Consider the following 111,556-nt stretch of genomic DNA (forward strand, 5'->3'; position numbering starts at 1 on the left):
GTAAAATACATTTACGTTGACAGTTGTGCACTGACAAAGTAGATTTTTAGGATCCCACAGCAATACAGTTTGCTGTATGGTATTGTAAATGCAACACATAGTTCCTCGACTTCCTATTCTTTCTGTGTACAAGAAAACAAAAAAGTGAACCCATGGTAATTGACTGTAATTTAAAAAGGAAACACTTTTCCTCTTCAAAGACAACAAGGGGAGTTTTTGGTGTGACCACAGAAAGGCCATGATTTCCTCTCTGTGAGCAGCATATGTTATTGTTAAAACTATTTTTGCCACAAATTCATACAGATCTTGATGCTTTCTGCCTCAACAGCATTTTGTTGTTTTGTTCTATCAATGAGCCAAAGTATATTGTCCTGTTGTAAATGAAAAAGCAGACTTTGCCAGCTTGCCATCTTCCTGCTTTTCCATATCGTGTTACTTTGAATTCCACAAAGCCACATTCCATTCATGGCTTTACATAGTATGTTTAACGCAGACCATACATTTAAAGATCATTTTTTTGCAAGAAAAATGTTGCTAGACGTTACCCTGTCATTTTTCTTGATGTTTTGAAACATGGATAACTGGAACATATTAAATGTTCTCTAAGATGTGGCTTTGTCCTCAAACCATCCGCTCCACAGCGTTAAACGGGCTAAATAAAACAACAAAGGACATGTGACTACACCATTGTTCTTTAGAAAGGTTGGGGGTAATTCAAGATTGAGATGGAGACAGCTTAGAAGGTCTGAGCCCTTGCAAAAAAATCTGAAAGGAAACAGTCTAGCTCAGCGAGATGGAAAAACTTTAACAGTAATTGAGTCACCTTTTCTCAAAGTGAAAAGTCCTTGGGAATACATTCTGCTGAATTTGTTTGCCACGTAGTCTTGACTAATAGTTTCAGGGTGTCTAATGAATGATTGTCCTGCTTAGAGGCCTATAGGATCAGCCTTGCTTGAGAGCCATGCCGCTTTGAGTCAATAAACAAATGATGGAACCCATTAAATCCGTACGCACATACTGCCTCGAGGTAACGTGGTCCTAAGGTATGTGTGAGGTAAAAGTGCTAAAAGGCCATATCCAAGCTCATTTTATTTTCTTTTATCCTTTTTCCATGGTCACCTGTTTAAGATTGATATACACCAGTGCTTTTCAAATTGTGGGGCGCGACTTTGGTGGGTCACGCGGGGTGTGAGAATGATGAATTCATGCCATTTCAGAAATGGTAAAAATTCAGTTAACAAGTTCGTTGCTGGAAATAATTTGTATTTACATTTTTTCTGACATGATTAATCAGAAATGTGTTGCAGAATGCGGCAGTGTTTCTTGCTTCTAGAGGCGACTTTGGTCGAGTGCTACAGAATACAAAAATACACAGAGACTTGTGTAATCCGATTCACTAACAAATGACTCTTGCATAACCTCTTTTTGGACCTAAAAATGCAATTGGCCGGGATTTCTCACCCAAAATGTCCAGGATTTGGCTTTTACTTTCTGCAGTCGCCATGCATTGTTTGTGTTTTGTTTTGTGTTTTTTTCTTGTATTACCCACGGAATTGGGCTAACTGTTGTCATGGGTTGATTTCCTCCAGTTTGGATTTACATTTGACTGAAATTCTTGTAACACTGAAAAAAATTAGCATTCTACCCATGATAAACTGTGGTAGATGTTAAGTTTTGTGAAGGATTGCCACTGGTTAGAAGCCTTTTAGCTTTGTTTATGATCAATATGCATAACAGTGACCGTAAAATATGTGTTTTAGGTATGAAAATGACATCTTTTGAGTTTGGATATTATATACTATTATATTATTATATAATAATTAATATTATTAATTTTCATTTTTGGGTTGACTATATCTTTAAATCGTTCTAACGAATGCTTTACTGAGTGAACTCACCGAATCTGTCAGAGTGACTTCTGAATAAAGATGATACTTATTGAACTGCAAGGTCAGTGCATAACTACATTAACATGGCTGCTCTTACTTGCTGTACCACCAAGAAATATTCTTTCTCATTTTTATAGCTTTCCATACGCATTATGGAAATGTGATGAAATGTAGGCAAGTTAGCAGGCTCGTCCAACGAAATAATATGACAAGGAAAATATATATAAAAATATTTTTCTTCTTCAAAAATCATTCTAAAACATTTATGATGGGTCTTGAGATTTATTATACCTCTCTGTGTGGTTCCTAGCATGAAAAGTGTTCCTGCAGCTTAAACAGTAAAGTGTGCAGCTAACAACGTTAAGGTCATAGATTTAATTTGCAGGGAATGCATGAACTAATAATATGGGAATGCAGTGTCACTTTGGATAAAAGCATCTGCCTGATGTAAAGAATTAGGGATACCTAGCTCTAGACTGGTCACAGTAGCATCAGGGGTTTCCAGATTGTTCTCATTAACCCTTACACCTCACCTGATGTCCTTTACTGCTCTCCCTGCATGGTCCAAGTATGTGTAGACATATATATGTTATTGCATAATAGGGGTGAAGGGAAAAAATAACATGGGATTAGTTAAAAAGTGCTACTAAATACTAAGGGACTGTTTGATGGCAGTGAATCAAGAATGTTTCAACCAGGAGAGGATTCCAAAAGGAGTCTGCTTAAACTCTCGCAGTAGCAGGAGTAACATGTGATTTCAACATAGTGATACTTCAGTTAGCAATGCAACCATATACTAAGCCTGCCAAGCGCTCTTATCCTGAGGGGACCTGTGAGATACTTTAAGGACTTTAAGATCATAGACTACCAGCAGACACCAAACACTTGAGTTTTTCTTTATATTGGCCTTTACAAACTATTTTTGGGCTGTCTAGACCATAGTGATATTCAGTGAGACGTCTGCGATTTGATTCTTTTCATGAAGCACCACTGCTGAAGACTCCACGACAAAGACCTCAACCTCAGCAAGGAAGAAAATCTCTGAGGAATGTGAAGGTTTCTCAATCTAAGTAAGCAAATCTACAGAGAGAATGGCCAGATGCTATTTAGATCAGAGCCAGCATATGCTATGCACATCAGTTAGAAGAGGAGCTGAGGTAATAAAGAAACTAGAAGTCACTGCAGACTTTCATACCTGGCTTGAGGACTAGATTGAGATGGTTTTATAGATCAAAGCCTCCTACAGTCACAAACTACAATTGGAAAACCAGAAAGGGATAGAGGATGCCAGGGTAAATTGCTAGTTTTTGCTTAAGCTCTTAAGTCTACAGAATAAAAACTGAAAAAAGAGGATGGGAGAAGAAAACAAATGTTCTGTGAAAGCTAGTTTGCTCTTTAAAAATCTGATGCAATAGGAAAAAATGTGTAGCTCATCATAGATAAAGTAATGAAAAAAGTAGATTTATTGGTTTACTCTCCATAGTAGGTTGCATATGTGTGTTTTTTGACATTTTATCAAAGAAGTAACCATGATTAATTTCGAACCAATAAAGGAAAAGTGTATACGTAGCGGTTCGATGTTGGCTACAAGCTCTGACTTGGAACAAGCAGCTGATGACAGAATGAAATATAGGCTCGGCCTGTGCACTGAATTAGAAAAGAATTACATAAGAACCCAAAAGCTTCCAGTTTTTCCAAACCCCTTTTCCACCAACCGACATGCGTTGTATATTCTTGCAAGCCCTTTAAAACTGTTCAAACGACCCATTTGAATCGACAAAAATACAGAAAGAGCACATCCCAAACCACCCAAGAGTCACTGTAGCAATATTTTCCTGTTTATGTGAGCTGTTGGAAATTAAACATGCAAGAGGTCAGGGGCATGAACGGGTTAAAGGTCAACCAGGGTTATAGAGTTGAGCAGAAAGTCCTGCTAAATCACTAGTGCAGACACCTCTAGTGGCTTTCTGATCTCTCAGGGTAAGGTGTTAAGAACATGGGAGACAGGATGTTAAAAGCAACCCCCCTTCCAGAATGAGTAAACACCGTTTCCCAGCATTCCTCATCAGGATATTCCCCTAGGGTCCATCACTTATGTGCATACATTGGGCAGGGTCCTTCATGCTCAGCTGGGGGAAAACACACAAACAACATCCTTTGTTGGTCATATAGAATTTGAAGCTTGACACAGTGGGTTGTAGAGTTGTGCTTTTAATTAGTATGTTGACTGAGTGAAAACATTTTTAGACAAAACCATTACAAAACAGGGGCTGGTTGCATCAGCTGTGCATAAGCCTAAAACTTAAGGGATGTTAAGGGGTGCAAAGTTACAATTTACACACTTCTAGATACTTTTGCATTGCATCATTAATTGTAAAGATAAAGCTATAAACTAAATATTTATGGAAGGCTGATTGTAGGCTATATGTGTCATATTTAGCCTATTTTCTTAGAATTCTGTTCTTTCTGACATTTTAAAATGACTGATGAAAGTCTCACAAAGCTGTAAGCCTGTATTCAGTGAGTGTAAAATCGGTAAGCACTTGAATCAAAATGCTAACTCATCAGTCTGTTTCGTGACTCTTCCTTTTTCCCTCATTAAAAAGAGCCAATCTGCAAGAGTCATTTGTTCTAGAATCGGACATCCCACTTCGTGCTGTGTTTGTTGTTGCATGGTTAATGAGATGATACCTAACAATTTTGCTTCAAAAAGATTTTTGTGGCATTTACGGCCTCGCAATCTGAAGCTTTAAAAAGGTCAGTGAAAATATACAAACCAGAATGACTAATTTCCTGGTATCTGCAAATGCAGTCGTTTTGAAATGGTGGATGACTGCCAAATCTTGTTTACTTTCAACATTCAAATATAGACGTAAAAATAAATAAGATTTACGTGCAGTTTTCGTTCTCTTATGCGTGTGGCGCTCACATGTAAAAACATTCAGAAGTGACAAGTATGTGACTATGACTTACTTGAGTGTTTGTCTGTTCAGAAGACTTGAAATAATGCACACAAATCATATGGACTACTCTTGGGGTATTTTAATAGCTTTTTGGAGTTTTGCAGCTACAAGCTGTCCTCTCATGCTTGTGTTTCACAGAAAAAAAACGTCAGACATGAGCGTGAGTAGGCTATAATGACAGGATTTTTATTTTAGGTCAACTAACTATTCCTTTCATATTGTTTCTGCTAAGCACTATCAGTTATTATTTATTCATTTACTTTTGCAACACAACACAGAAATTACAGAAAAGAAGAGGCTATTTCAGGGCTAACTACAAAATATTGTTCATTAAGATTGTTTTTTTAATCTTCGCTATTTGTCAGAAAAATATAAAGCTAAAAAAATTACTTTTTTCAGAGCATTTTTTTTTCAAGAGAAATATCGGCTATCACCAAATAAATGAAAGAACCACTTGGTTAATGTTATTTGTGTTATCATAAATATTAAATCGATAAACGGCATATAATGTTAATTAAGATTAAGGGAGAAAACATAAAACTTGCAAAAATAGCTTCTTTTGAGGTGGTGTACTCAGGATAAAATCTCCAGTCTGCAGACGTAGGTCAGGAACTGACCCTTTGTAAAACTCATGACCATTATTTATTTGTCTTGAAATACTAGTCAGGAGAGAGGGCCAATCTGATATAAGTGACCAGCATAGCACGGCTGTCTGAAAGCTGTGCACACAATGAAATGAATAGGCAGTTGAACTACTGTGGCTGTTATATAACTTTAATATGGTTGTACCAAGCTAGTAACGGTGCGTATCGAAGATTACTATCATATTCTACAAACAAACTCATAAGTACAAAAAGGTTCTCAATTGACTGTGTGAACTTCTGTGTGAACTTCAAGCTGTACAGATTTGACTGCTGAAATGAAGTGAAACTGGCATTACAATCAGTCTGTTTTACTGACAGTCATTCCCCAAAGTGGTGGAAAAAATTGTTCAGTTGAAACTTTCTGTGTGCTTGTCACAGAAAAGTTCCATTCTATGAAACACAAGAACAGTTGTGTTGCTTTAAGCATCCAGTCTTTCTGATCTCTATCCAGGAAGCCTTATCTTAAACAAGCAAAGATGCAAATATCAGCTTTCAATGTGGAATAGCAGGCAGATGTGTCCTCAGAATAGAGAGTGTTTCAACATGGAAAACTGAGGAGAAAAATAGGCCCATGTAGATTAGTGTGTCTGGAGGGTTATGTAAACAAAATCAAAATTTACCGTTTTCTGCTGTGGTTTTTTTTTTCATAGAAAGAATTTATCCATGTTTTTGCAGAATTCATCTGTGGTCCTTCTTTTGTCTCTTCCGTGTGACTATTTATGAGATTATTCTGTTATTTTATTCGTATAATAAGAGGTATTTGGGAATTTTACCTTGGTCAGGTATGTTCGAGTTAGAAAGTTCACACCAGGATACACTTGTTTAAATTGGAATAGGTAAGTGCAAGTGCAAGTGGATTTCAGAAAGGTTTATTATTTGGTTTAGAGAAACAAATGTAAGAGAGTTTGTAGAAAAAAGAGTGAGTGGGTTATTCCAAGTTCTGAAGTAATGAACAGCAGGCTTTGCTTAAGTAAGACTGCTGATCTGCTGACTTCTGTGCTGGTGAGGATTAGAGATAACAATACCTGATATTCATGAGCTCAATGTAGATCAATGTCTCCAAAATAAAGAATGTATTGACAACCGGATATCTAAAATTTATGAGGGTCTGAGTTTGAATTGGAGAACATTAGGTTGTGGTCTTGGACAAATACTTCTCTCCTGTCTTAAAGGGGAAAGCCTTGACCGTTTGTGGTTAAGTGGCTCCATGCAATTGAGAAGAAGGCTCTGACCACTTTCGAGGAAACCTCTACATATTCTCACATTTTTATAAACATCACCTTTAAATCTTGAATAAGTCCAACAGCAGTCAGAGCTCAGCTTGCATTTCTACTTTTAGTATTTTACTTTTAGTTTTTGTTCCATCTAGAAGTTTTAAAGTCTTTGTTAAGTGAGTTCTGAGAATTGATTGTAAACACATTATAACTGTTAGAAATGCATTGCTGAAACGTTACAAAGACTGTGAACTATGTAGTACTTAGGGGGGGGGGGGGGGGGGGTACAATGCTGTTTTATGCATTCAGAGTTGTTTACATTGTTAAAGAGTTGGATTCTCATGCTAAGCATGGCCAAAGTTTCAAAAAACGATTTGGAAGTATGACAGAGTATTTCTGTGCCAAAAATATTACTTCCTGGTTCGTACAAGTTTTTTTCAATCATGGCTCTTGCTGACGTAAACGAGAGTGGAACTCCTTATATGGGCATTTCTCCCGGAAGGGCGCGCCCGTGCAAAAATCGACCAGCGCGGGAAGGAGAGCGCGCGCTTCATTCGGCAGCACTGCACGGGATTCGCTCGGGAATGATAACCTTGTTCAGCTTCCCAAAAGAACCCACCGTTACATGAACAGTGGATGCAGTTTGTTTGTCTGGGGCAGCCAGCATTTATATATATATATATATATATATATATATATATATATGTATATGTACGCAAGTGTGTTTGTTGACGAACGTTTCATAAACAAGGCCCAGTTCGACGCTGGATTTGCACATCGTTTGATACTGAAAGATGGAGCAGTATAAAAGATTCTGGTCATGATTCAGAACTGCAGACGGTGATTGAAACGGCATCAAATGTCTGTTTTGTTTTCAATCGGCGCTGTCACTCTTTAGCTCCGCCCACGGCGCGCCTCCAGGAGCTCGGCTTTTTTCCGGAGAGAATAGTAAAGCTGTATCTTCCTTTTATAAATACGATAAAACTAAAAACTATTTGGAGATATGAAGGATGCTGTAGTACTCTATAGGTACTCACGATTAACATGAAATTGGGTGAAACTGTGTGTTATGCCCCCTTTAATTGTGGAGCTATACCGTTAAACAGTTTTTCAGCATTTTCGTGATCAGGATTTTTTGGGCGGGGCTAAATCATTACTCGATGAAGCAATCGAGCCACAGAGCACGGCCCCTACCCCAACACTAAAGCGGTATAAACGGACTTGAAGCAGCACTGACTGCACAGACCGATCGGTGTGTGACATCAAAGTAGCCTACAGCGAGAACAAGGGAGAACTGGGGGCTGTACCATGATGGTGGCGATGGTGAGTCACTCAACTGGAGGGAATCCTGTCAGATCGACCATCCTTTGAGTAAAAGCATGTTGCGGGTTAACCAGTTAACCTTTTCAAACAACAATCGCGGTCCTGAACAGTGCATCTATACCTTACAAATGCAGGTAAAACTGGAATTTTTCCAGTTATTATTAAAAAACAAGCTAAAAAGACTTCATAGCTAGTGTTAGTGAAGCGGTCAGTGGAATCTTTCTGCCTCCAGCTAAGCTCCGCCCACAGAAAAAACGTCACAATGTTTACTAACAGAAAAAGGGTCTATAGAGAGCAAACGCTCCTTAAAGGAACACTCCACTTTTTTGGAAATAGGCTCATTTTACTACTCCCCTAGGGTTAAACCGAGTTTTACCGTTTTCGAATCCATTCAGCCGATCTCCGGGTCTGGCGGTAGTACTTGTAGCTTATCTTTGCATAGATCATTGAATCGGATTAAACCATTAGCATCTCGCTCAAAACTGACCAAAGAGTTTCGATAAATTTCCTATTTAAAGCTGGACACTTCTGTAGTTACATCGTGTACTAAGACCGACGGAAAATGAAAAGTTACTGTCATTACCGTTGGTTACTACAGCCTGCAGTTTGCTAACTTGCTATGCCTTCATCACGTAAACACCTGGTTGCAATAATTTACAAAACAACTGAGCCCCGCGTGGTTTCAGCCCTGCCAGTGGACACACCCCCAGCGTTTGAGAGCAGAGAATACGGCTTATTTTTTCAAGATTTTGATACCTTATTTTATTGGCGTTTTTTTTTAGCCTTCAAATTTGGCTGGGTGGTTAATAACACATTTTTCTGTGGTATGACAAACTCAGAACATACATTTAATATTGACTTTTAAACGGACTTTAAAGGGATAGTTCACCCAAAAATGAAAATTCTGTCATAAATTACTCACCCTCATGTCGCTCCAAACTGATAAGACCTTTGTTCATCTTCAGAACACAAATTAACATATTTTTTGATGAAATCCACTGATGACTTCAATGATGTCTTTACTACCTTTCTTGGCATTGAACATGGTAGTTCTGTTGCTGTTTATGCATGGTCAGAAAGCCCCCAGATTTCATCAAAAAATATCTTAATTTGTGTTCCGAAGATGAACAAAGGTCTTACAGGTTTGGAACGACATGAGGGTGAGTAATTAATGACAGAATCTTCATTTTTGGGTGAACTATCCCTTTAACTATCCCATGCACTATTCTTTTTTCTCTCATGTTTTGTCATGATTATGACTTCCTTTTCTTGTGATTCCAACTTTAAAAGTTGCATTTTCTTGTTCTGTAGGTAACAGAAACCATTTCAAAGCACTATATATATTGCATGGTTATAGAATGTATAACACAAATGGAAAAGATTGCAAGAAAAATATTCTGTTAAGTATTGATCAAGGCAAGACAAAAAATGATGCATAGCTTCTTAGTTTCCATTGGGTTTTGTTCCCTCACATTTTTACACGTCCGCCAAGAAAAGTCATATCTTATTTTGTGTTTTTTTTAAACGTTTGTTATTAAACCATTTCCTCCTCATGATCTCCACATAAATAACTTTCTTAGATGTCATAATAAAACTTTAATATTCTCAAATGTTTAGTTGCTTACCGTTGTTTAAAGGAATTTCAATATATCAATAAAGTGATGAGACAGAGTAGGCTATACAAAATTAAGTTCAATATTTTTTAAGCCATTGCATCACTTCAAATAAAGTTCATAAAAAAAGTTATGTTAAATTAATTTAAAGTCAAGGAACAGTCTGATCAGCGGTGGAAAAATGAACCATATAAGAATGGAAAAATGTGAAATCTGATCAGGATGACCCAAGATGAAGTTTTCAGGTTGGATGTATTTGTGATAGTAATTGTTGTAGTGATTGGACGAGTGAGTAGAGGATGGGGGTGCTGGGGGAGGACTTGGCAGGGTCACAAACTATTTCCTTAAACAGACTTATGAAAACCATACGGCACAAGGGAAAACCACAGGTCGAATCTCCCCCCACCACTCAGCACACTCATTACCCGCCCCCTCTTCCAATAACAAACGTCTGTACCCTCCTTCTCTGTCTCTCTGCTGCAGACAGACTGCAGACAAAACTCATCTCTTTGAGCAGAGAGACCAGAGGTTTGAAAGAGCTCATTGGTAAATTTAAACATCTAATTAGGTCAGAAAAAACTTGCAGGCAAGACATAAGAAATACCTCTGCTGTAGAAAACAAAAAAGCAATTATGGGAAACAGGAGTGTTAGAAAAAGCTGTGCTGCATATCCCTGCCTTTTCTTTGGTCTTCTGTATTTGTATTGGTCTAAGGGAGTCATGGGACAAAGCTTGCAGGAGCAGGACGGCGTGTGCAATGCTGAGGGATGCTATTCTATTCATCTCCAGCGAAAGACCTTCAGAGAGTCCTGGAGGAGCTGCAAGGATAAAGGGGGGAACCTGGCTACCATAAAAGGACCAGAAGAAGCTTCCATGATCCATGACCTCCTATCGTCAGGGGTCAGACGTGGCTCCCGGCCCAGAATCAGGTTGTGGATTGGCCTTCAGCGACAACCTCGGCAGTGCTCGGCCACGCGCCCTTTGAGGGGCTTTACCTGGATCACCGGGGATCAGGAAACACAGTATACAAACTGGCAACGTGAAGACTTAGCCAATGCTTGTGCTGCTCATCGTTGTGTGGTCATTACTTACAGCAAGGCTGACAAAAGTGGCAACAACAAGAACAACTTCAAATGGCTTGATGGATCTTGTGCAGTGGCCGTGGAAGGTTTCCTCTGCCGCTACACCTACCAAGGAATGTGCCCAGCTCTTCAAAAAGAAGGAGGGGGTCCTGCACTCTACACCACCCCATTTGAACTGGCAAGTACTATTCTTACTCACATCCCTTTTGGCTCAGTGGCAACTCTCCCTTGTCCCGATGGTGACAAGGAAGACCAGTCAGTACTGTGTATGCTGAGAGAGGATGGAAGTGTTGGCTGGTCGAAGGATGCACCGCTCTGCACTGACACTCCGATGGACTGGTGCGAAAAGGACAATGGTGGCTGTGAGCACTACTGTGTCAACTCAGATACTCATTACTACTGTGAGTGCTCTGAGAATTATGTTCTGGCAGAAGACGGAAAGACCTGCCAGCTCTCGGATCCCTGCCATAGCGCCAACTGCGAGTTTGAGTGCGAGTCCACTCCTCAGGGACATCGCTGCAAGTGCCCCGAGGGGTACCTCCTGTCTGGTGATGGTCAGAGTTGTCTTGATGTAGATGAGTGCTTGCAGAAACCATGCCCGCAGGAATGCATCAATGCACCTGGTACATTTGAGTGTAGATGCAATGAGGGCTACCTTCCGTCTGAGTTTGGAGAATGTGTGGACGTGGATGAATGCATGGAAGGAAAGTGCGTTCATATCTGTGAGAACTTGCCTGGTTCCTACACATGCCACTGTCACGAGGGATTCTCTCCACTCGAAGACGATCCAGAGCAATGCCAAGATATCGATGAGTGTAAAACTCCAGACATTTGCGAGCAGGTGTGCAAAAATTACGAAGGTGGATTTGAGTGTCAATGTGAGGTGGGTTATTTGTTGCAAGAGGACAACTACTACTGTCGGCCAGTCGAAGAGGACGAACACTTGATGGCTGAATCAGCTGATGCAACACTGAATGATCCCGGCTTGCCTGAACTGATGACAGATGTCAACCTTCTGGAATTGCTAACAGATTCCCCAAGCATAGAGTGGCATCCGACTTACCTGAGCTGGTTTACGGAGAAGACACAGGAGGGAGATGTGACCACACAGGAACCTGATTTAATTGAGCATGCATCTTCGAATTCACCCTCATTAAACTTTTTGATGGATACTACAACTTCAGCCGATTCTCATCAAGAGGATGCACATGAGGAGGAAATATCAATAGCAGCTGGTGATACAGCAGATGTAAGGACTTCAGGAAACAAAGGACCCTCAGAGACTTCGACATCTGTGCCTAAGAGAAAATGGGATTTTGTCATGCTCACTCCTCCAACATTGCAAATACCTGAAGATGCATTGGCATCAGGAGCAGAACAGCGTCCAGGTGACAGGAAGAAGCACGACAAAAGCTGGCTGCTTGTGGCGCTGCTGGTACCACTATGTGTTTTTATTGTGGTCATGTTAGCGTTAGGCATTGTTTATTGCACAAGTTGTGCTGTAGAGCCACGCAGCAAAAGCATCACAGACTGTTACCGCTGGACCACCACCACCAAGCCTGAAAAATCAAGCACAGCTAATTCTCGAGCTTGAGTAAACATGACTTAAAAAAAAAAAAAAAAAAAAAATCAGCAATCACCCTGTACTCCGTCATGCTGTTTTGGTGTGATCACACTGATGTCACTTTGGCATTCTGTTGGATTCTGTGGGATATAAGGGCAAAATTGTCTCTAGGTGCACAATTCAACATTCAGATTTTTTTTTTCAGACAATGGAGAGAACATCAATTATTTTTTCAATGGAAGTTGAGCAGTAACCCCCAAACTGTGTAGAAAAAACATTTTGTGGAAAGTGGGACATAGCAAACAGAATTTAGCATGCATCCCTTTTTCATGTAAAACAATGAATGATATTTTTTATGAAGCCTATGAGCAGAAATAATAATAAAAAACCCCATATAATATCAACATCTTAAACTTATTTGTTCCACTTGCTCAGTTTATGCTACAGCACCCCCAACAGTGAGGTATGTAACTAATACTGTTTGTCTAGAGACTTTAGGCTATTTTGCTTAAAAAGACTTACTTACACATTAAAGATGAAACAGGTCTAAGTACATAATTTTAACTAACAGTCACTTTCACTTCAGGAAAAGTTGTTTGACTAATGGAAACTATAAAGTTTTGGCATTTGGATCAGAGACACAGTAATACTGGAGATGCCCATGTTATTTTTATTTTAGTATGTTCACCATTAAGGCAGTTTATGATAAGAGAAAAAGAAAACACTAAAATACAGATCAGTAATAGTCATGAGCCTACAGAAACAGTTCAGGCACAAAACATTTTCGGCTTCAGTGAAATAGAAAATTTAAGTAAACAAGAGAATAAAAAGTATGTCAACAGGATTTTTTTGTTTTTATTCCATAATAATATATAACACATCAACAACAACCATTTGTTTCAGCAGGCAATTTATGTTTTTCACTGTATCCCACTAAAGTGTTTAACAAATACTATTAATATTCAAATAAATCTCACTTGCTGTCACCAATAAAATTTGATCAACACTTTTTCCCAGTTCAAATTCTCGCCTGCTTTGATAGCTATGAGGAGAAAGATGGCTGGCTCGTGTTGTACTGGCACAGTCCCACCAGTAGTTGTGATTTTTGAGTTTTTGTATATGTCTTCTACAAACTAACGTGATTTTAATAAAACCTGAACTTGCACGAAGTCATAGTAATTCTATTGTTTTTCTCTTTTTGAAATATTGTAAAAGTGAGCCAGTTTTGAGTCTAGTGGAGCAACAAACGCGTGAAACGGTCCGTTAGGATTGTTTACGTCGTATAATGACCGACATATTTGTCTGAATGTATTCAAAACTTCTGTTTTTACATAACGCATTTCTGTCTACATGTGGTCTGGGGGAAGCTGATCCATCAAGGAATTATTTTAGCTTGAGTGGCAGCACAGAATTCCTCGAAATCTGTACAAAATAAACATAGCAAACAATAACTAGCGTCAGCAGTGTAAGCTAACTGAAATGACAAATGAAAAACATGTTTTTCGACGAGGATGGGATTCGAACCCACGCGTGCAGAGCACAATGGATTAGCAGTCCATCGCCTTAACCACTCGGCCACCTCGTCGTATAAATAAAACACATTTGCTCATATCTATAAAAAGGACGTGTTTAATGTATCCCGAGCAGAATCCAAGTAGATAAAACCTTAACTAACCAAATACTTGAAGCACCGTGACATTTTGCTGAATCGGTATCACACACCTGTTAGTGCTAGTTACCTGACAGCGTTAGCAAGTAAACTGTTTCATGTTGTACGTGATAGATAAAGACATAACAATACATAATTATCGCTTATTTTACGTGGTTGAACAGGAAAACATTTTTGCTTGACATTGGTGTTGCTGTAGTCCCCTGCTGCCCTCTGCTGGTCACATTGATTTATATAATAGGCAGCACATTTATATAATAGTATATAAAGGCATTTAATAGTGACAACTGCAAATTGTCTGTCATTATTTGTTTTTTATAAAGTTTTGTACACAAATGTGCCTTTCTGACTGCTCAGTTCCTTAGTTTTTGTTTGTTTGTTTGTTTTTTTTGCAAAGGTTTACAGTTTCGGGACACCCTGTTTGCTCCCGACAACTTTAAAAAGGTTTCATAATTTGTAATGTTTTCATATTTTTTGTCACGTGTAACTAAATAATGTTATAGTAATAATAATTACCTTGTACATTTACTGTGGCAGTCTGTCAACAGTTTGAATATTTCCGTCCGCTTCACGATCACTTTACAAGATAAAGAACAGGAAACGTCAACCAATGAAACGGAGGCTTTCGTAGGCTTGGCCAATCACGCAATGAATTTACTAGAGCCCCGCCCCCGCCGCTGACCATGTGAAGACTTACCGCGAATTTCAACCAGTTCAAACTGTTTAGGCGCGCGCGGCAGCATTAAGCTGGTCTTAGAGACATTTAAAAATTGTATATAATACATTGGCTTGTTTATTTATTTAAGTATTTGATACAAAAATGGGTTCTCCTCCCAAGAGATTTTGTTCAAGCCTTGACGCTGACCTCAGTTTCGAAAAAAGGGCATTGAAGATCTCAATAGAGGGAAACATTGGTAAGTTGGATTCATTTTGGTTTAATAAAACAATTTACATAAAATAAAACACACTTAATATATTACCTAAGTGTTGCTAACACATTTATTGTTATGAATGATAAAGTAATATGCGTGAGAGCTGTTTTTGTATCGTTAAATACAGTAGTGCTGTTGGCGCCAAATACTAACGTTAGGTCTATTTTGTTGAGCGAGCCTTCACAGCCATCAATTATTATTATTAGACTGAATTGTTTTTATATAGTTAGTATTCTTGCCACACGTTTGGTAATAGAACAGCGAAAAATATTTTTAAACGTCCTGAAACATTTATTAAAAACTATGGATTCAAGATTTTTATTTGGAAGGGTTGACCGCTAAATTATGATGTTTTATGACATCCAGACCATGATTTAAAATAATAACAAACATTTAGTGCCAACATTTAGTGCTTTTAATCAAAAGTCAAACTTTAAGCATTCTCATGGCAATTTATGAACATAGAAAGACATAAATATCTAGTAGGTAGAGGGATATGACTGTTATCTTTGATTATGATGCAGAACACAATTATGATTGTATTGATGTTTTGTATTTGAAAACATTTATATCTGTGCAACAGCGGCAGGGAAGTCCACTTTTGTGCGTTTGTTGGAGCGGGCATCAGAGGAGTGGGAGGTGATACCAGAGCCCATTGGGAAGTGGTGCAATGTACAAACCACAGAGAACGAGTATGAGGTACAGTATGTCCCTCCGTATATACAAGATATTTTATTAAGGAAGTGTCTTCAAACTTAGTCTCTGATGTTAATGTGAGTGATTTGTAATAACGCATTCCCTTCTATCCCTATAGGAGCTGAGCACGTCCCAGAAGAGTGGAGGCAACCTGCTGCAGATGTTATATGACAAGCCCAGTCGCTGGTCTTACACTTTCCAGACCTACGCCTGCCTGAGCCGTGTCCGTTCACAGCTTCAGCCTCCTTCTGCCAAACTTCAGCAGGCAGAGCAACCGGTCCAGTTCTTTGAGCGCTCTGTCTACAGCGATCGGTAAAAGAGTGGAAATATGGTGTTATGGGGGGGGGGGGGGGGGGGGGGGCAATATGGGGACAACAACAACTAAAAAGTCTTATATTTTTAATTCTCCAGATATGTGTTTGCCTCTACCCTCTTTGAGTCTGGAGATCTGAATGAGACGGAGTGGGCTATTTATCAAGACTGGCATTCGTGGCTCCTCACTCAGTTTGAGTCCCAGATTGAGATTGATGCCATGATCTATCTTCGTGCTGATCCCGAGGTACCACGCAGCTTCTTACATGGTGCACGGTTCACCTGTAGTAATATAAATGATGTAAATGTGAGAATTTTATGATGTATTGATTAAACGCATGATCTGCAGAGGTGTATGCAGCGTCTTCAGTTCAGAGGACGAGAGGAGGAACAAGGGATTCCCCTGGATTACCTGGAGAAGCTGCATTATAAGCACGAGTGTTGGCTGTACAATCGAACCACAAAGTTAGTGATCAACTTACTATGTGCTGAAACTTGTATTTGAACTGTTTTTCGATGTTTGAATATCTAAATGGGTTTCTTGTGTCATACAGGTTGGATTTTGAGTATCTTAAAGACCTTCCAATACTGCTCCTGGATGTGAATGAGGATTTTAAAAAAGACAGAATTAAGCAAGAAGGTATCATTGATAAGGTATGTATACGTGGGTCTGGGCAGTAAAATGTTTTAGAACTGCCATGTTTAAACTTGATTTTTACATTGCACTTTTTTTTTCTTTCAGGTGAAGGAGTTTTTGAGGACCCTCTAGCCTACAAATATATTGATGGAATGAAAATATAGCATGGAAACTGGATTTATTTGTGGTCACGTAAATGAATTTGTGATTTTATTTTTTATTTTTTGCTGATTTTATGTTTAGCTTGTTGTACATATGTATTTCGTTGTATATTAAAACATCATTTTTACAAAACATTGTTTTAAACTCTTCTGTAATGGTCAAACAATATTTGCAGATATTATTTATGTGCAGTTTGTGATGCGATCTGAAGACTATTCTGTAAGTGAGAAATTGACAGTTAATATTACAGGATTCCCACAGTCGAGGAAATGCTGGGAATGTCAGTGTTTACAAAACAAAACATGGAAATGAATACAATCCTAGAATTATTGTTATTCTCTGCTCTTAAATATTTTGTCTGTTAGAAATTGCTTTGTGAGTGCAGCCTATAAAATGATATTTTAACAAAGAATCTTTTTCCTGTAATTACAAGCAACTGGAAATGTCATGTAAATGAATTGGTCAAATGTGTGGGAGGAATATGTGCTGAAAGATGTACAGCTTGAATAGAGGGAGAAAAATATGGTTTCATAACCATTAATGTAATGGGAAATAAAAGTAATGGGACAGAATAATAATCATAAATCAAACTTTCACTTTTTAATACTTGGTTGCAAATCCTTTGCAGTCAATTACAGCCTGAAGTCTGTAACGCATAGACATCACCAGACGCTGGGTTTCATCCCTGGAGATGCTCTGCCAGGCCTCTACTGCAACCGTCTTCAGTTCCTGCTTGTTCTTGGGGATTTTTCCCTTCAGTTTTGTCTTCAGCAAGTGAAATGCATGCTCAATCGGATTCAGGTCAGGTGATTGACTTGGCCATTACATAACAGTCCACTTCTTTTCCTTCAAAAACTCTTTGGTTGCTTTTGCAGTATGCTTTGGGTCATTGTCCATCTGCACTGTGAAGCGCCGTCCAGTGAGTTCTGAAGCATTTGGCTGAATATGAGCAGATAATATTGCCCGAAACACTTCAGAATTCATCCTGCTGCTTTTGTCAGCAGTCACATCATCAATAAATACAAGAGAACCAGTTCCACTGGCAGCCATACATGCCCACACCATGACACTACCACCACCATGCTTCACTGATGAGGTGGTATGCTTAGGATCATGAGCAGTTCCTTTCCTTCTCCATACTCTTCTCATCACTCTGGTACAAGTTGATCTTGGTCTCATTTGTCCATAGGATGTTGTTCCAGAACTATGAAGGCTTTTTTAGATGTCGTTTGGCAAATTCTAATCGGGCCTTCCTGTTTTTGAGGCTCACCAATGGTTTACATCTTGTGGTGAACCCTCTGTATTCACTCTGGTGAAGTCTTCTCTTGATTGTTGACTTTGACACACATACACCTACCTCCTGGAGAGTGTTCTTGATCTGGCCAACTGTTGTGAAGGGTGTTTTCTTCACCAGGGAAAGAATTATTCGGTCATCCACCACAGTTGTTTTCCGTGGTCTTCCGGGTCTTTTGGTGTTGCTGAGCTCACCGGTGCGTTCTTCTTTTTAAGAATGTTCCAAACAGTTGTTTTGGCCACGCCTAATGTTTTTGCTATCTCTCTGATGGGTTTGTTTTGTTTTTTCAGCCTAATGATGGCTTGCTTCACTGATAGTGACAGCTCTTTGGATCTCATCTTGACAGTTGACAGCAACAGATTCCGAATGCAAATAGCACACTTGAAATGAACTCTGGACCTTTTATCTGCTCATTGTAATTGGGATAATGAGGGAATAACACACACCTGGCCATGGAACAGCTGAGAAGACAATTGTCCCATTACTTTTGGTCCCTTAACAAGTGGGAGGCACATATGCAAACTGTTGTAATTCCTACACCGTTCACCTGATTTGGATGCAAATACCCTCAAATTAAAGCTGACAGTCTGCAGTTAAAGCACATCTTGTTTGTTTCATTTGAAATCCATTGTGGTGGTGTATAGAGCCAAAAATGTTAGAATTGTGCCGATGTCCCAATATTTATGGACCTGACTGTACATGTATGTTGATCTAAAGTCACTTAAGTGAAGAGTCTAAACAAAATGTCAAATTTTGTTAATGACATTATGAATTCACCTATAACACCAATATTTGCAGTGCAAACAGGTGAAACGAGTGGAATAATAAAAAAAAAATTTAACCTCATGTAAAAATAAACTAATTATATTTTTTAGAATATTAAAATGTAGCAACGTTTATTGAATAAAGAGTGCTTGAAATAATAAAGCTGAGTCTGAAAGCTTTTGATTATCATCTTAGTTTATGAACATTGAATTTAGATATTAATGCAGGAGAAAGTTTGAATGAAATAGTTTGAAACAGCTTTCAATGGACTCTCAATCACAATAGCATAAATGTTTTAATTTTAAGCCATAAATCTTTTTTTCTTCTTCTATGAATCAAAGTGACTCACAGTTTCTATACCAAAACAAAAAAGGGTAGGCTAAGTATATCTATGTTGAAGAATAGGAAAAAAAGTATTCCCATGCAAAATAAAATTTTCCCAGAAAGAAAGTACTGTATTGCCACTAGATACAATATATTTTGATCTCTACTTTACATTTTATAATGTTGCACAATATTAGATACTTTTCAAAATAAACTACAAGTCCCATGACTAAATATTTCAGTGAAATCCGGGTATTGCTTCACCCAGGTCGGCCTCGCCCTCCTCTAAACGTACTGTTATTGACACAGTCCTAATATGTTAAATAATAAGTGTTGCAAATATCGGACGCAGAGATGACATACTTTTAACTGTCAACACATTAGATATTATATTCATAAAAGAATCCGACAGTTAGTCACAGACTATTCTGATGCATTTTGCATTGCATTACAGTAAACATCTCCAAAATTCACAAAACTTCCTAAATATGATTCTGTAAACAAATTAACCTCTACTTTCTCGAAAAAGACAAAAATAGGCGTATCGAGAGGGCGGGAATTTGTGACAAGCGTGCCCACGTCCAATCGTCTTTACTAAATAATGTTTCCTGGCGTTAAATCTTAAAGCCCTCTTGTAAACCAACCTTGACGTCGCGTGCTTTCGCTCGAGTAGCGTGTGTCGCGGCCAATCGGGTTCCAGTACTTAACTCTCGCGCCCAATAGCCTTTGCATATTTTGAACAGGGGCGGGACAATACACAAATGGAACGAAGCAGGGTAGGTTGTTAGAAAGTTAATGGCTTGGGGGAAAGAGATTCTCTTCTCGCTTCAGGAGAGTTTGAGGATTTTTCTGAAGTAAAACGTAATTATTTTATAACAGTATAACCCCAAAGAAAGTGAAGAGACAAGATTACCTTCACAAACAGACGTATTATTTAGGAAAGTATGCAGGATGCAGTAGCCGGGACGGCAATGCTGACGGACGGCTTCGAGGACGAGATTGACTCGGTGAGTCCGCGTTCCCCTGCGCTAGGGATGGGGGTTGGAGCTACACCAGGAGCCGGACTCGGGGGCCTCGGGATCGGCGTCGGTGGCAAGAAAGTCCGCTTGTTCAGCGAGGCTGGCGGGCCTAACACAGACAGACTTGATTTCAAGCTCACAGCGGCCGCGGTGCTATCGTCAGGCCCTGGATCCGGCAGCGACGAGGATGAGGTGTCTGAGGTGAGAGTAAGTCAGTCAGCAGGAAAGTGTGTGAGTGTGTGTGTGTGTGTGTTAGCTCACATGCTAACTCCTGCTAGCCTTAATAGGCTTCATTCCCAACCCACCAAAACCCTGGAATTAATCACCTCATCTAAAGAGGCCGACTTATCACGTCCCATTCTTGGCAACATTAACACAACAACACTCTTGCGCGGAGCGCCGTTAGCAGCCATTTCAGCTGCGTTTTCCGCGACCCACGTTGCCAGTTGCGTTTCTAAATAGCTCAAATTCAGGCGAGTTAGCTTAGCTTAGCACGGGCTCAGAGACGAAGGCTGCGATTTGGGCCTAAGGAGAACATCAGGGGGCAACGCCGTCGTCTGCTTGTTAGCCATCCCGAAATCATTTCACCGCCTTCAGCCACTTTCCACCCCAGTCTACGCCCTTTAAAGTCTAACTCGCCACACGTCAGGTCTTACTGACAGTCATTTTGAAGGATCTAGGGATGTCGCTAGCCGGGAAGCTAAGTGGATCTTGGTACGTAACTAAATATTAGCTGTTTGGTAAAGCTTATCTGCGTGACGGTACCTCGCCAGGCCTTTGCACTGTGTTGGTAAACTTATGCTCTGGCTTGGATCTTGACATTTGTTTTATTTGTGAGTGTAGATGCAAGATGTTACGACGTTCACATTAACCTGAGTGTCAGCACTAGTCGGTCTTAAGTAAATATAATCTCCACTGCAGCTTCTGAAATTTCACGGGACGCATATGTTAAAACGGCTAGATTTAAGTGATATATTTTCTTCCTCGGTGTCAGTGGGACTATCATTTGGTATTATGATAATGAAGTGGGGCGCTGGGTTTCAGGGCGACTTGTCATTCGGCTTTGTCGTCATACATCAAGATGCACCTGTTGTGTCCTGTAGATGTTTAATTCTCAATCCCACCAAGGAAGTTTTTCTAAAATTGCAGCTACTTGTAGAATCAAGTGTGTACTTCTATTTTATCCAAGATTTTGTGAATGTCAAACAGGATTCACCTTTGTTGACACATGACAGGCGGTTTCCAGACAAGAATTGCATGATGAAAAATGAATGCACAGTTGTTGGGGTGGGTGATATGACTGAAAGCAATCATGACAGGAGTCATTTTATTTCATGGTTACATTATATCACAATACAGTTGTTTTTGTATATGATAAGGATGTTGCGATTATCTGTATTTTAGGTGGAATTGAAATTATTCGTAATGACAATTTTGATATCACAGCAAAAACAAATATTAGCCTAACATAATGTTCTCAAACTGAAACAAGAAAATTGTTTGTAATTAAAGTAAAACTATTAATGAGCAATAGAACAGACACAAATGAAAAAAGTAAAGTTTAGCTTGCTCTGTGGCATGCAAATACCAAATTGTTCATTTTTTTGTTTTCTAAATGCATTTTATTGTGAACATTTCATCCATGCATATGTCTTTTTCTTTCTATTTCTTTTTTTTGTGTGTAAGATGCATTGACCTTATGTTTAATCAAAATGGATCTTGTAGTGAAAACTACAGGCTGATGATGTATTCAGGAACTTTCCAATTATTTTGTCCGGTTTACTCCGACCCTGCAAGATTTTGTTAATCTGCTTTCACTTTTAAATGCAATACCAACACCTCAAAACCTAATTAATAATTGATGCAAAAAACCAAGTCCCATGCTGCATTTTTTTTTCTTAATTTTTGATAATCATTGCACTCAGATGTATGTCACAAAATTGAAGAAAAGGTCACCGCTCATCGTGACTTTAAACTGACAAGTCTTAAAATGTACAGATGATAGGCTTTCATGGCGATGCGTATCGTGTGAACATAACAGCTATCTCTACCAAATTTCTACAGGTTTATAATGTACACCAGTATATCACTCACCCCTAAATAGTTGCTCCACTACCAAACATACAGTCTTGTTTAAAAATGTATGTTTTGTTGGGTGCAGATAAATCATAGGCTCATATTAAAGTAAATGACTGATGTCAAATTGAGTTCTCGGGGGGGCCAACAGGATTGCAAACATATACGCCGTTGTATTTCAGATCTGCATGTGATTTCTACCCCCCACCCCCCTGTCTGGAGTAGAGGGGTGTGTCTGTTGCCTTTTATAACTTGTAATGGGTGCCCACCCTTGTGTTGTTGGTATTTGTTTGGAATTCAGGGGGAGGGGTATTAAAGTCAGCGGAGGTAGACAGAGATGATAACAGGCTCAGGTAGCACCCGCATTCCCACGAATTTCAGCATTCTGCTTCCAGTTCCTGTTAGGTCACCATGCGTCATGAGTCAGTCTGTCCTATGAACTTAAATTAGACAAAATATCTTTAGAATTATGTGCATAAGAAACAAGTGTAGTCATTCAACCAAGAGTATAGCTGAATCCGAATACTCAGTCTGACCTGGATGCTGGATCATGTGATCAATTGTTACATCCTTGAGATTACAGAGCAATTGAATGCATTTTTAGTTCTATTTAAATTCTTGACATTCTCCTTGCTTGTTGTAGTCCTATATGGAATTCCTCAGTTGTTTGTAGTCATACATTTGCATAGCCAGGTCCAGTCTTGTAGCTTATTTGTTTGTTACTTTAAATTGAGACATTCAGACTTGTTCTCCCTCTATTGCAAGCTATAATGTTAAAATGTAATATACTTTTTGTAGTTGAACTCAGTTTCGAGGACTCCATGTGAGTTTAAAATGATTAGTCTGCTTCTGGGAAGCCTTTTATATATTCTGCATATACAGACACCCAAGTAATATTCTGGTTCATTCAGAGACTCTGTTAAATCAATATCAGAGTCAGACAAATGTCATAAATGTCAGCAAGCTTGTAGTAGACAATTGCCTTTTTCTGCCCTCATTTTAAAATGCTTTTTCTTATGAGAACAGAAAAAAACATAGCATTAGCGTTTTACATTTACTTAGTTTGTCCTTGTTTACTGAATCCCTCATTAGGATCTTTTCATCTTAATGTTTTAAGAACTCTGTTATACTGTAGAATTTTTTTTTTGCCTTATGTTAACTTATAAGATAAAAGGGTATTTCTTGCAAGCGTTTGTTGGTTTGTATGGTATATTCCCATCACATATTTAATGAACAACACACAGTTCACATGACTGTGGCCTATGACACAGCATGTTTCTCCTAATTAATTGCATATTGCTGTCTGGAGAGGGAGTCAACTATACAGTTGCTACATGTTAACTCCCTGTCTTTGGGGAAAACTGTAGATATAATCATAGCAACAAACCTGCCAATAGGGGCTGTCTGATTTTTATTATTATCATGATAGGTTTTCCATATCATACAATAGCGATATTTATCCTATTAATTTACTGTTAATTGGGGAAGAAATACTTTCCACTTGTTTGTTCACAATTAAACTCCACAGAGAAATATACCTTTTAATTTATCCATTTTATTTACCTTAAATTCTGTGTTTTCCGTTGTATTTTTTTCTGTATTCTTTGTATTGATTAATCAAATTTCTTCAAATGTGTCTAATGAAATTAATAAAACTTTAACAATTTAATCAGTCTTTTAAATTTACAACAAAACAGGACACTTTCTTTGTCAAATAAGATGCTGCACAACAGAACCATATTAAAACATGATCGAAAAATATATTAGTTGTATGATATTCCTTAAAAATATTATTACTTTTAGAAGTACATTTTTAGTATACAACCGTAATATATTTCTGTTTTAATTTCTTCAAGTGAAACCAAACGTTTAATTTGGCAGGTTGTTTTGAAGATCTTTGAGTTTCAGTGTGTATTTGACAGTTTTTCTCAAATGAAATGGTGGAAAAGCTTGTGAAGTGCCTCTTGAGATATTGAGACAGCAGACACAGAAAACACTGAGCGTTACATGTGTTTGAGTTTGTGTGAATGAGTGGCACAGATCAATCTACTACACAGAGACACGCAGGCTTATTAGCAGCATGTACTGAATGACTGTTGTCATGTTTATTTCTGCCGCTAGAATAATCTAAATCAAATATATGTCCAGAGCGTGGCATCGCTGTCAACATTTTTTTTATTTATTGTAATCTTGCTATGATATTGTTTATCTGCCAACTCCTCTAGTTTAAGTCCTCTGTAGGGTTCTCTGTGGCCGTTCAAAAACATTTGACTAGCCACAGAGAACCTATCACAAGACTTTGTATATGATCCTCTAAGTAGATTTTTTTTCTTAAGGGGAAGTCGTGGCCTAATGGTTAGAGAGTCGGACTCGTAATCCAAAGGTTGCGGGTTCGAGTCTCGGGCCGGCAGGGATTGTAGGTGGGGAGAGTGAATGTCCAGCGCTCTCTCCACCCTCGATACCACGACTGAGGTGCCCTTGAGCAAGGCACTGAACCCCCAACTGCTCCCCGGGCGCCGCAGCATAAATGGCTGCCCACTGCTCCGGGTGTGTGTTCACGGTGTGTGTTCACTGCTGTGTGTGTGCACGTTGGATGGGTAAAATGCAGAGCACGAATTCCGAGTATGGGTCACCATACTTGGCAGTATGTCACTTCACTTCTTATTTTGTGGCTGCATGAGATTTTAAAAAAAAAAGTTCTGAGTCTTTTTAAGTGCAAGAGTTAGTTTTTCCTGCTGTATAGGCAAATTAAGTGATAAAAGATTTTAAAGTAAAGTATACGTTAAAGTGGTTATTTTTTGGTTATGTAACGCTTAAGTTTTGAGTCTGTAGATGTAGTGACCATGCTGTTGCTTGAAAAGCAACTTGTCTTTATGACATAAGTTCAAGCAGCACATGTGTTCAGAGCAGGTTGTGTGCGTAACATCACAATTAACTGGTATTTTGTGGTTTCATCAGATCTGTTTAATAATGATTCTTTATAAACTTATTGAGTTGTTTCAGCTCCGCATCATTGTACATTACAAAGTACCTGTTGTAAATATTTATGGGGACCATCACAGCCCCAGCACCACACACTATGGCTAGCTTTTTCTCCAATAAATTTAAAGTGATGCATCACCCTCATGTTGTCCTAGACCTTTATGACTTTGTCTTCTGTAGATCTCAAAAGATGTTAGACAGGATATTCATGCCATTCTTTTCCATGCACTAAAAGGTGACAAGGGGCCATCATGCTTCAAAGATTACAAAAACAAAACGCCTTAAAAACATTCAAAACACCATAACAGTAGTCCATGTGACTCATGCACTATATTTACAGTCTTCATATGATAACTTTCTTTGAACAGACTTCAATTTTCGTAATATCGTCTCCATCAGCTCTCAAATATCAAGTGTGCATTTATAGTCAGGCATGTATTCATATATTTGTCTAGATGTCTGTTTATATTTTTGACAGCATGATCGCTTATGAGACTCATCGGCATGATCAATTATGAGAAGAACTTGTATCGTTTGGCATCTTTGATGTTCAACCTTTTGATGTGCTGTATTCATAAAGATCCGTTGCAGCAGAGATTATTAGTGAATAACTGCATGATTTTTTTAATCATAAGGCCCAAAGCCTTTGATTATACAACATAAGACATGGTCCACTTCAGGATTTTTTTTTTTTTTAATCCTTAGTTTGGGCTTGTCAGTGCCTGGTCATCGTTCCTTTTTAGTTGTGTGGAATAGTTCAAAACTTTGCCAAACGTCTGAGTTTGGGACAACATGAAGAGTACATTTTTTTTTGGGTGAACTTATCCACATGTGATAGACCAATACATTGTAGAAAATATTTATGCCATGTTCTGTGTTTATCTGAACAGCATGTCTATTATCCTTTAGCTTTTTACACTTACATGTGACTTGAAAACCCAAGCAAATAAATATGCTGTGTATTTTTGTGTGTGAGAACCTACTGACCCTGGTCATATGTAGTGCAGTACATGAGCTGTGTAATCGCAGAACGTGGCGTTTTGGACTTTACACACTGTATGTTATTGGGAGTCTCACTGCCATGCCGTCTGTGTTAATGGCTAAAGTTTCACCTGTAATGTATAGAACACTATCATTTTTGTGTTTTCCCGTCAGGAAATGTTCCATAAGAGCACTTCGTTTTTTAAGGCCATAGGAATTTGAGCCAGTGTTGTTGATTTCACCAAGTCATCCTATTGTTGTCATGTAAGTTTAGGGTTACCAGCCCTAAACCTGTCTGCAGCCACCAGACATGTCGTTGTATAATAAAGAAATTGTCCCTCCTCTCTCACTTCTTGCCTCTTGCTGAAAGTGTAGCGCTCGCAGTCTGTCTCTCAGAGCAGAGATGAGGTAATGAGAGTCACTTGTTTGGACGTAGCCTCTCGTCTCGCCCTCGCTTCTCTCTCACTCGCTCGCTCGCTCACTCACACCCTGAGACAGATGCTTCCCAGAGTCTGAGACCAGAGCACAACAATTCCAGCCACGCCAGAGCCCTGCACATTCAAATGCTCCTGTATGCTTTTAATTACTCTTACTGCAGATGGGCTCTGCTTGACCACGCCCGGCCTCGCTGCCTTACTCACCCTGCTTTTTGGGTCAGCTCCTTTTGGCAGCCCTTCATATTTATCTCTTCTGAATTTGTTTGACCCCTCCCAGTTTCTCGGGCTTGAAACTTCAGTATGCTGAAAGGGTAATCTCTTGACATAATTATAAGTACAACCAGAATAGTGTGTTTTGCTGTGTTTCTGGTGGTGGCCTCCTAGGTTTTTGCAAGAACCACGGTCTCATAAGTTATGGATATCGTACAAGTCTTGAAATCGAAAACCGGTTCTTTCCCATTTATTTACGTTCTTTTCAAAAAGTGCTTTAAAAATGCGTGCGTCCTTCTGCCGATGTGGGTGGAATGTGGTACTAAAATATGCAGAATAGGCATCAGAGCTTTTTGTCATGATGATCACTGCATGTTTTGAAGATTTTCAGCATTTGCTTCTTGCAATTTAAGTCTGTGAATGCATGTATTGGTGGTATGACATACAGAAAACACACTATCGTTCAAAAGATTTGGGCTGGTAAGGTGTTTTTTGTTTTTGAAAGAAGTCTCTTATTTGATTAGAAATTCAGTAAAAATTGGAAGTACAAAAAAAGTGATTCTGTGACATTGCATATTTTAATGTTATTTATTCCTGTGATGCAAAGCTGAATTTTCAGCGTCATTACTCCAGACTTCAGTGTTACACGATTCTTCAGAAATCATTCTAATATGTTGATTTGGTGCTTAATAAACACATCAATATTGAAAAAAATATTTTTTAGGAAACTATATGCATTTTCTTCACGATTCTTTGAATACAAAGTTTGAAACAACAGCATTTAAAGTACAATTCTTGTATAACACTATAAACATTTTTGATCAATATAATGCATCCTTGCTGAAAAAAAAACTTTTGAACTCTAGTGTACGATAATGGGAATTTCCTTCCAAGATTATATATTTTTTTTATTATTTGTTTAGTTTGAAATAAGCTCATAATTTGACAGCTTCATGAATGTACTGTCTGAGTTGTTTACATTTGCCTGTTGTTTCTTTCTAATAACTAAGAATCGTTAACAGAACCGTTAATGAACAAAAATCATCAAATTCCTTACAAGTCGGTGTGCAAGAGCACAGAGCAGATCCTCCTGCTATGTGGGTGTGTATTGGTAGTCTAGAACTTTATCAACAGTTTGCACTGGCAATACCAAACAGATTTGAACTGAACATAATTTGATTGAAAGCGTCATGTATAGGGCTGCACGATATTGGAAAAATATTGTTGTTGAATATTGCGATGACGATATTTCTTGCGATATAACATTTCCCTAGAGAAATGCTATTTTTATTAGCTTTTTTAAAATCATTTATATATGTAATGATCATACTAAAATAAACAGGTAATAGATATTCTTCAGATCTAATTAAATCTAATTCAGGCTAAAAAAAAGGTGCAAGGAAGGTGCAAACATTTAGACTTTAAAACACTATGAATGACTGAAAACCTGGGCAGATATTCTGATTTCTGGTTTTGTGTTACCATAGACCTGCAAACAAAAATCGCATTACTCTCAAACATTACTTTTTATTCACATGTAACCATGCAATCATCAAGGGCATCTTAAAACAAGAGCATCTTTTAAACAAAATATTTCCTTGCCTTGACTGTTTTTTAAAAATTAAAATAAGGGATTCAGGGAAATACACAACACCCAGACAGCGTGTTTTTAATTCAAAGTCTTGAGTAAGAAAGTGAACGGTATAGCTCATGTAAGGCTCAGTCGTACGACTCGACCACAGGTCAGTGGTGCTAGCATAGAAGTCCACTTGGTGGAGCTCGGAGCTCACTGTCTTCACACAAGTGTCATACATCTGTGGAATAGCGACGTGAGAAAAAAAAATTCTCGATGGTAGCTGATATCTTCGGTCCAATTTGTTAATTAGACCCACAAAGCCTTCTTTGCTCACGGTGTTAACAGGCATCATGTCTTTAGCTAAAAAGCGTGTGATAGCATCTGTTATTTCCTTGTGGCGTTTCGACGTTTTTCCGTAAGGCGTTGCATTTGTAAAACTTTGATCAATGGTTGTCTGTACGACTCCCTTATTGTTACTTGGCTTTTCGTTAGCCGTTTTGGTAGATTTGGCCTTATATTTTCGGAAGTCTTCATATAGCTCCCTGTGGTTGTGTTCCAGATGACTGTGGAGATTCGTTGTATTTCCTCTCGACGTGACCACAGTTTTTCGGCACGACTTACACAGTACCTGCATTTGTGACACGTCGTCTTTCTTGAAGCCAAAATACTGCCATATTTCAGACGTACAGTTCTTTTTAGGCACAAGTTCTTCGCTGCTGTCGCTTTCCTCGCTTGTCTCTACTCCCGCCATATTTTCCACTTTCTGCTCTGAGCCACTAGATTCACCTTTGGGCCCGGTCTAGCCAATAGCATATAGCACCTACTTGGGAGGCGGGTATAAACATGGTAAAGCCCCTTCTGATTGGTCAAATTTGGACAACCTATGCATGCAACAAATGCTTGGCACATAAAATAAATTTTAATTATCGCAACTCTCTGCGATACGGATATCGCATATACTATTATCGCGATAACGATAATTTTGCGATATATCGTGCAGCCCTAGTCATGTACATCATATGCTCTGTTTACATGCAGCAAGTGCTTACAACTGGTTTATTTAAGCATGCTTGTCTTTTTTTTCTTTTTATATTTGCACTTCAAAATCAAAGTAATCCTTTTGGGCACGTCAGGCATTGTTTGAGCACTTTCAGATGTCACGTTGGCTTTGACGGTTTCTGTGGCTTACCACAGGAACAATTAAAAACTCATACAAGGTTACTGTGCTATATATTGGTCTGAAAGGAATGAGTGACATTTTAGTATTTATTTTGATGTATGAAAGTTTCACATCAATGCAAAAGAAAATTGTATAACATGGAGTATTTATTCTGAGTCTCATCAGTATTTAAATGATTAATATTAGCACAGTGAACTTTATCTACCCTAATATGAGCAATGACCAAAGTTGTATATGGTCATGTACCAACATGTAGCATGATCTGAGCTCTGCACAGATCTCACAGATCTGGACAAATTAAGATTATTATAAAGATTAAAAATATACAATAGTTAATCACAAAACAAAGTATTGTAAATTTGCATTGTTTACATTTATGTAAACAATGCAAATTTTTTAAACAAATAATTTTTTAAACAAATAAATACTTTTATTCAGCGAAGATGCATTAAAATTGCTCAAAAGTGACAGACTTTTATAATGGCTTAATCAAAAATATTAAGCAATATTTTCAAAATTTCTTGATCACGAAATTAGCATATCAGAATGATTTCTGAAAGGCCATGTGAAACCGAAGACTGAAAGGCTACTGAAAAATGGACCTTCATCAAAGCAAAATAAACAAAAAATTAAAATAAGCAACTGTTTAAATTGTAGTAATATTTCACTATTACTATTCTTGCTGTTCTTTTTGGGGTTTTTTTTGTCAAATAAATGCAGCTTTTTGGCCATACACTCTTAGAAGAAAAGGTTCTATATACACTCGCGCGCTTTTAAGTGGTCACTCGCAAGGCTGACTGAAATGCGCCGCTGTGCAGACGGGACAAAACTGATCAGTGCATAGATACACGTTCAATGCTGCTTATGTCAAAGATCATTTTATGCATCTGTTTGGAGGGATGAGTTATAAGAATAGCCTTTTAGAATCTAAATGAAACACTGAAACGCGATATGAGCATGTTGCGTGTCAATAAAAGAGCTGCAGGGCATTTTACATGACATATGATAACTAGAACTTGCAATCATGTTAGTGTGCTGATCAAATAGAAGACTAGCATGTACCTATTAATAAATGGATCAAACTGTCCAGATTGCTATACACTGCTAGAACACATGCAGGGATCAACACTAAGGATTTTTTTCTACTGGCCCGGTCAAATTTTTACTTGCCTTGCCAACATTTTCACTGGCCCTGACACAAAAAAAATAAAATAGTTGCTGTTATCATTGTTTTTTATCTCTACTATAATAAATGAGCTTATACGACACATTTAATCATGAATTGATCAAAAAAAAAGTGCAAGGTTTGATTTATATTAGACTGTATAATTATTCAATTGTAAATCTGAAGCAAAAACAGAATGACCTGACTTTAGCTTTATGAAATTATGCTACATGAAACATCTGCATGCATGACACAGAAACAGCAGGCGGGCTGAATGAGACGCAGTTTGAATGAGGGCTGAATGAGACGCTTATACACCAACTCCTTGGTTACCGCTGTAAACCGAGCAGCGCTGCGCGTATTAATACTAATTGAAATGCATTATATGGAGAATTAAAAGAAAACGCCATTTCAAAAAACAGACAGTTCCCCTCAGAAACATTCATATAAAATTCAATATTTGGATTTTCTTCCTATATTTCGTGCATTGTGTGAACAGTGATCTTGATCTGACTGTTTCCTCTTTGCGTTCGTCTTCAGCGTCTCTGGCCTCTGTAAACGGACGTTTGCAGACTAATTATAATAATGACGTAACATTTCCACACAAATGGCATTTGGGAAAATGATTGCAGTGCAATGTGTGTGCAAGCACGGGACAGAGAGAGTCTGAAATAAAACAAAATATGTCCGGTCGATCGGTGCGTCTGTACTCCAGTGTATAAATTAGACTAATCATTGTTAAAGCTACAAAGTTACTTGCCAAGATGGGTATTTTGATATTTTTTTATGTATTTGCCCGTTCAGGCGGCTCGCGCGTGTCAAAGACCCAGCTGTCTGTGCGCGCGCTGTTCACACAGAACAGAACACAGCGAGTGAGTACTAATGAATGGAGTTGTCTTTCACGCAGAAATGCTTTTTAATCGCTTGAATTTAAATTAAATTAAATTAACTAATTAATATTAAGTTAACAAGGCTTTAACACATGCAAATGATCAAATGTTGTGACGACGCTGCAGTGGCCCGATCGGGCAAGTGACAAATCCGTCTACTGTCCCGATCGTCTTTCACACTGGCCCCAGGCCATCGGGCAGTCCTTATTGTCGAGCCCTGCACATGTAACCTATTTCTACCTGATCAGTTTGTTGGTATAGTAATAGGTTGATTCAGTGCAGATGTAAATGAAGTTTATTTTTTTGGAATAAAGGTGTGTCAAAGTAAAATGGAAAAAAGCACAAATATAATGTAGTATAATAATTTTAAATAGCCTAATGTTTAAACACGCATAAAAAACATTGTTTAGCCCAAAGAACCCTTTTGTTCCAAAAAGGGTTCTTTCTCCTTATATAAAACCTTTTTGGCATAAAGCGTTCTTTGGAGTTTAGTAAAGAACCCTAGGGTTCTATATAGAACCTCAAAGAACCTTTTTTTCTAAGAGTGTACTTGCCTAACAGGGCCAAAAATCCAATAATTTCCAATAACACAATCTACAAAGAGCAAATTAGTGTAGTGTTGTAAACAAGCAGAGATGGTGATAAAACTTGCATGATTCATTAAGATATTCTCCTCCCAAAAATGTTGCGTCTGAAGGCCTTTCCACACTGAGCGTGAAAAAGCGAAACGAATATCGGATGGATTCCTAGGTTGCTTCCATATAGGCCGCGACCAAAAAATTACTGTGAGGATTTACTAAAGACATACAGCAAAACATCAGCAATTAAAAGGCAGGGACAGTTATTCTTGTGCCTAACCTTATTGGAATATTAATTTGTAGGAGTTTCCCTTTCAAGGCTGTTTTTTGCGCGATGCGAAAAAGCGAGGCGAATCGCCGACGAAAGGTGCTTTCATACCGAGCGCGAAATGATTGTTTGCCTTCTAATTCACGCCTGCACGCTAGGTGGCACCGACCAACAATGCATTTTTCCTCAGATATGCATCTCGTGTATGGATTTAACATTGTCCACTGCTCGATATACAGCATTAAATGCAAAAATGCAAATGTTTCTTTCGAACCAGTCCGACGAATCTTTTCAGTTTTGCAAAGTGAAAACACGGGCCGTCCAATAAGATTTGAGCATTACATCACGTGGCCAGAGCAACTGCTGTTACCCAATAGGTCATTTTTCTACCATGACACATGAAAGCAAATAGACACATGATTATAACGATATGCAGCTAATGGTGTTTTTATAATAAAGGATGTTGATGACATACAAAGGGTCTGCCTATTATAATCAAAATCAACTATAGATCACAATCGGAAGTTATTACAAGCACTCCATGATGGTTTAAAGTGACTTTTAAACAAATAGGATATTCTTGTATGCATTTAAAGATGTTTGTGTTTCTGGTGTATAACCAAACTTCATCTTAATTTAATGCTGTATATCGAGCAGTGGACAATGTTAAATCCATACACGAGATGCATATCTGAGGAAAAATGCATTGTTGGTCGGTGCCACCTAGCGTGCAGGCGTGAATTAGAAGGCAAACAATCATTTCGCGCTCGGTATGAAAGCACCTTTCGTCTGCGATTCGCCTCGCTTTTTCGCATCGCGCAAAAAACAGCCTTGAAAGGGAAACTCCTACAAATTAATATTCCAATAAGGTTAGGCACAAGAATAACTGTCCCTGCCTTTTAATTGCTGATGTTTTGCTGTATGTCTTTAGTAAATCCTCACAGTAATTTTTTTTAATGCCAAAAGAGGGTTTGTGCCGGTGCAGTCTGTTAGTAAATCTGGCCCTTAGTGAGCTTTGAAATGGACTTTGTTCAAACAATCCTTCCGACCACAAACTTTTGAGCGTCTGTGTATTTCTGTCCATCTTGGTCTGTGACCGTCATGGGATCGGAGTTCAATTTAGCTGAGTTGGACCTGGCTGAACTTTTGATGTCCCTCATATTACCAGTGTATAAGATTTAAAGGTACATTGTTAGGAGATGCTTTGACACTAGTCTGTATTTATATTATTCTTACTGGTGGGAAAATCTTGCAGCATATTAATCTATTTCACAAATAAGGGGAATGGTCATGGATTTTAAGCTTTCCTTTTGTCTTTAAAAATTTTAGTATACTTGTACTTTCAGAAAATGCTTCTCATGGCTTTGGAGATCACCGTGCTGGTCTGGTCTTCTCAGGCTTAAACGTCACCGAGCTCCTGCCTATGCTGACAAGCAGCCCAGTTCCTCCCAGTAACCCACAGTGTGGGTCGCCCTGCCTAGTGGGTGTTAAAGAAGGTGTGTGAAGGTCAAGGGCAAAAGGGAGAGAAGGAGGGGGAAACGCGCTGATCAGCTCATCTTAATGCTTACAGTAATTCCATACAGGCTCAGGGCCTAAATAGCACGCAGCTCTTTCTCCCAGCTACGTTTTAGAGGGAGGGTGGTGTTCCTAATGGCTGATGTGAACTTTGCAACTAGTGCCCTCATTTGTGTTAATTACCTTTTCATGTTCAAGGGGACACACCAGGGCTGCTGTTGTTATTGTTATAATAGCTTGTGTTATAGACATTTTAACACTTAACTCGTTTTGTGAATCTTATTGCGAGTGATATGTTCATCTGTGTGTGTGTGTTCGTGTGTGTTCAGGGCTCCAGACTGCCACCAAATGGTTGCATTTTGTGACTTTAAAAAAAAAAAAATTTCTGCCTGTGTGACTAAATTTTGTGTAAAAACTGAAAGCATAACAAACCCGTGCTACTCGTTTGAACTGCGCAGCGCTTGGAGCGTAGAGCCTGGTTTATACTTGCCGCGTCAGCAGGAGCGCCAAGGTGCACACAGCAAACGACGGATGGTTTTGAAGCGAAAGCAAAGTAAAAGACATCATCTTAAACCAGAGAAGGTTTCTTGTGGGAAAAAACATGCAAGCACTGTCACCGACAGCAAGTTTAGTTTTACTTTTATTTTTGTTTTCATTTTGAAAAGCTTATCTTTGCTGTTTACCTCACATTAAGGCTTTTTTTTTCTGTGTTTGGTAAACGTTCTGTAATCTATTAGTCGGTATATAATACAGCATGTAGTGTATGCCATGCATCATCTTATTTGTTTTTGTTAAAGGTCCCATGGCATGAAAATTTCACTTTGAGGTTTTTTAACATTAATATGAGTTCCCCTAGTCTGGCTATGGTCCCCCAGTGGCTAGAAATAGCGATAGGTGTAAACCGAGCCCTGGGTATCCTGCCTCGCCTTTGAGAAAATGAAAGCTCAGATGGCCTGATCTGGAATCTTCCCCTTATGTTGTCATACGGGGAAAGGTTACCTCCCCTTTCTCTGCTTTGCCCGCCCATGAGAAAATGAGCTACGACCGTGCAAGGCGAGCGCAATATTTTTTTCCTCGAGAGACATCATGGCTTGCAAACGAGCGAAGCACTTTTTTGCGTCTGAGTAATATTGCGCATATTAACAGACAAATTGTTCATATTTAAAAGTCCAAACAGTCAGTAAGCAACAAGTGCTTGTAAACGCTGTTTTGTAAATGATTTATTGATGAGTCTGCTGCTTTAAGGAAAACTGAAAGCGTTGCTTCTCTGCCGCTCGCTGCTCAGAACAGACGCCGAGAGAGGCGACACTGCGCTGGGAGAGAGACCTCACGCTCACGAGGCAGTACTGGAGACATCTTCCAACTGAATGATGAGGTGTTTTCATTAAGTCGCTAGGTTTGTTAGTATGTACTAGGGGTGGCACGGTACACAGATGTCACGGTTCGGTACGTACCTCGGTTCGGGGGTCACGGTTCGATACAATTTCGGTACAACAGGGAAAAAAAAGACATTTACTTTGCTCAGTTTTTTTTATTTTGATGTGAAAATGCTAAATATTATTACATGTTATATATATAAAATCTGTTTTGTTTTCATTGTGAGTGTACACAAATAAAAGCAGACCTTTAACTACAAGCAACAGCACAAATAAAAATACAATAGAGTAAAGATACAAATAAAATAATCAGTGATTTTCAGGGGGTTTTTTAGGTACAGAAATTGAAGTACGATTAAAGTAATCAAAGGTAAAACAGCATTGCATATTTGACTGTATAAATTAAAGATTACTCTTTATTAAAGTTACAAAAGCGATTCAATCAAGAGCAGTGAGTGATTTCTTTGTTGTTGCTGTTTATTTAATATTAACTGTCACTTTAAGAGAAAGCACTGATACTGTACGCCCAGCCGGCTATGTCTGCTATAGGATACTTACCAAGACGGGCATTTTGACAGAATTTTGTGTGAATTTATCCATTAAAACACAATACTTCAGAGAGAGCTTCATATTTGTGCGCGTTCTGAGGCGCAGGTTTGTGCGCTTCTGATGAGCGCACGCACAAATCTTCTCACTGCGCGCGCGAGCTCGCGTCCTCTGGCTCTTAAATATTTGAGCTGGCAAAGCTTACATGACTTTAGTCTAAACACCGACATCAACGTGTGCTGTTCAGGTCTCACCTGTGCGCGCGCTATCAGCACCCGGGTGATGACGGAATAAATGCTCATATTCCAGCATACGGCACTCGCAAGAATGATTTGTCCACTTTTTTTTTTTTTTTCTCATCGCTGTTGTTATAATGTACTGGGAAGCCAGAATGCGCATCCATTAACAGAAACATACATTAGCCGAACCCTATTTGTTTTACGTGTTATTTATAACAAACCACATGCGTTGTCAGAATTCAGTTGAACCGCGGTACTAGCGCGTGCCGAACCGTGTGTGGAGAACCGTGCGGTTCGGTTTTTTTCCGCGAACCGTGCCACCCCTAGTATGTACCCGTTATGGGAAAAAAGCCGCCTAAAGGGTCTGGAAGTTACTAAATATTGTTCTAAAGTCGCGCTCGTGTGTGTGTGAGACGCGGGAGCTGATGGCAGCGGGAGGTGGATATTGTTGCGGTCCGCCCAGGTAAAGTCTATGTGTTGGAAACAGACCGTACCCAGACACAATATTTTAAACTAACCATTCGGAGACGTCCTGCTGTAGCCGCTGAGTTGCAAATTCTTCATCTGGTGCTTCTCCATCCGGATCAGATTCTGGGTCAAACTGAAAAGCTTGAGCGACTGCGTGTCTACGAGCCATTGCGATACATCCACTGTCAACATTAGCGCATGGTACCGTGGCCGCAAGCTGCAGGCCACACACCCACCCTCCACCTTGCCCCGCCTCTCTCCTCATCATTAGCATTTAAAGCTACAGACACAGAAATGGCTCGTCCTAAGGAAAGCTCATTTTGGGACTGGCTCATAGTGGCTGAAATTCTGCACCAAGGCTGAATTTCGGGAACGAGACTTATGATACAGTACTAGGGACTTAGTACCTTAGGCCTATATAAAAGCATCCAAAAAACAGCATGTCATGGGACCTTTAAAGCTACAGTCCGTAAGTTTTGCCTCTTTGTTGCCATCTGTTTGAAAACGTTGAATTGCAGCTTGTGTGGAATTATTTTGCTTGCGTGGGCTGTGCTCCGGCACGGCTTCAGCACAGATTAATCTAATGTTTTAAGGTGAATTTGTAGCTGTCAGTGACCGCATCGGTGTGGATTTTTACTGCACTTTGCAATCACAGATTCTAGCCTATGTCTTGGATAGGGCTGTAATCAACCAAAGAAAATCTTGGTCGACTGAAGTCCTGAAACTTTCGACTAAAAATCGACTAAAAATGACGTTGTGGAGAAAAAAAAACGTACGTTACATTAATTAGATACGCACTGTGCTCAGTACTTGGTAGCCTTGTTGTCTGCCTAAATTAATTATAAATAAACATAAAAAACTAATAGGCTATTTGCAGTATATTAAATCGTTTTTGGCCTAATTATTTTGCACTGAAATGAGTCTGACACACGAGTCTGTCGTCTCTGACAGCGGTGCATCACGTGTACCTGCACAATATCATAGCCTGTGATTTCTGAAAACAGTACTATGTTGTCAACTAGTGATATCACAAGAACTTTTGAGGAATGTGCAACATAATTTAGAAAATTATTTTTGTCATATGTTATAAGTATAACTGTCAGACACTATCATTTCAGCCGCTCTGCGCAGCTCGCACAGAGCGAGGCTGAACATAAGAGCTCAGCTTCGCGGCTGAGACACGAATAGACTTAAAGCTTTTACTCTTAATAAACACAAAAGGCGCGTCCACTTTAATAAAAAAAGAATATTTATTAAACAAAAGAGCAGAAACCAAATAAAGTGCATAACTGAAAAATAAAGCATCTTAGGCTCAAAACTAACACAAACAGTGGGCACAGCGCAATTGCGCAATATTGTGAGAACTGAGAACTGATCGCGCACTGTGTGAGAACTGAGAAAGTGGAGCACTTCTATCAGAGTGATTCCGCCTATCGCGCCTTCACTAACTTTAAGTTAATCAACAACGAATTGTGACTCCTGGGAAAAACGGGATGTCTGGTCACCCTATCCCTATAACCATTCAGTTGCTGAGGCCATTGTTTCAGATCGCTAGTTTGCGTTTTGGTAGCGTATCCGCCCACTGCGGCTGCCATACTGTGAGATATACAAACGCCCCTCATCTGATTGCGATCCAGAGACAGGGACGCACATTTTAAAAGACAAGACAGTCAACTTAGCCTATAGGATGTATTTTGAATGTCCGGTAGTCCTCAAATAACATTTTAGTCCCGTCTCGTCTCGTTAACGAAGACGCGCATACATTTCGTCATAGTTTTTATCATCAGATATTAATTTTATCTCGTCACCTTCTCATCTTAGTCACAGAAAAAAAGTTCGTTAACGAATATTTTTCGTCGTCCTCTTCGTTAACGAAATTAACACTGGTTCTTTGGAAGGAGACAGCTTCTTGTTTTTACACTAGCTTGTTATTAAATAAATAATATTCAGCATCAAACCTTCTAAAGCCTACTTATCTGTCTCTCTTCTCCAGTGGGTTGGGCTAATCCAAAAAAAGTGAAAACAATGGGGGTGTTCTGAAAACAGACTGTTACCTGTGAAACAGGGGTGCTCTGAAAACACCCCCATTAGCAATTAGTGCTTTCCACCTGATGAAATGAGCGCGGCCAAACTGATGAAATGAGCGCGGCAAAAAATCGACCAATCAGATTTTTGGTCGAACCAGACCATATCGACCAATTAATCGACTAATCGACTGGGACGTTACAGCCCTAGTCTTGGAATATATGACCCAAATAAGAATTTTCACTGTATGTTGCCATCTGAACAAGTAAACCACCTTTTGTTCTGCCCAACTGAGGAAAAAAGTAGTGCGATTCATTACCATAAATCGCACTACCAATGGTGATTTAATCTAAAGATGGGTTAGCTCATATCACATCAAACCGTGCGAAGTATTATTGTTATACTTTCTCAAATTATTAATGTTAACAACATCAGCATTGCGTGACTGTGTATAGTGTGTATTAGCATGTAGATTTAAATTTCTGTACAGACTAATCTAATTTCATATTAAGAAATTCTTTAATCCAAAAAGCAAACTATGCTCCCTTTGAACTGGTTCTCTTTAAAATACAAATCTTGTGTAATTCCAGGCTATCTGTAATCAGAAGCACATTTAAAGTTGGAATATAATTTAATTTCATTCACATGTGTTTCATAAACAAATAATCCTTTCTGGATTACAATCCGCCATCAAAATGATCACTGACAAGTAGGGGTGGGCGATATGGGAAAATATCATATCACAATTTTTTTTAGAAATATCACGATTCACGATTTTATCACGATTCTTTGTCATGTTAGTTTTACTATTTCGGTTTTACAAGTTGTCTGAGCATTACAGCCAAACTAGAAAGACAAAGATGCATGGCAGATATTTAGGCCAAAGTGGGTGAAGATAAAAAATCTTTGTCATTATTTTATCTTTCTTATTAAAAAATAAGAACAAAGATACACATTACAAATACACATAATATACAAATAAAACAAACCGTGCTTTATTTTCAGGTACAATAGGTGTATTTAGCAGGAGCATTCAATGAAATTGAATGAACAAATATAAAAATAAAACACTACATAGACTGATTCCTAAAGCAACTGTATTAATGTTTTTCAGTCAAGAATGAGTGATTTTTCTCCTTGCGTTTTGTTTTGTTAACGTTAAATGAATAGTTCCCCCCAAAACTAAAGTCATCTGTCGGTCAATTCTGTCATAATGTTTTATTTTTATACCATCATTTACTCAAAAGTAGTTTTAAACCTGAATGAGTTTCTTTCTTCTGCTGAACATAAATGCTATTTTGAAGAAAGTGGAAAACCAAACAGTTGCTGATCCTCAGTGACTTCCATAGGATTTTTCTTTCCTATCAAAGTCAATGTGGACCAGCAACTGTTTGGTTACCCTCATTCTTCAAAATATCTTCTTTTGGGTTCAGCACAAGAAATTAATAGAGGTTTGGGACAACATGTGAGTGAGTAAATAATGACAGAAATTAAGTTTTAGGGGTGAACTATCCCTTTAATGACAGTCGACAGCATGTTTAGTGTCCTGTCCCTTTAAGAGCTGCATGCACGCATCTAATATACGGGCACGCATCCGTTTCTCTCAACTATTTACTTTCATTTTAGAGATAACCAACTGAGTCTGTATGTAAACCTTGTGTGTTTTGACAGTATTAGCGCAAAAGATAAGTTAGTTGAGTAATCAGGCGCTGTTGGAAAGGCTTTTTAGTGCGCGCGCTTCAGGTGTATGCGCTCAGAAAAAGCGCACGTCAGACCAGCGCACGAATGAAACATTTAACCAGCAAGGCTTGTCTGCAAATAATGCACTTTTGCGATCGCGAATAATCCTGTCAGGGTAACTCTACTGCTGTATGTCGTGTTGTACAGTAGAGAGACTGAGGCGCCAGAACTGTATTTGACATAATGTGTGCTGTAGCACGATACTACGATATTTCTTCAAAAGCAGATCGTGGAGACATTTTTATCGTACACGATCAAAAATCGTCATATCGCACACCCCTACTGACAAGCTACACAATATCGCGTTCATTATCGAGGCGATTCATCTGCGATAATCACGGAACTGGCTGTACAGACGAGATGCACATGATCATCGCGTTTGATATATCGCCCAGCCCTAACTCAGTCTTTTCTCAGCAAATGTTGATTAGGGATGGGTCACGATTTTCGAATATTCGGTTAGTTGATTTAATAGAATATTGAATAGGTTGTGCGGTTTTTATTTTTTTGGACAACAATTCTTCATGTTTTCGGTGCTGATGTGGTGGTGACACATTCAGAGGATGGCACTGCCAATAACACACCTAAAAGCTGTCACAGACAACAGAAGAACACCACATTGTCTCACGCTTTAATCATCAACTTTTTTTCAGACAGCTGATTTCCTTAATCTAGCGCTAGCAGTGGCCCGTCTGAGACAAAATTAACTCGGGCCGAAGGTAGATACATACAACTACACCGAATGTGGAGCTTTCAACTGAGATTGGCCCACAGAGAAAAAGCCGTCTGTCAGTCAGAAGTGTTTTAAAGAGTCGGCACGGCTCTGGCCCATTATCTTCTCACCGATGCAGAGACTGAGCCGACAGTGCCGCATTTCAGCCAGAATCGGCCCAAATGTGCTTGCTATCTGGGATGTTCATGCTCATTTTTGATGTCCTAGCCTTATGAGCAGTTGATTTTTGCTAATCGATGGACTATTATGTTAATAAGTGTCATACATTCGGTGATATTATATTAATGTTTGAGCATTTTACAATCATTATATAACCAAGAGTCAAGATAGCCTATTCCCTAATGAATTAAACAGTTTTTTTTAACATGCTTGAAAGAGTGAATGGTCTCTCTCCCTCTCTATTTCTCTGTTTATGGGTGTGTAACGTTAGTGTACTGTAGCCTGTGCGTGCATGCAGGGGAGGTGTGCGATTTTCGAATAATACTACGCGAATAATACTAAATGCCAAGTTGATTATGCCAATTAATCAGATTTAAATGCATGTGATGTTGTTCATTCAACTGGAAGTCTTGAAAAGTGTCTTTAGTTTGTGTTTCTTTGCTAGAAACAATTGCTTTGTGTCAGTGAGGTTATGACTGTACTTTGTATCCACTGGTCATTGCAGGATCATTATGAGGCTCTTGTTTCGTTTCAGCACTTCCTGATGTATGGCATTGTCACACTGTGGCGTCGCTGTGTTCACTGGAGCAAACCATATTAATTTTTCACAAGTCAGGCCATAGTCTGCAGATTCTAACAGACACGAGTATTGCCCAGTATATTCAAGAAACTTGTTCTGTCTTCAGATTAATTGAAATTGCATTTAAGTTAATTTTAATGTATAGAAAAGTGTGCAAGACCAGTTCCTTTGCTCTTTTTCATGTGTGGTAAATAATATGAGCACAGTTGCTGACATTGTATCTTTCCATGCAGGTGGAATCGTTCATACTAGACCAGGAGGATCTGGATAACCCTGTACTAAAGACCGCTTCAGAGCTGCTCCTATCCAGCGCAGCAGACGGAGCTGACCTCAGAACAGTAGACCCAGAAACACAGGCCCGGCTCGAGGCATTACTAGAAGCAGCAGGTACATCCTCCGGCCGACCCTGATGTGATCGCATTAAGCCTAATGATTTATCCTGTGTCTCTGCATGCATGTGCTCACAACTTCTGTTTGTGTTTATTCAACGTCTCCACAGTGCTGAGCATGAGGCGCGCTTTCAGTTTCTGTGTTTTAGACTTTAGTGCAAAGATTTGCTTTTTTTGAATATTTGCTACAAATTGCTTTTTGTTGGAATTTGTTTCCACAAAATCCCCACAGAATCGTAAATATTCTGTGTAACTAACTAAACAACTAACATATAAATCCATATAAATGGCCCACCCTGTACTTTGCGTGAACATTTGGGTGGCATTACGCAAATATTTCTATTGACGTAGGCGTGTTTAAATGTGCCGTTTGAGGGGGGTGTGGACGAGTCTTAACTTTTAGAAAGAATATCTCTTTGCTTTGAGACTTTAGTCTTTGCAACTTTAGGGATCTCATCTATGCACAAACTGCTTGTAACACTTCAAAGAGAAAGGAAAACTTGAAATCGCATCATATGACCCCTTTTAAAAGGATACATTTTCTGCCTGGTGTTTTAGTTAATTGTTGTAATCTGGCAACCATGCACACATTCACTCTACATGTTTATCAGTCACATTTTCATCATGTTGTATAATCGTTACACTAAGTTTTCGTTGACTAAAATGCTATAATGCTCAGACATTTAATTGACTAAAACTTGACTAAACAAAAACGGGTCAAGGTTGACTAAATATGATAAAGTAAATTTGACAGGACTAGGACAAAATAAAAAAAAAGCCATTATTCCAGTCTTAAGTGTCACATGATCCTTCAGAAACTATGCTGATTTGCTGCTCAAGAATTAAATAATTTTCCTGACCTCAAACTTTTGAATGGTGTATATTAATTTTTTTTGTATGTATAAAGTATTATAATGATTTCCTTTTGCACATTGTTTTAAAAGAGGGCATTGGTTTAAGATGAATATCCAATTAATTAAGGAAATAATTTTTCATTTATTTGCGAGTTGTAGCCATAATACTAAAAAAGCAGTTCTTTTTAAAAGCTACATAGCCAAGTATTAATTTGTTTCTCTTACATGTGACATTTATTATGAACAGAAACAAAGTGCTGTATCTGGGTCTCTCGACTAAAGAGTTCACGATTACAGTATATATAGATCTACTACTGATTGAGCAGCGCGGGCAGTTTGAGTTCACACGCAGAAATATCTGTATTCGGAGAGTTAGCGCTTAATATAGCTGGGCAAATCCTTAAAACCTGTTTATTTTTACATGCTTTACATCCTGTAGCGTTTCTAGTCCTTATGGCCCAGAGCGAGCTTGCGTTGCATGTGATTGCTGACAATGTAATTTTGGGGCCCTTGAGATGTTGACATGCCCTGATATTTGTTCAGCTACTTATACTATTGACTAACATGTATTTTTTTTGTATTCAGCACAAACTATGCTACAATAATATGGGACCAAGGTGGATGTACATGTTTGCATTTGTTAGAAAAAAATATTATGCGTGGTTAGTAAGTTTTGGGGGAAAAAAAGTAGCTGAAATAAGGCATAAAAGCCACACTAAATCGTCCTGAATAAGACTTTTGTGTAATCAGTCTTCTAGGCTAGAATATTTACTTCACAATTATGTGAAAATCATTCAGCTTACTCATTCACAGAAAACAGTATATTGATTTAAATTTTTAAAGACATGTTTTGTGATAGAAAGCGTATATGCGAGGGAGTGGTAATGTCCTTGAATATTAAGTGATTCTCACCTGAGAGACAAAGGGCCCTCCCCTAAAGCTGCTAATGGCCCATCAGTGTGACTGTGACTGAGGCAGGTAAGACAGAGAGTGTGAGGAGACTGAAAAAATGGGGTTTTTAAATTATTTGTATTTTATTTACAACACAGTATAATCAAAACATACATAATGAAGGTCAAAGACACATTATTGTGCACTGATCTAACCACAGAGATGTGAACAGACTTTGAGTCGTTCCTGCAACAGATTCTGTTCAACAACATTTACTTATTTCCATGGATTCAAGAAGAAAAAAACATAATCAGTAGTCAAGGATCTTGTTTTACCATAGAATATCAGTGTAGTTGACCATCTGATGTTGGTACAGCGCTCTCAGAGGAAAACATCTTGAAGAAAGTAATCAGGATTCATCTGTGGTTCAGGTACCTGATTCAATAAATACAAACAACCAAAAACATTTGTGAGCATAGACTCATGCATGCTTTGTACTATCGTACACAAAAAAAATACATTTTATATCTGAGAAACTAATTATTATTGTTTAGTATGTTATTAAAATCTATTTTTGAACAGAGTAGGCTAAATAATAAACATGTTGTAAACATACTTAGACTCGTAGCATTCATCATGTTACAATGTACTCTCATATTACTTTTATTGTTTTATATAGAGCATGAAAACAACAGTTTGGGGAAAAAAAACCCAAAAAAACAACTGATTGTGTAGTCATATAGCCTAGTATGCATGATTTTATAGCAGCTGTTATGATTCTGCAGCATAGACTCACGTATGCTGTGAACCACAAAAGGATGTACTTTGTACTATAAAAAACATTTTATATCTGAGAAACTATTTATTATTGTTTAGCACTTTATTTAAATCTATTTTTTGAACAGAGAAGACTATTAATAATAAACATGTTGTAAACATACTTAGACTCGTAGCATTCATCATGTTACAATATACTCTCATATTATTGTTTTATATAGGGCAAGAAAACATCATCGTGCCGTAAGAAATTGAAATACAATGAATTGTCCATCATATTCAAACACTGTAGTCTGGAATTACAGTTTGGGAAAACAACTATGATTTTGCAGTCATATAGTCTAGTATGTATGATTTTATAGAAGCTGTTATGATTCTGCAGCCATAGACTCACGTATGCTGTGAACTACAAAAGGATAAAAAAAGTAAAGTCGTGACGTATTGTCAAGTATGGTGACCCATACTCGAAATTGGTGCTCTGCGTTTAACCCATCCAAGTGCACACACACAGCAGTGAGTAGTGAACAAATGCACACACACACACACACACACACACACACACACCCACACCGTGAACACACACCCGGAGCAGTGGGCAGCCATGCTGCGGCGCCCGGGGAGCAATTGGGGGTTCGGTGCCTTGCTCAAGGGCACCTCAGTCGTGGTATTGAGAGCGCTGGACATTCACTCCCCCCACCTACAATCCCTGCCGGCCGGGGACTCGTTGATGTACAAAGTACATCAGTAGCTGATGTACTTTGTACCATTAAAAAATTATATTTTATATCTGAGAAACTAATTATTGTTTAGCACGATATTAAATCTATTTGTGAACCTTAAACTAGAGATCGACCGATATATCGATTTACCGATATTTTTCCCGATATTTAAGCATTTTTCCATAATCGAATATCGGTTTTGTAATATCGGATTCCCCGATAAACACCGCCATCTTGTGGACGTTTTCAGAATTGCGCGCAGGATCGCAATTGCAGCGCATCTGAGGGGAGACGAGACAGCAACGGCGTGCAGGTACTTGATTTGCTGTAGTTAGTAAACTATTTAATATTACAGGCATTAATTCACAAATTAGATGTATTACATAAATGCCTGATATATAGTTTAAATGCAACTTGGCTCTAAGAAATATGATAAATAAGATACTCTGTCAAGCCCTGTCCCTATAAAGATAGGCTATAACTTTGCCTGAAATAACACAGCCATGAATTAGCACATGGTGGAAATAAAAGCGCTGAATTTAATTCTCTCTGTGGTCTATTAGTCTCGTGAAGTCGGAGTCACATAGATAATCCGTCGAGTCCTCTCCCAATAAAGACGTAACTTTGCATGAATTAAATAATACAGCCATGAATGATTGCATGTTGGAAAGAAAAGCATTGAATGTAATTCTCTCTCTGTTGTCTATATGCTCATCATTAGTCTCGTGAAGCCGCTTTCATATTGCAGTTCACTCAGCGGGTTGATGCTCAAGAAATGCTCAGCACGGCCACCGCATGTAACTTTTAACAAGATTCACTTTTTTGAAGCACCCTAAATTGTATTAACACTTACTATATAACCATTATTTCGTTTATAAACATCTAAATTAATACAACTCTATGGAAATTAATTATTTATTATCTCCGCGATCGATCGCAGTTTGAGTACCCTATAGTTCTGTGTAAATGCATAGATAAACCGCGCTGTCAGCAGCATAATTTAGAGCATGCCAGTTGAGAAATGCAATAAAATACAATGCTTGTTATATTCCAATATTCCAGAGAATATTATTCCGTGAATTAACATTATCCAGTGAATTATTCTTCACTCTTTATCCTATTATACAGCTTATAAACCTACTAAAACTGTAGTTAAAAATGAAGTTGATATGACTCCTTTCCTTTTATTTTCTCCATTTGAAAACATTAGACTTTCTATGTTAATTTTGCTTACTGCTAATATTAGTGTTGCTGCTAAAGCTTTTTATAAATAAAATGTTTTTTATTGTTGTAATACGAAGATTAAATTGAACATGACAGGGCTCTAGACTGCGACCAAAATGGTAATTGTTTGCGAGTTAAAATTTGACGTGGTCGCATTTGTACGAGTGCCAGGTCTGCGCTGCTCCAAAGCGTCTGCTTCATACAGCGCGCGCTGCAGAGCTGCTGCACATTATAGCAGGAGTCAGATTTCACTGATCACGTGAAGAGAGGTGCTTTCAGCCGAGCGCTTAGTGGGTAGAGCCTGGTTTATACTCGCCGCGTCAGCACGAGCGTGAAGGTGCGCGTCGCGGATGGAGCGCAACGGATGGATTTGTTTTCAAACTAAAGTAAAAGACCGCTTCTTAAACCAGAGAAGGTGAACGTGGTGGTATTCTTGTAGAAAAAACTCCTGTCAGCTACAGCCAGTTTAGTTTTACTTTTCTTTTTGTTTTCGTTTTGAGAAGCTTGTTATCTTTGCTGTTTACCTCAGGTTATGCTATGGAGGCTTTCCTTAATTAAAAAAATATATATATTAATATTTATCTGCTTCCTCAGAGTTTGCTAAACATTCTGTAATATACTAGGTATATAGTATACAGCATGTGATGTGTCCTGCCATGCCTCGTCTTATTCGTTTTTGTTGATAAATGTTATGTAAGAGTTTGTCATTGTCAACGTACTGTTTTATTGTTGCGCTTTTTAATTAAGAATAACAATGAATCCATCTTTTGTTTTAGTCTTAAAAAGTTAAAGGTGTATAGATATAAGCAAAACAGACAATGATCTTTTCTTGTAAAATGTGACACCAAGATCGCAAATTTGAAAGTAAAAAGCGCACGAAAAAAGAAATTCCTGTTCACAAAATTTAAATCACAAATAATACAGATGAAAAAGAACGAGTTGAATGTTGAAAACTTTCGTTACCATATAACTAGGGCTGCAGCTATCGATTCTTTTTGTAATCGATTAATCCAGCACTTAATCGATCGATTAATCGAGTAATCGGATAAAAACGTTTTTTGTGTTTTTAAACAACCAAAACAAATAATGCATAACGAAAATGATGTGGCTGTAAAATGATCAAGCATTTGGCTTTTATTTCTCAAAAAAATAAATATTTATTCAAACTTCAACATTTGAACAGTGCATGACTGAGCTGGGCGAACAAAGCTGTCCATACTCCGTTGTGAAGTGCTCCGTTGTGAAGTGCTGAGAGGGAGAAAAAGAGGAAAAGCAATTTAGCTTATTAAAATGCACAACAGGTTTCCCCATACACAAAAGAAATATGTTTTCACAATATATCTGAAATATATTTGCATTGTTGTTCACTTATATTTATCATTTTGAAATATATTCTGAAATATAACTAAAATATATTTATTGGGCCAATTTCGAATATTTGCATATATTCCAAAAAATATATTTCAGATATATTGTGAAAACATATTTCAAATATATTTATTTTGTGTATGGGTCATGCTGTAATCTAGTCCTGAAAGTATATAGTATGTTTCATCGTAAAAGCCATTCACAACTTTTTTGACAGTAAATTATTTCCATTGGTTAGTTACCCCACAGCTGTTAAATAATGTACGTTTATCATGTAAGGGATAAACCATGACGGCCAGTGCAATTCTATGAAAATATACCACACCTCCACGGCACGTCGTGACCGCATCACACATCACAACGTCGTGCGGTATATTTTCATTAAATTGCACTGGCCGTTGTGGTTTATCCCTTACATAATTAACGTACATTATTTAACAGCCTTCCTCTCGACTAGCAATCACATTGATTTAACGCTACATTGAATTTATTACCTTGTCTCGGGTGACGGTCCTCCGGTCTTTGAGTAGAGTGGATGCTTTGTTTAGATGCTGTAGCATGGACGACGTGCTGTTGTGGTATGCTAGCTCGATCTTGCAATATACACACACCACGGCGTTCTCTTTACTTTCCAATTTGAAATGATCCCAAACCTTGGACATTCTGTCGTTTTCTCTTGTTTGAGTCTTCTCTTTGCTCATTGTTACCGCTCCCATCTTCCATTTTGCTGCCCGCGCTCTCAAATCAAAACACCGCTAACGACTTGCGTCTCCTTCCGCTTTTTGGGTGACGTAAGCGCGTTGTGTCATACAAAAAAATAATAATTGCGAAAGAACGTGATGTGAGCTTTAAAATTATTTAAAAGAGGCTTCGAGGCAGAGGAATTTGCCTCGATAATTTTTTGTAATCGAGTTACTCGAGTTACTCGAGGAATCGTTGCAGCCCTACATATAACTATAAACTATGATAAAAGTTCATCAGCATGCATTGATTAATCAAATGTTGTAGCAAAAACAAAAAACAAATTGCAACCAAATTATGTGCTCGTGCGCAAAAGTGAGATCAGTGGGAAGAATGAGTCTAGAGCCCTGCGTGAAAGACTGCTAATTCTCAAAACATTTTTTGTTTAGATGACTGAAAGGAGGAAAAACCAAAGTGAAGTATGGACTTACTTCACGCAGTCATTTATTTACTTTATAACAGTAAATAAATATCGGTTCTGCATATCGGTTATCGGGCACATAGACATGCAAATAATTGGTATCGGTATCGGTTATAAAAAATCAATATCGGTCGATCACTACCTTAAACATTCTTAAGGCATCTTTACACAGCCGATTTAAGGCTGCTCTAAAGCGGATCTGTGTCTGCTCAGAATTCAGTGTAAAGACGCAATGCCGCATAAAAGCAGACCTAAAATACGCCGGGTCTGACCCACCTCAGTCCCTAGTATCAAAGGCGACGCAATGCTGTTTTGATTCAGTGTAAATGAAACGCGAAACAGTGCCGCTCTAAAGCAGCGTCGTTGTCATGACAACCCAAAGGACGCCTGTCAGTTCGAGCCAAAAACGCGTAAGCTAGCTCCATATCTTTTAGCTAACGTTAATAATAATAATAATAATAATGTCTACCAATAGGGGAAACAACTGGCCCGACAAAGAAGTAAAAGAGCTTATTTTAATAAGAGCAGAGGAAGAAATTAACCGGCAAATTGACGGAACCGTAAGAGACAGCAATGTGTACTGTACTATTGCTGAGAGACTTCGACTTTGCGGTGTGCAGAGAGATAAGAAGCAGGTTATGGCTAAGCTCAAAAGTCTGAAAAGTTTTTACCTAAAAACAAAAGACCACAACAACACGAGTGGAATGACTGCCAGCTCATTCGCTTATTATGATCTGTGTGATATATCTAGCTAACGCTAGTATCAATAATTTTATTTTGTTGTGTCTACGCCTGAGTGACTTTCTGGCTCTTCGAAACTAATTTCAGCCTCTTTTAATCGTGCGGCGATGTTCCCGATGCAGTAATTCATAATTTATTTTAAGTGTTTTTTCCAGTTGGAACAATTTTGTTAAGAAAAAGAAAATAACTGTCAATACCACAGAAGCTAACATTGTGACAAACGTCCAGCGCAAGATACACTGTAGCACGCGCAGGAAATTTAAATTTAATGTCGTTACATTTTAAAATGTTGTGTTTTTATTTATTTTGTGTTTATTTCGTTTTATATTATTTCTTCTTTTTTATATTTATTTAATTTTATAGCATTTGTTTTTAAAATTGTAGTTATTATAAAAGGTATATGTTTCCCACAATTTTAATTCCTGTGTAAATGCATTTATGCCGCTTCAGAACAGCATTAAACGGTCTGTGTAAATGCACATTTTCGTGGTTTTATGCCGCTTCAGGTTTGGTTTCAGTGCCGCCTTTGCTGTGTAAAGATGCCTTTAGATGCGTAGCATTCATCATGTTGTCGTTTGGGGAAAACCCAACTAAACGCGTTCAGGTTTGTCACAACACGCTAACTAATGCAAAAAAAAGAAGCATTTACTTATCAGATCGATCGATGTATCCTCTCATTCTGAGGTAAATCCAGCCTTTACTCAGCGCGTCTTCTTCCAGAAACGAGCAGCAGCAGAGATGAACGGAGTCTTGTGACTGTGTGTTTGTTGTTGGGCGTCTCCAAGCGCGTGCGCGTCACGTGGTTATTTATATGTGAACACGAGGGGGCGGGATCACATTAGAAATAATGAGTTAGACTGGACAGACTGAACATCGTGTCGGTTTCATACGGATTACTTTATCACAGAACATTTGTTTTCGGCAACACTTACTTCAGTTGAAAGCAGACACTTTAGGCTTTCTATAGATATAACTCTCATGTTTCTGTGTTGAGTATTTGCTGAGTTACACTTCATTTTAGTGACGCGTTACTATAAATATATCGCGGAGGAGAAGACCGAGAGCGCATCCTGTTTTTCTTTTTTCCCCAAAACCACAAAGTTTTGTTGTAATTGTGAGTGTACTGAAAAAAAAGTAGACCCTTAACAGTTTCGATTGATGTATAACACTTATTTGTGTGACCAAAATCAACAGAGCATTTTTAGTGTCTTTTGCACTTATCGTAAAAAAACCAAGTTCGTATCGCCGGCGATACAGCCGACCCCAAAGGGTTAATGATCTACGGCACTGTGTAAAGGGTCTTGAGAGGGCTAAGGGTCAGTGTCACATGGTTTGTGTGCAGAGCATTTCATAATGTTTTATAAACTGGGAAACTGGTGGCTGATGGTACTTGGCACCAAGTTTTGCCATGTTCTGTTGACCTAGTCTGTGCGTTATGCCATTGTGTGTGCTTGTTTGGGATGAGTTAGTTTGGGTGAGGCCCAGTATGTTAGTCCTGATTCTCTACACCGGCCTGCCCTGCCCCATGAGCGGATAGTTATCTCGCAGAGGAACCAAAGGGGAGATTAGTGACAACAATGAATTTCCATACAGCAGCAGCAGCCTCACTCATGACTCAGCATTGTCCTTTAGTACATTTGTGTACTGTCTGTATGTGTGTCTTCATTTGTGTCTATGAGCATCTCTGTTGTTTTCTCCATCTGTGCAGAGCTTGTGGACGACACATGTCTTTGGTCGTTTGTGTCTGTACACTGTCGTATTGTCTTTCACTTGATTGTGCACTCATGCTGTTCATAAGTTACCTACTGTTTACACACACTTTGTGTTTTCATTCCACCTGCACCGCACTATTGTGACTAAACACCTCCATGCCACGTGGTTTACCTGCTACCACGAGCATTATCTGATTTGCGTCATCCTACGGTTTCATAGTAAAGCAAATACTGCTCTTCCTGGTTGAGGTTAGGAGCAGGTATTTAATTATCACTTGGAATCTGAATACTGACACTGCCTAGAGGTCATTTGCTTTAAGATTGAGGCACTGTCTATGCTCAAATTCTGCAGATTTTGTGAACATCCAAGGTGGAATTGAAAACACAGCCTGCATTTCAATTTTGGGGTTTGGGAATGGTGCATAGTACACAAACATTAAGACATAAACAGCCCTTGTTTGAGGGACATCAGAGGTTGACCGGTTTATGCTGAAAACTTTTGAAACTGTAAGTAACAAAAAGACTTACTACTTTTTACAATTTGTTTTATACAATACACTATATAGTAGTGAAAAAAACTTGGCTGTTTCTAGATCTATCTATATTTCTGTCCTTTTCTTAAGTGACAGCATGCTAAAACAAATACTGATATATGGAAATGTGCGCGCATATGGACACATTCTCTCTTGTTCAAACACACTTGGTGCATCGAAGTAGTCTGTCGCCAAACAATTAAATTATGTATACACAGTTTCAAAGCTTTGGGGTCTGTTTAAAAAAAATTGTAATGTACAATTTAAAAAATATTGTATGAAACATTAATATTGTTATTTATAATTTAAATTAAACTGTTTTCATGTCATTTATATTTTAAATAATGCAATTTATTCCTGTTCCGTTTCTCCAGTCTTAAGTGCCACATGTTCCTTCAGAAATCATTCTTATATGCTTAAGAAACATTACTCAATGTTATAAAGCAGTTTTGCTGCTTAGCATTTTTTTGAGGAAACTGTGAAGCATTTTTTGCTGAATCAAGTTAATTTGACAGAAATCTGTTGTAAAATTATGTGTAAATGTCTTCTGATATCAGCTCAAACAGTTACAAATTGAAAAATATTACTGACCCCAAACGGTTTTGAACGGTAGTGTATTGTATCGTGAGGTAGCTGCCATTACCCTGACCTAGTTTATATAAACTTGCTGGTCGTCTCCTGTTTTCTCACAGCTCTCTGACACAGACTATTGATATAAGACCTCACACTTACTCAGACACACTTTTATGCAATCTTTCCTGCTCTTACAGGCACATGTGAGCCTACTTAACCCACATAAGTCTAAGTTTGTTGGGAATTTAAAAATTCCAGGTATTTTCCCAACTAATTATAGTTAGAAATAATGTTTTATGCACATTTCTATCATGTTGCATTTTGGACTGCTGTAGCCTCTATGCCATCACAGGCATACAGGGATATAGAAAGACTAAGGAATAACCCATTCTGTATGTATGTTTGACAAACTTAAGTTATTGGAATAATGACAGAAAATGCAATATCGGTCAACCTCTAGTAGCAATTTGATTAGCAGTTATTTGATAACCATCCTTTTTTCTTTCACTGGTCACCATCAGCATCATTTCTTTGAGCATTTACAGTGTTACGCCATTCTTAAACTCTGTAGGAGCTTTAAAATTTGAAGTTAAAATATGACTAAAACTGCATGGTGTGAAATGGCTAACTAGCTGTTGTATTTCCTGTGTGAGCGTGTTGGGCCTGTACTAACCATGGATGCGTTTGTTCTTGCTGGATGGCGTGTGGTGCTGGTGTGGGGTTGGCTCTACAGGCATTGGTAAACTCTCCACTGCCGATGGCAAAGCCTTTGCAGATCCAGAGGTGTTACGCCGCTTGACGTCGTCGGTGAGTTGTGCGCTGGACGAGGCTGCTGCCGCCCTCACCCGCATGAGGGCCGAAAACACGCTCAACGCCAGCCAGGCCGACAAGTAGGCATCTTTTCTCACGCACACATGATTTCTCCTCCTGTGTCCACACATCATGATGCAACATTCATGTTCAACCAGCAAGAATTACTTCATTAAGGCTAAAAGCTAAGCACTGTTAAATATGTGTTTTAATGATCACTGAATGTTTAAAGCAGGCTTGATATTTTGAAACCTCTGTAATTAGACACAAGCAGCTGTGTAAGTCTTCTTGCTCTTGCACGAGCCTACAGTTAGAGTAGTTAGCTTAGCTTCGCCTGCACAGTCGCAGTAATTGTAGTAGTCTGGTTATTTTTAGCCGTAGCCTGGCTGAGGCCTGCTCGGACGGCGACGTGAATGCAGTGCGGAAGCTGCTAGATGAGGGACGCAGCGTCAACGAACACACAGAGGAGGGCGAGAGCCTGCTGTGTCTGGCCTGCTCAGCTGGATACTATGAGCTCGCACAGGTACTGTGTACAGAGTCAAACACACTTCCAATCCTGAAGCTGATGACCAATACAACAACTCCTCACATGTATAAATAATAAATAAAAGTAAATTAAATAATTCAAATTAAATAAATAATTGAGATGTGAACGTTGTGTGTAATTTCTACACCTGAAGCGGCACTGAGCTGAATTAGGAAAAAGACCATTTTTAAAAACATTTTGGAAATTATTCCTATCTGCCGTTTCTCATTCAAACAGGTAGTAATATAGCAGTTTTCAGCTGTGTGATTTATTTATGTCATTGGAAAATATAAATTATATTACCACACAGCTCTCTATATGTGACCCTGGGCCACATAACCAGTCATATGTAGCTTGGGTATATTTGTAGCAATAGCAGCAATACATTGTATGGGTCAAAATATTTTTTTCTTTTATACCAAAAATCATTAGGATGTTAAGTATAGATCATGTTCCATGAAGATATTTTGAAAATTTCCTTGTGTAAATATTTCAAAACTTAATTTTTGATTAGTAATATGCATTGCTTTAAAGGGGATTTTCTCAGTATTCTGATTTTCTTTTTTTTTTTTTTTTTTTTGCACCCTCAGATTCCAGATTTTCATATAGTTGTATCTCGATGGAATGGAAAGCTTATTTATTCAGAAATATTTATTTAAAAAAACTGTGCATTATGACTGGTCAGGGTCACACATAGATATCAAACTTTATCTGTATACAGTATAGTATATAGCAAATCTCAACTGCTTGATTGCTTGTACCATTGCGAAATATGACTAAGGCAAAATATTAAAATGTTACAAACATTAACATTATGAAAAAAAAAAGTTATAACTATCATTATTCTGTAAAACTACTTTGAAACCGTATATTGTTAAAAGTGCTATACAAAAATGTACTTAACTAGTATATTATCAGGGCCAGCATCCTTAATATTGATACCTCAAATGTAAGGTTTTGTTTATAAATATTTTTAATTATTTCTAATATGTATGCATGTGCTTATATATGTATTTGCAGTTTTATGTTTAAGGTCATACGTATTAAAAAGCACATGCTTGTTAATTTGTGTAAGGATCTAGCTTCTTGATGCAACATCAGTATCTGGAGTATCCTTATTTCCAATCCAATTCGCCCATTTTTGATTGCAGTTGTTTATGGTGCTGCTAGTGGTGAAGAAATTACATGCTTTACCTTTAATTTTCAGTTTTAGTGTAAGCATGCTCTGTGGTTGTTTGGGAAAAAACATCTGTAGATATGAGTTTGACTGGTTGTAGGTCTTGCTGGCCATGCATGCTAACGTGGAAGACCGAGGGATCAAAGGAGACATCACGCCACTAATGGCTGCTGCAAGTGGTGGTTACGTCGACATAGTCAAACTGCTCCTAGTGCATGGAGCAGACGTTAACGCACAGTCCTCGACAGGTACAAGGTTTTTTTTTTTTTTTTTTTTAATTAAATAAAATGAAAACAACAGTATGAAATGAAAGTGCACTTAAATGGACCAAAAAGGGTAAAGTACATTTTTCACCCTTGTGCAAGCCAACAAACAAACCTTGTGCTTGCAAACACTCCTTGTTCATCCATTGTCTTCCCCTTTCTTGCAGGTAACACAGCCTTGACATATGCGTGTGCTGGAGGCTTCCTGGATGTAGTAAAGGTGTTGTTGAAGGAGGGTGCTAACATTGAAGATCACAACGAGAACGGTCACACTCCGCTAATGGAGGCTGCCAGTGCAGGCCATGTAGAGGTCGCTCGTGTGCTCCTGGAGTACGGCGCTGGAATCAACACACACTCCAATGAGTTTAAGGAGAGCGCGCTCACACTCGCTTGCTATAAAGGTGCGTCCCATTGTATCATAGAGTGTGTTGACATACACAAGATGATAATCAGAATATGGTATTATTCCGATTGAATATCTAAGTACAATGTTGCCAAAGCCAGATTAAAAGAACTTTTTTTTTTGTTTTTTTTTGGATATTGAATATGATAGTAGCTATATGGCTGTGTTAATCTGAATTTTGGGTCTTGTATAAAGCTTTTTACAGAATTTCAACTGTAATTGAACATTCCTGTACACTTGCACAGTGAAAGTGTGAATATGGCTATATTAAATACCGACAGAAGAGAATTTTACCAAATTGCATTGTAATAAATAGCTAGTATTTTCAATAGAGAATAACTTTAATAGATGAAAAACTTGCATATTGTAGTTTATTTAAAATATGCTTTTTACATGAACATAACTGTTCAAAGGTTTGAGGGCAGTATGATTTTTTTTCTGTAAAGAAATTTTTATTCAGCAATAGGGCTGGGTATCGAGTTCGATACTTTTTAGGCACCGACCGAATTGCCTCGATACCACCGAGTATCGAAAAACGTCTTGTCGTTCGGTACCAAATTTCGATACCTAAGGGGTTAATCTCATCACCGTCAGTGAGCCAATAATCCTGCAGCACTAGATGTGTTTGACTAGAAGCGGCGTGGCGCTGATTGATCAGTGTTTGACCTCCGCGAGAGCGTTTCTAAAGCACACGGAGCAGTCCGCTCTCTATATGGCGCGTTTTGTTTACTAAACACAGACTGAAGCTCGCGTCACGTGACGCTCGCGGTGATTTCAGCGTCTGCCGCCTAACTAAATGAGGACATAAACACATGAACAACATCTCCAGAACTGCTGTGAGAGTCAATTAATGAGCATTTTACCGTTTGATTTGAGTAAAACTAGCGTCATATCATACACACAGAACTGTAAATAGGGGTGTGCTCAAAATATCGATTCTTAGATACATACCGATATAATAAAAAAAGATACAGTAGTATCGATATTGTAGCCCTTAGTATCGATACTCCGCCCAGCCATTAGGGGGCGCAGCGGCGCCCGCGAGTTTAAAAAACTCATGGAAAATGTTAAAGCAAGATGTAGCATTTAAGTGATTTCATAGTGAAATATGTTATGGCAGTACATGGTGTCACAAAAAAGAATTATAAGAAGATTTAATAAGAAGTTAAGAATAATAAGAAGATGATTTTGTGCTTGTGTGAGCTCAGACTGTACCCTTGGAAAGTTAAATGTTGACTTGTGATAATTTCCAGATTAATACAATTTGTGTACAATTAATCAGAGCACTTAAAGTTGCAAATATTTAAGCAAAATGCACTTTGTTATAATGCACTTCAGGGCTCGACAGTGCGAGCATTTCACTCGCATTTGCGACTAAAAATAGATGTGCGCGAACTGGAAAATGTATTTAGGAGCGCAAGTACGAATACAAAACAAAATACAAAACAGCCTAACTTATACAGTAGCCTATAAAAAACGTATTAATTTATTCTGTTTATTTATGGAAAAATTGCGATGCAGCCTCATATGATTACTTAAGAACTTTAAAAAAGGCAACGGTTTAATTTAAATGAGCACAGATGAGAAGAAAAGCGGAGCGAGTTAAAGTGAAGACGCGCTGAATGACGCACATTCGCCACTAGAGGGCGCTGCCGCTGCCGTTACCCCGGTAACCCAGTAAACAAACCAGCTGCGCTATTTTCCTAAAACTGTGTAAATAATGTTTCACACTCAGTCATTTAGATATTTATATTCGCTTTTATCTTCACAATAGCCTCAAATAATTCTTACTTAAAGACTTAATGAGCTATTTATTTTCAAACATTTTTTCTAAGCTAAAACATGGCCCATCCACTGATCTATAATAGAGAACAGTGGGCCTATCTATATATCAACGACTGATTCGTTATTATTGTTCAGTAACACAAGTTCCATTAGTTAACATGAAAAAAACAATGACTGCATTTATTAATAATGCTATCTTAATTTCAACTTTTAATAATACATTATAAAATCAAAAGTTGTCTTAATATAATTCAATGGAGCTAACATTAACTAGCATAGTTGTATTTTTTATTAAATCAACATTAACAAAGAATATTAACTACTGCAACAATTAGCTATTGCACATTTTTAGTTAATGTTAACCTGCTTTAACTAATGTTAACAAATGGACCTTACTTACCTATTGTTCTTTCGTTCACTTGAACAATCTTTTGCACTCTAATCTTGAAACACTTGTTTACTTTATATTTTTATGTATTTTTTATAAAAGTCTTTTAGTAAATTATCTTTAATAAAGTTATTTAACCTGTTAGGACGACAACACTTTTTTTCACTTAGAAATTATATATTGTGATTTTAAAAACAAAAACATATACCGTGACAAAAGCTTCAATGATTATTGTGAAAATTTTATACCGACACAGTTTAATAGGATTATAACTAATTACATAATTAGCCTATTAAATAGTGTCTGAAGTAAAATTATTTAAAAACCTTGTGTACTTTCTGTATTCTGATAAATTAAATAATGGTGCTTGTAAATGTCTCTTTGTATCCCCTTATTAAGCTAAAACACCTAATTAGAAAAATTTGCATTGCGCCCCTAAATGTTTTAATGCGCTCATAAATTTTTTGACTTAGGAGCACATGTGCTCCTTGGGGAATAGGTAAGCGTCAAGCCCTGCACTTTTGTCTTCAATAAATTGAAGAAAAATGCAGAGTTCTGTTTGTTGAGTAAATGTGTTCAGCATTAACTAATTGGCTCTGGCCCATGTATTTTTATTGAATCGTATCGAATCGTGTCACATTGTATCAAATCGTATCGAGACAGCTCCGTATCGAGGTACGTATCGAATCGTGACCTGTGTATCGAGGTATGTATCGTATCGCCAGGTTCTCCAAGGTATACAGCCCTAACTGTAAAGGTATTCCAGGCAACCCGTCAAAATAAAAGTTCGGTTTCACTTGGAAGACACTGCGGCAGAAATATATTAATATTGTTCAGCGGACACTACATACTGCTACTACTAGGCTACTATTAAAATTATTAAAACTTTATTATTATTTTTTTTTAGAAATGATCACACAACAGTTATTCCATTTTTTTTATTTTAATAGTAAACCCCCTTTGTTTGCCAAAATAAATAAACTTTGATTTTCAATAATTTAAAGAAATTAAATGAATGTTTTATGTCTTCATTTGAAAACCAGATACAGAACACAGAATTTCTGAGGAAAATAAAACCTTTCATTAGGCTATTTTAAGAATAAATTTAAATTAACTAAGTTGTTTTTATGCATTCAAATAATTAGACATACTACACCAGAATTTAATAATAAAACATATGGTGAAAGAAAATAAAACACCCACTTATGAAAGTGGATGAAGATTTTAAATTTCTTGAAGTCTTTAACAACCTAGAAGTGATGTGTTTTAAAATGAACACACACTAATGTAAACGTAGCCTAACAGATGTGTAAACTGAAAACAATTTGAACTTTTATTAAAATTATTTATTTATTGTGTTGGATATATTTTGTTCCTTTCTGCAGTGGTTCAGGAGATGAGGCTTTGAGTCTGTATAAATATCAACATTAAAAAATAGTTTTTTGAGATAATGTAATCTTATTAAAACTGATTTCATAAAACTGGTATCGAAAAAAGTATCGTTCAGGAACCGGTATCGAACTCAAGGTATCGGTACCGGTATCGAAAATTTTTGAACGATACCCAGCCCTATTCAGCAAGGATTATTTAAATTCATGGAAATTGAAGTATAAAAAAAGATATACTGTATATGCTGTTCTTTTGAACTTTCTAATCACAGTATAGTGAAAAAATAATTGTTTTAGCTGTTTTCAGAAGTGAGAAAAGAGAATGAGCTGCAAACCAGCATATTCTAATTATTTCTGAAGGATCTTTCAGAAATAAATTTCAGAGTTTTTTTTAAAGAAAATAAATCCTTTTATTTAGCAAGGATGCATTATATTGAAAGAGACTAAAGAAATGTTTCATGTTATAAAATAATTGTAATTGAAAAGACTCTTTTGGAAAGAGTCATGAACAAATTGCATATAATATAGTTTCCTAAAAAAAAAAAGTATTAAGCAGCACAACTATTTTCAACATTGAAGAAGCAATAAATCAGCATATTAGAATGATTTCTGAAGAATTATGTGACTCTGAAGACTGGAGTAATGGCTGCTTAAAATTCATCTTTGCCATCACAGGAATAAATTACATTTGAAAAACATATATGTAAAAGTTATTTTAAATTGTGAAAGTATTTCACAATATTATTTTCTTTACTGTTTTTCATCAGATAAATGTAGCCTTGGTGAGCATAAGTGACTTTATTCAAAAATATTTAAAAAATCTCACCAACTTCAAACTAGTATACTGGAATATTCCAATAGCTGTGGAGCATGTTATTACTGTCCTTTCATAACAAAGACCTATCCAAAATATAGACCTTAGTTAGACGATGTGCATGTAAACATGGTCATTGAAACCAAGTTTCAATGTATAATATACCATATATACCCAACTATATATTATAAAATCAATGTTTAGAACCTTTTGGGGTGAAATTAACGGTATCCTGTGTGGTGTTTAGGGCACTTGGACATGGTCAGGTTTCTCTTAGAAGCAGGAGCTGACCAGGAGCACAAGACAGATGAGATGCACACTGCACTCATGGAGGCCTGCATGGTAACACCATCTCCTATCTACACAGTCTGTAGTTACTTCCTCTGTTTGCGCAGGTCTTTTGAGACATTATTCTCGTGCTTGTTTTGTGTAGGATGGGCATGTGGAGGTGGCACGGCTGCTATTGGATAGCGGGGCGCAGGTAAACATGCCTGCTGACTCATTTGAGTCGCCTCTGACGCTGGCTGCCTGCGGGGGCCATGTGGAGCTGGCAGCGCTTCTGATCGAGAGGGGGGCCAACCTGGAGGAGGTGAACGATGAGGGCTACACTCCACTGATGGAGGCAGCTCGTGAGGGCCATGAAGAAATGGTAGCGCTACTCTTGGCACAAGGTACTGGGGTCACCTCAGTTTTTTAGACTTCACCCATAGGACCTGGCAATGTTTAATACATGTGTAAATAGGGTATAAATTGTTTTCAACCTTCTTAAAACGTGCCAAAAACGTGTTGTGTGGCCGAATGTGCACAATCAGCCACAGAAAACCTGAGGGGTTATGAGATGTGTTTTGAGAAAGCAAACCTAAAAATCAATACCAATTGCTCTATTGTGAGCCAAAACACACAAATTATGTGTTCACATGAGTTGCGTTATAAAAATGCATGTCAAGTTAAAGTGTAAACTCTAATGTCTTGACTGACTACTTGTGAAGTTAGTAATGTGAAGACCGAATCCATTTAAGTGATACTACCACAAATGATGAATTGGATGTTTTGACCACAGCAAGCTTTGTATTTCAAACTGTCTTAAATATAGATGCCCTTTGTAAGTTGACAAACTAAAGGATTGTTGTTGTTTTTTAATCTGTTGGTTTTAGGTGCAAATATTAACGCTCAGACAGAGGAGACGCAGGAGACTGCGTTGACTCTGGCATGTTGTGGAGGCTTCCTAGAGGTGGCTGATTTCCTCATCAAAGCTGGGGCGGACATTGAGTTGGGCTGCTCCACCCCGCTCATGGAGGCTGCACAGGAGGGGCATCTGGAGCTGGTCAAGTACTTGTTGGCTGCAGGCGAGGCATTGCGTCAGATGTAATTCTTGAAATTTCTCCTTTCTATGGCACTGTAACATGTTCACACTCTACTCTCTATCTGTTCAGGGGCTAACGTCCATGCCACTACAGCCACGGGTGACACAGCTCTGACATACGCCTGTGAGAACGGACACACAGATGTGGCTGACGTGCTGCTGCAAACAGGGGCTGACCTGGTTTGTGAATATCATTTTTTTACCATTATTGCATTTGGTCCCACTTTATATTGAGTGGCCTTAAAGGGTCATGAAACCCAAGACTACTTTTTCTGAGATTTTAGCAGAGTTGTTTGTGTTGCACATCATAGAAGACAATGTTAGCTTCCGTATTTTAACTGTTGGAGAAAACTGGTTAATTTTAAGCTTTTTTTGCGCTATTTTCGTCTTACGGGTTTAAAATCTACATCGTGTTGACGTCACAATTTGTGACGTGGCAAATGACGATAGTACATCGATGTGTCGGTGTCAATTAAATTATTCATGAGACTGCGTCTTATCCTATGAGAATAATACTTCGCTTAATTATATATAATTATTTAACAGCATGTGTTGATTTGCTAAGACAGATGCTTCAGACTGCTAGATTTCCCTCTTTTCCTTGCTTTCCTTTCATTTTAAATTAGCGGCAATTCGGCATCAAGCAGTTGTTCGCTTGAGTTTTCCCTCTTTTCCTTACTTTCCTTCACTTTTAAATAGCTTAAATGCGCTGTGTGCATTTTACTTTCACTTTCAAATTAGCATCAATTCGGCGTCAATTGCTTATTCAATTCAACAACAAAATACAACATAGAACATAGAACTCTTATTAACAAAACGAATAAAAATACACCATGCTATATGCCTAATAAAAAATAACAAATAACTTGCACAAACTGTAGCTATACAAAACTGAAGATCAGTAAACACCTTGGACCCAAATAAATAAGAAACGTACGTTTATTAGCAAAAGATAAATGACATGCTTTTCAAAATCCAAAATATTTTTAAAACAGGCATTTTAAAATAAAATAGAAGTTTTAAAATAAAAGTTTTTATCGTCTCGTCTCTCACCTCACTCTCCTTGTGTGATAAATGAAATGCGACTGTCGTTCAGCATGCTACAAAGAGCAGCTGCGTTCAGTTTTAATTGTAGTGTCTGTTCTCTGTTTTATTCATTTTTACTTTATTTTACTATAAAAATCAAAAGGACGGTGGGGGCAAGTGACATAACCGGTGTTGCAGCTTCACACCGGTAAAACCGACAACAGTCTATCGCAGCAACCCAAATCCCACTTCAACAGCAGCAAGTGTTTTGCAATACAATAAGAACACAATAAGTACTTATTTTTTGATGCAACTACATAGTAGTTAAGGCCACTTAATATAAAGTGGGACCTTGTATTTTTATTTCTTTTTTTTAGTTTATACAGTTAAAGCCTTTTTGGAGCTTACTGGTGTCTTTGTTTCTCAGGAACATGAATCAGAAGGGGGCAGGACTCCACTGATGAAAGCGGCCAGAGCGGGACACCTGTGCACTGTGCAGTTTCTCATCAGCAAAGGCAAAGAAAAGAGCAAAGTCTCTAATTAGGGCTGCAGCAAACAATAAAATCGACAATAAAAAATTGTCACCAGTTCTTCACTAGGGTCTTTGCTATCAGCATAGGGAACCTTTATCAGTGATGACATTTTGCAGTAGAAAAAAAGCATATAAAGCAATATAATGTGTGTTTTATAAATGGTACCTATATTTGCATCAAATGATGAGGAACAGCTTTGAATTACATTTTATGTCTGCTCGTGTCCATTTGTTATCTGAATTTTATTTTGAAATTCATTTTCACATTTATGTCTGCAGGTGCTAATGTGAATAGAGCCACAGCCAACAATGATCACACAGTGGTTTCTCTGGCTTGTGCGGGGGGCCACCTGGCTGTGGTGGAGCTGCTATTGGCCCATGGTGCTGACCCCACCCACAGACTAAAGGTGAGGGGTCCAGCCTCCCTGAGAATTACTCTCTCCAGATGTTAACAGGTGTTATGTGGTCACACAAACTCTGGTCGGTCCTCTGTGTTAATTAGAGTTTCTCTTCTGCTCACAGGATGGCTCCACGATGCTGATTGAAGCTGCTAAAGGTGGTCACACTAATGTGGTGTCCTACTTGCTAGACTACCCAAACAACATTCTGTCAGTCCCTGCCCCAGACCTGTCCCAGCTCACGCCCCCCTCTCATGACACTTCTCAGGTGAGCGGAAACATGCACAGTCTAACAGTCACTACAGATTACCCTCTTTTACATTTAATGCTTTGAAATATGAAAATCCCAATTTGTGGAGTTTATGTAAGATGAATGTTTTTTATAATAGTTTGCACTTTTATTTAGAGTGTTAATTTTTGTTTGACATACAGGCCCCTCGAGTCCCATTCCAAGCCCTGGCTATGGTGGTGCCCCCCCAGGAGCCAGACAGAGTGCCCTCGACCATCCCCACACCCCCTCCCGTTACAAGCAAAGGTTAGTTTGTATAGTAAAATTACTCTATTCAACTAGATGTGTTGCTTAAGATGACTATAGCCTTGTTCAGATTATAAATCCAAATCTAATTTTTGTGCGAATCCAATCATATATAGCATATATTTTTTTACAAATCTGTTTCAAGCTACATTCATATTTGGCTTGATATCTTATTCAAATAACATTTCTGGAAATCTATTTCAGTCAAATCGAATACATAAATCAGATTTTGACTCAGTGTAAACATAGCAGAGAACTGATGATCCAATATCAGTTCATAAATGGAGAGTTCACTTAAGCTTCTTCATCTGACATTTACATACAGTTTCTGTGATCATATCACAATAAAATGATGCTTGGCCACATTAAAAGCCAATGCACTCTAAATGCATTGTGATAAGATAAAAGCATTTAAAATGGTCTTAGACAGATTTTGAATATTTAATGTAGGTATAAATGCAAATGCGTTTTCGATATTTACATTTAGATAGGCAAGTAGTGTGCAGGCTTATTTAGGTTGCAAATAATCATATACATCACTTTGTCATTACAGCGATTGTCTTGCTGTTTTTTCTGTTTATTCTTTTCTCACAATATGAAAAAGACAACAGACTCTGCACTTACACTTGAAATGCTTTGGAATGAAGGTGTAAATGCAATCCAACTAAAAACATCTAGAAACTGTCAGATGTGAAATGCCTGGTGTAAAGGAGGGCTTTGAGTATCGAAACGCCTTGGGCTGCAGAGAAACACATTCAGTTGACTAGACTCTGATGAGTTGCACAGCATGCATGAATTGTGGGGTTCTTTGGTTTGACCATTTGTTTGTTTTTTTCTCTCAGGTGCGTCCAAGCAGAGGCTGAGCTCTCTTCAGAGCAACTCTGTGGCCTCGGGTGGCCTAGACGCTGACCTGCTGCCACCCTTCCACCCGTACCAGCCTCTGGAATGCATCGTCGAGGAGACGGAGGGCAAGCTGAATGAGCTGGGCCAGCGCATTAGTGCCATTGAGAAGGCCCAGTTGCAGTCGCTCGAGCTCATCCAGGGTGAGCCGCTCACCAAAGACAAGATCGAGGAGCTAAAGAAGAGTCGCGAGGAGCAGGTGCAGAAGAAGAAGAAGATCTTGAAGGAGCTGCAGAAGGTGGAGCGGCAGTTGCAGCTGAAGACGCAGCAGCAGTTCACCAAAGAATACATGGAGACCAAGGGGCTCAAGGAGGAGCTGGGCCAGGCGGCAGGGGTGGAGATGCCCGGCACCCCCCTGCCCCTGCAGGCCACACAGCTGGGCTCTGACAACGAGTGTGAGGTTAATCGCAAAGGGGAGGACCACAGGCCTACCCCAACCAATGAGGAGGACGAGGAGGATGAAGAGGAAGAGGAGGATGATGAAGACAACTTCGACTATGCCAAGCTGCCACAGGTGGACACCATTCTGTCCAGAGAGGCAACGCAGCCGCCACAACCTCAGCTGCCTCAGAACCAGGTCCTCCAGAGTCCTCCTCTGCAGACCAGCTTCGTTCCCATCCAGCCCCTCACTCTGCAGCAGTCCACAGACTTCAGTAACGCAGAGTACCCAGGAAGCAGCAGCCCAGACCTGCAGAGGGTGTTGCTGGGCCAGCAGCTGACGGGGTTGGGGCCTGGGCTTCTCGCGCAGGCACCCGATGGACTCATGGTCGCCACGCCCGCACAGACGCTCACAGATACGCTTGATGACATCATGGCAGGTGAGCTTACTGCAACTGCGGCTGTCTTTGTTTCCTTTCAGGATGTCAACCAATGATAAGAAATGGAATAACTGGCAATTAGATCAGTCTTTTGGCTTTTTGCTAAAAAGTATGCCTGATTAACAATATTTATGCTAGTCTGCTCTCGAAAGTTTATATCTACACATTTAAAATTGACTGTCTTTCTCTTCAGATGAAAAACAGTGATGACTCCTCTTGCACAAATGGGTGTATACACACGTGTGCAAATATAAGGCCAATCAAATGCTCTGTAGAATAGGACCCCCCCCCCCCCCGTTATCACCAGCTATTGAGCAGCAATAGCTAATGTTTCATGATTTATGTAAATTAATCTTTGGGGATGAGCACTTTAAGAAGAACTGCTCTGAATAGGGGTGGGTGATATGACCAAAATCTTATATCACGATATGAGTAATTTTATTTCACGGTAGCGATATATCACAATATAGTTATTTTTGCTTTAAATAAGGTTTTCAGGATATCAAAATTTTTGATAGCATAGAAATTTCATAATGTCATGTAAAACTATATAGCATAAATCAGCACTTAAATAAGAATTAGAAACTAATTACAAGCAATAGGACAAAAAAACTACAGTAGAACAAATAAATAAGAAATGGTACATACATTGTTTAAAGTAACCAATTGTTGCTTTTCAACAGCTTCAAATCACTTGTTTTCACGACCCCCTAGCTAGGGCTGGGTATCGAGTTCGATACTTTTTAGGCACCGACCGAATTGCCTCGATACCACCGAGTATCGAAAAACGTCTTGTCGTTCGGTACCAAATTTCGATACCTAATGGGTTAATCTCATCACATCAGTGAGCCAATAAGCCTGCAGCACTAGGTGTGTTTGACTAGAAACGGCGACGCGCAGATTGATCAGTGTTTGACCTCCGCGAGAGCGTTTCGAAAGCACACGGAGCAGTCCGCTCTTTAAATCGCGCGGTTTGTTTATTATACACAGACTGAAGCTCACGTGACGCTCGCAGTCATTTCAGCGTCTGCCACCTAACTAAATGAGAACATAAACACATGAACAACATCTCCAGACCTGCTCTGAAAGTCACTTCATGAGCATTTTACCGTTTGATTCGAGTAAAACTAGCGTCATATCATATACACAGAACTGTAAAGGTATTCCAGGCAACCTGTCAAAATATAAGTTCGGTTTAAGCTGGAAGACACTGCGGCAGAAATATATTAATATTGTTCAGCAGACAGTACATACTGCTACTACTAGGCTACTATTAAATTTATTAAAACCATTTTTTTTAGTAATGATCACACAACAGTTATTCCATGTTTTAATTTTAATAGTAACCCCCCTTTGTTTGCCAAAATAAATAAACTTTGATTTTCAATAATTTAAAGATAAATTAAATGAATGTTTTGTCTTCATTTGAAAACCAGATACAGAACACAGAATTTCTGAGGAAAAATAAAATATTTCATAAGGCTATTTTAAGAATAAATTTAAATAAAGTTGTTTTTATGCATTCAAATAATTAGACATACTACACCAGAATTTAATAATAAAACATATGGTGAAAGAAAATAAAACGCCCACTTATGAAAGTGGATGAAGATTTTAAATTTCTTGAAGTCTTTAACAACCTAGAAATGATGATTCTGTCTGAGCTATGTGTTTTAAAATGAACACCCACTAATTTAAACGTAGCCTAACAGGTGTAAACTGAAAACTATTTGAACTTTATTAAAATTATTTATTTATTTATTGTGTTGGATATATTTTGTTCCTTTGTGCATTGGCTCAGGAGATGAGGCTTTGAGTCTGTATAAATATCAACAAGCTACAAAAAAAATAGTTTTTTGAGATAATGTAATCTTATTAAAACTGATTTCATAAAACTGGTATCGAAAAAAGTATCGTTCAGGAACCGGTATCGAACTCAAGGTATCGGTATCGATATCGAACATTTTTGAACGATACCCAGCCCTACCCGTAGCACAGCAACGTCTTGAGCGTGTAACCCAATAGAGACGATAGTCCAAAATCTCTACCGGTTGACAAATTTCTACTGGTATATCGCCCACCCCTAGCTCTGACCTTGTTTTTTAAAGGGGAAATACTTCAGTACAAGGACACCTCTGATTGAGCCATTTAATGCAGTCTTCAAATTAGTTTTAATCTCTTCTATGTTTATATGCTTTTTATTTTCATTTACAAATGTATTAATTTCAGTATGAGGATATATTATTGCTGAAGTCACTGTGGTTTAATGTGTTTGACTCTGTGTTGCTAACTGAAACTAAAACTGTTAAAAATTATTTGGGGTAACTGAAACGAAGCTGTAATAAAATGTAAATTAGATGAAGTTTAAATTGAGAAATATTGCATATACGGAAATAAGTTAGTCTAAGTACTAAAATTTCTAAAACTAAAATTGAAATGAGAATAAGGCTAAATAAAAATATTAAAAAAATAATAATAATAAAAATGACAGTCACATAAAATTACTAAAGTTAAAATAGTCCAATTCAAAATATTAATAATTACTATAATAGTAAATATTACTAAAATGACATTGCTCTCTGTCTTTGCAGCTGTGAACAGCAGAGTGCCTGTGGGAAACACTACAACTTCGCCCTCCCCTCAGCCCTCCGCACAGACGCCCATCAACACAGTCTCCCCACCCTCCATGCTCCCTCTGTACCCCTCAGTGGACATTGACGCACATGTAAGACCATCTTCTTTGCATACAGCAAAATGACTGCTGTGGAACATTTGCAGACATCATAAATGAATGCATCAGATTGTCCATATTTGTATTTAAGCAAATTATTTCTCTTCTCCTCAGACTGAGAGCAATCATGACACGGCGCTGACCCTGGCCTGCGCGGGTGGCCATGAAGAACTTGTCTCAGTGCTTATTGCACGTGGGGCCAACATCGAGCACCGGGACAAGAAGGGTAAGAGGCTCCTTCATTTGATCCATGAAGTTGAGTCGGTATAGTAAATTTACAGAGATGTTGAGTGTAGCTTTGTCTGCGCACAGGGTTCACTCCCCTAATCCTAGCTGCCACTGCGGGCCATGTGGGTGTGGTGGAGATCCTACTGGACAAGGGAGGGGACATTGAAGCTCAGTCTGAGAGGACCAAAGACACCCCTCTGTCCCTCGCCTGCTCGGGTGGCAGACAAGAGGTACCCTAACAGTGTTAACACTGCCTCTTCACCAGATAACCTTTTAAACCCTCCAAAATGCACAATTTACATTGCTTTATCTCCATCTTTGCAGGTGGTGGAGCTGTTGTTGCTCCGTGGGGCTAATAAAGAACACCGTAACGTTTCTGACTACACCCCACTCAGCCTGGCGGCCTCAGGGGGCTACGTCAACATCATCAAGATCCTTTTGAATGCTGGTGCTGAAATCAACTCTAGGTCAGAAAATCTGCTCCCATTGATTTGATCAAGACTCATGTCAAGATGCTGTTTGTTCTAACAGTGTAAATTCTTATTTCTCTTTCAGGACTGGTAGTAAGCTGGGCATTTCTCCGCTCATGTTGGCAGCCATGAATGGCCACGTGCCTGCGGTGAAGCTGCTGTTAGACATGGGCTCTGATATCAATGCACAGATCGAGACCAATCGTAACACGGCACTGACCTTGGCCTGCTTCCAAGGCCGAGCAGAGGTTGTCAGCTTGCTTCTGGACCGCAAGGCCAACGTGGAACACCGCGCTAAGGTCTGTGATCACCTTTCCATGTGTTATTACAGGGGCAGCATGATATGAAATAAAATTATGCAAAAAATAGTTAAACATTTAATATACTTCACATGTTCTTTTGGCACTTAATTGTAAATAAATGTTACCAGTAATTAATGTTAATGGGATATTTCTTTCCACTAGACTGGCCTCACCCCTCTCATGGAGGCTGCGTCTGGCGGTTATGCTGAAGTGGGCCGTGTGCTGTTGGATAAAGGGGCGGATGTCAATGCCCCTCCGGTCCCCTCCTCTCGTGACACCGCCCTCACCATTGCTGCAGACAAGGGTCACTACAAGTTCTGTGAGCTTCTCATCAGCAGGTGTGTCTTTGTAACACTGGTGGTGTATAGTACCAGTCGGTCCTCTCTCCAGAATCAATCTCACATTGTTGTGTCTGCTCTGTTAATGCAGAGGGGCTCACATTGACGTGCGAAATAAGAAGGGGAACACCCCTTTGTGGCTTGCTGCTAACGGTGGCCACTTTGATGTGGTTCAGCTGTTGGTGCAGGCTGGAGCTGATGTGGATGCAGCAGACAACCGCAAAATAACCCCCCTCATGGCAGCGTTCCGCAAGGTGAGCAGTTTTTGTCATGCTGTCCATAGGATTGATGAGCATCTCGGCTTATGTCTAAATGTTACTGGTTCTGTGCTGCTCTTTTGTAGAAAAATAATGGATGATAACCTGTTGTAAAGCACTGAAATATCCTTTTTTAGGGTCATGTAAAAGTGGTGCAGTACCTGGTGAAGGAAGTCAACCAGTTCCCATCTGACATTGAGTGCATGAGATACATTGCAACTATTGCAGATAAGGTATAAAAGACCAAAACACAGCCTTATATACCTATAAAGGACTTTTTACATTATTTGAGTGAAGTCTTTGATTCACGTTCACATTGTCACTCTGCAGGAACTGCTGAAGAAGTGTCATCAGTGCATGGAGACCATTGTCAAAGCCAAAGATCAGCAGGCGGCTGAGGCAAACAAGAACGCCAGCATTCTACTTAAGGAACTTGATCTGGAGAAGGTTTGTATGTTCAGATGGCCAGTTGGTCGAACTAACTTTTGAGCGAACTAACTTTTTGAGGATTTTTATATTAGTCACCACAATCTGCAGCATGATGTATCAAGTTCTTCTCAAATTTGATCATAGTCTCGTGAAGAAAGCAAAAAGCAGGCTCTGGCTGCAAAGCGAGAGAAGAGAAAGGAGAAGCGCAAGAAAAAGAAGGAAGAGCAGAAGAGGAAGCTGGAGGAAGAGGAGGCTAAAGTGAAAGAGGTGTTCTGTGAGATGCAGGATCTGAAGGAAGACTCTGCAGAAGGTGAGAAGCACCTTGTCTATTTATATCCAGATATCATAGAAAATGCCTAGCTTCAGTTCTTTCTTTTTTTTCTTTTTTAATAAAAGAAATTGTGACCTTCTGTAGTGATGCCCTGAAATTTCAAAAACCAAAAATACGCTAATATGCAGCCAAAATGTTTGGAGAGTTGAAATCATTGACCAAGTTGTTGACGTTTAATTAGCGCTTCTCCAATGAAGCAATTTGACTGTGACATCTATTTCATGTCTACAAAAAGTGGATAAGCTACAACAGGCAAACATGTCAGCTGTGTGAACACAAGGGCTGATTTCTTGATTTTAACCAATCTTTATTTTGATGAAACAATATAGAGTTTTTAATCTAAATTCTGAACAAAACTTCACTGAACATTATTTTAACAAAGATTTGTGATACTTTTTATATGAAACAAAATTGACAAAATATGAATTATTTTGAAATTCAAACAATAAATGTCTTTCTGGCCCTCTTTAATGTGGTGTGACCAATTGCTTTAACATCCTCAGTTCAAGCGAACCACAGAAAAAAAGGTCTATAAAACTGCTTGTAAATGCGCAACGTTAAGTTTACCTCAGGAAAGCCATTCAGTGTTCATAGCTTGTTAGTTCGTCAGAAAATTATTTTAGAGAGGAACATCTAATATATTCTGTATATTACATTTATCATATTTTACATGAAAGCAAGTTTATATTACAGGCACAGTTTAAAATGTTTCAACACATTTGAGTAGAAAGATAATTATTAAAAAGTTGAGAGAACCTGCCTTATGTTCAATTTTAATATTTATGAACTTGAGTGATTTGATTAATTTAATTTGTTTTTGGCTAAATGAAACTTAGAGTAATCTAAGTCTGTTTGTGTAAACTTTTTCTGTTCTGGTTTCTGATGCTTTATTGTTATTTTCTCTTGCAGAAGTGGAGGTTCCCATTGAGCCCCCAAGTGCTACCACCACCACAACCATCGGTATCTCCGCCACCTCCACAACCTTCACTAACACGTTCGGCAAAAAGCGAGCCAATGTGGCCACAACACCAAGCATCAATCGCAAAAACAAAAAGAACAAGACCAAGGATTCACCTAGCGAACCGATAATCCTTCAAGACCCACAAGTGGCGCTGGCGCAGCAGAAAGCTGACAAAAATAAGATCCATGGAGAACCTCGAGGGGGTGGGGCACCGGGAGGCACCAGCGACTCGAATCTAGATAGCACCGACTGCAACAGCGAGAGCAGCAACAGCAGCAAGAGTCAGGAGCTCCCTGACCTGCCTTCATCATCGTCCTCTTCCGCCCCTTCGGTCCTTGCAGGCTCTAACCAGCCATATGTCGCAAGTGAGAAGAGACTGGGGCCATTGCTGCCGGGCTCTTGTGAGGAAAAGGTCATGGTGTCCATCTCCAAACCACAGCAGAGGTAAGAGTTAATGTACTCCTGCTTGCTGCTACTGCATTGTGCAATTCAAGACAAAGTTAACTTGCTGGAAATGTCACATTACCTCAGCATTTGACAGATCTTACCTAGTAGTTTATTTTCTTGAAATTTGGCAGTAAATATGCTAAATTTCACTACAGGTAATACCTGCAAATAACAAATTGCAAAGATAAACTTATAATTTGACAAGATACTGCATTTCCATTCTGCAGATTTATGCAAAAAATTGTTTGGGAAGATGATTAAACTTTGTATTTCTATTCACATTAACAGATCTCATGAGTTCAACACTGACTTGACCCCCAGTTCCCTGCCACCCTCGTTCAAGACCATTTCACTGCCAGTCACCTCGCCCAACATTAAGATGAATCTCACTAGCCCAAAGAGGGGCCTGAAGAGAGAAGAGGGGTGGAAAGAGGTGGTTCGGAGGTGAGGGTCACTTTTTTTAATGTTGCGATCTAAAAGTAACAGGATAAAAAAAATCTGAAAGATTTACAGTGAAGCAAGGATGTAAGGCATGTCCAAGGATCCGAATCTTAGAAACTCAGGGATAAGCTCTTTAGACTTGTGCTAAAAACCTCAGTAGCAGAACTGAAAGATCCTTGCAAACACTGTGGAGTACTGTGTCATCGGGTTTCACTTGGGCAAAAATCTAGCTGTGTCATTTCTCCCTTAGATCCAAGAAGCTCTCTGTCCCTGCTTCTGTGGTGTCTCGGATTATGGGTAGAGGTGGCTGCAACATTACGGCCATTCAAGACGTTACAGGCGCACACATTGACGTGGACAAACAGAAAGACAAGAATGGAGAGAGAATGATTACAATCAGGTAAAAATTATGCAGAAAGCTTTTAGGACACTAGCAATTGACTGATTTTCCTTGCTGGAATTTCTTACATATGCTTTTACTCTCTTGGTATGCAGAGGTGGCACCGAGTCAACGCGGCATGCGGTGCAGCTGATCAACGCGCTGATCCAGGACCCAGCCAAAGAGCTAGAGGATCTGATCCCTCGTAACCACATCCGGCCGCCTGGTGCCAACACCAAAATCAGCTCCACCTACACAACCTCCACTGGGGCCACAAGCACTACTGCGGCCAGTTCAAAAGGCCTGCCATCTGTAGTGCCCTCCTCCAGCGTGTCTTTCCAGTCCTCCACCAACTTCACAGCTCAGCAGGCTGGCAAGTTGGGCAAAAGTATGGCACCGGGCGTCAGGCCCCCCTTCGTTTCTTTGCCACCACTTGCTTATGCTCATCCTCAGCTGGCCCTTCTAGCAGCCCAGACCATGAACCAGATCCGCCACCCAAGATTACCCATGGCGCAGTTTGGTGGCACTTTCTCATCCTCTCCCAACACTTGGGGTCCTTTCCCTGTTCGTCCTGTGAGCCCTGGTAGTGCTAACAGCTCACCCAAACACAGCGGTAATTCTGCGCTACGTCCTGCCAGCTCCGCTCCGGCCCACACTGAGCATACTGCTGCTTCTGTGTCCAGCACCTCGACTCCCTCTGCCTCCACCACTTCTCCCACCAGTACTGCACCCACCAACACCCCGACGCCTTCCTCTGTCAGGAAGCAGCTTTTCTCAACAGAGCCCAAGTCTGGGGCTGGAGTTACTGTGGCCTCTACTGGCAGCAGTGCTTCCTCTGCGAAAGTTGCTCAATCTCCCATCAGCTGCGCTCCCACAACCCCTACGACCCCTCCACCTCCATCTGCGCCCATTGCTCCACCTCCACAGCATCCCCCTCCCCCCAAGCCAGAGCCGGCCAGCCTCAGCACCCCAGCTAAAGAGAAGCCTGTCACAGAGCTCACCACACCTGCTGCAGGAGCTCCATCTGATGGGCCTAGCCCCTCTGCTCCCTTGCACTTCACCTCGTCTCCCTCTGGCCCCTCGATGCTGTCTGTACAGCCCGAGAGCCGGCAGCCACTTCCGTCACACTTTCCCTCCAGCACAGAACCCAGTTCCTCTTCCTCATCACAGCCAGGCTCATCTCACCCCATCACACGCCTGCCACCTCCAGCCTGCAGCAACACAGTCACGAATACCAGCAGCGCCTTACCTCATTACGCCACCCCCAACGCACCCGGTGTGTCCCCACGCATGCAGCCACCGGCACCTTACTACCCCATGGCTCCAGGATCTCTTCCAGAGCAGCAGTCTGTGTTTGTGCCTCCGGGAGCCTCACAGGAACCCCTCAAACAGCAACAACAACAGCCTCCACTTCAGCCCAGCCTGGCACCGACAGGCATGCCCCCTCCCTCTCATCCAATGTCCTCCACTATGGGCATGATAAATGGCTCTCAAATGCACCTGCACAGTGGAAAAGCGCAACTGCCCCCCAACTTTGGCCCTGCGGCTATCTTCAATCACTTTAGCAGCATCTTCGACAGCAACCAGGTGGGCAACAACCAAGTTTGGGGTGCCTGCCATCTACCTGCACGTACCCCTCCGGAGCAGCCCTACAGTGCCCAGACTAATGCATACATAAGTGGAATGGGGCAGATTGAAAGTGTCATACCTCCTCCTGATGGCTCAAAAGCTCCAGGATATCGCTGTTCTTCGCAGCGAATTGTCTCCAGTCCGATTGGTGAGTGCAATCTTTACATCAAGGGTGTCCAGTCCTCTTCCTGGAGGGCCACCTCCCTTCAGAGTTTTGCATCATCTTGCATCAATGCACCTGTCTGGAACTTTCTAATGCCAAGACCTTGATTAGCTGGTTCAGGTGTGTTTAATTAGGGTTAGACCTATGCTTCGTTTAATGCAGTAGTAAATACGACTTGAAAGGCCGTTCACATCCAATTTCCGATTAGGAAACTCGTATTTACGATATTTCCGATAGCACGTGAAGGCAGCATTAGTCCTCCTGGGACGTGCGTACTTACGAGTTAACAAATTGTAATTACGATGTCAGGTGCGTTCAAGTCACTTCAACAACATGTCAACATGGCGATTTAACTTTTCTACATAAAATTTTACTTTTTTTTTTATTTTTATTTTTTACTCTGCATCTACAAAATGAAGAATAACGAATGTGCATCGTGTTTTTGCTTTTATTCAATTTATGAAGGTCATGTAAACTGAATCATTATATATTCTATGGTAATTGTACAATAATATACTATTTTGTATATGTAACAGATTTATTGTACATTACAAAAAATAATTTTATTAATTTCAGCAAATTTACTGTCAATACAGATGCTGCATATCTATAGTCTTTGGCTGCGTCCATTGCATCCAACATGTTTTTTTTTTTTTTTTTCACTGACACACCCCCAACTTGGAAACTTCGAGTTTACCTACTTGTAATAACGACTTTGGTGGCGTTCATTTGCATTCAATTCGTAAATACAATCTATTCGACATGACTTGATTGCACCACTAATCTATGTAGGAACGTGGCCCTTCAGGAGCAGGACTGGACACCCCTGCTTTCAATAACATGCATTATTGCTCATGTTCTTGCTTCTTTGTTTTGTGATTGGGGTCAACCATTTTATGTTCACTCTGTATCACAGGTATACACCCCATGGACAACTCTATGTCCTCGTCCGCTGCGCTCCCCAGCTTTACCACAAGCATATCTGCCAGCACTGTGTTCCTACCAGGTCCTGTTCCTGTGGGCACACCCTCCTTCAGCCGCCAGCACTTCTCTCCCCATCCTTGGAGTGCCTCCACCTCTTGTAAGCCTTTGTGATGCGGATGCTCCATGGAACACATTACTTTTTATAAGAACATATTGCTCATGTGTTCTTTCTGATGGCTCCATTTCTTATTGATTTTAGGCGAGTCTCCAGTTCCCTCTGTGTCTTCCGGGGCATCCTCACCTCTTTGCACATCTACAGTGACTCCCGCTCTGATCCAGGCAAAACCTAGTAGCTCCAACCAGCAGGACCGTAAAGTGCCCCCTCCAATTGGAACAGAGCGCCTGGCCCGCATCCGGCAAACTGGCACAGTCAACCACACCATGCTGCCCACCAGCTATACCCCACCAGTTGGACAGGGTGGCATCTGGTCTTTTGGAGTGGGCAGTGCCTCCGGTGAGTCTGTGATGTAGTCAGCATTTACGAATTGTTCTAAATGTTGTGAAATAAACACATTTGCATATGCAGTGACAATTGCTTTTCATTGCATTATATGTGAAGATTTGGGTTTTGAAATGAATAAAGATGTCTCTTCTTCACAGAGACAATGTCAGGCTGGTCCCAGCCCCTGATGGGAGGGCCAGTGATGCACCAGCAGATGCAGGAGCCATCAGCCTTCTCTCAGCACCAGGCTATGGAACGAGATGATACTGGGATTGTGGCTCCTTCTAACACTTTCCACCAACCTCTGCCCACCAACTTCATGGATTTTCCAAAGGTACGTACTGTACAGGGACTCTTCAAAAATGTAATTTCTATTGTTATATATATTTTATTATTTGCCTAATCGTTTTGGTTGTTTTATTAGTTAAATGGAGAATTCGAATTTGTAGATCTACTCAAATGTTTTGTTTTATGGACCGTGTAGGGGCTGCCAATGTCAATGTACGGTGGCACGATGATCCCTCCTCACCCGCAGATGGCGGAGGGTCCTGGAGGCCCTGTATACAATGGTCTTCACACTTCTGACCCTTCCTGGAATCCCATCCTAAAGGTTGTTCCCAACACTGCTGAGAATTCAGACCCACAGCAGGTGATTTCTCCTTAGTCGACCCCAACTGAAATTGTTTGTAAATTACAGCCCCTTTTGCTCTCTAACTCTTTGAATTCTTGTTGTTGCAGGTATGGCCCGGCACTTGGGCCCCACATGTGGGAAATGTGCATCTGAATCATGTCAACTAAACAAATCGAGAGGCCTAGGAGCAGTAACAAGGAACACATTAAAAAGAACAAGATAATTACCTAATTACTGAGACGTGGTATTAACCTAGATGTGTCCCCCCCAAAAAAATGTTAAACAAGTTAAATTTGAGAGATGGACACCCTCGATGTGCCTAACTAAAAAGAAAGAATCTAGTGTGGGATTTAATGTTTTTACCACTGTCTTTGAACAAATCGATTGCCTGTTCAACAGGATACATTCTGAGTAGTATAGCCATTTTGACATTTAAGCCCCACGTAAAAGTGTTCTTGGTCGGCAGGGCTCAATAGAACAGTGCGCTATTTATACTTGGCCAAGACCTAGATGATTGCGTAAAGAATGAAATCAGACCTTTTAGAGTGGTAAATACCTGTATAATTGTTTACATACTGAAAAAGGGTTAAAAATGAGAGTAAATTTCATGTCGTATAGTGGCTCTACTTTATGTAGCCTGTATTAATGTGAAATATTTACCTTAATATTCAATAAAAAGTTGGAAATGTATCTGCTGTGTGTGTTATTTTGATCTGTTTGTTTGTTTTTACATGGGCAACTATTCACAATCCAAGTTGTCTATTCATGGACAACTGTATAAAATAAAGCACAACAAACTAGTGCTTTAAAACGTATTATGTAACTTCACATTTTTTTAATTGTCTATGTTCTGAAAATCTGCTGACCTACCAGGAATTTAAATGGACGTCTTAGGACAAGCAAATCCTGTAAGGGGAAAAAATATATATAGAGGCTGGGACAGAACTCGTCCTGCATGAAATGCCAAGATTCTATAAATATGGGGAGCAGGGCCGTCGCTAGGTCTGGGCCCTGTGCACTAAATTTGCTATGATCCCCCTCAAAATAAAGTTCATTTTTACAAGAACTTTATTATTTGTAAATAATATACACCTAATTTATATAAAACACTGATATTTATCTTTAATCAGGCCCTTATTGAATTAACATTTTACTTCAATTAAAATTAATTTGAGCTAAAAAATCTAAAAAGAAAAGTTCTTGCTTAGAATCCAGAGTTTAGCTGACTAGTATTAGTAGGATGGTAGTCACAAGAAATAAAACCATGGTCCTCATTACCATGATTATATGGTTTTTAAAATAAGTAATAAACTATACAATTTGTAGTTAAACTAAACCTCAAGAAACTAGAAAACACCATGTAATAACAGTAACATTTATAATAAATTTTATTCATATTGTCAATTGTAAACATTAATAAATTCGTTAAATTACTATGGTGCTGAATTGACAAGCCTAGTGCCGTTTTCCAAGATACCTCATTGTCGTGGCTGTTTTTAGCCAGCATCACTACAGAACCTTTAATGTTCTCATATCACACGACTGTATAACAATTCTGTGTCGCATCTGATCAAGCGACTTGCGCTGTTTAATCGTGGCCGAAGTGCGGCGCACGTTCGCCAGCGCTTTGCGGGAGATTCTGCTTTGATGTGGGGCTGGTGGATGCATCGGGGAGCGCTACTTTGTGGTTTCGCATGCGCTGTCATTTAAATACTGCCTAATATCGGGGAGGTCTCCCTCGTTTCGGCGATCGGCCCACTACTCGAATAGAATGTCCCGGTGCTCACGATGGCCAGTAGGCGACCGCTGGGCCCTATCCACTCTTATCACCCTTTTCCCCCAACTAGCGACGCCCCTGATGGGGAGGCATATATGTATACTGGATGGGTCATCCTGAGGGGTTGATTGGTCTTTGTGTTATATATCTTATCGTAGATTTCATATCATGTGCCCAGCGAAATCACTCCGAGATTACTCTGTTTTTCGAAGAGCTTCCATTCCATGAAATGGCTCAAAACACTTTCTCCCACAGAGGGCGTTAGCGCTGCGCGTCAGTGATGGATCATCTTTCCGATTGGACTGAGTTCAAGGTTTGCAGCACGTGACAAATCTCCTCCCTCGAGCTCTCCAACATGAACATGTGGAGCGCAGAGACGCGCAGCGCTGCAGCAGATCGGCAAAAAACTTAAAGTGTTCAAGTCCCGAGCTTAGATTTAGCTTCATCATGTCAAGCAGCTGCGAAGCTTCGTCGACCTGCCCGATCCCAAGCCGTTCCAGCTGGCCTCCGCTCCCTGACAGCTACAGCCAAACTCCTGCAGGAACTCTGTTTTCAACAACTCCCGGGGGTGAGATGACCGAGTGCATTTATTTTTGATCGCAGAATGTATTTCCTAACTAGTTATTTTTTAAATTAATTAATTAATTTTTTGCATGCGAGTTTTTCCACGTTACTCCAGCGCGCTTTTTTTTTGTTAAGTGATTTGATCGTTTGCACTGCGCAATCATATAAAGCCAGAGCCATTAAGATGTTTACAAGCGGCCGGTTGCCCTTGAAACAATTCTGTGATTTACTCTTTTCATTGTCAATTGGGTTTAAATGTGTGTTTGTTTTAATCAAGCGCACATTTGGCCCAGTGGACTTGGAAAAAACTAATTTACCACTTTAACTAGTTTCTGCTAGCAAAGTCCGAGAGTGAACGCACGTGCATCACAGGAGAATTCTGTCATTTGATGTTTTGTTTGTTTTCTGAAAAAGCCATGAATTGTTTTAGTGTAATTTCCACCACATCTCACATTATGTATGCAAGATTAATACGCATCGCAAATACAATCAAATATTTTCGCTAAAATGGGCTATCAGGTAAAATGGGCCAAATAAGGTTGTAGCGTCATATCTCTTTAAATTTTTACAGAAAATAACAATAACTGATCTTGCATTGTTGCTTCAACACTTGTTCACATGTAACAATTTTCACCGATCTGAGTTTTTTTTAAGGCGGGCAGTGTTACATGAAGCTTGTCAGAAAATTTGTAAGGTAAGCCTGACATAGAAAATTTAATTAATCACTAATAAGGGTACTAAAGCAATTATAAGTAAGCTTACCAACAAAGCAAAGGGTTATGGACAATGTTTTGACATGCTTTTTCAAATTAAAAAAAGTTAGATTTTTGGGCAAAAGGTCATTTTAGGTAGAAATAGCTGGTTAAGCTAAAATGGGCTACACACACACACTTTTAGACAGAAATTTAGGATGAAAATAGATTTATAGGCCTAGATATGTATCCATACAAAATCTTAACATGATCAGTTCATTTTTAATTGCATTAAATATTCAACTTTCTATTTAATGAAATACATTTGTGGTGTTGCTATGGCACACTAAAGACAATAGTGTCAATATACTGTTAAAAATAAAATGATTTCAGCAGAAATTACCTGTGTTGTACTCTTTTTATATTGTCCCATTTTACCTGAATGTTGTGCCATGGCTCAAGAAGGTATCTGTTGATACTCTAACTCTCATAATTTTAAAACTTTTGTACTTTTTCACATTTAAAAACATATAAATACATTTAAGAGCCCCATGCTAATTTATAAGAATGTCATTAGATCTCATGCATAGCTTATTTGATGGTATTAAAAGTCATTTACCAAAACGTGGCCCATTTTAGCTGACTTCACCCCTACATCTAGATCTTTAACTATAAATATGGCACAGTGTTTATAGCACAGTGTAGGTTGTCATATTTTTAGAGCAAATATAAAAATGTAATTCATGTTTTTGTTATGGATTAAAAAAAACTTGATGGTCTGTCTCTTGGGCAAAGATGAAAGAATAAAAATCTGAAAAAATCTTTATCTGTTAAAATAAACTAAATGAAGGCATGGTAAAACACTCCAGTCAGTCCAATCACACTGGCACCTTATGCAGTAATGGGTGATGTTGCTAAATTTTGGGGTTACTACAGGGCATCTAAACAGGGGCACCTTGTTTTTTTATGAGTGATTTTGCCTCCATGCATTTAGAAAGCACCCCAGTCAGCTCTTCACCCTGTTTCCATTACTCCAACATGAACTACACTACAGGCTTTCACTTGGGTGACACATGTTTTTCTGAATTGTTACATAGAGCAGAACTCAGCAGGAAGAAAGTTCCTTGAAGCAAAAAGTGCTATGAACTTGTGCCAACTTTTTGTGAGGCTGAACCTCTTTAACTAATATTGATATTTTCCCTGCAGGAACTCGGATCATCTATGATCGAAAGTTTCTCTTGGAATGTCGAAACTCACCGATCGCACGCACCCCACCCTGCTGCCTCCCCCACATACCAGGGGTCACCAGACCCTTGCTGCAGCCAGCAGAGCAGGAGGATGACAGCAAAGATCTCGCTGGCAAGTGACTTCTCGTATCGTTCTTTCTTACACTTGCTTTAAGAAGCATGATCTGTCATAATCCCACACAACGTCTCTCACGTGTCCCCTAATGTATATCGTTTTCAGTTTCCAAATCAACAGCTCAAGCAAAACCTGAGGAACGGGTTTAAGCTTGTTGATAATTGTGTCCTTTCTGTCTGCTGCAAGTTGTCAAATACACTTGAGTGGCACGTTACGTTTGTCTACTGAAATACAGTATGTGACAGAGAATCTCATGTGAATTCTGATATAGTACAATGTCAATGACAAATAAAATTGGCCATAAGAAAATAATATCTTTAAAAAAAAAAAATTTCTCTCTCAATTATTAGGTTATTTTATTCATTATTTAATGTAAGTGGTTTGAGATTTTTATTATTATTTATATTTAATACATTTATGCAAATATCATGAATTAGTCATTTATATGGTCCTCTCTATAATAACACATCTTGTTTTTTTTTTTTGTTTTTTTTAAAGATATAGTAGTAAAACATTACGCCAAACTACTAAAATTTAATTATTTTAATAATTAAATTTAATTATAATTTTTTTTTTTCATTGTGATGTTACGACATTTGAAACACAATGATGTTTTTATTTTATGCTCCCTGAAAAATATCTAAAAACATGTAAATTGAGAAGTTAAAATCATACTCGGCATAGAAAAGGTGTATTCAAGTCACTATTTTTATTCAATAAATTAAAACATCCAGACAAAAAAAATAATTGACCCAAATGCAATTAAAAGTAAAAGTGGAGAAAGAGCTCAAAGAATTTATGCTGGTAGTTATACTGATTAAAAAATGAAGTTAACTGAAAAAATATGCCCTTGGTTGCTGCCTCTCTGGATTTCTTTCCCTTCATTCTAAGCTCAAGGTCACATTTTGGTGTGACTGAAGTTACATAATGAGAAAAGCAAACAAAAATGCATCTGACCTGCTCAATGTTTGGCAAGTCTGATTTCCATATCAGGGGAATATCCACAGGGTGTACCGTGCGTCATGTGAAAGGAGTGACCCTGTTCTAAGGATTTTTTTTTTCTTAAGGGATCACAGTGATGCAACACTTTAAACCCTCTAAACCCTTCTGTCTCTCGTTCCTTTTCTTCTCAGTTGATGACAACCAGTTTATGATGGATATGTGATGGATGTCTCCAGCTCATGTGGGAATGGACTGTCTCAGCCTGTTCTACCAGTGCTTGCAATCTGAGGGATGATGACACCAGCTGTGGATTCCTTCATTTATGCCTGCATGCTTTATTTTTTACTTTATCTAAATAATGAAATGTTCAGAGCAAGTGTTTTTGTTGTGGGGAGGAGCGTTTTGAGTTTGCTGGATGTTATGGTGAAAATGCAGCTTCTGCTGCGGTTTAATTCAGTGCCTTCCTTTTAAAAATGTGTTTTTTTATTTTTTTACAACCATTCTGAAGGTGACTATGTAATCTACATTTTTACTGTCTGAGGATAGTTGAAATGCAGTCATTTCATTTTTGTAATGTAACTATGACCCTATGAAGGGCATTTAAGTCATATATTCCAGAAATAAACAGTTGGGGTGTGATATTTTTGTATTGTTTACTGTTCATTCTCTGGATGTAATATGACATTTTGGAATAAAACAAAACCGTTTTAAGTCTTTGACTCGTCTCTAAGTATTTAAAATATTAGATCATGTACACTGTAAAGGTTAAAAAATAAAGGTTACTGGAGTATATTTTATAAGAAATTACAATTACAGTTTTTCCGCTTCAAAATGTTACTAATTTAGAAGTTTACTAGCAATTTCTGACAAACTCTTTCTACATCGTTATTTTTAGGTTGAGTTAATGTGTTCAGATTATTTTAAAAAATACTTTCAATTCAATACAAATGTTGATCGGAGAAAAAAGACTGAAAAAAAAAATGGAATTACAGTGAGACACAATGGAAATTGGCCAATTTTTGGAGGATCTAAAAGCAGAAATGTGGAGCTTATTTTATTAAACCACTTGCATTCGTTTTGTTAAAAATTGTGCATTATTTGAGCTGTGAATTTCACATTTTTATTCAATTTTTATGGTAATTTGAGGGTTTTTAGGCATAATGTAAAATTGGGTATAACTACACAGAAAAGGTTAGCAAGCACTATTTTTATACACTGCGATTTACACTATTTTACACAATGTTTACACTAAAATTGTTAATGCGCATACTGTTTACAACTTGTAGCTGTACTATTGCAAGAAATTGGCTCCATTCACCTCAATGGTAAATGCTTATTTAACCCTTAACCCTGTAACCCATTTTATTATAATTTGAGATAAGGCCACAGACATGACAGCCACAAAAATTTATACCATAAGTTTTGTCGAAATTATTCCTTTAGTCTTAGTGATGCTTTCCATTTGTAAAATGAATGTTGTAAATATCACTTCTTTACCCTCCAGCCTAGATCCCAGCGTTCTCATCAGATCAGTGTAAAAGCAACAACAGAGCGTGTCCTGTCTGATGTCACATGGTGCAAAGTACAAAAACACCGCTCCTGACAGCCAGAACGCTGTAGTCATGTAAGAAAGACTTTCATTATAACTCACTGGAATATGATCAGTGAACTGGACACCTTCACGTCACTGTAATGTAGACAGGTCATCTGTAATATCAGGATTGTTTTTGTTTGTGATTAGGATAGCAGTTTTGCATTCAACCTAGTTTTGGATAAAGCGATATATTTTTTAAAATGACATGGTGCAGAATAATGCATGATCCCATGCATAAAGTATCTTTAGCTGTAATGAGGATGCGAAGAAAGCCTCTCCTTGCCCTCATGGGAGATACACACATGCCAACCGCTCCAAATGTTACAAATATCTGTTTTCTGCATCAAAGACTCTAGTCTGGTGTAATGCCATTTCAGTCTTTCCACCCTCAATACAGAAAGTCAGAAGCATGCACATGATAAGAGAGAGAAGGAATTTAGCCACACATAACCTGCCATGTTCCTAGAAAGCCACTTTGTTGATACTGAGAAATAATATATTGCTGCCAGGTCAATGCACATTGCACATTCATTCTGTCCCTGAACAATGACCAGTACTGCCCAGTCTGTCCGAAAGCAGTTCGTTTCTCATGAACTAAACATGTGCCATCACAAATGTGTCTGGAAATTATACTTAATGATTGTTTTCCCAAATAAGTAGATGACATATGAGTCCATGACTAAATAAATAATTTAAAATATAGTTTTAAAATAAACCAATTTCACATACAATACAATATTTCAAAGAATGTTTACATTTAATAATGCTGAAAAGGTAATTAGTTGTTTCTATCAGGTAAAAACTTTATATTTTCATTGCTATTTGAATAAATGTGAGTGTATGGGTCTTAATATTTAGTTAGCATTTAGGAAGCTGTGACATTTTTCAATCTAAACTAACCAAACTCAAATGATCTGGTATTTTGAGAAATGTATTTCCTTGACACAAACTCATGAGGGTCTGCAGATTGTTTTGTCTGCGTATCTTTGTTGGTCACACCACATGATTTTTTTTATAATGTTTTTACAAATATCAAGAAGCGGTGGAGCAGTTCTGTTCAAATATTTTTGTCTAGGAAAACATTATGCCACAATCTTACATTAATTCATAAGTATAATATATACTCCCTTGACATTTTTGAGCTAGATTATTGTGATTGATAATTCTTGATTTTGAAAGCTTTTGAAGACTCACGTGATACAGAGGCAGTAATAGTGAGAGCTTGAGAGTTGTGTTTGGTACACAACACCACACCACTCTTTATCACATTCCTCTCGTCCTCAACCTTGAGACTCAGTCCTTGAAGTTCTTTGTGACTTGGTCTAACCGGCATAATGTTTACACCAGCTGGTGCCAGCCTCATTTTTTCTCATATTTTTTTTAAAGCTATTTAACAGCAATTTGCGTAAAATTGACAGATACTGTGTCAGTTCATGACTATTTCTCTCATTTTGAATTGTTTTAGCTAAATTGAATGCACTTGATGAATAAATTGAATCTCCTGATGTGACTGACTTTGTTTATAATGTAAAGCCTTGCTTATTGAAACGTAGATACTCATGTTTCAGTTATGTATTGTTATGGGTACATGTGTGGAAGTAACACATTAAATTGAAGCCCCACCACAATTCTACTCAGCATGAAGATCTGCACGTTTCATTCTCTCACAAACTCAGATAAGATTATCATGTATTATTTATAATATATAGCCTAATATACGCGTTGTATAAACATAATGTAAGATCTCCAGCATCTACAGAGGACAAGCAGTTTGAAGAATGGATGGATTTATAATGTAAAGTTATAGGATGTATTCTCCATATAACTTAGAACACAGTGAAAACGCCTGACAAAACTTGTCCAATTATTTTAACATTTAATATTAATTATAAATAGCCTCACAGGAATACATGTAATCCGTCACTAAAAGTTGTATAGTCATAAATTAAAAAGCTATATATAGTGCCATCTAGAGGTAAAATGAGGCGCTGTTTCAGATCCGGTATTTTTCGGATGAAATCTGATAAAATAATAAACAGTTGGTCTGTATTGATTTGTTTTGTAGACGCGTTATAACCAAAAAGTTTTAGATGTCAGTGTTGATAATATGTTTTGTGTAAAAATCAACTGCAACGCGATTCAAAGGAATGTAATATTAGAAGAAATAATCATTTAGAGGCCTATTTCCTTTCAAGGCATTTCCTTTCTTCGTGTTTTGAATGTTTTTCGTGTAAATTATAACCCTATAGTTTCCGAGAGGAAGGGATTCGAACACACAATGGATTAGTAGCCTATTGCCCTAACCACTCGTAGCCTACCACTAATGCATTGAATGAACTTCTGGCCCCACTGGATGAAATACATTCGTACATTTTTATTTAATTCTCGTACAAATAAGCAAAACTATAAAACAAATGACACGTCAGTTACTGGTTCAAGTCTCTGTTCTGTTGATGTCAGTCATTAACTTCACTCTCTGCTGTGTGACTGTAGTTAAAGCACGGTTCAAGGCGTGGACTCTCCTTGCCTCTCCTGTTCAATAGCTGCAGAAAGAATTTCACAAGAATACAGGCTTTAAGAAGTGTTAAGTCAAGTGAATATTTTAAGTGAGTATTCTGGAGAGCAAGAGAAAGAAAAAAACTTGTAATGAAAATAACTTGAAATAGGCTAACTTGTTGAGTATCATATATATATATATATATATATATATATATATATATTAACCATATGGTTTTATAGATTACATTCCAAATCAAATTATAGGGGGAAAAAATAGATTCAGGATAATCACACAACCTAAGTGACACATTTGCTTTATTTAACATGCAATAGGTTTTCTGAACGGAATCACTGTCATTTATACATTTTTAATTGAGAAATAACCAATATATTAAAAACAAAATAAAATATTGACCATAACATCATTGTTTCAGGATCAGATACTCACTTTCTTTGGTTGGCAAGGGATTCTTTTCTTGGGTCTCTGTCTTCCTGAGTTTAGTTTTATCAAAGGATGTGATTTCCGTCATGTTGGGTTTGTCAGCCATGATTTTGCACTATAGACCAAACAAAATGCAAGTACGGTAATTTCACTTACAAAAATAAATTAATATTTGTTTAAGCTCAAACAGAACAAAAGTGAACCAATGGCGTTTAGTGAGAGCATCATGTGACCAATGTCCCACACATTCTTTTTTGTTTAAATTGTGTAACACTATAATAATTAATTATATCCATGAAAAATTGTCAAGCTGCTGCTCATATTTAAGACATATTCGTTAAAATCATATCCAATCTGCCAAGTCTGATGACTGTTGGCCATGCTTTCTTTCTGGGAATGTCCCGCCTCTGTCTTTGTTCTGTGCCCTGCTGCTCAGAGTCATTTCTCTGCTTCTCACTTCAAATCTCTAGATATTTCAGACTATCTCTCTGAAAATAAGTAGAAAGAACACAAAGCCACCTCTAAAAGCATCCAGAATATTGGAGTGTAAAGTCTTACCGTGAAGCAGTGTATGGACACGAGAGCTGAATGAGAAAGTATCAGTCTGTCTGTGTGTGTGGATGAAGCAGCAGGTTCTGCCTTATGTGTGTGTGTGCTGATGAGGAGGGGGCTACACCGCTTGTCCCCAGGGTTATTTGATTAGCCACACCCCCCATTGTCTTTCTTTTTTCCTCACATTATATGAAATATTCATGATCTTGGAATTAAGGGAGGGGCAGGCTTGAGTGTAAATCTGCTGACCTTGCATGGCAGAGGAGTATACCAGATTTTATTCATTTAGGGAAATGAGACCCAATTATGTGAAAGATTCAGGAACCAGAATGAGATTCAACCTAAAAAAGAAGAAATGTAAAATTGTGAAATATTATTTTAATTTCAAATAACTCTTTTCTGTTTTAATATAATTAAAAATGTAATTTATTCCTGTAATTACAAAGCTGAATTTTCAGTAGCCATTACTCCAGTCTTCAGTGTCACGCATGATCCTTCAGAAGTCCTTCGAATATGCTGATTTGGTGCTCAAGAAACATTTCTTATCAATTCTTATCAATATTGTAAACATGTGTCCTGCCTAATATTTGGAAATACACACACACACACACACACACACACACACACACACACACACACACACACATGTTGGTTTTTGTGGTTTATGGGGACTCTCCATAGGCGTAATGGTTTTTATACTGAACAAACTGTGTGTGCTATTGCCCTACACCAACCCTACACCTAAACTTAGCCCTCACAGGAGACTTTGTGCATTTTTAGATTTTCAAAAAAACACCATTTAGTATGTTTTTTAAGCCTTTTGAATTACGGGGACATAGGCAGTGTCCTCATAAACCACCTTCATATTGTAATACCTCTGTCATACCCATGTCATTATACAAATTTGTGTCCTCATAAACCACATAAACATGCACACACACACACACACACACACACACACAAATACAAACTTACATACAATAAATGCACATTATTTGCCTTATTTCCTTATTTGGTAGGTAGTCTATTTATATAATGTGCTCTGTAATCATCTTTTCAGACAAAAGATTTCTCAACTTGCATGACTCTCTCCATGTGGGCAAACATGAGCTTTAGTGTGTACATACATGAACCAACTGTTTGAGACCACAGAGTGGTGTGTGCCCCGGCTCAGCTGCTGCGTCCCATACACAAAGAGTTATCCAACACCAGACACATGGTGCCTCAGAGCAGCTGTGTCCGAGCTGATCCATATGGGGAGGAAGTGACCAGAGATCTATAAGCACCACACAGCTGGCCCTCTCTAAGCCAACAGACAGACTTTTGACCTTCAGAAGTAATATAGAAAACTAATCTCTTTCAGCATCTTTGTCTGCATTTTTCTGTATTTCAAAACGATAATATTTCCAGCATATTATTTTTAGATTATATATTATATTTATTTTAAATTAATGTTACAAAAGATTTCTATTTTGAACTTTCAAAGATTTCTTTTGAACTTTCTATTCATCAAAGTATCCTGGAAAAAACGTTTCCACGATATTGTTTCACAATATTAAGCCGCAAAAATTGTTTTAACTATGATAATAATAAGAAGCATTATGAATAACTGAGCACCGATGTTAATTTAGCATCAAATCAGCATGTTAGAATGATTTCTGAAGGATCATGTGACACTCAACACTGGAGTAATGATGCTGAAAATTCAGTTTTGCATTACAGGAATAAATTACATTTTAATATAAATTCAAATATAAAAAAGTTATTTCAGATTGTAAAAATATTTCACAGTATTACTATTTTTACTGTATTTTTGATCAAACAAATGGGGCGTGGTGAGCATAAAAGACTTTGTTCAGCAACATTACAAAAACGTATATATATATTTTTTTTTACCCGGAAGACCTTTTTTAAATTTTGACTGGTATAATTTAGAATCATTTATACATGTATTTATTATCTAACTGTTTGATTAAAGTTCTAGAATGGTTCTTTCTATTTTAGATTGGTGTACAAAATTGTATTTTTACATTTTCACCACCAGATGGACCCAGAGAAGCACAAATGTTAGGTTCTCTGTGCTAAACGATGCACAAGCAAAACAGCACATTTTCCAGAAAGAATGCATTAGAACATGTGGACAGGATTTACGCTAAAGTCTTTTTCATTGTAAGTAAAATCTTTGTAGATACCATTGCCCTTTATGATTCAAAGCCCTCTCAGCTTCTGATATTGAAAGACTAAATCTGAAAAAACTGTCTAGTTGAGCCATTGTGTGTGTGTGTGTGTGTGTGTGTGTGTGTTGGGGGAGTATAATTTGTTTGTTGTTACTCAGCGCGTGCATCATCTGTACTGAGATCCTCTTCACCATTCCCATATCAAGGGTATGATTTGCTGTTTATGAAACAAAACCAATTAGCTCAACATGACTTTGGTCTTCAAATGCCAGGTGTGGGTGAAGCCCTTGGGAGTCGTCTATGTGAAAGCAGCCAGCCGGTAGAGGGAGACGAGATGGCGGAGTGATTAAGGTTATGGAGTCTAATCTACTGAGCACTGAATATAATTGTTTAGGTTTATTCACTGAAAATCTTAAACTTGCGCATTCACATCGCCACGAATCGCTCCTCATTTATCATCCTGAACATGCTTCTCACGTACAAGCAAAAATCCCCACAATCTAATCTGCTTTGTGGACAGCTGGTCCAATGGCAAACTACTGAATAATAGCAAATCTGACTTTTAGTCACAATTAACAAGTTGAATGGAGAAGAGACTGTTTATTCATAACCTTTGAATAACCCCACAAAGCCCTGGGGCTGTGTTAAGAGATTTGTCCTCACATTTGCAGAAAAATCACCCCTTTCCTCTCGTCCTTCCTCTCGCTCTCCTTCAAGCAGACTGCGCTCGACGTGCTGCAGCTGTGCTCAACAGAGCAAAGCAATGTTCACCCTTTTTAAAGTCCACTTCCCACATGAACCTTCCTCCACTCCTTCATCCTTACAACATCAAACATCGTCATTGAAACGTCTTTTTCATCTGACGTGAAATAAGGCTTAATATAACTAACATAGAAACCACCTCTACCTGCGAAACATGCTCTACACTGTAATGTTATGAAGCTACTAGAATACTTTTTGTGTACAAAGAATACACATATGTGTGGCGTGTTTACAAGTAGAGGAATGCACACGCCAGAGTCATTATTTTTGTTTTCTTTGTGCACAAAAAGTATTCTCGTGCTTCATAACATTAGAGTTGAACCACTGATGTCACTGATGTCCTTCCTCCCTTTCTGGGTCTTGAACATGTTAGTTGTGTTGCTGTCTATGCAGGATCAGAAAGCTCTTGGATTTCATCCAAAAATATCTTAATTTGTATTCCGAAGATGAACGAAGGTCTTTCATTTTTGGCTGAACTAACCATTTAAGGCCCAAAATGTAAGTTCATAAATTCATTGTGGGAGCTCCAAGTGTTTGGCCATCATTAGAGAGTAATAAAAGAACCATAGGAATGTATAAAAGATTAAAGTCAGGATGAAACCAACCAACAACTGACATCAATAAAGAGTGTTTAATAGAAATAAACTTTCACAAACAAATCAGTGAAGCTCCTAATAACCGCCAACCCTTTGCCGCAAATATTTCAATTGCTTATTTCAGCCAAACCTATAATAGAACAGAATAGGTTTTCATGCGGGAAGGATTGGGTTCTGGCACAATTACTCTGAAACAATTTCATCACAGTAAGTGGCTCTTGGACATCCAAATAACTCTATTTATTTGTGCAACTGTTGTCTTAAAGGAGTATTCCAAGTTCAATACAATAAGATATTTTGGTAACCAACTGTTGATTGATTTCCATTTTACAGACAAAATAACAAACAAACACACACACACCCACAAAAAAGAAAAAAGAAAAATTATTTTGCAAAAGAAAGGTTTGGAACAACATGAGGGTTAGTAAATGATGACAAAATGTATATTTTGGGTGCATCCCTTTAAATCAACCAGCCTCACTTGTGGCATAATGTTGATTACAACAAAATTAATTTCAGCTTGAATCTCAAAAAGCAAAAATCTGGGTTACTTTGAGGAATTTAACAGATTGGCCCTATTAACAATGAAAGTTAATGGGACCAATCAGTGAACGGTAAAGTACTCACTGTTTCAACAGTACAGCATGATATAAACAATATGCATAATTTTTATTATTTATTAAATTTTCATCAAGACAACACAATAAAACTTCAATCGTAAGTGCCCTAGATTTTCTTTTTTAAAGAAAACAAAGGATGAAAGTATTCAAAAATATTTTGTATGGTAATCACATTATGCCACAAATACCTTAACTTGCACTGAACCTGGAATGTTCCGATAACTCCTGTTCTAGACTGTTTTGTACTTGTCAGTCAGTGTTAAAACAATCCTGACCTTGTACTGCCGAAACAGACCATTAGAAACAGCCAACAGGTGTGAATCACAAAGCGTTCCACTGCTTAAACTAATCTAGGGCAGCACTGACGTGCGAGTCAGTCTGCGCCAAAAAGCTTCGTTTAAATCTCAAAAGAGCCAATAGAACATCCATCCTTGGAAACTGTGGAGAGCTTTCATAAGAGCCAGTTGTCATGGCAACTGTGTACTAATGGAAGTCATGACAAAGGGATTGCACACGCCGCCCAGGTCTGACAGAGTCACAGGCAAGTGGCTGTGAATGCATGAGGACAAAAGCCGAGCGGAGATGGTGAAGAGGCAGGTTTTGTGCTAGTCTTGACTGTGTCAAAGGCTGGACGTGTTTGTAACAGTATTGAATGCCCAGCTGTGTACAGAAGGGGTCTATAGTGACAGAAAGGAGACAAGCAGTCTGGGTGGATAAGAGACAGATCAGAGCCTCGGCATCACAGGGTGTATAAAGGTGCGTTCGGTTACGTAAACACGCCGTGGATGTGAAGGAGGTTTACATAAGTGCTATAGTGCAAAGCTCCATTACAATACTGCATTGAGCCTGACATATCACACCACGTTCTCTCTGCTTATGAGACGCATCCTGTCTGTCTACGTCTTCTGTTGCCTGCAGTAACTCAGATGTCTACAGTTACGCTATGCTGAGCTTGCTGCCGAAGCGCAACATAACGGATGGAAAACAGAAGTCCGTCCAGTGGAGGTGGGGTGCAGGGGGTTCGTTGCAGTGTCTACCACCAGACTGCTCAGAGACTTGGGCATTAGAGGCCAGAACCTGCCCCAAACCATTAAAGCGATGTCTGAGGCAGCTGAGAGAAGCAGCCAGTGGCTGTGGATAAAGAGACAAGACTCCTGCTGGGCTCAGGCTTGATTGGGTGATCTGGGGACACACTGCGGGGACTTGGTCACCCCCGTAGGGCCTTCCCCAGCCAAGGATGTCTAGTTATAATGGCCGAAACATCCAATGAAGCTTGGGGTATACTACTGATGATGTGTCTCTCAGATTACCCAGCAGGGAAAGGAAGTTTAAGGAAATTCTGCTGTGTCAAGTATAATGTTAAAGTCAAGTACATTCTCTTGGTATGCGTTCGCACTTAAGGGATGTGTTACATCTCGTCCTGTGTTTCTGAAAATTTCCCAACTGTGCCTGAAGAGTAAGGCTGAGGGGAAACGGTCTACATTTGTGGGGAAATCTCTCCGGGGGTTCAATATGGCACTCTGGTCACGGGATTTTTCTTGTTCCCCACAGTAACGTTTTCAATCAGAACATGGGGTTATAGACACATACCTTGGTTAAATAAAGGTTAAACATTTTTCCACTGGTAAAATGGTAAAATACTACTCTCAAATCTGAATCGGAAGCTTAAAACACAAGAAAGTGCTTTATAATTTCTATGCAGTGGTTTTTCTTTGCAAGTGGTCTTTCTTTGCAAGCAGTGTATATTTTATATGAATATACACTTCGGTGTCCTGTTACTTATTGATCATAGAAGTAACATATATTAAGAATTTTTAATTACTTGTGACACTGTAGGACAGGGGTGTCCAAACCTTTTCCTGGAGGGTCACTGCAGAGTTTAGCTCCAACCCCAATTAAACACACCTGAACCAGCAAATCAAGGTCTTCAGACTCACTCAAGTGTGTCTGAAATTGCATACTGTCCGAGTAGGTACTATATTTGAATATATTTGACATTTATTTAAATAAAAAAAAGGCCTCTGGTCTCCTAGCATTAGCCATTACACTTTTTTTGGCTAAAGGATGCAGGCTTGCCTTCCAGTGGTTTTGGTACTACATCCACCATTGTTGTTACTATCATATGATCTACCAGCGTCAATATTTCACACTTTTTGGTTTTCAAATAGGCCTATGAATTTCGGACATAATACTCTTTTGGCGTACTGTTTTTTTGCATACTATATAGTTGGTAAGTATTCGATTTTGGATGCAGCTACTACAAACTTGTAGCAAGTGTTCTTGGCAAGCTACAATCTGCAGGACGTTGGCCCTTCAGAAACAGGTTTGGACACCCCTGATATAGGACAAGCAGTATAGAAAGTGGATATAAATGACCATTAACTAATTTAATTATTAAAAAACATAAGTAGCTGTTTAGTATATGGACCAATTCTCACTATTAACTAGTTGTTTATTAGCATGCCTGTAAATAACATATTGGCTGTGTATTAATACTCATAAAGCACATATTCTGCATGACCATATTCTACATCCCTAATCCTACCTAATTAGGAGTCAAGATGTGATGGATATAGTGTTTGTTCTGACAGTGTATTTTGTGGTCAGATATAAGGTCCTTTGGTTGCATAAACTGCTTTTGGCTAATACACTTCCACATACATCTGTTCTTCCAAGAAAATACCCATAGGGATAGTGTGTGGCAACATCAGAAACTCAAGGTCCCAAGAGTTTTACCTTTGTTTCCCCAAGAGAGCCTTATGGTCTGTTGGCAAATATGTTCGGGGACTGAGAAAGACAGAGAGGGAGAGACACCCTGATATCCAATTCAAATCCCTGGAGTTCATATTATTTTACATTTCCACAGAATAACAACACAAATATTGCCATTATATAAACCCTAGTCAGGTTTGGTTTGTTTGAAGTAGATAAACTTGCATGACATATATAATGAGGGGAATAAATTAGTGTTGTACAGGATGCTTCTGTTTCAGGAAGCTTCTTTCTGTGCCTTTCAATCCTGTTCATTTTATAAGCACGGCTAACTTGAATGGTGGCAGGAAAAGGACACACTTCTTAAAGAAAGATTTAACAAAAGCATTCAAAAGCACAAATGTGTGACTCACAATAAAGACGCCCACTTCGTAAAGAATCTATGGCTGTTATTATCAAATCAAAATGACTCAGCGTCACAGCTCTCTGGGAGGCCCTACAGGGACAGTGATGAAGAAACATAACAGCCCATCGCTCAATACCTTTCAGCTGCGTTTTTGTGCGATATACATAATCACTGGTTATAGCATCAGGGTCCTTCGAGAGAAGACAAAGGGAAACTTCGGAAACTGTGACTGCTAAAACAGATCTTTAACCCCCCGCTCAAAAATCTATCATCCCAAAGTGTCAGTTGTGAACGTCTTGCCACCTCCTGCTCTTTATTTTTCATCTGACTTCCACAATGAACTATAATCTTAGAAAGAAGGCAATTCTTTTGAAAAATGACAGGAAGAAGTGTGGGTGTGTGAAATATAGACCTCATATTTTATCGTGAAATATGTTGACAGGTGTATGATAAAGCAGCTGAACATTAGTCAACTCAAAAGATGTGTGTGGTTGCAGGTGCCGTTCACCCAGAACGTGTCTTTGCATTTAAAAAACGCAAGATGTTTTACTAATGAATGGAAACGTTTGCAGGGTCTTGACTCAAGGGTGTATATGCATCTGAATATGCATATCCCCCTACCATAAAATAGTATGAGAAGAGTAGTATGTCTGAATTCACAGTAGGCAAAAAGTACCAGGATGACCCTCGTGAGATTCTGAAGTGTGCATCCAGTGGACACTTGGTTTACTTTTACTTTCTCATGAGGCAGCTCCAGTAGTAATGAAAAGATTTATCTTGAACTCTGTCACGGAAGCTAGCTTTAACAACACAAATTGGACAGGCGGTTTGGAAAATGGATGGATGGATGATTCAGCTGCAGGCGCCATCTTCTGGTGAGATGTTCATTCGCCACGACCTTCACAGTGTATTATGGGTTTTCTCTAGCCATTGAGTGTTCATCGGTTGTACAGTCGTTAAAGCAATGCATTATGGGATTGAATGAGTGCTTGCGATAATGTCCACGATAGTTTTGGACACCACTACAAATGACTGTCCCCTCAAATAGTGCCCTATTTAAGGGTATAGTGGCAATGTTGGACACAGCCAAGGTGTATAGTTTTTTAATAGCCACAAAGTAATTAATCCAAAAGAATTACCCAAAGAGTATGCAATTTCGGATGTAAAATGTGGTGCTAATATGCAGTACAGCGAAAAAGCAGCGAGACACGTTGGAACAGTTAAATTCATGTGTGTCCCACGTTTACAGCGAGTGTGCCACACATGTTCTCCATCTGGTGGCTGGCTGCCGTCATAAACCCCGCCCTCTCCATGTAAAAGAATGGGACGTAAGCCAAACTGTAAAATCGAATTGCACTTCAAATACATTTTTTCAAATAAGTTTCCCAAAGATGGTTTCATTTTAGGTAGTTCTTATGGTACTGATGTATGTTCAAGTGTTTGTTTTTCTTATGAGTGTGCTTTCAATCAGTTATTTGATGCTGTAAAATCCAGGTGTGGTGTGATTGTGATCTTGCGATTGGGTCTGCTGGAGTTTGGGCAGGACTTTGATACCGCCGCTCCACCACTGCACTGCATGACTCGGCTCCAAGTGACGTCATTGGTGCACAATGACAGCGGCCATACTGGGATGATTGGTTTCATTTTTCTACAGTGGAAAGAACTGGAGACGTATCATCATCATCATCGTTTTTTTTGTACAGTCTTTGGTTTACACAGAAAACAATTCAGATAGAGTGCAATTAAAAATGCACTGTGAGATAAATGTACATAATCAAACTTTCTCAAAATTGTAATATTATTTCAAACCAAGCTTTTTTTGTGAGTGAATCCACCTTTTGACTTGTGATGTTGAGTATTTAAAGTGAGGTGAGAAATGCACTAAATTAAACAGTCACAGCATTTGTAATACATTTTCAAATCTATGTTTTTTTTATTTTTTATCTTGCCTAATCTCATTTAAATCAGGCTACCTGGTGTTCAAGTGCTGTGGGTTTCTGGTACTGCCCTGTTGGACAGATGTGAATGGAAGCAGATGAATTGGGGCTCTGAATTGCATAGCCTCCCTCTGCCCTAAATCGTATGTACCAAATTACCAGAGCCACCGGAGCCTGACCTGCAGATTACGAGCAATTGGAAGGACATGTTGTTGTAATTTGGAATGAGGAAGGCCAATTTGGTGATATTTTTCAGAAATCCGTCACACCTAGAGGTGCCATGGTCTGTCTCCCCTTCATTGCTCACCAAATAAGGTTTGCTTTTCTTTAATACAGATGGAAGTGTTTTGTTAGGTATGTTTATGACATGCTGTGGTGTCCATAAGTCTGAGACTATTAGTCAAAATGCTTTAATACAAAAATGTTTTACAAAGTATATTATCAGCATAAAAGTGCAAGGATTTCAGAATACCAATTTGCTTTATGGACAAGTTGTGTAAAACCCAATAACCATGTTCTACAGCATGATTTGACAATGATCCAAAGAAACCTCTGATTGTCTGTAGAACTAGACTTAGAAAACAGACTTGATGGAGAACCATTGACAAGTTGGTAACCTGCCAGGGGGAATTGCTTGGTAATCCTGTTGTGGTGAGTGACAGAGGAATTAACTTCATACCAGAGACTGGAACATGCTAATGTATGGTTCTCACATGATCTAGTTATAGGGACTGAATCACAGGGGTTTATTAGATTTATGATAAATACTTAATATTATGATAGTATTATAAATACTAAATAAATAATTACTTTCTCTTCCATCTACCTTTCACTTTGTATCACTCCGTCTCATTATATGTATAAATGACCTAATTTTGTGGAATGTTCTGATGGAGCCAAAGCTTGCTGAGCATTTGTTGGGGTTCTGTTAGTAGCAACCTCCTTCTTTCCACTTTTTTTTTGCCCTGCAGCTATGGCTACAGACAGAGCACACACTGAATAAACATGTTCCCTCATGCCTGCAGATGGGCTATGATGCACTTCTGAGAAGAGCTTATGCTTTGCCTTTGCAGAAGTCTGTAGCTTCAGGACTGCAGCAACTCACAAGTAGCAATAAAGTTTTTGAAGGTAATATATAAATAGAATTCATAAAATGGTGTTTAGTTTTTGTCAAGCATTACCTTTTCATATGACTTATATTCTATCTTTCACATATGTTTTGTACAGTTCTTTAATTCCAACATGTTTAATATACAGGAACGCTGTCATCCCAAGATAAGTTGCACATAAGTTCCGTGATTATCTAAACTGAAGAACTATCTCACTGATTTGCATCTATTAAAAAAAAACAAATCCACCAATCAGGGACGTGCACAGGAATTTTGAGGGGCAGTTGCTCTGACCTGAAAAAAGGGCACCCCCTCCCAAAAAAAACAACAACTCACGGGCTATATGAAGGACTGAGAATAACAGGGTCTTTATTAAAATATATATACACAAAGAAGTAAAACACTGAAATACAGCACTCAATCACCTTAACTACTACTAATAATAACACAGAAAAACATGACCTGAGTCATGAAAATCCCTACATCAATATCCCTATCAATATCCTATCAAGTCATTATGTTCTGCTCAGGCAAGATCTTTGAAATGACCTCTAAAATAGCCATTGTTTTTTTAGATTACAATTATTTAGCATGCAGCTCTTTAACCCTATACTTTCTAGCATGGTCCTCTCATCTCATATTTGGTGATCATCACTTAGGCCTACCTGCTCTATGTGCCTCCTCACCTCTGATTTTTGAACTAATCAATCATGTTAACAACTTTACAGCACTTGTTGTGAATTTCACTGACACTGTAGTAGGGTCACTTTGTGAACACATCTAAATGGTTAATTATAGATCTAGTAAGACAGAAACTCACCTGTTGCCCACTCATATTGGTCTGAAAAGGTAAAGAGGTGTTTCAGGTCTTGGGAGACTAGCGTAAATTGACCAACAGCGCCATCTGCTGTTTTGGAAAAGAAAGTTGCTCAATTGCACATGTGAGAAAATCTGCCTGCACACGTGTGAGAAAATCAAGCCAAGTTTCCTCATAAAAAGGCAAATGAGTCTCACAGTTGTAACACACAATACATATATTTGTCCACACCTTTGCATTTTCTCTCAAATAGAGTTTTGTATTTGAAAATCACTGCGTTTGTTTGAAAGTTGAGTTTTTCTTTGCAAAGCAGATTGTGTTTATTTGCAAAACACTGGATTTGTTTGATAAATATCGGCACAAAAATCGCTCCATATGAGACGCCTCACCCGACAACCGCGACAATCTCGCGCCCGCTCATGCAGGCTCAGCTCAGGTGCCCGTCACGTGCAGCGCTGCAACTGCGCTGTTTTTTTCCTCGGAAGGGCAACGTGAGTCGAAAAGGGCATGTGGGCAGTTGCCAGGGCAACCTGAGCAACCCCCCTGTGCACGTCCCTGCCACCAATTATTGACTGTATTCACTTTTTTTTTTTTACTGAAATCCAATAAAGTGCAATAGAACAAACAGTTGAAGTACTTTCAGAACTACAATAATATAAATAAAAAACTGGGTGTCCGCTAATAATTATAGAAATAACGTGGCGAACGTCGGTCCTGGAGAGCCGCAGCCCTGCAGAGTTTTGCTTCAACCCTAATCAAACACACCTGATCAAGCTAATCAAGGTCTGAAGAGTTACTAGAAAGCTACAGCCAGGTGAGGTTTAATTAGGCTTGGAGATGAACTGGAGATGAAAGATTAGTCTTGTTGTATATTTTAATCTCTTGATTAAGGATCAAAACAGAGTTGTTTTTTTCTTTTATTTATATGATAGTTTGTGAAAATACAATTAAAATATAATATTCTTTTGTTTTATGTCAGTATATTTCCATGTATGATGGAAGGACATATGATGTAAACCTGAAATTTCCAGCCAAACTAAAAAAATCATTATTGTTAGCATATCGAATCAGGATAAAGAAAGAACACAGTTATATGTACTGGTTCAGTAATAGAATTGAGTTAATTTTGAACTGAAGTAACTTCCATTGTGCACTTTTTAAAAGCAATTATCTTTACAATTCTCATTTTATTTGGAACACCTTAATTCAGTTCATTGTCATCTGGGGATCATGCCTTATTTCCTCCTGCTTAGTAATAGAATGCTCGTGATTATTTTATGCCGCCTACCTCCTTTTTAAAAGCATATTATAACTTGGTACTGTGATTAATATAAAAACAAGAAACCCTTTGAAAAGAATGATGCCTTTCAACAACTGTCAACAAGAAATATTTATTTAGCCCCGCCTTCCTTGTAAATCTATTTCAAATCGTTTGTCATTATCTGCAGTTAATCTGGTTGTACCTTTTGCGATGCTTTGTATTTGCGTGTACCACCATATATTATTTTCAGCTGAGATGAATGTGGGCCATTTGGCACCGTATTGATTCGGTGATTAAGGTAATGAAAATAAATGGCTCTGTTGGTGCGCAAAAGACTATTTCTCACAGATTTACTGAGAGTCTACAAAGTAGAAGTCATTTTGTTTAGACAATATTTGAATGAGTCATTAAAGTTGTAGGCACCAATTTCAGCGCCAAGTACAAGCTGGCATTCTTCTTTTTTATTGCATCTTCATGGCTGGTTAACTGCAATAATCTTAAATCATAAGGTTTACAAAGGGGAGTCTAGACATTTTTCATCAACATTCTCACAGATCGATGACAATTACATATTGTATTGCGAAAGGACAGAAGTTGAATTTACCAATTACTCTGTGAGCAATTTCAGTGGAATGAAAACACTATGTTGCTTTTTTGTTTAGCTAGGGAATGAGCAAGAACCAAAAGTGGTACAGAAAGTACTTTTTGGTGTTGATGCAGAGCTATACACACGTGTTTGCATGCTCTCATGAGCACCTTACAGGCAGTATTCCTACAAATCTGCACACTGACTTGCTTTCCAACCGTGCTTTGAGAGGATCAACTTTGATGGTATAAATGGACTGCGGTGAAATAACTGAGTCATGCTGAAAGCTGCGGAAAAGGCTTCTCGGAAATATTTTCAGAGGCATAGATTAAGTGCAGCCATTTTGATCTTGCTTCCCGAACAGTATGCTTCCACTGAGATATGAATAAAAGAGGAGGAACAATCAGAATGTTGCATTTCATTTGTCATCTGCATGCTTGTGGGTGAGACTGAACTCTTAGAAAATGAAGCACAAGTGTATCTGAGCTCACTAATTTCTTTTCAAACATATTCATGCTTCTGGTGTATAAATTTGATTTGCATTAGATAAGGACAAAATATCCGTTTGATTGCAGATAAACAGATGGATTGAAAACTTTTGAATGGGATGAGATCTCAGAAAATCATGAAAAAATATTTCGATTGGACTGTAACGTAAAAAAAAAGTAGTGTAAGTAGTTGTGATTCAGTCAAAGTCACCCGTATTGTAATTAGTGTTTCTGGTGAAGTCGCAGTATGAAGTTGTCCATTTTAATTTTAACGACTATGAATATTACTATGAAAGTAAGAAAACTTATAGACAAGAATTTACTGTAAATCTGCACTCCCAGTAACCTTCTTCAGATGATATGTATCTAAAAACTCAAAAACTATTCAGAATATTGAGAAGAAGTATGAAAACAACCATCTTTAGCCTACGGCAACCACTGAGATATGCCATCTTATATTTATAAATGGAAGGAAGGATTGAGTCTGAAAGAATAGCACTGACTCCAACAAAAACATGACTAAATATAAACCAAAATGAGGTTGGCTTTTAAATATTTTAAAATATTTTGCCAATGTGATGGGATTTGATTTTGTTTGCATTCTTGAACACATGTCTTTGTCCAGGTAGCCACTTTCTGGCTATAATGATATATAAATAAGTCACTTCATGCAATTTCATCAGAATAGTTTTCCTAAAAACAGCTAAATAAGTGAAATTGTTACTTAAAATGTTCCTAGACTATCAAGTGTGCAAAATGCAGCTCTCACTATCTCTCATTATACATTCAGTATATTAAGCAGCTCTGAAGTTTTCATACTCTGTTCTCTTAACACCCAATGACAGCTGCAAAAGTGTGAAATGTCACCCGGTCAGGTTTGTGTTGTGCCTAAGAGGCTGTTCATTTCACATTCTGTTATCTCTCTCAAGGGAAAAAAGCTCAAAACACTGCCTTACTGCTTAAATCAGCAAAACATTTCCCACAGCTCCTCGTCACCAATTCTGCTTTGGTTGCGTGGTGCTTGCAAAAACACAACAAAATAGTGGTGAGTTACGAATGTGAAATTTGACAACAGACACAAAACCTGAATAGTAATTGCAAATTCTTCCAAAACGTTTCTCTCTACCTGCCTTGTCATGAAAGTTGTCAGATAATCTGAAGGGTGAGGAGCAACCGTTGAAGCTTTCAGAAGCCTCGTCTCTCCCGGTTTCCAGCAGGTGCTCCTTGTTCTGTCAGAAGAGAAACTTTATTGTTTCAGTGTTAAAAATAACTGAGTTCCTCATAATTTGCAACCTTTACACATTTGTGTTGTGGTCTCAATATTCTATTTAGTCATGATACACAATAAATAGATTCGCTATTAATGTTTATTGATTCTCATTCAGAAATGATCTAATTTTGATAAACGATTGTGGGAAAGATGCTGGAGTTCAGCATTCAAAAAGAGAAACCTTGTGAAACAGAGAAAAACTGATCATTTCAAAATTGTTTGGTGCACCTTTTTTTGCAGACTTAGCATATAGGGCTACAGTTGTCCAAATATAACTTTTTTTTTTTTAAATGTCAACTGACAATGTACATTAAGCACTCGTATAACATATATGACATGCTTTTGACATGTTTGACAAGTATGACAAAAATCACTTCTCAGCAGGGTGTTTTGTGGCTGCATTTCTGATATAACAGCATAAATCTAATGTTTGTATTAAACCATTGCTGTCTTTTTGATTCCTCCGTTGTTCTAAGGTCATGTGTAGGGCATCAGCCCCTGTAGAGTAGAAATAATCCATGACGGCAAACGTCCTTGTGCTTCCTCTTCGTTCAGTCAGGCATGTCTTGCGTGTGCATTAACCGCACATTGTCTTCATGAAGACGGTTCAAGACCGAGAAATAGATCCCAGTGGGACTTTCTGATCATAAATGTGGGCTGTGGTCCCATCATGCTGGTCTATTTTATGCTCTGTTATATCTGTATCAACTAGATATAATTTCTCCATGGTGCCACTGACTTTGTATTGCTTGGTTTTATTTCAGAGTGGGCTCAAGAGCTGGTGATGGTAGGAAAGATGATAAAGACTGACAGTTATGGCTGTGTATTTCAGCAATGAGGGGTTGGTGTGTGTCTCTCTTTTTTTTTTTTCGCAATGTATTGATGCAGTGCACATGGTTTGTTGGAGTATGGGCAGATCAATCATATTAATATATGTTTAATATTATATTTAATATAAATAACATGTCAATTATTATGATTACATTTTTATATATTTTAAAAATATTTTATTTTAATTAAATTTAGTCGCTATTAAAGTGAATATGATTTGCTACAATATGAATAGATAAAATCATTAATATATATTTAAAATTGTATTTAATATTAATAATGTAACAATTACTTCTAGAATTATAAATGTCAAAATATTTCATTTTAATTTAAAAATGTGTATTTTTATATATATCATTAAAGTGAATATGTTTTTTTAGTGTATGGATAGATCACACCATTAATATGCATTTAATATCATATTTAATATCAATGATGGAATAACAATTATTAATATGATATAATATAATAATATATAGATTTATGCTGTTATATCAGAAATATTTGTAATTGTTTTACCTTTTTTATTTTACATGATCTTTTTGAAAGTTTTTAATAATTTTTATGTATCATTAAATAAAAATAGAATTGCTTTGCTCTGATTTTCTAGTAATGTACCTTAATAAACAGCTGTGATGATTTCAAGACCTTTGTCATCATCTGCTGGTGTAAGCATGGGTATTAGTTAATAAAAATGCCAATTTATATTAATATTAATATATTCATTTGTTTAACAGTTTTATATGTATGTGTGTATATATATATATATTATGTATAAATATATATATATATATATATATATATATATATATATATATATATATTTATTTATTTATTTATACATTTATGTTTTAATTAGTTCATTTTTTATTTTATTTATATTGTTAAAATATTAAAACATTTGACTATATATGTTCTGATATTACATATATATTATGTTTTAAAACATATTTATAGAATATTTATATTTTTCATATTTTAAAATATATAAAAATATTAGCATTAAATTTAACATGAAATTTTATTACAGTTAAATAAATTCTGTTGCATGTATGTGATCACTAGTCAAGATTTAATTACAGTTTCTAGGCACTGTAAAAAAAAAAGTAAATAAATATGTGAAAAATAAATAAAGAAAAATGGGGAAAGGGAAAATGTACTGGTAGATTAGAAATTCCTTCATATTGGAACATTGTGCCCAAATTTTTTTTTGTTTTTTTTTTGTTTACAGTGTAGATGAGTGAAGATTTAGTTCAGACGAACAGTGTCCACCTTTTAGTTGCCTTCAGATTCTCTTGTAGTTATCATACATACCTATTTCCCTCACTGAAGTGTGGGCTGAAACAAACCAAGAAGCCAAGATGATGACCTGGAAACGACTGTGATTTCATTTGGGACCGGAATATTTAGCTGCAGGTTTCACTGGAGCTATTTTTCCTTATGCACCCCAGAGAAGTGCTTTTAAATGTTCTGACACACGAGTTCTCCAGCGCCGAAGCTGCTACAGATGTTGCAGGGCTCGGGTCCTCAGAGGAAGCAGCCTACCATCACATTCCAGGCAGGCGGCTGGTGAACAGAAGCTCTGTAAGGGCAGCGTGGGGCCCTGAGGTAGAGCTGAGGATCACAGAGCTACCGCTGTTCATACTGCTCAGTAAATAGAGCATGACTGGCTTTCTGGACAGAAGTCAACGTAGAAACACAATAAGTGGCTTATAAACATCAAAAATTTAAATGTCTGCAGCTGGGAAAGTCAGAGAGGGATGTAATGAGATTAAGTGAGTCTTGTGTTTACTGCCTCACTCTAAACAGCCCGTATCATCCTCATGACTGAGCAGAATGCGCTATTTGCTTTGTTGTGCTGATCAAAGAAGTGCCAACTTACCCATTCCATACATCGCTTCTGGTTTCCAGTGACTGTAATATCTCTGTGGAGCAGGACCTGGTGCAAATCGACACATTAGAATTGTAAATTCAACTCTTCCCTATGTATTAATGACAGCACCTAGTGTGGATTAACTTTCACATTTCTCTTCTCCATGTGAAACGACAAGTGCTGCTAAATGCAGAGAAAGAGAGAGAAATAAACAGAGACAGGCTTGGTGCCGCTACTCCTGAAATATATATGTGAGTCACATCCCTGTGCATAAATATTAAGCACTATGTATCATAACGGTGTGCCACTTGCACACTGTTTTCCACATGTCCTTGAGCAGAATTACACCTTTTATGTTACAGACTTTATGCCTAATATATTTAATACTTAATATACAGCACCTTGCAAAAGTATTCATACCCCTTCTTCCAAAACGTTTCTCTCTACCTGCCTTGTCATAAAAGTTGTCAGATAATCTGAAGGGTGAGGAGCAACCGTTGAAGCTTTCAGAAGCCTCGTCTCTCCCGGTTTCCAGCAGGTGCTCCTTGTTCTGTCAGAAGAGTAACTGTATTGTTTCAGTGTTAAAAATAACTGAGTTCCTCATAATTTGCAACCTTTATACATTTGTGTTGTGGTCTCAATATTCTATTTAGTCATGATCCACAATATATGGATTCGCTATTAATGTTTATTGATTCTCATTCAGAAATGATCTAATTTTGATAAACGATTGTGGGAAAGATGCTGGAGTTCAGCATTCAAAAAGAGAAACCTTGTGAAACAGAGAAAAACTGATCATTTCAAAATTGGTTGGTGTATTTTGCACAGCATCTGGTTTTGCAGGCTTAGCATATAGGGCTACAGTTGTCCAAATATAACGTTTTTTTTTTTAAATGTCAACTTCTGACTACTCCTGAAATATATATGTGAGTCACGTCCCTGTGCCTAAATATTAAGCACTATGTATCATATCACACTCAATACAGTCAATACACATTGTTTTTCACATGTCCTTGAGCAGAATTACACCTTTTATGTTACAGATTTTATGCTTAATGTATTCAATACTTAATATACAGCATCTTGCAAAAGTATTCATACCTCTTCATTTTTTTCACATTTTATGTTGCAGCTAGGGTTGCCAGCTTTAAAAAATTAAAATACGTGTCAATTGCATCCTTGTTGGGTGGGGGGTGTCATTTAAGTTTTTTTGCTTTGCCATTAGGGTGTATGCAGTTTAGAATGATATAGGGAAATAATTTAAAGCAGTTTAACATAAGGCTGCAACATAAAGAAATGTGAAAATAATTAAGGGGAATTAATACTTTCAGAAGGCACTGTATATATAAGAATCAAATATCTGTTATATTTGGTCCACTCCACATCGTTGGCACCACAGTAGAAGATTCTATGGAATTTGCAGTTGGGATATACTTTATTTCTGTGAAGGACTTTAATATTCTTGAGAAGTATCTCAACGACCAGTGCCTCTATTTGTATTCATAGTCTCACAGCTTGACAAAGATTTCATTTTTTGGGAGGGAAATCAGCCATGTTCAAATCTGCAGGCCTCTGTTGTCTTTGATTGATCTTTGCAATCCCTGAATGAACCTGCTGTCTGTTTCCCCATTCCTTTTGTTCCTTCACAAACTATTTACTTAGCACCAGTTCTCAGACTCATCTGAAATCCCCCTCTGATAGCTTATTCCCGTCCTAATGTATTCTTCAATAGTAATGCAAATCACTCCATTCCCAGTATTGGGAGATGAGAATTATTCATTGGCTTTCAAAGACAGACGAGATGAGTGCTTTTTTTAACTCACAATTTCCTTCTTTAGAACTACAGTATGAGACTATTTAATTTCTCACCTTTAGATTGCATTTCGGTTTGCTGCATTGATTTTAGTCAACCTGCCCTACCGGAACCCTGTAGTCTAATTGTCACTTAAATTCAGGAGTTTACATTTAATAAAAGTTATGTAAAAAAAAAAGGGCAAATCTGGCTTGCTGACTGCAATAGAGACAGCTATACACAAATTCCCCTGATCTCTAGGTAAGAGTAAAAAACATGTTGTTTCAACTTGAAAAAGTAAGTGTTCATGCTGCCTTAAATGTTCATGCTTTTTTTTTTTTTTACTTGGATTTGTAGTTAATTTTTTTTTATTTATTTAAGGGAATAATTCACCAAAAAAATTTACATTTTCTGAAAATGTATTGTGTACCCTCTGGTCATACAAGATGTATATGAGTTTGTTTCTTCATTGGGACAGATTTGGTGAACCCATTCACTGCAGAGCATCCTTTGGTGAGCAAGTGATGTAATGCTATCCCAGCAGGCACACAATGTCATGAGACGTTGATATTTGGTTACATTTTTACAATGTCGGGTGAGCAAAATTCAATGTCAATTCAAAGTCTAATGTCAATGTTTATTTGATGTTCTATACCAACATCAGCTGACGTTGATATTTGTTGTTTTTAGGTTGTGTAACCAAAATCCAACTTTAAGTCAACGTCAAACTGGTGTCAAATACTGACGTCAACCCAATTTTCATTCTCAACCAAAATGCAACGTCTGTCCAATGCCATGTCCAACGTCAACCTGATGTTATATTGACGTCCTGTGCCTACTGGGATATTTCTCCAAATCTATTATGATGAAGAAACAAACTCATCTATATTTTAGATATAGGCTTGAGGGTGAGTACATTTTCAGAAAATTTCATTTTTGGGTGAACTATACCTTCAAGGAAACAAAATTAAAATGGCATGAAATTTAAGGATCTTTAAAATGCATGTTTTTAATAATGCATTCATTTTTAAGCAGGAATTACCTATAATTATTATAATGGATAATATAAGAAAGAAAAAATCACAGCACCAGGCCCTTTTAATGGACTTCTCATTGAAGGTCATGTTCTCTGAAGTACGCTTGGAGAGCTGCACCAGTCACTGCACTTTCCATATAGAAATGAGTGACAGATCTCTACATCTGATTGCATGCTGCACCTGGGAAAGAGCACTTCAAATTACCACCTGCACTTCTGTCATCCAGCGAAACAATTGAAAGCGAGAGCCCCGTTCACCCACTGTTTGGCTGTTTTAGCTGCATAACTAAAGCACAGACCATTGATCTGAGTTTTAATGCATGGTTTCATAGACAGCGAGTGAGTAAACTCAGCCACCACTGCCCTGCCATGTCCCGAGACCACAGCTGAAATGCAATTTACATTTGTACATACAGCCTGAATCCGAAACTCTACAAGTGTACCCCCCAGTTAAACTCATGTTGACCATAATTAGCCCCTCTGTGTGTTGTCATGGTGATTAGCAGGGACAGATTTAATTACAGGAAGGCTTGAAAAGACGACAGTGGAGTCTGGGATTGACTCATGTGATGTTTCTCTGAGCCAGAGGGCTGGGGTTTTACCTAATGAGCCAATGAGTTTAGGACACATGGAGCCTCTGGGCAGACAGTGCTCGGACCACTGTGACCTGTGACAAATGCCTCGGCTTGGAAATGGAGTTAAAAGTCACAGAAAAGATGAGAAGTGATAAAAAAAGGCCAGTTAATTTGTCTGTAAAGCCACCGTATATGCCAGTGGTGTAAACAGTGCAGCAGAATCAACCACTGATACATTTCTTCTGTTTCATGGCATTAAATCGTCCTGGGGAAATTGTAGATTCATAAGCTACAAGCTATACGTCATTTAAAGTAGTTACACTGCTCTTTTAAGTAGTTAGCTACACTGCAGGCCACTGACAAAAGCAACTAAACACACTGAAGCTACACTCAAAAAAAGTGTTTTGCTCTTTGTTCAATTTCGTTAAATAAAATGAGCTCATACAACATAACTCTTGGTAAAAATGGTCCCAACTTAATTGTATTAAATATATACAATATAATAAAAAAAAAAAAGATTTACAGTTTTTTTTTAAATTGAGTCAACAAGAATATATTTCGTTCGTCTTAACCGGATATTTCAGGGAGATGATATACTCTTTTCTACTATTATATTATTTATTCGTATTTTTAATCTGTTTTTATTTTTATATTTTCAGTTTTAATTTGAATTTTGATTGATTTATTTTATTTTTATTTATTTTTAATTAATGTTTTAGTGAAACTTAAAGCATTTATTATTTTATATTTATATATTAATGTGATTTAATTTAATTTAATTTAGTTTATAACATATATCATGTTAATGTACTTTTTAGGCTATGTTTTTCATTTACTATATACAGTATGTTCAAAAGTTCAGCTTTAGTTCAATTATCAAAGACGATTTTTGATAGTTTTAGTTAACAATAAAACACACTGAAATTATTTCAGGGAGTAATATCTTTTTCGATGATATATTCCATTGTAATCAGAACTGTGTTTAGTTTTATTGATACACTATTACATTAATTATTAATGTTTTAAAATTCGTTTTTATTTTTATATTTTTTATTTAAATTATAGTTTAATTTATTTAATTTAATAAATTTTTTAATTAGAGTTTTAGTAAAACTTAAAGCATTTATATTATGTTTATATTTCTAAATGAATGCAATATTATTTTAGCTTTAGCAGTTGTGTATAACTATATATATATATATATATATATATATATATATATATATATATATATATATTATATAAATAACATTTATAATTTTCATTTACCTTTTTTTAGATTAAGTTCTTCATTTAATATCTATATTCAAAAGTTCAGCTTTATTTCAATTACCAAAGACGATTTTTGGTAGCTTTACTTTTAGTTAACAATAAAAATGACAAACAATATTAAACTTGAACAAAAAGATTTACACTAAATACAACTGGTAAAACTATAGAAACAATTTCTCTATCTGACTTGAAACCATAAACAGCAGCTTTTATCCTCAAAGACGGGACTTCAAACAGATTTCAGTGTTGGGACATGCAATGAATTCATAAATCAATTTTTGTTTATTTCTTTAAAGTTTATTTAAACCATCTGAGCAAATAAATTCACTAAAATTAGTAATGCTAATAATAAACAATAAATATAAAGATATACAAATAATAAAAATATATATTAACATTAATTATTAATGTAATTATTAATATCCTGTTACTAGAATGTTTTTTTTTTTTAAAGTAGCTGAGATACTGTTGCACTATTGAAAAATAAATTAGTAGTGTTGCACTTCTTTGTAGTGTTCCATTTAGGGAAAAAAATGCTGTTTATAATTCTGTTACATTATGAGAAATGATTTGCAGTCCGAATGGAACCAATCCCAAGTTTGGATCTGGACAGGTGACCTCTGATATATGTATAGTTCAGGCCCACAGGAATCTACAGTACAGCAGACCATACTGTGCAGGTGGATTCCCAATGGTTCACAGCTGTCATTCTGTTTAAATTGCCCTCATAGATTCTGCATAGTTTGTATTAATAGTTAATGAATGTCACGTAACATATGAAGCTTTCACATGCCTCACCGTTATAATCACCGCCTTTATGGCTTGACAGGCATGATTAATGGCTGCTACAGTCACATGACTGAAACGGCACAGATAAAGCAGCCGTCAGTCTTCCTCCTTGCCTGAGCTTTGAAAAGCGTCTCTGAATTAGAAGCGCGCTTTGAATTTCAGCGAGGGGAGAGGAAATCGTTTGTGCCCTCAATTAAGTCCTAAATGAGTTCTTAAGGAGCCATTTGCAAAATCTCTATGAAGTTTTTAATAGATGCTTTAAAGGAAAGGATGTGCCTTTATGAATAGGTGACAAACATGAAGACTGAATGTAACTATGACTACATTAGCTTTGATGTCCTCTGTGAATGACCTATGATCTACTGTCACTGATCCTCACAAATGTCAGCTTATGTAAATGCCTGCCAGAGAGGGTTTATTTATATCCAGATCAATACTGTGTTATAGAGAGTGGGAGTGGGACTTGTGAAGCAAATGTCTTTCAAATGTGACTTGTGTCTTGCTGACTGTGACTGGAGCCAGCAATGCAAACTGAAATCCCATTTAGACTTTGCCGACAAACTTACCTTTTTTAAATGGTAAAAAAAATGGTAAAAAAATATATAATTGTGTTGTTGTGGTGTCGTGGTCAGAAGTGGTGAATGGAAGGTTGCTGCTTTGATCCCCATAAAAAGTGGTTACCTATGTTCCCTTGAGCAAGGTGGTTCCAGAGGGACTGTCCTGTCGTGGTGATATTATGTGACGACATCTTGTGAAATACACAGAGACTCGCTGGTCATGTGGTGTTAAATAACTATTCTATTCTATTCTATTCTATTCTATTCTATTCTACAGGGATGTGTGTCATTTAGAAATGAATCGAGAATGCCTTAAAAATTCCAGTTCATGAATTTGAATTGATGTAGCAAACAGGATGCAGAATTGCAATTCAAATTTGAATGTAAGAAAGTATAGAATTAAAATAAATGGAAATGCAAAACCTATTGAAAAATTCCTATTGAAAGCATTCCTATTGCTTTCATTTTAACTTGACATTCTTGTTTGAAAATTTTGAGAAAAAAAAAGTAAGAAAAGTTTACAGGCGTCACTAGATGGATGGGCGGAGGGACAGACGGATGGACAGAGAGACGGACAGACAGAGAGAGAGAGAGACAGACAGACAGACA

The 111,556-nt window shown here is 38.1% G+C and overlaps 4 protein-coding genes across 5 annotated transcripts; all 4 read left to right on the forward strand.

Moving 5' to 3' along the window:
• Positions 1-10,144: 10,144 nt before the first annotated feature.
• On the forward strand, positions 10,145-13,452 carry cd248b (CD248 molecule, endosialin b). Its single transcript, XM_079405500.1, has one exon. It carries the CDS (start codon positions 10,279-10,281, stop codon positions 12,319-12,321), a length of 2,043 nt encoding a protein of 680 aa, XP_079261626.1. The 5' UTR covers positions 10,145-10,278; the 3' UTR covers positions 12,322-13,452.
• Positions 13,453-14,649: 1,197 nt separating this feature from the next.
• Positions 14,650-17,279, forward strand: LOC306862174 (deoxycytidine kinase 2-like). Its single transcript, XM_079404852.1, has 7 exons — positions 14,650-14,874; positions 15,476-15,591; positions 15,707-15,900; positions 16,000-16,147; positions 16,250-16,365; positions 16,455-16,554; positions 16,643-17,279. The coding sequence occupies exons 1-7, from the start codon at positions 14,781-14,783 to the stop codon at positions 16,667-16,669; spliced, it is 795 nt and encodes a 264-aa protein (XP_079260978.1). The 5' UTR covers positions 14,650-14,780; the 3' UTR covers positions 16,670-17,279.
• Positions 17,280-19,834: 2,555 nt separating this feature from the next.
• On the forward strand, positions 19,835-77,747 carry LOC306862831 (ankyrin repeat and KH domain-containing protein 1-like). Of its 2 annotated transcripts, none has more exons than XM_079405845.1 (34): positions 19,835-20,302; positions 42,059-42,212; positions 53,502-53,658; positions 53,939-54,101; positions 55,382-55,529; positions 55,712-55,945; positions 60,570-60,664; positions 60,756-60,993; positions 61,477-61,668; positions 61,756-61,865; positions 63,139-63,226; positions 63,523-63,650; positions 63,766-63,909; positions 64,074-64,176; positions 65,019-65,894; positions 68,486-68,619; positions 68,740-68,851; positions 68,938-69,083; positions 69,178-69,320; positions 69,409-69,622; positions 69,788-69,963; positions 70,055-70,217; positions 70,358-70,453; positions 70,551-70,667; positions 70,794-70,959; positions 71,890-72,385; positions 72,677-72,832; positions 73,080-73,229; positions 73,325-74,985; positions 75,917-76,081; positions 76,184-76,438; positions 76,585-76,760; positions 76,911-77,075; positions 77,165-77,747. In XM_079405845.1, the coding sequence occupies exons 1-34, from the start codon at positions 20,027-20,029 to the stop codon at positions 77,222-77,224; spliced, it is 7,857 nt and encodes a 2,618-aa protein (XP_079261971.1). In that variant the 5' UTR covers positions 19,835-20,026; the 3' UTR covers positions 77,225-77,747. The 2 variants fall into 2 exon arrangements, with proteins under 2 accessions (XP_079261971.1, XP_079261972.1); XM_079405846.1 differs by having other exon boundaries at positions 53,954-54,101.
• A 1,376-nt stretch (positions 77,748-79,123) lies between these two features.
• Positions 79,124-83,105, forward strand: LOC306862824 (eukaryotic translation initiation factor 4E-binding protein 3-like). The gene is made up of 3 exons (XM_079405838.1): positions 79,124-79,402; positions 81,297-81,449; positions 82,586-83,105. The coding sequence occupies exons 1-3, from the start codon at positions 79,282-79,284 to the stop codon at positions 82,615-82,617; spliced, it is 306 nt and encodes a 101-aa protein (XP_079261964.1). The 5' UTR covers positions 79,124-79,281; the 3' UTR covers positions 82,618-83,105.
• The last annotated feature ends 28,451 nt before the right edge of the window (positions 83,106-111,556 follow it).

The sequence above is a fragment of the Barbus barbus genome (genome assembly GCF_936440315.1).
Source record: "Barbus barbus genome assembly, chromosome: 43".
In the NCBI taxonomy this organism is placed as follows: domain Eukaryota; kingdom Metazoa; phylum Chordata; class Actinopteri; order Cypriniformes; family Cyprinidae; genus Barbus; species Barbus barbus.

What these genes read in the sequence shown, in the direction of transcription:
- cd248b (XM_079405500.1), top strand. Translation starts at nt 10,279, where the DNA reads ATGGGAAACAGGAGTGTTAGAAAAAGCTGTGCTGCATATCCCTGCCTT.
- LOC306862174 (XM_079404852.1), top strand. Translation starts at nt 14,781, where the DNA reads ATGGGTTCTCCTCCCAAGAGATTTTGTTCAAGCCTTGACGCTGACCTC. An exon ending in CTCAATAGAGGGAAACATTG is followed by an intron (nt 14,875 to 15,475) that starts GTAAGTTGGATT and finishes TCTGTGCAACAG; the next exon opens with CGGCAGGGAAGTCCACTTTT. An exon ending in CTGTACAATCGAACCACAAA is followed by an intron (nt 16,366 to 16,454) that starts GTTAGTGATCAA and finishes TGTGTCATACAG; the next exon opens with GTTGGATTTTGAGTATCTTA.
- LOC306862831 (XM_079405845.1), top strand. Translation starts at nt 20,027, where the DNA reads ATGCAGGATGCAGTAGCCGGGACGGCAATGCTGACGGACGGCTTCGAG. An exon ending in AGCGCTACTCTTGGCACAAG is followed by an intron (nt 60,994 to 61,476) that starts GTACTGGGGTCA and finishes TGTTGGTTTTAG; the next exon opens with GTGCAAATATTAACGCTCAG. An exon ending in AGAATTCAGACCCACAGCAG is followed by an intron (nt 77,076 to 77,164) that starts GTGATTTCTCCT and finishes TTGTTGTTGCAG; the next exon opens with GTATGGCCCGGCACTTGGGC.
- LOC306862824 (XM_079405838.1), top strand. Translation starts at nt 79,282, where the DNA reads ATGTCAAGCAGCTGCGAAGCTTCGTCGACCTGCCCGATCCCAAGCCGT. An exon ending in GTTTTCAACAACTCCCGGGG is followed by an intron (nt 79,403 to 81,296) that starts GTGAGATGACCG and finishes TTTTCCCTGCAG; the next exon opens with GAACTCGGATCATCTATGAT. An exon ending in TGACAGCAAAGATCTCGCTG is followed by an intron (nt 81,450 to 82,585) that starts GCAAGTGACTTC and finishes TTTTCTTCTCAG; the next exon opens with TTGATGACAACCAGTTTATG.